This window comes from Polypterus senegalus, chromosome 13 (genome assembly GCF_016835505.1).
Source record: "Polypterus senegalus isolate Bchr_013 chromosome 13, ASM1683550v1, whole genome shotgun sequence".
In the NCBI taxonomy this organism is placed as follows: Eukaryota; Metazoa; Chordata; class Cladistia; order Polypteriformes; family Polypteridae; genus Polypterus; species Polypterus senegalus.
In genome coordinates this window covers 53,430,689-53,538,429 of record NC_053166.1, presented here as the reverse complement: position 1 = coordinate 53,538,429, position 107,741 = coordinate 53,430,689, and the positions used below count along the sequence as shown (strand labels likewise).

Below are 107,741 nucleotides of genomic sequence, written 5' to 3'. Positions count from 1 at the left end.
GGTGTCATCTGTTCTAAAGGTTAGGATTATCAGTACTACAGGTTAGGATAGTCGATCAATATAAAATAAGTTTGTAGTGAAAAATTTGATGTCCACAGCACCTAAAAGTTGATGTCTGAATCACGTGAGCTGTTATGCACAACATATGAAGACGTTGCAAGGGTTAGGCATGTCTTGAAAATCTGCAGAATGGACAAATGTATGGATGACTATCTTGCAGATATGTTTTCAAGATACCCTAAAACCTGGGCATTGATTCTATACTTTTAAAAACATGGTGTCAATAGCATGAAGCAACAATGAAGTGTAAAAACCTGCAACAGCACTGATTGTCACAGGCAATCTAAACCAACTAAGTCGCTGAGCAGCAGAAAAAGTGAAAGTATGCTAGGTGAAACAATTTAGAGATTGGGCATATGTTTAATAAAACTGGTAATCTTATTTTAATCACATTTAAATCAACTTATTATTTATAATACTTTAGCTGTTGTTATAGCAAAATGTTGGTTATAGAAAAATGAAAAACAAGTAAATAATTAATATGCATTATAGCATTATGAAAATGAATTGGTCTGCAATCTATGACTGTATATAAACAATTATTAAGAACTTCAAATTTTACAGGAAGCTATAATTATTTTATTTTACCAAACAACACAAGATTCTTGATGTAATGTATGTATAATTAAATGTCGAAGGGAATAAAAGCAGTATAGGCTTGTTTTGTGATTAACATAATTCATATGAACTAGAGAAGAAAATGATCATTGTTAATCATACTATTTACCTATTTAGGCACAGATATTTAACAATATGGACCCAGTCACTGCTATTCAAACAAACACTGGACATTTACAGAGCCCACAAAAGTTAAATGTACATTCAGCCAATGTCATTAAAGCACAGTTCATGTGTCATTAAACGAAAGACAGAAAAGTGTTTTAGTGAATTGATACAAGTAAGAGTTTTTTACAGTTGGTAAACTATATTGTATGTTCAAAATATTGCTCAATTTCTTTATCTTTTTAAAATATTTATTAATACAGGAAAGTATAGGTTTCTAAGAATTAATACTAATAAAATAGGCTTACACTAGCTTGAAGCAGCAAAGTGCAAAAGTCTTAGAATTTTTCAGAAAATTTCAGAAGATGACAAAGAAGAACACCCGGAGTAGAAGAGGTTCTATACACACCCATAATTACAATTTAAATGACTGTTCAGTGATAGAAGCATGAGAATTGGCCCACCAAGTAATTTTATTCTCTGAATATACAGTACCTAAGTTGAACTCAGCCCTGTGTTTAAAGGGTTTTTGTTCTAACCAATTCTACAATTAGAGATCAGGCCCTGCTTTAAGATGGAATGCAGTCTCAATTAAGCAGCAGTCTTTGTCTGTTTCTACCTTTATTGTGTTAATCCAGAAAAATAAAATGTGATTTGTTTATATTTACAGTGAATTTAGCAAATGATTGTGTTTGATAGAGAACAATAAAATATTATTACATTTTTAATATAGTTTTTAGGCTTTTATATCATGTATGTACAGTATATGTAGTAACACAATGTTTCATACATGTATTTTCTCCTCTCATTTGTCAATCCTCTTACTTTCCTATGTTTACTGGATAGTTATGTTGCCTCAAAGCTACTTCAGTTCCCATGTCAGCACCTGCTTGCATGTAATTTGAACATTATACCTCAAAGACCTATAGATTTGGCAGACTTTAAACTTTAAGTGGGTGACTTAAAATGGGTGTTTGAGTCAAAGCCAGAGATTGCATAGTGGAGAGGCCTAGTAACATTTGGGTGGGCAAGAGATAAACCATTTTAAAAACAGAAACTTTTTGTGCTCATTCTCTCTTGTAGATTAGAGCGGCTTGATTAATTAATGATCAATGGAATGTCTAGGGGGGAGTCCCCTTTGAAGCTTATAGTGGATCATTTCATTGCCAACCTACATTGCCCCCCTCATCTATAGCTTTGCAGCTTATGTGAGTGAACTTGCTCTGCATTGAACTGGCTCCTGCTCAGGGATAATTTTTGCCTTGCTGTCATAATATCAAAATGCTACACACCCTTATTGATATGTCAGCATCTACTGATGCAAAGGTTAAAATCAAAACAAATCATTTGAATTATACTTTTAAATAGACCTTAATAGACAAAAAAAATAATAAAAATGAAACGTTTTCACTGACATGGTTGCATAAGTCTTATTCTTCTTCCGGCTGCTCCTGTTAGGGGTTGCAACAGCAGATCACCTTTTTCCATATCTCCCCGTCTTCTGCATGTTGCTCTGTTACACCATCACCTGCATGTCCTCTCTCACCACATCCATAAACCTTCTCTTAGGCCCTGCCCTTTTCCGCTTGCCCAGGAGCTCTATCCTTAGCATCCTTTTCCCAATATATCTTTCCTCTGCACATGTCCAAACCAACGCAATCTCGCCTCTCTGACTTTGTCTCCCAACCATCCAACTTGAGCTGACCCTCTAATGTACTCATTTCTAATCCTATCCATCCTCGTCACACCCAATGCAAATCTTAGCATCTTTAACTCTGCTACCTCCATCATTTAAATTCGGGATTTAAAATAAGTTCACTGTATCACATTCCAGATTTTCTACAAAAGTCAATTTTCTTCACTTAATATCAGCTGAAGTAATTCTGATTTGCCATAAATAAAACCAGTTGTTTCTGTAGATGCCAAAGGCACGTTTGTTAAGTTAGCTTTTGACTCTGTATAAGTATATGAACAAGTTACAGACTAGCACCTTGTCAATGACTCATTTCTGCCTTTCACCCATATGCTTTTGGAAGAAATTTCTGCTACTCAAACTTGAAAATGGATTAAGCAAGTATGAGAGTGTTATGTTTCAGGGGAACTTTCTGGAGGTTTGTTTGTTTGCATATGCACATGACATTGCATCCACTCTACACAGGTTTGAGCTACAGTATGATGAAAGCTGGGAAAATTGAAGCCATTGAGGGAAAAACACCATGTCCACAGAGCTAGTTCATCATCCAAAGTGCAAAGTCAAGTCAACCTACTGTCAAATGTGAAGGTAGCAGTATCATACTATGGTGCTGCTTCTCTTCAGTGGCAACAGTGACTTGTGTCAAGAGAAAAGAAATAGCCCCAAACATCAAGGAATTCTGGTGCAAAACACTAAGCCAGAAAACTTAAGTCAACAAGGAATTTAACTTATCAACATAACAATGGTCCATATCACACTGCCGAGGAATAGCAAAGAAAAGAAACAGTTATCAATTTCCCAGAAAATTGCTGCAATTATTATATTGCATAATGTGGCATACAGTCAGCCCTCGTTTATCGCGGTTAATCAGTTCCAGACTCAACCGCGACAAATGAATTTCAGCGAAGTAGGATTCTTTATGTATAAATCGAATATTTTCGCAGTTTGAGCATAGAAAATCTTTTCCTGTTCCAGAACCCCCCGCGAAAGGTGAAAATCTGCAAAGTAAAAACTATATGTTTATATTCTTATTTTTATATTGACACGTTTGGGTCACAGATTTGCACAGAAACACAGGAGGATGTAGAGACAGGGACTTTAAAACACTGCAAACAAATATTTGTCTCTTTTTCAAAAGTTTAAACTGTGCTCCATGACAAGGCAGAGGTGACAGTTCCGACTCACAATTAAAAAAACGCAAACATATCCTCCTATTCAAAGGAGTGCGCGTCAGGAGCAGAGAATGTCAGAGAGAGAGAGAAAAGCAAACAATTAAAAATCAATAGGGTTGTTCGGGCTTTTAAGTATGCAAAGCACTGCGCGGGAAGCAAATTGTATATCACTGAGTTTTATTTAATACGTAATACATGCTCTGATTGGGTAGCTTCACAGCCATCCGCCAATAGCGTCCCTTGTATGAAATCAACTGGGCAAACCAACTGATAGTCGAAGTGCGATATAGCAAGGGATCACTGTACTTCAGATTTTCAATCTGTTAAACTCATATACTGTATCTATTGTAAAGGTGATCAAGGTCACAGCCTGAAACACAACCTGAAAAGAAGGCCAAATGCATATGCAGGCAAAAGTATTTCCTGAATTAGTCAAGAGATGTAAATAGAGTGGAAAGAAAATAGGTAGTGCACAATAAAAGAGGGCATACAGTACATCCGGAAAATATTCACAGCGCATCACTTTTTCCACATTTTGTTATGTTACAGCCTTATTCCAAAATGGATTATATTCATTTTCCTCAGAATTCTACACACAACACCCCATAATGACAACGTGAAAAAAGTTTACTTGAGATTTTTGCAAATTTATTAAAAATAAACAAAATGAGAAAGCACATGTACATAAGTATTCACAGCCTTTGCCATGAAGCTCAAAATTGAGCTCAGGTGCATCCTGTTTCCCCTGATCATCCTTGAAATGTTTCTGCAGCTTAATTGGAGTCCACCTGTGGTATATTCAGTTGATTGGACATGATTTGGAAAGGCAAACACCTGTCTATATAAGGTCCCACAGTTGACAGTTCATGTCAGAGCACAATCCAAGCATGACATTAAAGGAATTGTCTGTTGACCTCAGAGACAGGATTGTCTTGAGGCACAAATTGAGGAAGGTTACAGAAAAATGTCTGCTGCTTTGAAGGAACCAATGAACACAGTGGCCTCCATCATCCGTAAGTGGAAGAAGTTCGAAACCACCAGGGCTCTTCCTAGAGCTGGCCGGCCATCTAAACTGAGTGATCGGGGGAGAAGGGCCTTCCTTAGTCAGGGAGGTGACCAAGAACCCGATGGTCACTTTGTCAGAGCTCCAGAGGTCCTCTGTGGAGAGAGGAGAACCTTCCAGAAGGACAACCATCTCTGCAGCAATCCACCAATCAGGCCTGTATGGTAAAGTGGCCAGACGGAAGCCACTCCTTAGTAAAAGGCACATGGCAGCCCGCCTGGAGTTTGCCAAAAGGCACCTGAAGGACTCTCAGACCATGAGAAACAAAATTCTCTGGTCTGATGAGACAAAGATTAAACTCTTTGGTGTGAATGCCAGGCGTCACGTTTGGAGGAAACCAGGCACCGCTCATCACCAGGCCAATACCATCATTACAGTGAAGCATGGTGGTGGCAGCATCATGCTGTGGGGATGTTTTTCAGCGGCAGGAACTGGGAGACTAGTCAGGATAAAGGGAAAGATGACTGCAGCAATGTACAGAGACATCCTGGATGAAAACCTGCTCCAGAGCGCTCTTGACCTCAGACTGGGGCGACGGTTCATCTTCCAGCAGGATAACGACCCTAAGCACACAGCCAAGATATCAAAGGAGTGACTTCAGGACAACTCTGTGAATGTCCTTGAGTGGCCCAGCCAGAGCCCAGACTTGAATCCGATTGAACATTTCTGGAGAGATCTTAAAATGGCTGTGCACTGACGCTTCCCATCCAACCTGATGGAGCTTGAGAGGTGCTGCAAAGAGGAATGGTCGAAACTGGCCAAGGATAGGTGTGCCAAGCTTGTGGCATCATATTCAAAAAGACTTGAGGCTGTAATTGCTGCCAAAGATGCATCGACAGAGTATTGAGCAAAGGCGGTGAATACTTATGTACATGTGATTTCTCAGTTTTTTTATTTTTAATAAATTTGCAAAAACCTCAAGTAAACTTTTTTCACATTGTCATTATGGGGTGTTGTGTGTAGAATTCTGAGGAAAAAAATGAATTTAATCCATTTTGGAATAAGGCTGTAACATAACAAAATGTGGAAAAAGTGATGCGTTGTGAATACTTTCCGGATGCACTGTATCCCCCAACCCTGTAACTGCTGACAGCAGGAGGCTGCTACTGCGGCCCCTGCAGACCTCTCTGACCTTTTAGTTAGAAATAGGACAGCAATCTGGTAGGGATACCCAGGCCAGCCAGACAGAGCTCTAGGTAGACAATTCCAGGGGTTTTGTGGGGTTATGCTTGACCCAAAGATACTTCAGAGGAGATTGGAAGTGACCTCAGAAGTGAACCAGGCATTGAGTATAAAAGGGTCCAGTGGCCACTATTTTAGTGAACTTAGAATCGACTCGAGTGTGGGTGAGAGTTCACTTGGCATGATAAGCAAAGAGATGCAAGAAGTGATAAAGACAGAAAGTGTAGACTTTAAAAAAAATCCTATTTAAAACCTGTAGACTGTAATGGGTAGGATTTTGTTTTGGAAAACAGGTTTGTAATGAGAACCCCTGCATTATATATAAGGTGTTGTTTATTGATAAGAATGAATAAAAATATGACTCAAAATTGACTGATAATTTTTCTTAGGCCTATTTGCCTTTTATTTCTGCTTTCCTTCATTTCTGCCTCTTTTCTAGAACTAAAAGGATTTAAGCCAATTTTGACATTTTTTTGATAAAGAAGGTTAGGATTTGAGTAATGTAGTGTATGAGTGGGGTGGGGCTTAAGAAGGATACCTTGATTTTGATCATATCTCTCCAATCATTTTGTTTAATACCCTTAATAAAATAAATTGAAAAAATCTCAGATGAAATAGTAAGTTAAATGGGACTAATTACTATGTCATACGTATCACATAATAAATATAAAGGCTGATGGTTGAGTAGTGAATCGAGTAGATGGACTTTTGGTTCTCCGGCGAAGGCCTTCTTGATTTTTTTACAACCTTGAAACATCATTGTTAACGCAAAACCATAGCTCATTTAGTGAATGAAATTAACCAGGAACACATGACATTAAATACAAAACAGGAAGAGGCAGTTAAAGACATTTTAGCCACATAATTTTGAAATTCCGAATTACTTGTGTGGGTTTTCAGAAATGTTTGCATATAATTTGAGAAGCTCCTACTGTGGTTGCCATGTCTGTCCACATGAAACAACTCGGCATCCACTGGACAAATTTTGTTGAAATTCAGCACAATTATTTTTCAAGGGAATTTGTCAGCAAATTTCAATGTTCATTGTGATATCTCGAATACAGCTAACTATATGAAGTTCTTAAATGTTTAAATCTCACACTGCAAAAAACAGGCGAATTTGTCAACTGATCTGTATTAATCTTCTTGGCATTAACCCTGAGCATGATTTACCCTGGACTTCTACGAAAATATAGTTATGCTGCCATCTAGCGGATGAAATAACATTGTCCTGCAAAAAATCATGAATATTTCTGTGTTCTGACACTTCATAGTAACTCATCAATATTCATGAGTGGAGTGGTGCCTTCATATAAAAAGTCAATGGCAAACAAAAAGCCGTAAAGCCAGTTTTAGAACAAACTGAAACTAAACCATTGCTTGAATTGATCGATAGTGATGACGATGTAAATTGGGTATCAGACGTTGACCTGCCAAGTTTCAGTAATGCTCATTTTTGGTGTCAGCTTCATACTACTGCTGATAATCCTGCACCTCCTCATTGATCATTTCCTGGTAACCCCAGTCTGTTGATCATGATTATTTGGATTATTTACGATTTTTCAGTGACAGTCTGGTGGAGAAAATAGTTGTTAAAACATAGCGCTATGCTGAGCAGTGTTGGAAAAGTCACAGTATACTCTTTACTTGTCACAGTGCTGATAGCCTGTTGTTGCAAACTATGTGTATTTTTCACTCTTCTGGTACTACAGGGCTGAATGATTAGACCAGTCCAGAAATGGTACTGGTCCCCAAACCTGTAGTTGCAGATGCCCATTTTTGATAAAGTTACAAGTGACTTTAATTTTTTACTCATTATAAAGTACCTGCATATCATATAACGATGACTATGATGAAGACAACCACCAGCACTGAAACTGTACAAATTGTGGAATCTGTATCAGGAGATCATCTAAAATATGCAGAAGGGGTATGTTACCGATAGTGACATAAGCATTGAATCTCATGGGTTACAAAGGAAGAATGTTGTAGATATAGTGTATCATATCCAAACAGACACAATTTGGTATCAAGTTCTACATGCTGTGCAAAGAAAAGTCTGAGCACCTCTGGAATTTTATACTTTACAGTGGTAGAAGGACCAAGTGGGATGGCAAGCACAGTCAATATGGCATCACTACATCATCTGTGTTGTCACTGACAGACCCTTTGCTTAGCCAAGGTTACTGTATAATGATGGACAATTTTTATACCTTACCTAAACTGCTTGAGATTTTACTTCAAAACAAAACTGATGCATATGGTACTATAAATAAATAATATAAATTGCTATGATATGCCTGGTGATTCAGGTCAGGTCAGGTGAGCAAGTTAAGCTGCAGACTGGTGCAGTAACTGTGTGGCAAAAAGGCAAAATGATTGAGATCAACTGGAAGGACCAGAAAGATGTGTGCCTTCTAAACACTGTACACAATGTAACAATTGTCAATGTTTTTGTCTGGGAAATGTGGAAGTCACTATACCTTCCACGTTGGTAGAATGCACTGCCAGTCTACCCTGTGATGCACAAGCAACAGATAGAATATTATATGAAAAGTGTGCAAATAAAACACACTTCTACTGTCCTGATTGCGACTGTGCATGGGTGACTGTTTCAAAATATATCACACAAAGGATATACAGTATTAGTGTACTAAATGCGCATCAGTACAGCAGTGGACACAAGACATACTTTTCCTACTTTATTTATGTTGATCTATTGGTATATAAATATTTCTGTTACACATATTAACATTTTTTGCAGTTGAAAAAAAATTCAGCACTTTTGGTTCATTTTCCTGGGTGTAAACATAATGATAAGGAGGCTACAACAAAAAACAATAAAAATTCTGTGCAGCTTCAATTACAGATTAGTTTACAGTTTCAAATTTGCCTTAAGAGTGGTCACTTCATCCTATGTATTTTCCTCTTTTACTCGCCTGATATCTTCTCTTTGATCCACCTTAGCTCACCTGTCCTACTGTTAGAGGTAAGCTTATCATAAAAGGAAAAAAAAGTAAGTTTAGAAAATATACGGTTGGTGTAATACTGAAGTGCTTAGTCAGCTGATTTGAAAGTTGGAGTATTCTTTTAATTCTTAGTCACTTTATCAAAGAGTCAGTAATCACATTTTTGTTTAATAAATATTTTTGTAACAGTGAGTTTTATACCAAAATAACAGTGATAACAGAATGCAATTACACTATCATGCAGTGACTATTATTCACAAACCCTTCACAACCAACAACTGTGAACCAGACATCATCAGTCCCTCCCTTTCAAAGATCCAAGGAGACAATGGGAAAAGGATCTATCTTTCAAAATCTCAGAAAAGGAGTGGAAGGCAGCAATGCAGGGAATCCACTTGAGCTCCATATGCACAAAGCATACAATTATTCAACTCAAAATTATATATCGAGCACATCTGTCTCGCTTAAAATTGTCCAAAATGTTTCCAGGGCAAGATCCAACCTGCTAATGTTGCAATCAAGTTCCAGCCTCACTGGGTCACATGTTCTGGGCCTGCACCAAATTAACATCATTCTGGACCAAAATTTTTAAATGCCTATCAGACAGCCTTGGTGTCACAATCCCATCTAACCAGGCCCGATTCAAAGGGTACATGCACGAAGGCGGCCAAACTGGCTGCCCTCAACAAAATGCAGGTTCGGCACAGGGCTCGTATTTTCCTGACGAGTGTTGATAAATAATTTAATTTCGTCATTTTCCAACTATTCTGTAGCCTTAAGAATATATTTAACCCTGCCAGTCACAGTTGCAACAGGCGAAAGAAGTTTCTCTGAACTAAAAATAATTAAATCTTACTTAAGATCATCGATGTGCCAAGAGAGATTGAGTAATTTAGGTTTGATTGCACTAGAGAAAGATTTGTTAGAAGAAATTAACTTAGATGGCATTATTGAAGAACTTGCAATTAAGAAAGCAAGGAGAGTGCAATTTTAATTTTATATTTTATTTAGTGAAGTAATTATAATACATGTAATTTAATAATAAACACTTACTTTTCAAATTGTTTTACTATATATGCATATTCATACTTTTTTTCCTATAAATATCTTTCACAGGTGTGATGTGACGAAATAGACTTTTGCTAAATTTTTGTATTTGCGAGAATATGAAGCGACGTCTTTTTCAAGAAAGTTAAGTCTATAATTGGCACTCACTTTATATATTCGGAATTTTACTGATGAATTAATTAAACTTGTCGCCGATTCATTAAATGCGTAAGTCAAGTTTTGTTCTACCTACAAAGAAATTTTCTTTAGTTTTTTTTTTTTGACATTAAGGAAATTGCAAAAATTTTAATTTTAAATACACTGGTTTAGAAAACGAATAAAGGTATTATAGGGTGAGGGGGCGGCTTCACCACTAGAACCGGGCCTGCTCCAAGCCCATTAACAGCTGTGTTTGGGGTACTCCCAGATGGGCTTAAAGTGGAGAAGGACAAACACACTGTAATTGCCTTTACTACACTATTGGCACGTAGACTTATCTTGCTCAACTGGAAGAATCCTAAATCTCCTCTTTTAAGTCAGTGGGTAACTGATGGTTTATACTATTTGAAATTGGAAAAATCAAAAATTTACTTAGAGGATCTGTGCAGAACTTTTTCAAAACCTGGCAGGATTTAATCAATAACATTTTAGAATAAGCTTTTAAAGCACTGAGGAAGCAGATTCTCTCCCCTTTTTTCTTCTCCATTTATCTTTACACACTTATTAATTCATCTATTTTCTTATTTTTACTAGCTTTAAGTTTTACTCTGCTGGCCTAGCTCTCTATCTCAAGGGTGGGGATTGATTTGTTTTTGATCCTATTTTTGTAAAAATTAATTTATTTGTATCGAATGTTGTGTGATTATAATAAAATCAATAAAAACAAAACAAAAAAAAAAAACAACCAGACATCAGTCAATTGCTTCAACTGGAATCTGCTCTCTGTCAAAGCTCTTGAGCCACCATGTGCCTATTTGGGCTACGTTTTTGACTACTTGACATTGAAACGTACTCTTAAAAAGCATGTATTTAATGTAGTCTACTAATGCTAAAAAAATTTAAATGCTTCAACTTTAAAATCGGTTAAGTTAGTCCTGAAAAGCACCTACGTGTTATGCCACGCGTACATTTACTAACTTAAGTATTTTTTTAAAACATTAAAAGCAATTTTCATCTTATCTGCAACTTTATGGCAGAGCCAGCATTGGGACTATAATTCCTATCAGGCAGCAGGAAAAATATACCAATGATATTGCTCTCAAACCTACGAGGGGGACTAAACTCCCAACTCTTCTGTGGTATAATCCTAAAATATTGCACTCAAACCTACAAGGGGAAACCCCCAGTCCCCAGGAGCAGCTCTTTGGTTTTTAGTTTTGTGTTGGTCAAATATTGGGTTGCTTTCTTATATGACTATGCCTGTTTTGAGCTGTCTTTGGGACGGTTATTTTAGCAGGACCTGGCAGCCCTGGATGGCATCTAAGATCACAGCTACTAAATTTTCTTTTCATCTGATTTGGATAAAATCTTTTGTCTAGGTCTAAGTTTTTTGTCCACTCATAGTTTATATTTAGCCATGTTGAATTGTCAAAAGAGAAATCATCCCCTATTTATTTCCATTTGGACACTTTTCTCACAATTGTAAAAGTTCTGAACAGTGCCCTTACTGGGCACAGGCTGTCTAGGCAAGAGCATAGGGTGCCCTCTTCTGGACAAGGCTCATTAGTGCAGCCATCTGTAGCAATATCTCTCTTTATTTAAATAAAAAAAAAATGTGTCCAGACTGGACTGGAGCACAAAGAGAAGTTTATGTTGTGCGCCTCAGCACCTGCACTGTCTGTATGCACAGCACAATTTGTGTTCTGTTGCATAGACTACAGGTAGTGTGGGCAGTGTGCCAGGCATTTTGTGTGACATGGAGCCTCCTTTCTACCTGTGCACCACATACATTACTGCGAGGCAGAGCTACTTCAACTTCGGCCACCAGGATCAGGAAACAGGATTCAGTTCTCGGTCTTCCCTCATGACACACAGCCTGCTAGACAGACACACAGCTGGGTCCCAGTTCCCTCCTCCTCCTCCTCCTCCTCTTCAACCGAGGTGCTGCAGGATGAGTGATGGCCTACCCAGTTTCAGTTAGCAATAGAATCCAGGCAGCTTCCTACTGTCATTGCCGCTGCCCGCTTAGCTTGTTCCTCAGGTTGGGAGGCACATACTAAGGTGTGAGACTGAGCCTGAGGAGAGGAAGTCTTGGAGGCAGCAGCACTGGCAATGCAGCAAGGACACTGTGACCACTACACCACCAGGGATTTTTAAACAATACACACACTCCAGGGAGCGCGCTTGTCCCTTCTCACAAAAAAGCCCTGGTGGTGACACTACAATGACCAGTAAAACCTTGATGGGAAAGCACTGGCAAAAGAAATGGAAGTTTTCCCAGATTTACCTAAAGCTAAAATAACCACACTGGAATTGTCATCTTTCTTGGTAGAAACTAATTTAAACAAAATACATCCAAATATGTGGCTAGCCCTCAGAACTGCAGTAATGACTCTCATAACTGAAGCTCATAAAGAATGACTTGAGATCTACAATGTCACAAGACTGTTTCACTGGCCTTGCAAAGATGTATCTAGGAAAATTACATATGATGATGTTATAAATGTTTTTGCTGCAAGAACGTCAAGGCATGTCCGATTTAAAAAAAAAACTTTTATTTGCAATGCTAAGTCTCTACATTTACCAGCACCATGTTGCTAATATTATTTATTTGTTGGATTTCCCTATTCTATATAAAGTTTGAAGAGTATGTTAAATAAGTTATTTACATGCCAAGTAGTTCTATTTTGTTACTTAATTGTTCTGTATAAGTTTTGTATGTTTTGGTACATACACAAATGCAAAAGAGTCAGTCAGTCATTGTCCAACCCACTATACCCCAACACAGGGTCACAGGGGTCTGCTGGAGCCAATTCCAGCCAGCACAGGGCGTAAAGCAGGAACAAACCCCAGGCAGGGCACCAGCCCACTGCAGGGCAAACACACACACACACACCAGGAACAATTTAGTATCACCAATGCACCTAACCTGCATGTCTTTGGACTGTGGGAGGAAACTGGAGCACCTAGAGGAAACCCACGCAGACACGGGTAGAACATGCAAACTCTATGTAGGGAGGACCTGGGAAGCAAACCCAGGCCTCCTTACTGCGAGGCGGCAGCGTTTACCACTATGCCATCTTGCTGCCCACAAAACAGTTCTATTGTTTTATTAGTCTTATTTTATTCTATTTACATTTATTTATTTTTAATTAAATAAGTAATTAACCTGTATTAGTAGCATACTGTGTGTGTGAGTGTGTCTGTGTATGGTGGTGTGAAAGGAGGGATTATGGATTTTCTTGCCTGGGGCACCAAATAGGTCAGAGACAGCCCCAGGTCTGAAAGTGGTGTACAGTGCTGACAAACCCTTCAGAAGCAGCAAGTTCTTTTCTTTCCATGTCTCAAAAAAACTTGTTAGTGAGTCTGGCTGTTGCAAACTCACATGCAAACCGAATTTTAGCCTAAATATCAAAATTGTATGTGAAAGAAAACTTGACTGTTTTGCTCATCACTACCTATTAAATTTTTGTGATGTTACATTTCACTGTACATAACACGTTGTGAGATTCGGATCGCAGGACAAGGACAATGCCAAGCCTGCTGCGTGTTGGTCAATGTTGCTGATGTTAATTTTATTTTACTGTGTACATGATGAAAATCTGAAATGAACGGACTAAACTACATTTATAAAAACAAAGCCCAACGTTTATATCTTTGTATTAAAAAAAACACGCTGTGCTACACCAGCTTGTCGCTACAAAGTGCATGGAGCCATGGCGAAACGGAAAGATGAGCGATTTTTTTCAATTTCATGCTCTTGTTCAGAATATGGTACAAAGAGAACGACTGAAGACGGCGTTACCAACTTACTGCTTCTGATTTGTTCACGTCTGTTTTACGATTATGCAGTTAGAACATTGGGCTTTGGCATTCAACGATGTAATTTGTAGCAATTTTAAATCAATGCTGAATCATCTTTAGAATATTCCCGCGGTCAATGCATCGAATCGCGTTTGAACATATGTAATCTGCCTACTCCAATTTACCGCTATTATTAGTCTTCTATTAAACCCTTTGCAACATATCGAAAAATGATCAATAAACTTGTAAAGTCTTTCTGCGATTAAATGAACGATTTATAGCATAGGTTTCACAGAAGCTTCGGTTTCTGGTAGGAAATGTAAACGTACACGAACACTGTACTGGTACACAATACCTCTTCTGCGTTTCACTGATGTAGTTCTCGTGTGTAAATCTCCTCGGCGCCTCCGACTCTCGGTTGCCGCTGCCTCCACTGGTGGACTTGAGTATACATGAGTTCTGGACTGGACAGGCGGAAGGACATTTTCTGACCACCCATCTTGACGTTGGGGAAGATTGCGTGTTTTATTAGAATCAGGAGAGCTTTTCGCCATGGATGTACTTTACGTGTAATGTGAGATTTGACTTTAACAAACCAAACTGCACGCCTGCTGTGAGAGAAGCGCCAAAAATGTGCGCGCAAAGTTTGAAGGCGACTACGCGACTGGAATGCGCGCTTTTCACTGAGAGACCAAGCAGTAATTCCTCGACGTGGACGAGAGCGGCACGGCGCGTCTCATTATGTGAGTACAACGTTAGTGGGTCATATTGTTGGAGTTCGGTATGCATAATTGCGTTATAAAGGAAATGTTTCGTCCTGTGGACATTTTGATACTTTTGTAATGTGATTAGGTGTGTTTGCGTGGTGTCATGTTTTGGACATTGGTGTGTGTTGCATGTTCACCAGTATGATAACGATGAAGCAGTAGATTCAGTTAACGTGGTTTTATTAACCAGCAGAGAACTTAAATGCTCAGATTCAATAATCGAGAGCCCATACACCACTCAAACGTATACAGACCTACACGGAGGTACGGCAAGCGGATTAGGACAAAATACCAAACTGTCAGCAGGTTATCTACATCCCCCTTCTTTAGTACATCCCTAACTGGATATAAAGTTTAATGCATGCTAAATAATAATAATTACAGCATTAAAGGTGACATATGCTGGTCCTTAGGAACATTTAAATTTGCAACCAGTTGGAAGAAACAAACATGACAAAATATCCTTTTGCTGTATAAAGTGAAATATGATTACTACTGAAAATTACCTCAAACAGAATTTAACTTGAAACGTGGACATCAGTTACTGTTGGATCAAATATCAAACCTGAACAAGTTCTGTGTTTTAACTAGTACCCAATTAATCCCTATATCTTGGATTTGGTTTGCATACACGACCAAAGCGTGTCCTGTAAACACCATCACTCTTGGAAGGTTTTGGAGAATGCAAAACATCAGAAGAGCTCTCAACATGAGTGTTGTCTTTAAACTGTTTTACATCATTGTTTTGACCCACAACCTGCAGTCCATCATAATGATGATGATCAGTATCTTTCTGAACAGTAACAGGCTCAGATACAGGTAATATATGTCTGCGATTTCTCCTGTAAGTGTTCCCATCTGACTGTACCAGGTAGGATCTAGGTTCCTTACAGAGTTCCTTCACCACACCTGTGCGGTCATAACCCTGTGGGGTCTGTAACCTCACTACTTGTCCTTCTTCAAGTGGTGGAAGTGGTCGGCTGGATCTGTCATAACAGACGTTCTGAGTCAGTCTCTTGTTGAGAAGTTGGGCTTTCACTCTCTCAGATTCACGGTGTTGTGGTTCGAGCAGTTTGGTTGTGATTGGGAGCGTAGTTCGAGTCTGTCTGGATAGAAGTCGTTCTGCAGGGGAACCCAGGTTCACATCACGTGGAACATTCCTGAGATTCAGCAGGTTGAGAAATACATCAGTGCCATCTCTGTGTGACTTCTCCGTCAGCTGTTTAGCACTGCGCACTGCTCTCTCAGCAAGCCCATTGGATTGAGGATACTCTGGACTGCTGGTGACATGGTGAAAGTCCCACTGTGAAGCGAAGTCTTTGAAACGCTGGCTTGTAAACTGCCTTCCATTGTCTGAGATCACAGTGTGTGGAGCACCATGAACAGAGAAGTGTCTTTTCAGCTTCTTGAGGACTGTTGCTGATGTCAAATCCTTTAGCAGGTCAATCTAAAACCAGCCTGAGCATGAGTCGACTACTACTAAATAGTGCTGACAGTGCCACTCAAAGATATCTGTAGCCACAGTTGACCAAGGAAGATCTGGAACTTCATGCAGATGGAGGGGCTCTTTTTGTTGGTGAGGTTTAGTGCTGTTACACACCAAGCAGGAAGTAACTGTTTGTTCAATATCTCTTGACATGAACGGCCAGAAGACGATCCTCCGTGCTCTCCGCTTGGTAGCTTCTACGCCAGAATGTCCTCTGTGCATGATGGTGATGTAATCTCCTTGCAATGATTTTGGGATCACAGTTTTGGAACCTTTAAGAATTATGCCATCATAGATAGATAGATAGATAGATACTTTATTAATCCCAAGGGGAAATTCACATAATCCAGCAGCAGCATACTGATACAAAGAAACAATATTAAATTAAATAGTAATAAAAATGAAAAAAAGTAAAATAAAATTAATGTTAGCATTTACTCCCCCGGGTGGAATTGAAGAGTCGCATAGTGTGGGGGAGGAACGATCTCCTCAGTCTGTCAGTGGAGCAGGACAGTGACAAAAGTCTGTCACTGAAGCTACTCCTCTGTCTGGAGATGACACTGTTAAGTGGATGCAGTGGATTATTCATGATTGACAGGAGTTTGCTTAAAGCCCGTCGCTCTGCCACAGATGTTAAACTGTCCAACTTTAATCCTACAATAGAGCCTGCCTTCTTAAGAAGTTTGTCCAGGCGTGAGGCGTCTTTCATCTTTATGCTGCCACCCCAGCACACCACCGCGTAGAAGAGGGCACACAACCGTCTGGTAGAACATCTGCAGCATCTTACTGCAGATGTTGAAGGATGCCAACCTTCTCAGAAAGTATAGTCTGCTCTGACCTTTCTTACATAGAGCATCAGTATTGGCAGTCCAGTCCAATTTGTTATCCAGCTGCACTCCCAGATATTTAAAGGTCTGCACCCTCTGCACACAGTCACCTCTGATGATCACAGGGTCCATGAGGGGCCTAGGCCTCCTAAAATCCACCACCAGCTCCTTGGTCTTGCTGGTGTTAAGGTGTCATCATCCACAGTCAGCTCATCCCTGAAAGGAAAATACGGATGAACTGCCGTGGGAAGGCTATGGAGTCGTTGTAGCCAACCATGTTTGATGAATGAGCTGAGCGCTTGCAGTGTCTCATCCTCAGCTGTGTGTCCTTTAAGTTCCTCCAGGCGTGAAGAAGAGATGCAGCTCACCGTCATGACATCAAAGTTGTCCTCTTCTTCAGACTGCTGGAAAGTGGATCTGCTGCGAGCATGAGACAGCGTGTCAGCCAGATACATTTGTTTTCCACATTTATATGTGAGTGTGATGTTGTATTTTTGGAGCCTTAACAACATCCTCTGTAATCTGGCTGGTGCGGCGTGAATAGGTTTCTTTAGTATGGTGACCAGTGGCTGATGGTCTGTTTCTACGACCACAGGCTTGCCATAAATGTGGTCATGAAACTTTGTACATGCAAAAACAACAGCCAGTAGCTCTTTTTCTATCTGAGCATATCTGGTTTCAGTGTCTGTCAGAGTACGTGAAGCATATGCTATAGGTTGCTCTTCCTGTAAGCAGGCTGCTCCAAGACCATACTGTTATGCATCACATGCTAGTGTCACAGGTTTGCTGACATCATTTGCTGACAGAACAAGTGGATTAGACATGTGCTCTTTAAGTGCTTCGAACGCAGTCTGATGCAGTGTGTCCCACATCCACTCGGTGTCCTTGTGTGTGAGCTGTCGCAGAGGAGCTGTCAGATGGCTGAAGTTTGGAATGAATTTTCCAAGATAATTGACCATCCCCAGGAACCTCTGCAGGGCTTGGACATCTGTTGGAACTGGCATCTCTTTGATTGAGGCTGTTTTGGAAGGGTCTGCTTTAAGTCCCTCGCTTGTGAAAATGTGTCCGACTTAACTGACCTGATTCAGCCGGAATTTGCACTTTAGTGGGTTTAGTCGCAGGTTTACTTCTCTGGCACGGTCAAGGACTTTTCTCAAGTTGGCGTCGTGTTCTTTCATGGTTCTTCCGCCAATGAGTATATCATCAACAACGATGGCACATGGATGGATACCCAGTGTATACATGCTCCATAGCTCGCTGAAACACCTCACTGGTAGCGTTAAGACCAAAAGGCATTCTGTGGAACCTGTAACCAATCAATCAATCAACATTTATTTATATAGCACATATTCATACACAAAAATGTAGCTCAAAGTGCTTTTGGTAACGACCAAAACAAGTGCTGAAGGTGGTTAGCATGGATGATTTCTGATCCAATTATACCTGCCAAAAGGAGTTCTTAGCATCCAAAACTGAGAACACAGTAGCATGTGACATTAATGCAGCCACTTCTTCTACTGTGCGCATGGGATGGTGTGTTCTTTTCAGAGCTGTGTTTAAATCTCGAGGATTTATGCATATCCTGATTTCATCTTTGTCTTTCTTGTTGGTGGCTACCATAGAAGACACCCAGTCTGTCGGCTGTGAGACGGGAATAATGACGCCTAATTTCTCCATCCTGTCCAGCTCCGCCTTGACTCTGTCTTTCATGGCCAAAGGGATGCAATGTGCTGGGCGAACAACTGGGTTTCACATCTGGGTTCAGTGTCATGCGATAGGTGACTGGCAACTTTCCAAGCTCATCAGAAAATAAGTCACTGCATTCTGTGATAAGCTGTTGTGACAGGTCATCTGCAGACGTGCTCAATTGGTGGACGTCATTGCTGAATGATACAAGTCCCATTTCTCTGCACGCACTTAGTCCAAGTATTGGCTGAACATCTTCATTAATAACAAAGAATGATAGCACATGTGACTGTCCATGCAGAAAACACCGCAGCTTAATTACACCTGTGATTTGAATCTTGCTGCCTCCAAATGCTACTAAGTTAATGGACTTGGGGTGCGCTTTTATTTGTTTATCTGCTCTTATAATGTTAACTGTTTTCTTGGGAAGCACATTACATTTAGCACCAGTGTCCACTTTCATCTCAACAGGAATCCCATTAATCTGCACGGTGACAAAAACTTCCTCTTTGTGTTCCACATGCACATCAGTCGCATGGATTGCATATTGCAGATTTATTCCATCAACGTAGAATGTGTCATCTCCGCTGTCATCAGCTTGGTCTGGTTCCACATGATGAACTGACTTTCTGTGTCTTGCGTTTTGAGTAGGCTGAATGGCTCTGCACCATTTTTTAAAATGATTCCACTTTTTGCATGCATGACACTGCTGCCCAAAAGCTGGACATTTACTCTTTTTTGCAGCATGAGCGCCCCCACAGTTAGTACAGTTAGTGATGTGCTGTGTTTCAGACCTGTCTCCTTGTATTTTCATCTTATCTCCTCTGTGCTTTCTTGTAAATGTGGGCTGGAGCACATCAACATTTGTCGCAGATTGTTGAGGAAAAGCAAGCGTTTTATTATGCTCTTCGGTCATCTCATGAATCTGGCAGACAGATATGGCTTTTGCTAACGTTAAATCACTGTCACGCAGTAGCACTTTCCTTAAATTGTCATTGTTGATGCCACAAACTAGTCTGTCTCTTATTAGTTCTTCACTCAGATCATCAAATCTGCAGCTTTTTGCTTTAATTCGTAAATCACTTACATAGGATTCAACAGTCTCACCAGTCCTCTGATTCCGTGTGTTGAACTTGTGTCTTTCCATTGTAACGTTGGTTTGTGGGCTGCACATTTCTCTGAATTTCCTTTTGAGGCACTCAGGATCCTCCTTCGATTCTGCAGGAATAAGGACTCGTCCTCCATTGCCGGGCTCTCTCACTTCTGGCACGTAAACAAAAGACCGCTCCCGTTCTATAGCTTCGGGGCCTGCTAAGTTGAGCAATATGTAGGCTTGTGTGCGCGCTGGCTTGTCAGAGTGTGCCACCGCTATAAAAATGTCATATTCTTGCTCGAAAATGCGCCAATTTTCAGCAACATTACCATCGAAAACAAGCGGGTCGGGCCTCCTGAATCCTTCCGCCATGTCGGCTGTAGTCCGGAGACAAAAATTCACCCACAAAATAGACTTGAGACGAGAAAAAAAAATGTACCGTTAACTACGAAGTACGTGTTCCGTCGCTTCTGACACCATGTTGCATGTTCACCAGTATGATAATGATGAAGCAGTAGATTCAGTTAACATGGTTTTATTAACCAGCAGAGAACTTACATGCTCAAGATTCAATAATCGAGAGCCCATACACCACTCAAACGTATACAGACCTACATGGAGGTACGGCAAGCGGATTAGGACAAAATACCAAACTGTCAGCAGGTTATCTACAGTGTGGTACAAGATCCCCAAGCTTCTCTGGTGTTAATTCATTTTACTGGGCCAAAATTGTTATCGTCACCTTTTATTATTATAGGTGTATAAGGAAGTTTTGATTTGTGTGTTTTAGAGTATGTTCGGGTATGCAGCTATACTTGACTTTGATTGTAAATCGAAACATTGGCATTCATTTGCACTTCCTCCACACTTTTTCCTGCCTTATTTAAGTTACAATGTGTACAAAGTTTCATTTCTTATCATAATAAGTTTTTGCAGTCACAAAAAGCGCAAACGTCCATCTAGGAAACATAGGACACAAGGCAGGAAACCATTCTGGGCAGAGTGCCCAGCCGGTCCACCACAGTGCCTGTTTACACAGCCACAATCCAGTGGCGTTGCTAGGGGGCGGTCATTAAAAACAGTTGTTCGCAGTGTTTCCCGGATTATTGGCTACTTTAATGCCTGACCTGGAGAGGATGCGCACTGTGGTTTCCCAATACACCACGCCACTATACCAGGTACAATGGCAGATCGGATTGGTGGCAATTGTTTCGTGAAGTCTGGGATATCTCCTGTTTCAGCATTGTTTGAGATATATATATTATATATATGGACAGAGACAACTTTTTTCTAATTTTGGTTCTGTACATTACCACAATGAATTTTAAATGAAACAACTCAGATGCAGTTGAAGTAAAGACTTTCAGCTTTAATTCAGTGGGTTGAATAAAAATATTGCATGAAAATGTGAGGCAACTAAAGTATTTTTTTAACACAATTTCTTCATTTCAGGGGCTCAAAAGTAATTGGACAATTGACTCAAAGGCTATTTTATGGGCAGGTGTGGGCAAGTCCGTCGTTATGTCATTATCAATTAAGCAGATAAAAGGCCTGGAGTTGATTTGAGGTGTGGTGCTTGCATGTGGAAGATTTTGCAGTGAACAGACAACATGCGGTCAAAGGATCTCTCCATGCAGGTGAAAGAAGCCATCCTTAAGCTGCGAAAACAGGAAAAAACCATATGAAAAATTGCTACAATATTACGAGTGGCAAAATCTACAGTTTGGTACATCCTGAGAAAGAAAGCAAGCACTGGTGAACTCAGCAACGCAAAAAGACCTGGACGTCCACGGAAGACAACAGTGGTGGATGATTGCAGAATCATTTCCATGGTGAAGAGAAACCCCTTCACAACAGCCAACCAAGTGAACAACACTCTCCAGGGGGTAGGCGTATCGATATCCAAGTCTACCATAAAGAGAAGACTGCATGAAAGTAAATACAGAGGGTGCACTGCAAGGTGCAAGCCACTCATAAGCCCAAGAATTGAAAGGCTAGATTGGACTTTCCTAAAGAACATCTAAAAAAGCCAGCACAGTTCTGGAAAAACATTCTTTGGACAGATGAAACCAAGATCAACCTCTACCAGAATGATGGCAAGAAAAAAGTATGGAGAAGGCTTGGAACAACTCATTATCCAAAGCATACCACATCATCTGTAAAACACGGTGGAGGCAGTGTGATGGCTTGGGCGTGCATGGCTGCCAGTGGCACTGGGACACTAGTGTTTATTGATGATGTGACACAGGACAGAAGCAGCCGAATGAATTCTGAGGTGTTCAGAGACATACTGTCTGCTCAAATCCAGCTAAATGCAGTCAAATTGATTGGGCAGCATTTCATGATACAGATGGACAATGACCCAAAACATACAGCCAAAGCAACCCAGGAGTTTATTAAAGCAAAGAAGTGGAAAATTCTTGAATGGCCAAGTCAGTCACCTGATCTTAACCCAACTGAGCATGCATTTCACTTGTTGAAGACTAACCTTTGGACAGAAAGGCCCACAAACAAACAGCAACTGAAAGCCACTGCAGTAAAGGCCTGGCAGAGCATTAAAAAGGAGGAAACCCAGCATCTGGTGATGTCCATGAGTTCCAGACTTCAGGCTGTCATTGCCAGCAAATGGTTTTGAACCAAGTATTAGAAATAAACATTTTATTTCCAGATATTTAATTTGTCCAATTACTTTTGTGGCCCTGAAATGAAAGAATTATGTTAAAAATGCTTTAGTTGACTCACATTTTTATGCAATCGTTTTGTTCAGCCCACTGAATTAAAGCTGAAAGTCTGCACTTCAACTGCATCTGAGTTGTTTCATTTCAAATTCATTGTGGTAATGTACAGAACCAAAATTAGAAAAAAGTTGTCTTTGTCCAAATATTTATGGACCTCTGTGTGTGTGTGTGTGTGTGTGTGTATATATATATATATAATATTGTATAAGCAAAATTACAAACATGAGATGGATGAATTATAAAAGGCCTTATGATTCAACCTTAGTATTTTTTAGTAAATGCAAGTTTTAAATTGCAGACCGAATTCAGTAAAATTCTCAAACCGTTGCAGTTTAATCCAGAACTCAAAGAAATTTTCCCAGGTAAACACCAAACTGGATCTAAAGTGTTCTGCTTCAGTCAATGCACATTCAATAATTTTTTTTATTTGGTAGCTCATGTCAAGTTAATAACAAAAGATACATTTAGTGTGAATACTCACTAAATGCAGTATCTTAAGCACATTGCACACAAACCCGAATTATACCATTTAACACCTGCAACAACACTGCTACCCCTCCAAACAACTGTTTGCATAATCCACCAAAATTTAACAAGCAGTATTCTTTGACCTTGAATTCTCTCTAAAGTAATTATTCATGTGAGCCTAAAATTTTGTTGTTAATTCCTTCTACTAGAAACATTTGACTGAGTTTTCATGGCTTTTTTCTAGAATAAAATACATTTCATAAATTTTCAAATGCACCTAATCTAGTACAGCAGTAAAAGTATCTGCAGCCTAAAGGCCTCCACATCGGGCAGCACCAAATGCAGGGCAGGGACCATTCATGAGCACACCTAAATGTACTCCTGGAGGGCAATAATTGCTATGCTGCAATAATGTGTTGATAGTACTACTTGGGGCTTTTTTTAAAGATCTGCATGATTAGTGTTGTTATACAAGACTCCTAACCAAATACTGATACGGCCTTAATAAATTCTCACACATACAATTTCTAAACTTTTTATTTTATTAACAACCTAAGCCTGCAAACCAGCTCCATTTCTTTTCACTCTTAAGTCTGTATAAATTATGACCATACAAACTATAGTGCAACAGCTAATAACTTTCATGTTTATTTGCACATTACTCATTCTATACTAATCCATATTCTTTAGTATTTGCTATTAAGTGCATTCTTCCTGTTGTAATTTACAGCATTTATTTAGCACACTTGGGTTCACAATGAAACATACTATATATTGTTTCACTATTCATTTACATATTTTGCTACTCACCCCAGAATACTCACAATGGCAGATGAGGACTCTCTGGCTTACATAAGCCCGTTATTCACCTTTGACCCTTTTCTTTCCCCTTGCAACTCAAAACCACATCATCATCATCATCATCATCATTTTTGCATAACTGTCAAGATTTGTGGTGAAGCACTTAATTTAAATTGGCTGAAATGTACCTAATTAACCTAAATGCTTAAAATATTTAATATGCTAAAATACTATAATGGAGTACTAAAAAACAAAACTACACTACAAAGGTATTGACAAAAAAATTGCACCGCCCATTGGTACAAGTTCAGAGGGTTCACTTAAGCATCTGATTTTCTTTTAGGACACCCCTGAGAATAGCCAGCTCAGACTGGAACCATAGAATTTTAGAAAACAAGGATGAACATTAAAGTTTATGCAAGCCACATTCATAAATGTGTCATTAGCTTAAAAACCAGACAGAATGCCCCACAATTAAAACAGTCATTTCCCTTGCTTTCACAGTTAAAAGTTTTATTCATTCAACATTTCACATTACAAATATTTAAAAATTATGCATACTGTTATAAATAGTTGGCTGCAAACAATTAAATATTTTTTCCACTAGCACTTCTACAGACCAACTCTAGAAAAATTGATATTTATATTACATAACTTAATTAGAAAGAAAAATACAAAAATAGGAACTTATAAATGTGAAATGACATAATAAAAATTAATGTGATATCTTAAGTAAAAAATGCTATTAATAAATACAACAACCTTCCCATACACAGTTAAAAACTTGAAATTTTGCCATCAAGTAACATCATTAACAGACATATATTTAAATATCTTTTCCTTCTGAAAATGTGAACCATATATTGTTGAGCACAATATAGCAATTAGTAAAAACTAGACACTTTAACATTTTAAAAGCTTCACCTGAAAAATATAACAAAAATCTGATCAAAATTATAAAAATGAATTATACATTCCAATTAAAAATATACCAAGAAAACTGCTAAATACTTTATTGACCTAATTACAATGCTATCAATCACAGTAGCTTGAAATAAAGTAACAAAATAAGCAAATGAGCACAAAACCTTTAATGTTTTAAAAATAACTTCAATTATTTATATTAGTACAAATATTTTGATTTTTTTCCTTTTTCTTTTTTACAAACACCAGCATGAAAAGGATTACAATAACAGTAGAAAATGACTGTGAAAAACATATTAACATTTCTTAAAATGTCTGCAATTAAAAATGGCATTAAAGAATTACATTGCAAAGATTCTTTTCTGAAAAAATTTAAAAAAAAGTATTGCACATAACAACTTGAAGTTAACTTGCAACATATACCACATTCAAGTCTTAAATCCCCTTTCATGAAACACCTAGTTCTTCAATACAAAGGGGGTATAATATCAAGTCTTTCCAACAGTGTCCTTTACATTGCTCAGCTCCTGCACTGCAAAGAATTTTAGAGTTTTATTTGTGCATTCCGCAGAGGTCTGTGTATGGAGAAGGCATAGAGATTAACACATGGGGGTTTTTAAGAAATTAAAGTTTAGAAACACGTCTGTATCACGATCACAACAATCATCTGAAGAGCTAATTATTTCTGTATTTTCTTCATGCACGCTAAGGATTACAATATAATAATCTAGTTGGCAGTTCAATAATATATATTTGAAATTTAAAGTATTTAAAACACCTAACATCCATTCTTGTGATACAAGATACAGCCTAACATTTACCACTTGTGTTGTTTTTGCATTTCTGTGTCAGCTACCATTGGTGAGGGAGCCGAGAGCGTGTTACTTGAATGGAGTCAGGTGCTGAATGCATTAGGAAATAGCAAACATTCACTTCTAACAACCGCTTATCATTTTCATGCTTTAAAAGATTTGATAGCTTAAAATCTTCCTCTTAGTTTAATGCAGCGTCTTCTTTTGTTAACAGATAAAGGATGTTCTACAGCATTATTGTTATGCTTCCTCTCCTCTACAGAGTGAAACTGCAACACGTGGCACGCTTGCTAATTTAAAAAGTTCCCTCAGCACTGAAATGTATAAAAAGCGGAGGTGAAAATAATATATATTAAAATCATTGCATTTTTAAAATGAAGTTTACCATATATGTAGATATCTCTCAGTAACAAAAGTACAAAAGCTACCCTTCACAATGTGAAAAATTGAGGTATTGCAAAAAGGAGTCTTCTCATTCGTGAAAAAAATATGCCTAAAATGACTGTTGGAAAAAAAGATATAGAAAAGTAGTGCATAATAAATGTATATATGTGCATGACAAAATAATTTAGCTAGAAAACACTGTACCAAAATCAGCAGGCCATGTATAAAATATTTTTTGTCATTAACTGCAAATTCTTCACAAAAGTTACACTACTAAAATTTTAAACCCAACACACCTTCCACCATTAGCCATGGGAAGATGGTAGCAAAGCACCATCAGACCATCAGAAGGATACAGATCACATTTTTAATTGAGAAGTTTTATGGGTACTTGGGTCCCTGACAAGCTCTATGTCTGCACAGTCCAGTCCTGCACATGTTTTATGTGTGTGTTGCATCTTGTATATCAATGTCACTACAGTCGACACTCCCTTGCCTGAAATATATACATTTTTATCTCTTAACACTCAAATTAAAAATCTAATGTTCCAGTGCGCTCTTCATTTTGAGGCCAGTCTTTGGTTTGCTGGAGTCCTTCAGAACATCACCAGAAGGAAAATAAATATCATCCTGCCTCACTGCTGCACAACCATCTTTGGCTGGAGATGCCTTGCTTGGGCAGCAGGGCACACACTTTTTATTGCAGCCCACACTGGACTGAGTAACTGGCAAGTGAACAGAAATACTTGAAGCCAACCTGCAGAGCATGCACTGTGCATTACATGCCACACATTAACTACACGACAGCATGCATAACTGCCATTAAGCTGGCACTGGAGAGGTGACAGTGCTTGGGTTTTACTTATCTATTTTCTTCATGTAACATCGTGTTCTGCCATTTTTTGTCAGTATGTTTTCTTTCATTAAATAAATATATTAAAAATAAATAAAGGTACTGACAGGGGTGAAAAACATGCACAGGCAATGGCCTGAAATTCTCAGCCCTACACACATTATCCATTTGCCACAATGGAGAACATGAGTGCAACACAAACCCTTGGCTGCCCCACTCACACTTTTATGGTATCTCTTTCTGTTTCTCTAGGTCTGGCATGTCTTCATTTTGCTGTTTTTTTTTTACCATATGTAAATTTGTTCATTAAATAAAATAAATAAAAAAACATTGATTTCTGACCCCGCCAGTGTTTCAATCCATACAAATAAAGCGATTGGAAATGCATGAATAAAGTTCAAATTTGTGCTGATGCCTTTCCCTTTGACTGTTTCTTGTTTTAGTTACAAGGGGAAACGACAAGCTCTGTACACCACACTCACAAACTTAGCAGCAAAGCTTGAGGTATTAGGTTTGCGTGTTGACATGGAGAACGAAAAACCAACAGCTGGAACAAAACAAAAAAAAGAAGTCCATCTGGGAAGCTGAATGTGAGCATCGTGTCAGGAGAAGATGGCGATGGTAAAGGAAATACCACAGGCTGCAGTCGTTTGCTTGCCAATTCTGCTCTAGCTTTGGTTAACTAGTGGGGCGTCTAAACTAAAAATTTTCTGATACAAAAATAAGCGCACCCTTTTCTCAAAAGAAAGCTCTAAGATTTCCATGTATTTTCTCTTATATAAAGGCATTTTGTGTCAGAAGTTGGTAAAAGCAGCATAATGTTGCACTGCCAGATAAAACACCGGCAAAACAACAGTGTGCATACTCATCCCTCACAAACTGACTGATGTGCACCTGGCCTGCTTTCATCACATTTAGGACTCTTCCATCTCCTCAAAGGGAAATTCATAACTGAGGGGGTCAGTGAAATGCAACTTTCAAAAAGCACTCTCTATATTATTTGAACTGGAGACAGAGGTAAACTGGATTACTGCTTAGTTTCTTTTCCCATTTCAATAAACTTTTCAAATATCTCTTTAAAGAAAATAGAAAAATCAAAAAGTAAATAGCAACAGAAAAGTGCATTTATCTGTATGACATTTGCAGCTCAAGACGACACAGTGTTCTTTCAGTTCCAGCGGAATGAGATGTGCCGTGGGCGATCACCCCCCTCCTTTACCAGCGGCTTATGGAACTCCCTGCCGGCACGTGAGTGAATAGCAGCCCAGCAATATTCACAGTAATATTGGAGACAGGTAACATTGGCACAGAAGAATGGGGCGAACTTCCCACCACAGCGGGTCCCCTGACATTCATCACACAGCTGATCATCAAGGACATATGGCTTGACTTCCACCTACACAAAGAAAGAAAACACATTAAGTTATAGCTTATCAGACATAGAGATTAAAACCATGTGAATTAGAGTGTGGCAGAAAACTACAAATTTAGCCTGCTCTTAAAAGGAGTTCTCAGTTTCCATACAAGGGTGACTGTTTTTCACTTGAATTTGTAATGATGGTAAAAGTTTGAAGGTAGTCACAGCATTAAAACCAACTTGGCAACAATGTTTATATGTAAAATAAAAATAACTTTAACTAGTTATGCATGCAGTTTTAATACATTTAAGGCCAACCTGAATTGTTACTCCATATAGCTTGGGAGCAAACACACATTACAGCTAACTAACACAGGGGAGGGACAGTACAGTTGTTATCTCTGTACACAAAGTGCAGTCTGTGTCCATTTTTTTTCTTTACACAAAACTTATACACCGTATGTATGTATGTGTGTGTGTGTATACGTGCGTATGGATGCATATGTGTATACTATGAGATCCACTAAGACCCCTCAGTGCCAAAATGCAGGTGACGCGTCCAGCGAGGGTTGTCTGCCACGAGGCAATGGCAGGTTCGCTGTGTCAGAGAGGCAACTATGAGTTTGCATTACCGCTGTGCAACACGTCCATCGGCCAAGGGTTGATGCATGGAGGAGTACTGTAAGCTGGCCACTGACCTGGCCCACTTTTCTTTCCTGTTTCCCCCCATCCAGTATGACCCGATCCCAGTCGATGATCTGCAGCCGCGGGGACTGACTTGACAAGGATGACCATCTATTCCTGAACTGAAGAACTGAGTCAAGGCAGGACGACTAATAATGTCACTGCTTGTTTGCTGTGTTGGTATGTACTGAAGTAGTAGCTCCCGTAAATACCCTTGCTGTTCCTGTTTTGAACTAAATAAAGCTGGTTTTCCTGAAACCTGTGAATTCAGCCTAATTTTTTGAATACAAGACAAGTGATTCATGCGTCATAATACAACATAGATACATATTCACACACACACATTCATAAACATACACATATAAATGCACTCCATGTTCCTAGAGTCAATTTTGGTTGACTGCTGCTTTAGCCATATGTCTCTTATATGTCTCTGAAGTCTCTTGTCTGTGCTTATGCACCAATATTTGGGTCACAGTATTTGGCTTTTTTGCAGAACTTCGGGTTAAATGCTAGAAGGTACTTCCACTGGGGACTTACTCATGTGGTCAGCAACAGTGAAAACTGGAAGAGTGTGACTAGGAGGAACAGCCTATCTGATCTGACCCAAGCAGTGCTTGGTTATTGGATCTCTGTGCTAGTCACAGTTTGTCCATAAGGAACATCATATTTGAGCACAAGAGAATGCATAAGCCTCCTATGCAGATGATCAAATTCGTAGTTGTGTCATCAGATCTATGACTACATGTTTTGGACACTCTGCTGAGCTGTGAATTGATCACTATCTGGTTGTGAGTTCGATCAAATGGTGGAGAAGAGGACAGACAGAACAGGCAGAGTCAAACATATTGTGTGGGTGTGCTTGGACCACTTGGCCAACACCCTCGTCCAGGAGATCTTCAACTTGCATCTTGCATCAACTTGGGCCATGTTCTGTGTCTCTGCTGCTGAGATGGCTGCACAGAGCAGCAGCCGTAATATCACTGGTGCCTGCTGCTGCAGTAAACCCTGAAATCATTGGTAGATCACTGGTAGATGCTAGCAGTAAAGGGAGCTGTTAGACTGATTAGCTTGGCAAGCTTTTGCGATTCCAGAGGCAGTTGACAGGTACTTACGGGCTAAGTGGAATGCAGTGATGGCAGTTGTGGAAGCAAATGTTTGGGTGTGGAGAGGAGTTTGGAGATTCCAAGGAAAATGACTTTGATCACCCTCCAAGTGATTCTGTTTAACTGTCAGGAGGGTAAAGCAGTGCTTCGCTCATGAGTTTTATAGCAGGGATGTAGTCCTGCTGACCTCATCTGGGGATATAGTTGGGAGGTGGAAAAAGCACAATAATCATCTCCTAAATCCCAGCCATATGCCTTTCTTTGAGTAAATTGTACCAGAGGACTTGGAGGAGATCTCATCCATCGCTAGAACTGCGGTCTGTTGGTGTAGTTAAAAAAAACTGTTGTGGATGATAGTTCTTAAAAGTTTTCTGGATGTTTGCCGACACATCTCTTCAACATTGTGTGGAGGTCAAGGACAGTGTCTCTAGATTGGCAAACTGGTGTGGTTGTTCCCATCTTTAAGAAAGAACATGGAAGGTGTGTTCCAACTTTTGGGTGATCACACTCCTCGGCCTCCCTGGAAAGGCCTATGCCAGGGTTTGGGAAAGAATTATTATTATTATTATTATAGGATCTGCCTGATGGTAGATTCAGGAGGAGTAATGTGTATTTTGTCCTGATTGTAGAAAACTAGGCCAGCTTTTTAACTGGATGGCTCATGAGATGTAGGCCTAACCAGGCTACATATGTTTTGTGGAGTTGGAAAGGGCATATCACTGTGTCCCACAGGGTGTCCTGTGGGGAGGGGGTGACCTGTTTATGGGGTACAGGGCCTGTTGTTTCAGGCCATTTGATCCCTGTACAAATGGACAGAAATCTTGGCTTGCATTGCCAACAGTAAGTCAGACACCCAGTAGTTCTGGGACTCCACCAGGGCTGCTCTTTGTCACTGATCCTGTTTTTAATTTTTATGGATAGAATTTCTAGATGCCAGCAAGAGGTGGAGAGCGTCCAGTTCTTTTTACAGATGATGTGGCCCTGATGGCTTCATGAAACTGTGACTTAGATATGCACTGGGATGGTTTGCAGCCAAGCGTGAAGTGGCTAGGATGAAGAACAGCACTGCTAAGTCTGAGATCATGGTTCTCAGCTGAAATAGGGTGGTGTCTTCTCTGAGTTGGAAAAAAGGTGCCATATAAAGCAGAGGAGTTAAAGTATATTGGGGTCTTGTTCAAGAGTGAAGGAAAATAGGAGCAGGAGATCGACAGGCAGATTGGAGTTGTACCAGTCAGTCAAGGTGAAGAAAGAGTCAAGTTGAAATACAAAGCTCTAGATTAACTGGTCGTTTTATGATCTTGAGCTATGGATACAAGTGGGTGAAATGAGCTTTCTTCAAAGGGTTTCTGTGCTCAGCCTTAGAGATAGGGTGAGGAGTGTAGATATCAGGGAGGAGCTCAAAGTAGAGCCACTGGACCACCACATTAAAAGGAGCCATTTCACGTGGATCGAGCATTTAGTTGTGATGGGTACTGGATACCTTTCTGGGGAAGCGATTCAGGCATGTCCAGCTGGAAGGAGACCCAGAGGCTATAGGAGAGATTATACCTCTTGGCTGGCCTGGGAATACCCCCAAAGAAAATGGGAAAAGATGTTGGGGATAAGGGACATCTGGACTTCTTTGCTTAGACTGTTGCTCCCATGACCCAGACCCAGATAAATGGCAGAAAATTCATGGATGGATGGATGGATGAATGAATATATATACATGACACAAACCATGAAACTACAAAACATTCTCAAACCCGCTTAACCAAGTTTAGGGTGGCAACAGAGTATAGTCAGACAGCACTGTTTGAAAGACAGAAAACAACCCTGCACAGAGTGCCAGCCTATTGCAGGGACTACACTCAAATAGGAGCCAATTTGAAATTGCTAATTAATGTTACCATTATGTAGTTGAGATTGTGAGAGGCAAATGTGACCAATATTCACTCTATGAACTTATGAAAAACAAAATACCTGAAAAACAAAATATGGACAACAACCAGGTGTGAAATTTAAACCCAAGACTCTAAATCTGTGAGGCAAAAGAAACCAATATTTATACTGTTATTCTGAAAACTACCTTTTGAAAGTGTGCTTTACGAAGATTAACCGATAATAATATACACCGATCTTCTACAACATTAAAACAACTGACAGGTCAAGTGAATACCATTAATTATCTAATTACAATGGCTCCTATCAAGGGGTAGGACATATTAGGTAGCAAGTGAACAGTCAGTTCTTCAGCAGGAAAAATGGGCAAGCATAAGGATCCAAGCAACTTTGACAAAGACCAAATTGTGATGGCTAAATGACTGGGAATGAGCTTCTCCAACAAAACGACAGGTATGCAGTGGTGACTACCTACCGAAAGAGGTCCAAGTAAGGACAACCAGTTGAACTAGTGATGAGGTCATCGGTGACCAAGGTTTACTGATGTGAATATGGAATGAAGGCCAGCCCATCTGGTCCAATCCCACAGAAGATCTGCTGTACCACAAATTGCTGAAAAACTCAATACTGGTCATGACAGAAAGGTGTCAGAACACATACTGCATCGCAGGTTGACGTACATAGGGCTGTGCAGCCATAAACCAGTCAGAGTCCCCATGCGAACACCTGCCTTGCCGCTGAAAGAACCTAAAATAGGCATGTGGGCATCAGAACTGGACCTTGGAGCAATGGACAAAGTGGCCCAATTTGATGAATCACGTCTTCTTTTAGATTGTGTGTGGGCATTGTTTACCTGGGAGAGAGATGGCTACAAAATGCACATTGCTAGTGTAGGCAGTGTGATGCTCGGGAGCAATGCTCTGCTGGGAAAGCTTGGCTCCCAGCATTCATATGGATGTTACTTTGACACACATCTCCTACATAAAGATTGTTCCAGACCATATACACCCTTTCATGGCAATGGTATTCCCTGATGGGGAATACCATTTTAGCAGGATAATGTGACCTACAACATTGCAAAAATTATGCAAGAACATTTTGAGGTACATGAAAGAGTTCAAGAAGTTGACTTGGCCTCAAAATACCCCAGACCTCAATCCAATCAAGCATCTGTGGGATATGCTGGGAAAAACAAGTGCAATCCATGAAGACTCCACCTTGCAATTTACATGACTTAAAGGATCTGCTGCTTGGTGCCAAAGGACCACAGGGCACTTTCAGAAGTTCTTGTGGAGTCAATGCCTTGACGGGTCAGAGCTGTTTTGGCAGCAAGAGCAGGACTTAATATTAGACAGGTGGTTTTAATGTTGTGGCTGATTTGTGTGTTTAAAGACAATAAATGTAATACTAAATTACAGGAAAAAATTTTGTATGGAATATTGAAAATATATTAAAGCACTACCAAAAATAAAGCAAATTTCCAATGCTCCTAGTTTAGATTTTGCAATTTTGCAAGACGTATAGAATTTACATGCATACTATTCAGGATTTTTTTGCATAAAATACTTAATGTTTTTTTTGCTGCCAGCATTAATTTGAATACATCTTTAGATGCAGCTTAATTTTATAATGATTCTGGATACAATATTGAATATCAGTATTCTCAAACCAATCTCAATTAGCTTCATGAAATGGCATCTAACCCATTGTACTGTATATTTATCCCTATTTTAAAGGTTATAACCATCCCTGTACAGGATGTTGGTTCATCGTGAGACCCACCCACAAATACTCCTACATTCACGAGGCACATATCTTTGATACATGAGAGGAACAAATAAGGAAAAATTAATACAGACAATGAGAAAACATGCAGACTCCACAATGACGTCAACTATGTGTGGGGTTCAAATGCAGGCTGTTTTATCTGACAGGTAGCAATGTTAGTCACTGTGTCACTCACAACACTGGAAGTTGTAACGTATAAAGTACTAAGGAGTCACATATGTATTTTTCATAGTAAGTGTATTTTACAAAGTATGTCCCATTTCATCCAGATTATCAGCATCATACTTATATTTGGTATTGTGTACATGAGCTACTGACTATGTAATAAAAAAATAACACATGCACTTTGTGTGTTAAAAAGAATTTTAACAATCAACAATTATGACTCAATAAAGCACTGCTCTGCCTCCCTACATCAGACATTAGGAGGAAGTCCACTCAATTGTTTTCAGTGAGCTGTTGAAGTTTCAGTTTGCTAAGCCTGCACAGTGTGTTCTTGTCACTTAGGCAGAGTTAATCCAGTTTAATGGACGTCTACAACAGGGGTCCCCAACCCGTCTGACAGATTCACTCAGTGAAGGGCTACAGAAAAAAGACTGCCCCCTTCACGGAGGACACTTTTCAGAATGGTAGGTGGGCGGGGCTTTGCAGCAGCACAGAGAGGGGAGAAAGACCGAGGTGAGAGAGTATTACAACAAAGTATTTTTATGTTTCTAACAGTTTCCCCATATGACACGAGTCTATAGAAATCTCATTACTACGAAGTACATTCAGCAGCAGATACTTTCATTACAACAAAGTGACCTTGAAATGCTTGAATGAATCATCCACAGAGCAGTTAGTTCTGTGGTTGCAGCTCAGCTGTGCACATTTGCACAATGATCCCCGAACAGAAACATTGTAAAAAAAATGTTCTTTCTTCTAACCTTCCTCGTACTGTTTTTTTTTTTTGCGGATTTCAGTGATACCTTTTGCTTATTGCTCGTCAACATTTGAAAAACATCCATCAGAATTTAGCTCATTGTCACCCTTCTATAGAAACAGCAGACACAAAAAAACGATAACAGTGTTAATGTTTGTGATGTGCAATCTGTTGGAATGACAAATGCAATGCATATGTCTTTGTTATTTGCAAAAAAGAAGACAAATCTTGGGTTGCAAACGTATGCGAACTGCTGCATTTGAAGACAGCGAAAAAGCCGTTTTTATGTGGTTCAGTGATGCTCCTTCAAGAAATATTCCTATTAATACGGCACTCATTCAAGAAAATGTGTGGTTTTTAAACTCACTTGGGACCTCTGTCAACGGGACAACACACTGTTAGCCTGCTGTTTCCCTGCCCCGGCAATGGACAAACAATCTTACACAGATGATGCAATCGCGCTTCAGGATGGACTTCAGTGTGACGTTCCCGTTTTTATCCCAAAATAGTTCAGAAACCTCACAATATGAAGAAGATGATTATTCGGCTTCTGATTGAGAACTGTGCTGCCCACAACGTACTTCCACATTCAAGGAAATGCTGAGAAAAATTCTCATCAGCATAATTTGTAGGCAGGAGGAAATTAAAATTAACACGAAAGAAACTATTTAAAGCTGCTTCCATTTCCAACATCCTATCTTTGTGAGGCAGCGTTTTCTGCAGTGACAGCAACCAAAACGAGATTATTGAGTAAACTGAATATACGCAACACACTTCGCATGTCAATGTCTTCCATCATCCCGAGATGGCATCTTCTGGTTGCAGGAAAACAAGTGCAGGACTCCCCTGATTCTGTATTATGGTAAGCTGTTTAATTTCTATTACGCTATTATAACTTAATAATAGAAATGTAATGTAAATTGTGTATAAAACTGTCCAACGACCCCGCCCCTAAAAATCCCCCCTGCCCCGGAAAAATGAGCTTTTAGTAAAGCAGTCCTTGGTGTCAAAAAGTTTGGGGACCACTGGTCTATAAAACCTCAAACTGCAAAACAGAAACTTGCACAAATCTCAGTCATTAATAGGTCAGCAGAAAGTGCGTTGAGACATGCTACACAAAGCATGGCAAGCAAGTTTGCATGCTGTAACTGTATGATAAAGGAGTAAGCACTCTGTAGAGACTTGCAGTCAGATAAACCACTTTGCCTTACTAGACACCAGAGAAGTAAAACAGCAGTGTCTTTGCTGGCTTCCACTCAGAAACATTTAAACATGAACTGCTTGCAGCATGGAACACAGCCTTTATTGCACTGAAGCATTCAAGACATTTGTGTAACTATTAAGTTGCAGGAATGAGAGGGTGATCTACAAGGCATTATGAATGTTAACAATTTAATGTTGTTTGAATAACATTGAATCATTTAAATCAAATATTTATTAGCAATTATTCAATGACTTCTTATGTGGACTTTTAAATTTAATTGCCTTGCTAGGTTGCTAGGCCTGATTAAATCTTTTAAATTTACAATTAATTAATTACAATTAACTAAATCTTTTTAATTTACAAAGATAGAGAAGATCAGTATTTAAACTATATAGCACTTCATTATACATCCAGAACAAGACTAGACACTGATGTCAGCAAAAAGGAAGATTAGTAAAGGTAGCTCACTTTGGGAGGATTTCAAGTAAAAAAAAGTGACCCAGTCCACTGAAAACTGACATTACTGTGATGAAATATAAAAAAGCAGCACAACAAATGCTTTTATAATGCATTGCCATATCCAAAAGAATAACATGAAATCAGAATGCGGCAACCATCCACACTGGCAGCATAAGAAAGAATAAACTATGATGAGCGGTAGACAGAAGAAACAACACAAGAGGGTATTGTGGTGTTATGGGTCCACAGCTCGTGGAGAAAAGGCCATTGATTTTTAAATAAATAATCATTGTGCTCGCGGCTTAGCGAGGGACGTTGGGCCATAGTGGGCCGTGGGACGATCCGTAGGGTGTGGGCGTTTCTCACCTAGTGCACAGGTGAGGAACTGCCCACATTCATGTTGTCCCGCGGCTAATGCTGCACTGCTGTGGCCCTCGTCATTTTAAAAAAAAAGCGCGAGTCGGTTTTAGAAGAAAAAGAAAAGAAACGTTCGGGAAGAGGTGAAAAAAAACGATCGGAGAGAAAAAGGAAAGGAAAGAGAGGACGGAGGTTACAGGGAGCGTGGAAGCAAGCGGTGCAGGAGAGAGACGGACACGCGGCGTGTGGTGAGCTCGCGATCGGCGCTCGTGGGCAGCTGCGAGGAAGCTGGGTGTTAGGCCGACACCCAGGTGTTTGTGTAGATGTCGCTCCGCTGGCGAGCAGGTAGCGGGAGTGACCAAGGTGAAAGCGACGAGCCGCAGAAGGCCGCAGAAAGGCAGCGGAAGTCGGGAGGCTTGGAGTGGCAGTCCTTGGTGTGAGCGTCCTGGAGACCAAGGAGTCCAAGTCTCGAGGCTGGGATGAGAGCCAAACCGAAGCCAGGGATCGGGAGGTCTCCAGTCTTGCGTGTGTTTGAGGAGGGCAGCTGCAGAGAGCGTCTTGCCTGCTGCTAAGCCCGTACAGGATAAGCAGGTGAGACGCATACAGAAAATAGGCACGGATTGTGTTAGTGTTTTAAGATTGCTTCCACAGAGAAGATTTTAACCTTCGTTTTTAAAGGATTGTTGTGTTTATTTATTGGTTTTACCCCACGTTCTTTTTATGGATTATTTATTTAATGAATTTGGAAGAACTGCACTATTTATGAACACTGTTTTAATAAAAGCACTTTTGTACTTTCAACCATCCCCTTGCTCAGATGCTCAATTTGCCTCCATTGACTAGCTCACTTTCGGTTACATTATCGACGGTGTTGGGTTCAAGGGTTCCCAAACATCAAAGGGAGTGTGGAGCCAGAACCCACATCGTCACAGGTATGTACAGTGACAGAATACAAGCTACCTATCAACACAGCTGATAGTAAACTCCTTTCTGTGCTAATTAAGAGCCAGAACAACACATTCCAGATAGAGGCATTGTCACAAGCTGCATAGAAAAACATTGTATTGGAAAGACGAAAAAGCTGAAAACCCTGCCAAGCAAAGAATAATCTAGCAATCACAACTATGGCAACAAACACAATGAATTAACCATACAAAAACTGGAAAGTTAAATCAGTGATGCTATACAGACAAATATTCCAGCATGATTTACATCTGACAGCCATTTAACTCTTTCAGGGCTGATGTCGACTTTTGTCAAAAAGAAGAATGGTAATCAACTGTAAACTGTGACAAAACCAACTGTTATGTTTTAATTGGACTCTCCTTGTCTGAAGAAACGTTAGATTCATTGGTCCGACGAGAGGTCCTGTGCTTTTGTGAGTAGCAAGGCGCAAACAGCGGCAAAAATGGTACTAAGATCTGGCGAGAGATCAAAGCGAATGCGTAAAGCGAAATGCTCCGCAGACGACATTTTGCCTATTATCTCTGAACTGGACTACGACTTGTTGGATTCTAATTTTGATACAAGTGATTGAAAACGAATGTGAGGTTCCAGCTTCAGCTGATTGGTCCCCAGCTAATCGTGGCACTGACCATATTCACCAGGTAGAACTGCCACTTAACAATGATACGAGGTAGAAACCACATTGCAATGCACTGCCACTGTGGCCACTGCTGCCCCAGCCACGCAAAAACAACCTGGCAGCAAACCTGCTGCACATTCTTCGCAAACTGGCAGCCACAGCACGCAGCAACAGACGTCTTATCTCGATTTCTGTGTGAAACCGTTGCTTTTCAGAAACTGATTTTCGGCAAAAATATTCAGCCCTCAAAGAGTTAAATAAGAACTGGGGTTGACATCAAGTATTAAGTGTATATTTACTTGTCTTGACCAGAGTTTCTAAGGTGACAACAGCATAAAACATGGGGCGTGTAGGTGGTAACCTGCATTTTTATGAATTTCAGGACAGAACAACTCAAGCACAGCAACGTCAAAATATCTTGTAAGCAATTCATCAGAAAAACAGAAAAGACCAATTATGATAAAATTATGAGTCAACTTTCCACGGAAGCACCCATCTCACTTACCCGTTTATCGATTTCTCCGTGCTGCAGCTGCACAAAGCGGGCACTGATAGCAGCAATGTAGCTCTGTTGATTAGAAAAGGCAACACGCCCGGCTCCTTTGGGGTACTTGAGCTCTGGGTCTGTGTCAATTCCTGCATAGCACACTCCTCCATACAGCCTGTCCATTATCATGGCCAGCTCCACTGTGATGGACACAAAATAAGGAATGAAGTACAGTGCTCAAGCCAAATCTACCAGCATATACATATATGTACATGAGACATAACAAAATGTAAAGAACACAGGTTCCTAAACTCATATATTTACCATTCAGACATGGTGTGCACAACTTATGCTACACACTATATGATTTGTATCCACAAACACCACTGACCTATACTCATCCACACACACACAAAGTCACCTTGGACTGATGCATGTTCACAAATACACCACAACAGCACATATGCTCTCCCACTAAACAGTTATTGACAGTAGCAAGACATGATAGAAGCCATGAATCTAAACCTGGTCAGACAGTACTTATATAACCCTACACAGTTGAGGGCTGCATTGCTCATTCATGACAGAAAGTCAAATATTAGTAACTTTCCAAAGCTGACATGCCGAGTTAAATCACTTCCCTCTTTTAACATCAACACCCATCTCTTATTTACTGTACATAATCAAAGTGTTCAGCTTCAGAAAAGACAAATTCATAGTATTAATAAACTATAGCACAAACAAGGCTTTGCCTTGAGTACAGTACACAGATCCCCCCTCTCAAATGTGTGGTTGGGCTGTAGAAGAGGCATCCATCTGCTAAACAGGAAATGGGCCTCTCTCCACAAACTAACACAACCAATCAAAGGCTCAAACAAGCTGCTACATAAGCAACCGTGAGGGGCATTTCAAAAGGTCAACATAAAAGACATACAATTCAAATGAGTTATGATGCATTTCACTACATATATGCTCATAATTACAAAAATAAGAGTAACAGACAAGTAATCCAAACACACAAAGAATTCTCTTACATTATACACATAATCAAACATTTAAATATATATATATATATATATATATATATATATATATATATATATATATATATATATATATATATATATATACACACATACATATACACACACACACACACACACACAATGTTTTATTTTAGGCCTTTTAAATGTAAACTATTTCAACAATTATGTATATTTATAGTAAAAACAAATAAAAACTGAGAATAATTTCTTTTTAAGTGATAGTTTAGAGATGTTTCACCTTTAATATTAAAATTCAGTAGAATTGTTTATTATGCTCCCACTTCTGGGGAAAAAAGTTTCTAGTACAATTTGGAGTGCTTTGCTTTTAATACACAACATTTTAATGTGCAGTCCTCTTGTATTCAGCAAAACAAAAACAAATTACCAGCACGTAGTGGACGTGGAACACCACCAACGAAAATGGTCTTTCTTGGATCCAGAGGCTGTGAGCCATCCATCACAAAATCACTATCATTTAGATTCCATGGGCGGATCTGAACCTGAAGGGAAATGGAAAATACAGGTGTACCATTAGAGTCTGCAAATTATCACTTAGCCCTTCACAATAGCCAACAATGCAGTATAAAAAAAGTCTTCACTCTGACATCAACCTCCAGCAGTGAATATTAATCTACTTTTTATGGTAAACAAATACAGTTGACCTCCTAGCTGTACAACTCTTTGTGTCCAGAAACACCCTATATCTACCAGGGAAGTGGAAGCAACAATACATAAGGAAAAAAATGTAAATGTAAGTAATTTTCCAAAACAGCCAAAATATTAAAAGCCATAAATAAAAAGTCATACAATTTTTGCGTCTCTGTACAAGTGTATATATATAACTTAGAACGTTGGTAACATATTCCTTTGTGCCATTATTGTGTAAATCTATCTATAATCCCTGCCAATGCCTGTATATATACCTACTAGCTCGAATGTCATTAATTTTTAGTGTATAATGGTGGAAGGTTAAAATTAAAAATAAGACATCAGCAATTACAGTACAAGTTTTAGGCCTCCCTGGAAGGGTGGATAGGCTCTTGGCCAGAGTGGGGGTGGATCCAGTTGTCATTGTCTATGTTAGAACAAATGACATACATAAGGGTAGTTTGTCAGTTCTGCAATCCAAATTTGAAGAGTTCAGTGCCAGGCTGAAGAGCAAGTAGTCTTCTCTAAAGTTCTGCCTGTGCCACATGCCAATCCAAGTAAGACTGAGGAGATTAGAAGGCTTAACACATGGCTCAAATTAGAACTCCTTGGAACAGACAGGACCTGTTCTGCTGTGATGGGTTACATCTGAACTGCAGGGGCACCGATGTATTGGGGAGGGTTAGGGTTAGTATGAGTATGTTACTCGCTTATTGCTTAAACTAGGGAATGGGAGGCAGGGAGTTTAGGACAGGCTAGATTTAGAACTATACATGGAGGAACAAACAGTGCAGAAGTAAAAATGTGTAGTAATGTAAATTCTAACCCAACATTTAAATGTAGAAGGAGTAAGACATTAAAAATAGCTTGCAGTAACAAAAACCTGGCTAAATAACAAAGATGGGGATGGATATAACCTAGAGGGATACACGTTTTTTTAGAAGGGATAGACAGAACAGAAATGGAGGTGGGGTTGCTGTTTATGTCGAAGAGAATTTAAATGCAAGTCCTCTGCAGTTGGGTGATGAGCCCCATCTTAGTGAAGACATGTGGCCTCGCATGGAAAGCATTTTGGAAAGAGGCCTTTTTTCAGGAGTATGGTATAGACAAACCAGTGCAGAGAGTAATTCTAACAGTCATCTTTTAAGTAATATTAAAAAAGGGCAAGTTTACAAGGGGATATTATAGTCATTTGGGACTTTAATTATCCAAATATTAACTGGGATAACCTTGGAAATAGCAGAATACAAGAGCTTTTAGAAGTAATCAGAGGTTGCCTGGATTTAGTATTTTGAAATAATCAGGATAGAATTGAAGGTGTAGAGGTGATTGAATCACTAGGGTCAAGTGACCATAATATAAGGCAATGACTAAACTTGTTAAGTTTAATTTTGGTAGGGCAAATTTTGAACAGATACAGGAAGTCCAAGAGTGTGGAGACAGTCGAGAAACAGTGGAGCAAGTTTAAGAATGGTGTACATGTAACGCAGGAAAGGTACATACCTAAATTTGGAATTAATAGAAAATTAAAAAAAAAACAAAAAAAACTCCACACAGTTAAAAAAAGAAGCTGCAAAGGAAAAAACAGCTATATAAAGCGTATGAGACTACTAACTCCAAATTGAACTGTAGGGTGTATGAGAACATGATAGCAACCATTAAGAAGAATATTTTAGGGTGGCTAAAAGGCAGCTGGAGAGGAATATAGCAGTTAGGAGAAAGATGAGCCTAAGGAATTCTTTTAGTATTTTAGTAGTAAAAGAACAGTCAAGGAGGAAGTGAAGTGCATCAGGAATAGGAGTGGATGCTCTAAACTTGCATTTTTCTGAGGTCTTCACAAGTGAGGAAGTAGATAACCTCTCATCAGTAAATGGGACTACTAAGGAGACCCTGAAGGATGTGGAAATTGTAGGGGGAAAAAACAGTACTGCACAGATTAAATAGGCTGAAATCAAACAAATCACCAGGTCCAGGTAATATTTACCCTCTAGTTCTTAAGGAGGCTAGCGAGTGCATATATATATTCCTTGACACACATTTTTAGGAAGTCACTGCCCACTGGGGGGATTCCAAAGGACTGGAAAATGGCAAATATCCCGTTATATATAAAGGGTGACCAGGGAGATCTAAGCAACTATAGGCCAGTAAGCTTAGCATGCATCAAAGGAAAATTAATGGAAGGAATTACTAAGGATAAGAATGAGCAACACATGGCAAGTACTGGAGTTTTTCTGAAGACTCAGGATGGGTTCAGAAGAGGGAGGTCATTTTTTACTAACATGCTGGAATTCTATGTGGAAGCAACAAAAGGATATGATCAAAGTGGAGCTTATGATATTATTTATCTTGACTTTCAGAAAGCATTTGATAAGGTGCCACATGAGAGGTTGGGCATTAAACTAAAAGAAATGGGAGTCCAGCGTGACGTTTGTAGATGGGTGCTGAATTGGCTCAGAAATAGGAAACAGACGGTGATGATGCGAGGAACCTTATCAGAATTGGCTGATGTTAAGAGTGCTGTTCCTCAGGGCTCGGTGGTAGGGCCGCTGCTATTTTTAATATATATTATATATATATATATATATATATATATATATATATATATATATATATATATATATATATATATATATATTATATATATATGATTTAGATAGTAATACAAGTAACAAGCTGGTTAGGTTTGCAGAAGAAACCAAGATAGGTAACTTGGCAGATAATTTGGAATCCATTAAATCATTACAGGTGGACTTGGACAGCAGGTTTGGGTAGATTTGTGGCAGACAAAATTTAATGACAGTAAATGTAAAGTATTACACATAGGAAGTAAAAATGTTAGGTTTGAATACATAATGGGAGGTTTGAAAATCGAGAATACACCTTATGACAAGTAATTAGGAGTCGTAGTGGACTCTATCAATGCAATCAACTTCTGGACAGTGTTCAGAAGACATTAAAGAAGGCAAATAAGACTTTAGAGAGTTTCAAAACTGGGCTTGATTTTTTTGAAGAATTAAATGGATAGGGATAGAGAGCTTTGTTGGGTTGAATGGCCTGATCTCATCTAGATTATTCTAATGTTTTAATGTACTCCTCTGAGCTGCAATGTATCTTGCTATGGAGCTTGCATGCTTTCCCACTGCCTATATTTGTCTGGGTCCTCCAGTTGCAATATGCATCTATCTATCTATCTCTATATCTATATATATATATATATATCTATCTATATCTATATCTATATCTATATCTATATCTATATCTATATCTATATCTATATATATATATATATATATATATATATAAAAGTCAATGTGTGTATGCATGTATATTCCAGCATCACTTCCGAACGACTGGAGCGATTTTCATGAAACCTGCTACACATGTTTCTCATTGGTCGACTAAAAATACTGTAGGGTGAAATCAACCCAACCCACTCCCTTCTGGGTAGGGTGGGGGTGATCTTGCAATCTTCTATGCATGTTATCATCCAGCTGACACTCTGAACAACCAGTTCCGAGTATCAAGTGGATGATAATATATATAACAAGACCGTGAGACAAGCACATTAGTGAATCTTCATTGTTTGTTAATTTATTTTAATTATATTTTTCTCAAACAATTTAAAAAAAAAAAAATTTGCCTCCCAGGCAATGCAGGGTATTTCAGCTAGTATTAGACTAAAAAAGATTTTTAATTTGTATTGTATTTTAGTCCAGAGATCTAAAGAATGGGTACCATGAAAGCAACATGTGGCAGTGAATTTATACTCCAGGTCCATATTCTTTAAAATCCTGGGTGGAAACTGAATAAAACATTTCACTAATTAGTGTCTCCAAACTGAGCTGGTTTGAGTCAGTGTGGTCATGTGCTTCAGTGTAATCAATAATGGACTGGCATCTCTCAATGAATTACTCCTTGCTTTGCATCCACAGTGAAGCTGGAAATGGCACTGGATCTGCCTTTGTTTCAACGTTCATTAAAACTGATAAAGCGATCAAACAGAAATATTAATTCAGTGCTTCTCCTAGAAATTGTTTTTTATTAGTAGGTAGCATTATTTCCTAATGGGGGTCTGAAATGAGTTCAAATAATGTATTGTCATTGGATTTCTGTGATAGTCATTAATTATTAATTGCAAATGTCACCCTCAAGGTTGTGCATTCTTTCAGTTAGGTTAATTCCGCCTGAGTTGGACAAATGTACTATGCCTAAATTTGTTTCACTATCACAACTGGAAAGGCCCAATTGCACAAACAACGCTCCTGATTTAACACTCAATCCTATGTTCATAGACACTGTCAAGGTCAAGCTGCCCATGTAGAAAATGCTTTTGTAGAACACACCATTGAAATTAGCCTGCTTTCTAGCTAACCTGAAATCAAAGAATTGGATTTAACAATCCAGAAAGGTCACAATGGAGATTTGCTTATGCTTCATACTGGGGAGAACCCAGGTCGTGTGATTTGGGCATTTACTGTGAATGCCATCAGGTTCGTCCTATCTGAAATGTACCTTTGTGGCACAGATTTCATAGCTAACAGAGTGACAATCATTACCACCATCTGTTGGAGCAGGGGCGCTGGCACCTATAGGAACTGAAAAGGACCACCATGTGATAAATGAAAAGTAAAAATGAATAACTTTACATATTGATACGTGTGTACTTACGGGTTTATCTTTAATAGTAGGACTTGACACGCACAAATAGAGCTTGCCATCTTCCTCTATACAAGCATCAATGAGCGCCTGTACTGAGCTCTCATCTTGAAAAAGAAGAAATGCATACCCTGCAACACAGGCAATCTCAGTTAACAGATGTACTTCTTCCACAACTGTTGACATTAATTCAAATAGCAAAGTGCATTTCAACTGCCCCAGACACATCTATGTAATGCTATGGATACAATAAAACATTGTTTTATTTGGAACTCACCTTTTGGTGGAAAATATGACTTGCTTTCTGCCTTATGAGGCCAGTCAACAAACAGGTGACCAAATCGTCGAAAACTTGCTGTGATCTCATCTGAAAGCAAAGAGATAGAGAACACATTGGCTAAGCTAAAAATGTAACGGTGGAAGGGAATATCTGTTTTATAATCTTTGACTTGTGGTTTAACACCACAGCATACTACTCTCTATAATTAAAGTTCTTTAAGTTCTGTAAGCAGTAAATAAATGTATCATAATAACGAAAGTTCAATAACTCAGCGTTTCATGAATTCACAACAAGTTTCAACCCTATGAATGGTCCGTTTAATCCTCTTCAAGTGCAATTATCCCTTTCACCTGTTTATAGAGTTGTCTGCAAACTCCACCATTCATCAAAGTCACATATAAACATGTGTTTAACTGGAATACCTTCATCGATATCTGGAGGCAGGCCTCCCACAAAGACTTTGCGGGAATAACGTTCCACTCGCTCTCCATTCTGATGGGGGAAGCAGTGGGGAGAACCCAAGCTGGCGAGACCCTGTTCTGCTCGGTCATCATCTGGAAAGCCATCTTCCATGGGAAACAAGGAGGAATGACCTTATACAAAATAAAAAGCAATATGTATTCAGGACTGTCACCGACATTTTGAAGATACTACTAAAATACGTTTTCAAGATATTTTTTACTCACAGAAATAACAAATTTAGCCACTTCTAACAAGGACACAAATGAGTGAAAACCACCACAGTTAATCTCCACCTGTTACAAAACAGTCACATTAAATTGCCACAGGATCTCACAGGAGTTATGGGCCACGCTAAAAAAGGAAAGCCTGATCCAATAACTACTCTCACTCTGAAAAGAAGTTTTGGCACCCACAGCCTGCCAAATAAGCATAACCTCACTCAACTGCCTTGACAGTTCAAGCAAATGACTGAGAGAACTGAGCTACCAAGTGTCCAGCATGACGCAAACGTGAAGTGAACTAGGATCAACTAAAAAGCAACAAAACTCTTTCTTATACTGTGCTTTACAACAGTTAACACTACCTCAGTATGCTTTACTTTTCTTATATAGGTTTAGTCCAATTATTTATATACAGTGTATGTTCTTTACAAATGCAGCATAGGTAGATTAAGTTATTTATTTAAGATCTTGCATTATGTCAGCACATGGTGACCTGAAGCAGAAATCCTATGCTTATTAGTCAAATATTTTAACCAGAACGCCAAACAAGAAAAATGAAGTATCTCCTTTATAATACAGTATCAAAGGTATGGCACTACATGCATGAAGTCAATGCTAATACCTGGCAGTGTGAATATAGCAAACAGACAGTCCTGTGCTCCTAAGCATGTGGATGGTGAATGCAAACAGGATAATCATCCAGTATTTAACCAAGCATTAGGTCTGCATTTTTCCATGGCAGAAACACCATTTCAAACTAAAAAGGTAACATTCTTGGCATAACTTTACAGAACTTGGTAGGGTATACCAAAGAATTACTGAAACCAATTCAAATCAGAAAGTCTTAAAACTGTATTCAAAATCAGTACCTTCATGATGGCTGGCTATTTTGTAAGGCTATTTAAGAAAAGGCAAATAAAATAGGATGGTACAGAAGGGGAGAGAAGGGGAACTTTTTTTAGTGATAAGAGGGAGACACATGGGAAAAATAAAGCAAGGAGATGACATGTTGGGTCAGGGGAGGTTTAAACAAAACAAGCAGTAAGAAAGTCTCAGAATCTGACCCATTATGCAGAAAAAAATTTCAGAATTGGAAAGAGGCACAACCACAATCCCAGATGTTATAAGCAGTTATCTACTGCCGAGGTATTCCCTGTCATTTGATATGAACACTACTGTGGCAGAAGTGCTGCTATTCCGGTTTGACTGGATGACACAATTTGCTGAAGTTTCTATAGCAAACAACATTTCTACCTAGAGGGTGTTATAGCCAATTGAGTTTATATCATTCCTAGTAATGTGTACAGGATGTACTGTACTACTGATAGAAAGACTATCAGGAAGTGGCAGCTCATTTACATGGTTGTTCCGTCTATTCCATTATAAGCTGGCCCTATTCTACTATACACTTTTCTAAATGGTGAATTTAGGTCCAGACATCATTTCTTTAATGCATTCACATCTAGCCAGTTCTTTAATAAAACCAAATTTCTGTAAAAATTTTAGCCAATTTTTTAATATAATCCAATTTCTTTACAAATTACAAAATGCACAGTACACTGGTTCCTCGATTTTCAATGACTATAGTAGCACTGCCAAAAAAGTGATTTATTGAAGATCGCACAGTGATTTTAGTGTTGGAGCCTGATCCAGCAGCCTTGTAATTTGCAGTTTGGACCCTGTGCACCAGTAGCCCACTTTGCTAATTAAATGATGAACAACATTCCAAAGAAGAGACAAAGCACTTTTACCTTTCTTGCTTTGAAAACATGTACAGGTGCATCTCAAAAAATTAGAATGTCATCGAAAAGTGTATTATACAGTATATACAATATATCAATATATTTCAAGCTTTTATTTCTTTTCATTTTGCTGATTATGGCTTATAGCTAATTAAACCCAAAATTTGGTAAAATAAATCTCAAACGTCCTGCCTTTACTCTAAAAGTCTACGGCACAACAATTACAAATTAATTAATATGGAAAGCCTGAACATTCCTGAAAGGCAAAAACATGATAAACTGTCCAAAGTGTTTCCTTCAGGAAACTGCCAGCCACACAAAGTCTGATAAGAAGAAGCAGACGAAGGGCAGATTCAGGACAGAGAAATGAACGTCTTTAATTAGAGATATGATAACCTCTGGAATTCAGTGCCCAGACAATTCAGTTAAAGCACAAACATTTAAACATGTATTGAACTTATTTTTCAACCAGAGAACAAAAGAAAGGAGTCAACAGATCTCTGTCCTTGCTTCACTTTTGTGAAATGACTGGTAGAATGGCCCACCACTTAAAAGGGCTGCACAGGAAACAAGAATTGGTAGGTTCAATTCACACCACCTAGTCACTGTGTGCTATTCTATGTAAATCACTCATCCTGTCTGTGCAAAGGGGACAACTATATAAATAAATGTACTGTATTGTGTCGAGTATTGGGATTAGGTGTAGAGCAATATAGAAAAGGTTGTGTGCTACTTAGCAACACAAACAGACTGCTGGATTCTTCTTTATCACTTTCATAGTATCTCTATGTCCGAATATGGTTGGGCTGGTCAGACTAGGCCCTATTTTAGACTATTCTTTAGTCCAACCCATGCCCCACCATGAGCTCATGCAATACCACCTTCAAACCTGTAATATTTGGCATTATATTTGAGCAACAGGACAAAGGTAGACTGTCTTAGGCAAATCTGCATCAATTCAGATAAGAATGCATTCCAACACACATCAGAGAAATAACATGACTTAAAAGACATGCAAATTGGATGGATAAAACATGGCATTCAAAGTAATCAACACAATAATTAACTAACTGAACACAAGTAAATGGAAGCAGGAACTGATCTGTAATGCAAAACGCATGCAGAAAAACAAATTAGCATCAAATGCTTGTGAAAAATGCTGAAATATGAAAAGCATACAGCACTTAAGGAAATGCCTCATGGTGCATAAAACAACCCATCTCTAATGCAAATAACAGCTAATTCATTTAAAGTAACAAACTTAAAGGGAGCCTTATGCCAGGCATACACTGTGAGATTTTGGCACAATTTTAAGCCTGATTTTTCGAGTTTAAGCCTGAATTTGAACTTAATTGGCCATTGTTTCATGTGCTGCATCAGAGGTGTCGTGATGCCTCATTGCATCCAACGATTGGGCCATCATCAATTGGAAGCATTTCTGTCATATCATAAATTCAGATGGCTGTCTTGTGGTCGGAGCAGTCTCACAACCAGATTTTCTGATGTTGTCAAATTAAATTGAGTATCAACCATAGTATATCCTATCCATCCATTATCCAACCCACTATATAAAACTACAGGGTCACAGGGGTCTGCTGGAGCCAATCCCAGCCAACACAGGGAGCAAGGCAGGAAACAAACCCAGGGCGGGGCGCCAGCCCAGCACAGACCATAGTATATCATACATTGCATATTGCTGTTGTCATGCTCATTTTTACATATTTGATTTCAAAAATCTAAATATAACATGGCAACACACATAAAAGTAAATGGCCAAAGACAAAAGCATCTTGGGAAAAGTACTGGAAGTACCCAAAATAAACACAAAATACAGTAAATTACATAGACAATGTTCCTCAAATTCTCTTTGTAAAACAGATAGACTGTATTGTACACACCTCAACAATCGGCACGTCCAGTTATGATTTTTTCTCATCCTTGTACTTTCCGAGCACAGTAAGACGCGAGTCAGGAACACAACTCTTTTCTTTGTTCACATTTTGAGAAGCCTGGGGCCAACATTGTTTTTTCAATGGGTAAAATTATCCATCAGGGCCATGTACACATACAGTTTAAGCACCCACGTCATGGCATACCAATCGAACCATATATGAACACTTATTATATCATGCAGTGTGCGTAGCTGCTTGCTCAAGATTTCTAAAAATTGTAGTGTATGCCTGGCATTACACTTTTACAACAAGGAAGCCCTTATAATGGTTATTATGTACTAAGCTGTTGCCTAGCACAACCTGTTGTGACATATTTCGTGGTAGCTAAAATAATTTAGTTAGTGAGGAAAGCAAAAGAAATAACAAAAAGCCAATTGAATTAAGCCTATTTGCGCTCTCTTGCTTAGCACTAGCTCTACCTAACTACTCTTGGAATTCTATGATTCTTATCACAACGCTTCACATTTAGAAGGTACACATGGCAGATTTTCTGTGAACTGTACGTAATAATATTGCAAATGCAATTTTTTATGCACTGGAGGTCAGCTAACCTTTGTTACACTACAAACATCTACTTAAAATAAAGTAACCCAAAGAAGACTGGGTTCTTTAAAACTGTAGTGACTTCCACTTAACCTAAACTTATAATCTAATAGATAAATGGGCCTTAGTGTGAAGGTCAACAATATAATCATCAATAAAAATGACTCCTATAACAAAGTTAATGGACTACTGTTCTCCCAATACAGCCATTTCAATAGTGGAAATGTCACGTTTCTTTCAAAGGAAGATGCATAAAGCTGACTGCAAGTGCAAATGGATGCAATCACATGTTTTGATACACCAGTTATGAAGCATTCACAGTACTGATTTGATTTATTTAAATGCCAATTGTGGAACTTAAAAAAAAATAAACAGTCTAATCAATTGAAGTTTCTGCAGCCTCAGGAGGACCCACGTTATTAGGTTTTTCTTAAAAATCAAACAAGCTGTCGCTTCCTGCTGAGACTATTTTTTTTTTTTAATTTACATTTACCTCGCCGTCTGCCAAATGTCCTTGCTGCATGTAAAATAGGGGAAAAAACAAAGAATTGAAACAGTCACCAAATGCATTATTTTTCAGTACAGCTTCACATCTGACCTGCTGTTTAAAAAACTGACAAAGATTCTGGATTCATACAGATGGTGGGTACCCTGCTTCATAGAAGTAAATAAGACAAGAAATGGGGTGCATGACAACCTACCCAAGTGTTCATTTCTTTCCTCCTGGTATTTTGACACTTGAAAGGCCACAGTAAAATCTTATATCAAGGGTAGAGTGGAAAGGGTTGAGATCCAAGAAGACTATCCAAGCTCCAAACATGGAAGCAGTAAAGCAAGAATTTCTACACCTCACTATTATTATTATAATTAGTATTTCAAAGTGGCAAATGTTGCAACCCTGAGGACTTACACTGTTGACACATCGCTAAGCACTACTTTCAGTAATTTAACATATGAATAGAAATGGACAAGCTGTCTTACCATTCATGGGTAGAGGGTTGTCCCCAGGAGGGTGAGAGAATCCTAGGCGACCTAAAACAACAACAAAAATAATAATAATAATAATGCAGATGCATAATTATGGTGAAACAATAGTTAACATCCATCTTGTTAACTGTCCAAAGCGGTGGTGCTGAGAGTGCCCGATGATGAGCTGGTATCATGCATACATTTCTGCATTTCAGGTGGAATGGGCTGCTGTTCCACAAGACCTTGACTTGGGTAACCTAGATAACAAAAATGGTTGGATGAAATTGTTTTTTAATAGCTATGAATGGAGCTCAGGAATGAGTTTGCAATGAAGAGACGTGTGATGCACCTAGTTATTTGTTCTGCAATCTCCTTTTACAAATAATAGCAATGCCACTTACTAACTCTTTTGACATTGGTTTTAACTTGTGAAATCAGAATTACATTTGCTAGCATACCTCTAAACAGAAAGGTGAACACAGGTTTGTGCTAGGAAACAAAAAAAAAAGTGACATGTTCTTATATTCCTTTTAAAAGCAGAATCCTCGTCTACCAGTTGTCAGCACGCATGTCCCACCCTTGTAGCTTCATCTGAATGGGTGTGCCACAGCATGTGTGTCTACATCTCTTATCTGCCTTCTTACTACAACATACAGCATAACAGATCAAATGCTTATCTAGCGGGGAATTCTGAAGCATTTAAGAAGTGTTTGAAGACTCTCTTGTGCAGTCAATTTCTGTCTTACTGATATTAGCTATTAGGTTTTATTATCTAGGAAAAGATGCTCCAAGGTAGTGAAGATGATGGGCTCAGTAACACCTGCAACTCCCCGTCATTTTCCTTATGTGTTCAGGCAACTCTACTGAAGTGCCCTAATTTTTCAGTTCCCATTTTAGCCCTCTCTATGCACATACTGTATTTCTAGGTTACGAAATTATTGAAATAACCAGTGTGATATTTGCTGCATCAAAGGTGTGAAGAGGTATGGAGAAAGAGAAGAGTGGAAAGAAGCCATCAGTCTTAAGTTGATTATTCTGAGCTTGAAATGAGTTTTGGTGATTTTAACAATTGAGATGGGAGCTTGCAGGTAGTGTCTTTGGCAACAAATGCTTAGACACCTTTTCTATTTATAGACCACACAGTAGGGAATTGCTTTTACAATTTCTAAATCCATGCAGAAAGGCAGGACACATTAGCAGATGATCACTAGCTAGTTATGATGTATCCATGTTTGATGCAACGAACTGAACACATCAGTATAACAAAGTGAAGATCAAGAAAAACAATTGCTCTGATCTTGTGGGTTAACTGAAGGGGGTGGGGATTTGTCTAGGGGTTGCAGGTTGGTAAGAAGGAGAATGCAACATCCTACATTTCTCATAAGCAACCCACAGTAATGATATGCAGTTACTGCTCTCACAAAAAGGTAGTGATAATCCAGCAAATTTCCTTAATGAGCTGATGCAATAAGTCTGCTTTGTGATGCCAACCACACTCCTCTGCTGGTCCTGTCTGTTAACATTGGATTGCAGTGTGGATTTGGGTCACATGTGGTGCCTCTAGCAGAGTGCTGCTGCTGCTGCTGCTGTATTAAAACTGGCTTAGTGCTCAAAGCTTTGCATTCCAGGCCCAAACAACACACAGCAGCTGGGTATTTTGTTGATGAACGGATTGTTCCATTATTCTCGTATCATTGAAATCATTGAAGGTGTAAGCAGTTGGATTAAAAAAAATCCAGGGGCTTCTATGCTCACATCTCCATATGAAATTCTTCAAGCTCTTCTGTTTTTTAACTCTATTCAAGTACTGCGAGATTGACCAAGTGCCATTATTCCAGTGACACTGCCACCACCAAGTCACAACACACTACCATATATTGTCAAAACATGCATATTCTAAACTGCAGTCCCTATGTTCAAAAGAAAGCTTTCTTTTACAAATCTGCTGTCACAAGAAATTAATTGTGTTTCAAAATTAATGAAAAGCAGCATTTAATTCACCTTGGTGCCACAGGAAACAATCCTCTTTCTTCCAACCAACATGCATCTCATAATTTATAGAAAATAATATCCCAAAAACAGCATGCCAAACAAATTGCTCAGTCATACTGCATGTGAGCCAAGGTAGGGATTTGACTCCAGAGTTTTGTGGTTGTAAGCTTGTCTCCTTAGCAGAGCTATGTAGCAGAGCTCAGTGCCAGCCAGCACATTTGCTCTCTTTTAGCTTTTCAGGAGTGTACTTTAAACACACTTGTTTGATTAAACTAAATGGCTGCTTTATTTGAGATATCTAGTTACGTCATTAGTCTGAGGGAACATGCAAGTAAGAATTTCATTGTACTATGTAAACAATGGCAATAGATGTGAACATAATGGGGAGTTGTTCCCCCATTTTCCCTTAATAATTTATTTGTGCACAGTATAAAAGGCATCAACAATGAGGCAAAGGGGCACCGGCCAATGTCAGTTCCTCTTACAGCTGCTGAAAATTAGCCTACTCAATCTTATCTGACTGAAACTAAAGTTGTTTAAAATGCCATGGCTGAGGAGCCTTTGGATTATACGGAATTCACTAACATGTTTGTAGAAAAAGTACATTCCGAGCCTTGTCGGATGGAACAATACCAAGCGGACAACAACAGTACTTGAATATTGTTTCAAGGGACTTCATGTGAATGATGAGACCACCCACCACACCATAGCATTGCTATGTATTGGCTAGTAATATCCACCAGAAAGAACACAAGGATAGGTTTTCACCCTTTTTTAAATTCTTCTATCGGAATTAAACAGACCAGATTTTATTTGTCCATTCCTCCTGTGTCCAGTGTTTATGTTCCTTAACATGCTACAACCAAGTCCTTACTTTTTTGATGGCAAGAATGGAACTGACTTGCTTCTTCACCTACCATACCTGGTCTACGGTGGGATATGCCAACAGTTGTGCATTCCGATATGCCTTTTTTTATACCACTGGTATACTCTGCAACAAGCTGAGTTACTGCATTCCATAGTTTACTCTGTAGAAATCTTGTCAGCTTCCTCCAGCACTTTTTAAATTTCAGGCCACACAGAATCACCTTTTTTTTTCTTTAAGCAATGACCCCTACTCAATGCACCTGTACAAAGACTGAGTGACAATTCTAGCTAGGCTGCTATGACCTTTTTACTCAGCCATATGCTGTTGAGTCCAGTTAATACAATTCATGCCATGTTCTAAGCAATAGTTTTTTGCTCATTATCACTTTGTAAAAACACACACATCCTCTCTTTCACAAAATGTGTTAGTGCCAACCTGCTTAATTATAATGACATAATTAAAAATATCACTAATGAGTGGAATGGACTGGTATACTATACTTAATAAAGTGGGCATACAAATATAAGAAGAAAAGTAGCAAATTCGAAAACATAATAAGGGTATGTAAAATTATTTAAATCATCGTATCTAATGCTGAAGATTAATATTTTTCCACTTGTTTTAGCACAAACCTGGAGAACAGGTAGGCGAGATGGGTATTGTAAGCACCAAACAAATTTATTAAGCTCATAGAGAGTGCGGCAATGCACTGTTATCAGTACATGCTCCCAACCAACAGATTGTAAAATTGTCACAAATGATTCTATGGACCCAAAACTAGGTGTCAGAAAAGGAGTGAGCAGCTATGTTTCACCTCAGCCTTGCTTTGATGGCAGCTAATGTGCGTTATCTACACACGTATTAATATAACTCATTATTGTGACTGCAAAAGGTCTTTGAATTCTTCATTCAGTAAAGTTCACTAGATGAAAAACAGATTTCTGGGAGAAAGGCTATGTAGAATTTATTTCAAGGGCTTAAAATAATTTTCTCAAGCCAAGGCCAACTGAAACAGATATAAATACTAGTTTTAGAAGGAACAGTAAGGCAACTCTGTAAAACTGATGCTCCAAAAGTAAAGGGCCACATGTTAAAAGAATTGTCTGCTTAGTATGATTGTTTCTTCCAACATCTCAAACGCATGCACGTTAGATGGATGATGACCTAGTGTGAGTCAGTATGAGATTGTGTGCAAGTGTGCCCTCTGACAGACTGGCACTCCACTCTAGAGTTTGTTCCTGCTTTGTATTAATGCTCTCAGATTATGCTCCAGCTCCCCAACAACCATGCAATAGACAAAGATGGTTTAAATCATTACATTTATACATGCTAAAAAAAAGCAAAACAATTCCTTGAAAAGAAATATGATTTTTTTTAAATAAAAGGTAGTGCGTTCATATGCAAAAGTAGGCTAATGAATGCAAATGTAGTGTCTAAAAGACAGAATGTTGCTAAAGTAAGGGTCTGTGTTATTTAAAGAAGACTGCTCTTTTTAAATAGTTTGTATCTAAACACAGATCACTGAATTATTTGGAGAAGCTCAGTCTGTTCAGGGAGCTAATGTGTAAATGGCATGAGATGCACGGTTTAGAAAACACATTCAAGACTGTGGTGTATTTAGTAGCAAGTAAATGCAAAGTGCCCAGCTATTTAACTGGGAACTGCCTGCTTACAAAATATGGATCAAAATTCAATGTACTAACTATTTAGACAGGAGCTGTCTATGTTGTTGATTTGTAAAAAAAAGATGCTTTATTTGAGACAGGTTATAAAAGGTTACAACAATGCTGGGAAGGTGATGTAATTTGAATCAGTTTAAGATACAAAATAACTTAATACATGCTTGTACACAAATGTAACAGAAAATAAACTGAGCGCATGTATTGAGGGCGTCAAACAACTAAAGTATTTTTAAAAAATCACCCTATTTTCAAAAATGTTTTTGTGAGGAAAATAAAAATTTAGATTAAAAGCATTTTTTGGTAATCTCCTGAAGATTTTATTTCACATGTGTACAAAGACATGCCTGTGTACGGAGTACTCCAACACCCCACCCACAATCTTAAAACCATTCCACCCTTGTGTGAGCTGCACTCTTGAATTTGTCACTGAATGCAGGTTCACCCTAACTGGTAACTGGAACCTGCATTTTTATGTTCTTCAGCTCTCTTCATTTAAACACACCCAATATCTACTTTCCTTTTTTAAAGCACTGCGCACCCCTCCCCTCCCTTTTTAGATCATTCAATCTTTCAGAGATACAGTTACCAAAATGATCAGTTAGATGCATCATTGTGGGGCACTTTCCTTGAAATTATATTATTTTTATCAAAACCAAATACACTCCACATCCATTTTGGTGGAACCGACTCAGCCCTTTTTATTACATTGCTGCATAATGCCTCACCTTCTTCAAAAGAACAGCACTGATAGAATCTCCTTCTACTCTTTTTAATATACTGTTAAAAAGCAAAAATCAAATTAAAAAGAGATTTGATAACTACATAACCCAGCTTTACTGAGCTGAATGATTTACAGTCTGTTTGTGTAAAAACGTTTAAAGGTCTCTGGAATATATAAAGCTAAGTAAATCTGGGAACACTCCATTAGAGGCTGGTGTTTTTGTTTTTAAGCATCTCAAGGCCACCAAAGTACAGTTTGACATTTGTAACAGTAAAATGTGGAAACACAGCAAAAAAAAAAAAAGTCAGTATTTTGGCACTGCTGTGGTAATAGTCTCCAAGCCGTTATTTATGTATTAATTAGCAAAATACCCACGCTTCGCAGCGGCGAAGTACTGCCTTAAAATTTTTATTAAGAAGAAAATTAAACCTTTTTAAACTTAGGAAAAATATACCAATAAACCTTTTTAAACTTAGGAAAAATATACCAATAATTACTTGTTAAGGATCTCTTTGTATACCACATTGCGAGTTCGGCCATCCGGTTGTAATATGACCAAGCTGTGCGTTGAGCTTACTCTTGAGCATGCAACGTACAGTTGGCCATGTGAACTGTAATCTTGTTTCAAATCGCACAGCTTGGATTGCTGCTGTCATAATCGGTTTGAGTTTCATGGTTTGTTTCAATTACGACAGTATTTGTAGGACTTGTGTTGAAGAGACATTCGGCATCTGTCAAGCATTGTAAGTAACTACAGGTTTCATCGATAACTTTACATCCAGCTTTTGAGAGTTTAAACATTCATAAACATCAAAGTGTCCACTACTGAAATCGTCACCTGTCAATCTAAGATGTTTAAGAGGCATTGGCGGTTGTCAAAAGGCGTAAAATATTTGGCCATTTCGGTACACTTGAAAGCGACAACCGAACAATTCACCGGCAGCCATCAACTCACATGCAGATGCATAGGTGAAGGGCTTAAGCATTTCACTCTTCTAGTGTTCCAGTGTAGAATAATTATCTCCTGTGCCATCTTCAGTCCACACCTTGAACCTGTCCCAGTCATACAATACATAAGACACAATGTTCCTCCGGATATCAAGAGTGAGCCTGATATGGCCGTGCAATATGTAACAAAGAGAATGGAAAAGGTAGGTGCCATCTCCGGGCATGGAAACCCCTGGGTATGTGACAGTTCTTTGATTGATGGTGATCACCTCGATAGACATGTTAATGGGGGTACGGTTGGAATGATAAAGGAAATGGGTACCTGAACAATGTAAAGGAAGTCTAAAATACCTAAACAATAACTATAATCGTAATAAATGAACAATAAAACAGTGGAGAAGCCGTGGATTAAATAAAAAGGCTGTAGTTATCAGCAGGGAGACGTGAATCCCGTGGCGAAGCAAGGAAGGGAATGTAGAGACTGGAGCGACGGACGGCCTTATATAGGCAGGCAGCCAACAACGTGGGAGGCGTTGGGATGGGGGACCCAACACCGCCTCACACGGTGACCGAGCTGCAGTCTATGGACGTACAGTGGTGTGAAAAACTATTTGCCCCCTTCCTGATTTCTTATTCTTTTGCATGTTTGTCACACAATGTTTCTGATCATCAAACACATTTAACCATTAGTCAAATATAACACAAGTAAACACAAAATGCAGTTTTTAAATGATGGTTTTTATCATTTAGGGAGAAAACAAAATCCAAACCTACATGGCCCTGTGTGAAAAAGTAATTGCCCCTTGTTAAAAAATAACCTAACTGTGGTGTATCACACCTGAGTTCAATTTCCGTAGCCACCCCCAGGCCTGATTACTGCCACACCCGTTTCAATCAAGAAATCACTTAAATAGGAGCTGCCTGACACAGAGAAGTAGACCAAAAGCACCTCAAAAGCTAGACATCATGCCAAGATCCAAAGAAATTCAGGAACAAATGAGAACAGAAGTAATTGAGATCTATCAGTCTGGTAAAGGTTATAAAGCCATTTCTAAAGTTTTGGGACTCCAGCGAACCACAGTGAGAGCCATTATCCACAAATGGCAAAAACATGGAACAGTGGTGAACCTTCCCAGCAGTGGCCGGCCGACCAAAATTACCCCAAGAGCGCAGAGACGACTCATCCGAGAAGTCACAAAAGACCCCAGGACAACGTCTAAAGAACTGCAGGCCTCACTTGCCTCAATTAAGGTCAGTGTTCACGACTCCACCATAAGAAAGAGACTGGGCAAAAACGGCCTGCATGGCAGATTTCCAAGACGCAAACCACTGTTAAGCAAAAAGAACATTAGGGCTTGTCTCAATTTTGCTAAGAAACATCTCAATGATTGCCAAGACTTTTGGGAAAATACCTTGTGGACTGATGAGACAAAAGTTGAACTTTTGGAAGGCAAATGTCCGTTACATCTGGCGTAAAAGGAACACAGCATTTCAGAAAAAGAACATCACACCAACAGTAAAATATGGTGGTGGTAGTGTGATGGTCTGGGGTTGTTTTGCTGCTTCAGGACCTGGAAGGCTTGCTGTGATAGATGGAACCATGAATTCTACTGTCTACCAAAAATCCTGAAGGAGAATGTCCGGCCATCTGTTCGTCAACTCAAGCTGAAGCGATCTTGGGTGCTGCAACAGGACAATGACCCAAAACACACCAGCAAATCCACCTCTGAATGGCTGAAGAAAAACAAAATGAAGACTTTGGAGTGGCCTAGTCAAAGTCCTGACATTAATCCAATGGAGATGCTATGGCATGACCTTAAAAAGGCGGTTCATGCTAGAAACCCCTCAAATAAAGCTGAATTACAACAATTCTGCAAAGATGAGTGGGCCAAAATTCCTCCAGAGCGCAGTAAAAGACTCATTGCAAGTTATCATAAGCGCTTGATTGCAGTTATTGCTGCTAAGGGTGGCCCAACCAGTTATTAGGTTCAGAGGGCAATTACTTTTTCACACAGGGCCATGTAGGTTTGGATTTTTTCTCCCTAAATAATAAAACCATCATTTAAAAACTGCATTTTGTGTTTACTTGTGTTATATTTGACTAATGGTTAAATGTGTTTGATGATCAGAAATATTTTGTGTGACAAACATGCAAAAGAATAAGAAATCAGGAAGGGGGCAAATAGTTTTTCACACCACTGTATATCTACAGTATATATCTATATATCTCTCTATCTATATATATATCTATATATATATATCTATTATCTATATATATATCTATATATATATATCTATATATCTATCTCTATATATATCTATATCTAGCAAAATACCCGTGCTTGGCAGTGGAGAAGTAAAAACAAAAGGAAACATTTTAATAATAACGTAACATGATTGACAATGTAATTGTTTTGTCATTGTCATGAGTGTTGCTGGCATATATATATATATATATATATATATATATATATATACACACACACACACACACACATACACATACACATACACATACACATACACATACACATACACATACATACATACATACATACATACATACATACATACATACATACATACATACATACATACATACATACACACACACATATATACTATGAGGTGCCAAACAGGCAAATAAATTGATTTTATGAATATATAAAGTCGGCGTCAGAATATATAAAGTCAAAACTTGAATATGTAAAGTCATTCCTGAATATATAAAGTCAAAACCTGAACATACAAAGTTAGCGTCAGAATTTATAAAGTCATTCCTGAAATATATAAAGTCAACATCGGAGTATATAAACTCTCTCCTGAATATATAAAGTGAAAGTCAAAATCTATTGATTGAAACGACTCTGAACTGAACTAAGTTAACAAAAACGTATTCAGAAAAATAAATTAAAAAAACACTGTTCGGTTAATGTTTTGAAAATGAGGCATGTGCCCTGCCCAGGATTGGTTCCTGCCTTGTGCCCAGTGTTGGCTGGGATTGTCTCCAGCAGACCCCCATGACCCTGTGGTCGGATTCAACGTTTTGGGAAATGGATGGATATTCCAGGGCTGACTTTGTATATTCCGACGCCGACATTATATATAAAATTTTTGACTTTATTTATTCCGACAGTGACTTTATATAATCAAGTTTTGACTTTATATATTCGCGAATGACTTTATATACACAAGTTTTGACTTTATATAGTTAAATGTAGTCATCATTGCATAACGTTTTCTTTACCATAGAAATTTAAAGACTAAATTCAACTTCCATTCCTAACAAAGATATTTCTGGCGACTAAATAGAACCTACTTTTATCCAAATTCGAGTTATTGAGCTGTCGCCTGCCTGCCTGAATAAATCACCCTCGCTTCGCTCTTACTTTTTTACCGTTCATTTAATCATGGCTAGTGGCGGAAAAATTATAAAATGGAAGGAGGATTACACTGAGTATGGATTTACCAAAACAATTATTGATGGCGAATCGATTATTCATAAAGCTTCAATTGGTGATCTGTTTTTCTGTGTTAACCTCATATTTTTTCATACTTCTTCTCAAACCAAGGGGGTGCAAGGCTAAAATGAATCGGGAAGCGCTGATCAATGTAATCGGTGAACCAGGAAATCATGCATTGACAGTAGTTCCCCTATGCTTGTGATTAAATGCATGATTTTTTAACGTGTTATGGAGCACATGCATCAAAGCTTCTCAGCTGTGCTTGTGCTAAGAAAAGGAACTATTCTAAAAATAACACGATTGTCAATGTAACCTTTTGTAAGTAGTGCCTGGAGGATTCAGTGTGGAGAAACTCTAGACACAGTGTGCGTATTAACTTGTGAATTTTTCTGTGAGTAGTTGGTGGCAGCGTCACAAAGTCGTAACACTGCGTAAGTAAGCTGTTAGGAATGAGCCTGCCAAATTTCAGCCTTCTACCTACACGGGAAATTGGAGAATTAGTGATGAGTCAGTGAGTGAGTGAGTGAGTCAGTCTGTCAGGGTTTTGCTTTTATTAGTATAGATTATAAGTAATGTTAGTTATTAAAACCATGTTTACTAGTTTAAGTTATAATACCCATTAGATTATTAGAGAATTTACATCAGGGGTCCTCAGTCACAGTCCTGGAGGGCCATAGTGGCTGCAGGTTTTTGTTCTAACCCGGTTGCTTAAATAGAAAGCAATTCTTGACAATAATTTAATTTCATGGCTTGTTAGTACTTCAACTCTGCTGTCAGGTAATTCTCATATCCTAGATTTTTTTTCCTTTCTAAGAATATCACCCAAAAGTCTAAAATGGAGTAATTCTCAGTCCTTCACTTTCCTTCTAAGTATTTAATTAAACCGAATAGTGTGAGATAAATACACACAGGTGTAAAGGGTAGCAAGCTAAATGGAGAAATGCTGGTCTCTTTTGTCATTTGGACGCAATTAAAACCCAAGAATGCAGCTGTTTAAGACTAAAATAAGCAATAAGGGTTCAAAATCTTAACGAGCGAGACAACTAAAGTGAAGCAGAAGTGTTACTTGAGCGCTTCTTATTAAGCAATTGGGTTGGGGCAAAAACCTGTAGCCACGGCCCTCCAGGACCGTGATTGAGGACCCCTGATTAACATCATCATTAATACACAAAGTTATGAAAGGGCAGACTGCATCAAACAGTCTGAACATCACAGGCCTCAACATGAATTCTAATCAGAAGGAATGTCTCTTCAATGATTATAGTTGTTATGACTATCTACAACTCAATGGGATTTTCTTAAGATTTTTGTTAATGAAAGCTATGACTAAAAATCATTTGAAAAGTCAAGTAGTGTGCCTGTGGTTGGTTGAGTTAGGCAAAATTCTCCTTTAAGTTAACTGATGAACAGGCATACTATTTTGAACAATTCAAAAGATGACAGGCTACTTCCTCACAGTTGAAAAAGTCAATTGATATATCTGTACTGGAAAATCATTCCTGGACAATCAATTTGCCAAATTCTGTTCATACACTATAGTTCTTAAAACACACTCAGCTGAAAATCACTTTTCTTATGCTGCCAACAACACAAAACAAATACTTAACCCTGAAGTGATACTGCACCGTGAATAAGATGAGCAATGCCAATCTTGGAACAACTTTATGAAACACAGAATTCCACATAAATCTAATTTCAATATACCATGCTACTATAGTGGAAGCTGTTGAAAACAATTGAAAGAAAATGAAATAATGACCATAATGAGTATATGTCAGTAGCACAACACAGACAGCAAAGCTTTTTTTGTACCTGAATGTGAGTATTTAACATTTATTTATAGTGTATAGTTCCCTGCTCCCTCCAGCAAATCAAAAAAAAAAAACAAAAAAAACCTGAAGATCTTGACACCTTTGTTGACTGATGAGAGATGTCATTCTTTGTAAACATCACACAGAACCTCTGAAGAACCAAAAGGAGCAAACTGACTACTGAAAACAAAAAATAAAAATAATAAAAAATAAACAACTGCAGTCTTTATAATAATCATTTCATAAGGCCCTTATAATATAATGGCAGGGAGTTAAAGCATCACAAGATGGTAACTTCCTAAATGGGTTCAGTCAAAATACTGCAATTAATGATTCCTGAAACAAATTTGATTTACATGTATCTGTGGTACGTTGGGATCTCCCCTTTAACCTTAGTTTATGTGCTCATTTATTATGCAGCCTCTCCTCTCTTTATAAAAAAAATTGTTCAATGGTAAGTTTTTCCTATAAACCAAAAAAACACAAAGGTTTAAAAAAATTTTAAAAGTTTAAAATTTTTTTAAAAAATGCCAAAATTGACAGAATCAGATAGGAAAAAATTAAACACCAGTTGTTTTTAGTATTTTTTAATAGAAAACAGTGTGATGGCAACAGTATGCAAACTGCCTCCAAATCAGTCCTTACACTTCAAGGATGTCTTTAATACATACTGTGTGTACAGTGGAGATACTTAAGCAAAATTAATAATGAAAGTAAACGTTAATTTGTTAGGAGGTAAAAGCTCCAAGAGTGAATGTGTGATAAAGACCCATTAAACATAGAGAACATAATGAGAATGTTATTGTTAGCTAAATAATATCTACCATCTTTCTAATAAGTAGAGTGATGTACTGATGACTCTGGAGTAGTGTTTACTTTAAAAAAAATGTAAAATGGCTTGTATCTGTACACAAATAAGGTACTGATAAAAATTGTCCATAAAGGCAATTTATTTTCTTAATGTTATATATCCATCCACTTTCTGCATCTTGCCTGAAGAAGGGCCCTGAGTTGCCCTGAAAGCAACATATTGCAATCTTTTTACTTAGCCAATAAAAGGTGTCATTTTGCTAGACTTTTCATTGTTAAGAATGTAAAGACATTTTCGAAAGGGGCCTACCAGTAAAAATGTTTTGAAACAAATAAAAAAAAATAAAATAAAATCATGTCACATGTCAGCTAACAGAGTTCTCAAAATGGCGAAAAAAAGAAAAACACAAATATCGAGAATTTAGAGATGAATGGACACAGTGGCATATGCATTCTCAGCTACACAAGGTTTCCTCATGTGCTTAACATGCAAGGAAAAACTTTCAAACAATAATACATTTAATACTGAAAGACAGTTCACTACAAAATATCATCTTTCATTGAAAAATACCCCACTGGAGATGCAAGGAGAGCAGCAATAACTGAACTGAAGCTAAAAGCTGAGCAGAGTAAAGTAACACCAACAAACTACATAAAATCTTCAGATAACATAGTTGCTGCCAGTTTTGTAGTGTCTTGGGAGTTTATGAAACATTAAAAGCCCTTCACAGATGTTGAATATGTTAACGAGTGTTCTATTAAAGTAATGGAACATCTGTTTACCAATTTCCAAAATAAAAACGATATAATTAAAAAACATTAAAGACATGCCATTATCTGAAAAGACAGTCAGAGAGAGGACTGTGAAAACGGGCAACAGCATCAGCAGTCGGCAAATAAGATTCATAGTCGTCTCAGTATTTCTCTATCGTGTATGCAGAGTCATGCGAAGTAGATAACACTGCACAGCTCTCTCTTCTCTGTCATCTCTAAAGGCCCTCAAGAAGAAATTCTCTAACTGCTCCCTCTAAAAGGCCAAGCAGCAGAATAAGAGTTACTTCAGGCTATGGGTGACTGACAGGCAAAAATGTCAGTATTGAAAATATGATTTCTGTTGCAACTGATGGTGCATCAAGTATGACAGGGACACAAACAGGATTTGTAACAATCTTGAAAAAATTAAGTTGATCACAATATCATGTCTTTTCAATGTATAGTTCATTAAGAAGTGTTGTGTGCCCAAACACTGGCAGTTAAGTATCATGACGTGATTAACCATATTGTACAGATTATAAACAAAATTATGGCAAAGGGATTAAACCATAGACAATTCTGTGAAGTACTTGATGATGTAAATGGCCCATATTTCGACCTTCTCATCCACAACAGAATTTGATGGCTTTCTAAAGGACAGGTGGTGAAACCATTTGCAGCCTGCTTAGAACATGTTAAAGCTTCTCTACACGGGAAGGGTTACCCCACAATTGATCTTGATGATCCTTTTTGGCTACAGAAGTTTTACATGACTGTTTCACTTTTAGAAGACATTTTGACATTTGAGCTCAGGCTTTCATTGTTTAAAAAAAAAAGAGGCATTGATAGTGCTGCACTGAATCAGTTTCCTTCTTTCAAGCAGTTTAAAATGCATTCAAACACCACAATCAATACAAAAAACAAATGAACCAATTCTGATGATGAAAGAATCTTTTTCCTTACAATTTCTGGAATTCAGGAAAGAAAAATCTACAGTTTTCTTCAACTTGAAGCCATTTGACTCTGACACATCCTATCTGAACTTCAATTCTTTCATTACCCGCTTTCAGGAATTAACCATGCGGATATTAAATTTGAACTGGCAAATCTACTGGTTCTACAGGAGAAGGATATCTGGGTATACAAATTTAAAGATCTGGAGCAGAATCTTGAGAAACTGCAAAGACACTGAACAACATTAACACAGGACTACAACTGGAAGGAAATGTAGGAACTTACAAACTTTGATGTGTGGACCTCTTTACCTGATAGTTATCATAGCTGGAAGAGGTACGTTTTTGGAATTCTGTCCGTTTTGGGTCAATATCTTTTGTTGATCAGATTTTTGTCGAGCAAGGCCAATAAGAAAAGTAAAATGCAAAGCTGTCTGAACAATGAAAGTTAGAAATCTTGCTTATCAGACTTTACAATAAAGGGATGAATTTAATTATTTAAAATACCCTAAATACCAACATGGATAAAAATGTTCGAGTCAAGCTTAATGATTACAAATTGGCTTGTGCAAGAGTTTGGGTGTGTGCATGAAGTGGCACTGCAGTGGACTGCTGGCATTTTTGTGACTGTGAATCGGACTAAGCAAGTTTGAAAATTTTATGTTATATATGTTTTTTTTTGTTTGTTTTTTCAGTTACAAAGTATAGCAATAGAAAACACATTATTAATATATAAACAAATGTGCACCAGGACACTAACATAACAGCATTCTTGGAGCATCTTCACAACTGAGTAATTAACACAGATATTATATAAAACATTCCATGCAGCAGACAGGACTTGCCCTTTTGTAATACTAACATGAGAAGGTCTGTTTTATTTTTTCTTCATGGCAGCACGTACATTATATACAAATATTTCAGACAACATAATTAAATTAAAAAAAAAAAAACGCAGAAATAAGCAACTTTTGAAATGTGACAACAAATAACAAAATGCAATAAACATTTAAATGTTATGCAAAATGTTTTTGCTGGTTGTTTCTTTATGTATTTAATTATATCTGTATTTATTTATTTCAGCGACTTCACACGCAGCATTGAATGCACTTAGAAATGAGGACTGTCGTTTTCTCCTGTCTTAGTTGAGAGGGTGGGCTCTAGAGATTACTTTGCTGAATTGTCAGCAGATCGAACATATGTTTTAGCCATCAAGTGATACGTTTGCAAAAATCAGCAACAAAAACATTATTTCATGGCACATTTCATTATTTATGCTTACATGTCATTTTGATATTATTTATTGTTACATTTCAAATTTATTAATTTCATATATGCACACGCACTGCACTGAAGAAAAAGAAAACCTGCACAGTGACAAATGAACATGCACATCTATATAGATATAACAGTAAAATTGAGACTCATCAACAATGTCACTATTCCCTGATTAGTTAAAAGCTGAAACTTGTTTAATGGTACACTTGGACTGTGGGTATCCAGTAAGAAAGGAGATTTCGATATTATCAATTTTAAGGCGTAGTTGGAAGGTAAAGTTTGGCAAAACTCAAAAAAGACCTGCTTAGCAAGTGGTGTCATTGGGTACACACAGTAGTTCTGTCAGCTTCTTCTTATTCCTAACACTGTGGTATAAAACACATACAGATTCAAAGGAAGGAGTAGTTCTGGATTATCGAGTGTGCTTATATACATATACTTCGAACAATGGTGCAAGGGAATGCAGGGTCCTGGGTGGTGAAATACCTGTAATATTGTGGAGAACTAGAATGTCCACTAGAAGGTCAGATGGTGATGTGCTGCTACAAGCAGGGAAGTGCGATTACAGACTATCAGCCCACTTCAAGCCCTGGGTACAACACAAACCAGAAGCAATGGCATACCTTGGTCAGTTTAAACAGTAGTGCAGCTCAGTAAAGGGGTCCCTTACGGACTGAACACAAAGGAGGTTGACACTGTACATGTTCATGATAGTATTTCTTTTCACCCGTTCTTTTCTGTACAATGCTTAAAACGTTTAATTCATCGCATGGTCAACATTAATGTGAAGCGTGTAAAAAACAATAATATGTTAATTAAATTGATGATTCAGTGTATACTGGTTTTAGATCTAAAACCAACCCGATCCCCCCAAAACAAAACTTTGTAATGGTACAAGAAAACAAATCTGACTAAGGATCCCAACTTTGTATAATTTGCAGCAGGGTAAAATAATATTTATACTCAAAATTCCCATTATTCCTACTAATTCCAGACAAAGGGCAGGATCCTCAGTCCAAAATCTAGCTAGATGTCACTGTTAGTCACTGCAGTCATAAAGTCAAGTCAAGGTTTATTTATAGAGCACATTTAAGGTCACAGAAGATGGTGAATTACAATAGTCAAGCTTTTTCCAAAACAAAAAAACAAAGAAAAGGCTTGATTTATAAAATAATTCTTAACTAGAAAAAACAGCTTCCTACGGCAATTTGTCTGCTTATACAGTTTAAGAGTATTGTTGAAGATAACACCCAGGCTTGCTGTAGATGTCTTGCAGTGTTAAGCTGAGAGGGCCTAAGTTAGAGACAGGCAAACAGGATGGACTAAACAGCACACTCTCAGTTTTACTTTGATTCAAGTTGAGGACATCCAGCACTTTACATCATCTAGACAAGCCAAAGGAGATCCAAACAAGTTGTTTCTAAGAGGTAGATAAATTAGGGTGTCATTTACGAAACATGTTATGCTAACGGAAAACAGAACCAAGAAGAGGCATGTATAATGAAAACAGAACTGGACTAAGTATAGTATAGTTGAGTGTCAGAAGATGTTTCACCCAAATTAACTGAAAACCTTTCAGAAAAATATGAATGAAACCAATTTAGAGGAGTCCTTGAACACCAATAACATTCTCTAGACCACAGGTGTCAAACTACAGTCCTGGAAGGCCGCAGTGGCTGCAGGTTTTCATTCTGATCACCTTCAAAATTAATGACCAGTTTTTGCTGCTAATTAACTTCTTTTGCCTTAATTTTAATTAACTTGACTCAGGCACCTTAGTTGTTCCTTTTTCCTTAATGAGCAGCCAAACAATAATGAGACACAAAACGAAACACCACGTGACCAGCTCACTGGTGCCCATCACACAAAATCTAAAATTATCTTATAAAATCCATGTTTATAAAATAAAGAAAGGTGAAGTTCTCAGTAAGGTTGATCTCTCAGGTTACCAAAACATATTGACGGTGTTCTTATCAGAAACAGAAAATCAACAGTTTTGGAAATTTCTGCTGTGGCAGAATGAGAGCAGCAACAAGCCATAGAATTAAATAACGAGTTTAATTAACAGCAAGAACTGGCTTCTCATTAAGAAACTGGTTGGAGCGAAATTGGCTGGAGTTTGACATTCCAATTTAGCTGGTCATCGGTTGGCTCGTTTCACATCTCAATTCTGTTTGGCTGCCATTTAATGAAGAAACAAAATCGATTCAGAACACTGAATCCTTAAAAACAGGGCTATTAAAATGAAGGCAAAAGAAGCTAATTAGCAGTGAAAACTGCTTGTTGATTAGGAAAAGGGTGAGAAAGAAAACTTGCAGCCACTACAGCCCTCCAGGCCTGGAGTTTGACACCCCTGCTCCAGACAATATAGTAAAATGTTGTGATCAATAGTGTCAAAAGCTGCAGTCAAATCTAAAAGCACAAGTACCCAGTTATCAACAGTTAATAAAATATTATTAAGTACATTTAAAACAGCCGTTCCAGTAGTGTGATGTTGTTTAAAACCAGATTGTAAAGTTTCATGTAAGTGATTATCCTCTAAAAATGCTTGCAATTGAACAAGTACAATTTTTTCCATGATGTTTGACATAAAAGGTAGCTGAGATATTGATCTAAAATTTCACAGTAGAGTCAGATTTTTTTTAAGAGGGGGTGCACTACAGCATGTTTAAAATAGTCTGGGACTGACGTGTCCTGAGGGAGATATTAATAATACTCATAACAAAAGACCCAAGGGTTTCAAATACCTCCTTTAACAACCGTGTAGGAATAATATTTCAAGAGGCACAGGTTATGGACTTGAGATGGCTGACCAACTGGGACAAAGCTGGAAGAGAGACAGGTGCAAATTCATGTAAAAACTGAGAACAGCTAAGGTAATTAGGCTCATTACAGGAGAGTGGTGGTAAACTACATCTGACTGTACTGACTTTGTCCACAAAGAAATGAAAAAACTTCTCACACATGGAAGTTAACAACTTGGAGAAAATGGGGCTTGGAGTATTTAATGCAGAAGTAATGACTTTAAATAGCACTTAGGGTCTATGACGATTAAATATGCTAATACCTCAGAAATATTTTGATTTTGATCCTTTAAATGCCCTCGAGTAATGAGGCAGACTATTTGTAAAATGTCAAAAGACACCTGGAGGTTGTCCTTCTTTCACCTATGCTCAGGCTTCCTACAGACCTGTCTCTGAGCACAAGTGGTATCTTTTAAACAGTGCTCTGAATTAGGCTTGGGATGAAAAATTTTTAAGTAACTTTATCTAATATTTTAGTGCAAAAAGCATTAAAATAAGTAACTAAGTTATCGGCAATATTTAGAGTGAGTGAATTTTCTAATGTGGGAGCAGCAACCCTAAATACAAAAAAAAAAAATCAAAAAAAATCAACATGATCTAGAAAGTCCTTTACTATTGACTTATCGGGAAAACAGACATGAATGTTAAAAGTCCCCAATAATAAAAAGATCGTCATATTTTGATGTAAAGAATGCCAAGAAGTCAGAGAAATCCATGCTGTGTTTAGGCAGCCTGTAAACTATAGCACACAGTTCAGGTGTAGGTCCAGAGAATTCAAACAGCTAAAAAATACATCAAAAGATACAGTCGGAGATTAAATGTATTTTTAAAAATAGCAGGAATGCCTCCACCACAACTAGAGACCCTGGGAGAATTTAAAATGTTACAACCAGGAGGAAAAGTTTAGTAAATGGGCTTAACTCACTGGTTTGTAGCAATGTCTCCATTAAAAATAAAAAAAATCCAAATTTCTATCTGTAAAAAATCCTTTATAAAAAGTCTTGTTTGCCAATGAACTGGCATTAATTCATGCCATCTTAATTGGTGCTGAAGTGCACAGGCATTGATCTTTTGCTGGGATGGTAGCATATCCCAGTGGACAGAAATGTAGCAAATTTAACCTCTGAGGGTGAAGGCTGGAGCGCAGATAATAAGTAGGGCTGGCAGGCCGATTGTGTGTGCCTGACAGAGCTGTGAGAGGATCCATCCTAACTCTAAGCTGGAGCTTCATCCAGCTGGATCTTGAGGAGGTAGTGATGACAGGAACGAATATCTTTTACTGGGATAGATGACAAAAATCCCTAAATTGCACAGCTGCACCATCCTGTTTATCCATTCTCCATCTCGGAAAAGATTTCTACCCGATAAAAACATCAGGGTGAACACGGAGACTATTAGAAGAAGTGAATAACAGAGGAGAAATGTGAAAATGTTGACCCCCAGTGATAATATTCGGGTTGAGAGAAGAGAAGCACAGTTTCAGTACATTAAGTCGATCATAGACCAAAACAGAAGTTGTAATATGGACTAACAAAAGCAGGGAAGACAGACAGAAGCTGATGGCTTGCAACCAACATTTGTGCCATTACAGAGAGAATTTCAGATCTCTTTAATATAGAGAGCTGCACTGAGTGACACAACCTGCAAAAAGAACACAGCTAGAAACGCTGGTAAGTAAAATCAGATCATATTTGAATTTAGTCCGCCACAGACAAATGTTATTTAACTGATAAAATAAAGAATTTTCAGCATAAATCTAGTCTTGTAGTGCAAGTAAAAGGTTTTTGTCGAGTTTTTGCAGACACAAAACATGTGGCAAACCCTGCTCCTTTTTTCATTCTGTGGCCGAAAAGGACAGGGAAGTTAGCAAACACAGCTTTGTTAGTTCTCTTGGCAGCAGTTTACCCACTACTAGTAAATCATTTTTCTGTTACTTGCCCCATGTGGGTGTAGGGATGGCCAAGAAAATAATTTCATTTAAACAGAATTGAGCTTTTGAACTCAAAATGTCCCCAGGAGACATTACTTTTAACACTGCCTAAATCTGAAACAAATTCCCTTGTTGGGTCATCATAATTACACAATACTCACTGTCGAGCTCACAACTGACTAACAATCTGTAAAAATAAACAATGAATAGTCCCTGATAAATCAACAGGTTTGTCTCTTAAAAAAGTGGGCTGTAAATCCAAATCTCACATCAAATTTTGCTTGTATTCAATATATAAAAAACATGTTAAGAGCGTATTTCTAATCAGCTGCTGTCACTTCAGTGCTAATGTTAGGCTGTAACAGCAGTGAGAAACAGTTGAGAAGGAGATGCAGTACTACTGTAAATATGTGCTGATATCTACATTGCATACCTTTAAGAGAATCTTGCTCAGCTCGCATGATGTCAATCAGTGAATTTTCCAGTGAGTGCATATTGAAACCATCAAATGATCTGGTACGTTCCTAAAAGGAAACAAACAAGGTGAGCAAAATTAGTAGAGTCATGGGGAAAGATGAACAGAAAATCCCAAAAAAGGTGATTCAAATGAATAGAGCCTAATATATATTTGTGGTGGACATCATTCAATATGATAATACTTAAAAACAACAGTCACTCATTAAGACAAGTCAGTTTACACATTTAACAATAAACTAAAGGACACTGAGTGATCTGAATAAAGTGTGCAGTATGTGTCCTAAATGAAAAAATCTCAGAAGACTCACACTCAACCCTAGAGTGTTTACAGCCATGTCTTAATCATAGTTCAGAGTTTCATGTCTTCTTTCTGCTTCAGCACACACTGCAAAACTTGCAGAACGTTTCTGAAATAAAAGGAGACAGCTTGTGTTTTTATGTTTCCAACGAATACTGTACACCTAAGATGTGTGAGTTTTATATACGGCAGATTAACAATTTTCTAAAATAAGCCTGCCAATATTCTGTTCTACCATAAAAGTAATAAATTATGTTTTAAGAATCACCTGAACTAGAAAAGTGAGAAAGAAAATTAGGTGGGTAAGGTTGCCTGATGAGGATTATGTGCAGAAGAAAATGAGCAAAATAAACCTTTTTAAGATGCATTGTAATTTGATTTCCTTTCAGCTTTTAAAGCAATTGAGGAATAATTAGGAGAAAAAAATCCTTAATTCTCAATAATTTATATAAATTATAGAGATATAAATCTTATGGGCTTACATCTACATCTTTTCTGAATTCTTGTTAATATGTCACACGTTACTGGGTACTCCTAAACCTCCGATTATAAAATTATGAGGAGGAAAAGAATAAGCTTTTGAGATTCATCTAATAACGCACTACCAAAATCCCACTCATTAAAGCCATTCTTTTTTTTCCTTTACAAATTCATTTGGAGGTGGAAATGTCCCATAAGCAACAAGTACTTTAAGGACTTTTATTTAAGGAATGTGAAGAAAAAATAAATAGAAGTGGATGAACACGCAATTACTTGAGATTACAAACATATTTTGCATATCCGAGTCACCATGTAGCACTCACTCATTAAGCTGCACTGTTAAGATTTATTTCTGATTGATTCTTAACTACTGTCAGAACTGCAATGTCTTGCTTTTTCTGGTGCCAAGGACTATATATCAGTGGGCCATGGTAAGAAGGAGTACTCCAAGTGCTATAGGTCTGTGTGGATTATACAATTATGCTGGTAGCACAGAGCACAGGGGAGCACAGAGAAGGAAAAAAAGCCTAGCTGGGATTAAAGATTTTTAGAAAAACACAAACATACACTCAATCACACAGGGACAAGTTACCTAAATATGTGTTTTTGGGATGCAGACAAAGATCTCAAAGGAAGCTTATTCATACTAAACACCAGACCTGTTTATCAAATCATTTTTTTTCTTTAAAGTGTTTTCTGTCTATTTGAAGGAGAGGTCCCACAGTAAATGTTTTTACCTCCATGACTCTTTGTGGAAAAGGGAATCTCAAAAAGCTAGTCAATGGAGGAAAGTCTTTTCAGCACCTGGCATACCAACTAGCCAGTCTCTTCAGACTCCACTCTCAGGTCATGGCAACTCCTCAAGGTTCAGTAGCATAGTTCAAAATTTGTCGTTTTAAGTTAACAGGCTGCATACTAATAGCTTCCAAAATACCAAATTTAAAACAGACCCAGCGAACTATTCTGGAGCAATACTAATTTTGTGGTGTCTAGACATCAAAAACTAGCATTGCTTTCTCAGTTTTCAACTGAAAGGTTTAACTAAAAAAAAGTATTAACAGATTTAGGCAGGCATGAAATATTACAGGAGAAAAGGCAAGACAGAAAATACTGCAAATACAATTGAGAAGGGATAGGAATTAGCCTCTGGGAGTCTAATACTCAAGATCGGACATGAACCACACTGTAACCTGCATTTTAAAATACATACAAATGGGTACGAACTAACAATATTCAAAAAGAAGAAAATAATGCATAATGTTCATAAGAAGAAATACAAGATATTTACATAGATTAATAAAGTTAATCAAAATGTGATGTTATTCAAAATATTGCGAATAACTTTAGGACTTTATTGCATATTATCTACAACCATTGTTGTTACAAAAATGTTATTAAATGTGTTAAATATTAATATTCAAGTTTTTAATAGTTAAAGTAGCACCATCTTTAAAATAATTGCTGTTAATTTATAATAAAAAATGTTAACAGTTCAAATTTGGATTACATCTATATATCAGGAAAATATATGAATCACTTAAGAATATATTATATTTATACATTCTGTACAGTCATCGTCTCTACTAGTAGTATGCTAAACAAAAAAAACTGAACATCAGTTTCTCATAACATTTGTGTATGGCTGATGTTGGGAGAGTTCCTCTCCAGTATTTAGGTATACACAGAGGCACAGCAAATTAGAAGTACCTCACCCAAAGAAAGCAACTGCCCTATAGCAAGTAAAAAAAGCAATGCATTTCAGGATGCACTACATGAAGCCAAATTTTCAAATGAGCAATGTAAATTCCAAGCAAGTGCTATTGGTCAGTTTTTCAATAAATAAAACAGATCCCTAGAGATAATTCACAATTTATCCTGATTAACAATGGATCTATCTAACAATGTATTATCTCTCCATCCTATAATGAAATTTTCCTACTGCATTTCCAGATCACAGCGAGTAAGAAACTCTTTGGTCAGCAGAATTCATTCTAACAATCAAACTAGCCTGACATGCCTGTTTCTGAGACATGGTGGAATAACAGTAATTTTAAGGTGGCCTGGATAAAGAGTATGTAGGCAAGAGTGGCCTACAATGAACTGACATACGGTCCAGTGTCAGATCATCGTATGTGTTCTATGCTGCTGAAACAAGACTCCAACCTTGCCAAAATACTATAAAAATATCAAACAAGGAGAAAACAAATGAATGGATTTAACATACAAGCATACTTTTAGAGCCCTCTGTGTCAAATTTTACCAGAGTTGACTGTAAGCATCCAGCACATCACTTAATGTGATGCTTTAGGCAAATCTTCACTAGATTCCCCCACACCCTAAAATCTTCAAAAAATGAAACAAGTTTACAAAATGTGCCCTCATAGCAAACTGCAGATGTTCTCTTCTTTTATTGTCCCACAACAGACTACTAATATATTACGCTATATACAGCAAACACACTATGTATCAGAAACCTGAATAAAATCCAATTATGATTGAAGCCTAGTTTACTTTTATTTGTGCAAATATATATTGAATTTTCAGGTGAAACACATTCAAGCACAATATATATGCAGTCATATTTTAACTGACATATATCCTTCAGAAGAAATGTTCTTTTATATTTCCTTATTCCTTCCATATGTGTCTCACATTCAAGCAATAAATATGCAGTTTGTCTTTAATGATTAAACGATCGATCAAGAATAGGCTTTCCTGTCAGTTCTGTAGCTCCTTACATCAGAAAGTCCTATCATAGTTGTGCACACATATATAGTAAAATGGCCATTTTAACTTCACTGTTCTAATACATACTAGTGTAATATGCAGTGAGTCATTGTACCTGTAACTAATCTCATTGCTTTATAAGCTCAACATTTTCTTCTCTTACTCTGTATTTAGAAAAGTGCAGTAGTGCGAGATTTATTTTTTTAAACAATTAAAGGTTTAACGTCACAAATTTCAAAACTGTGTTTTGATAATTTTATTTGAATGTAGCAAGCTATGTTAAATGGTAGTTTTTTTTTCATGTCTTGCTGTAATTCGTCATCATTATCAAATTCCATGTGTTCTGATTCTTTAAGCTATTATTTACTAGCAGACACGCTAGAATTAGTTCCAGCCTTTCAGTATTCAGGGTCATTTACCAATGGTGTCTACTCTGCTCATTGTTAATTATCATTATTAAGATATAATTAGTGGGGCAAACTCAGCAGTACAAAGTGAATTAATAGATATTTAACTAAAAAGATCTAAGAACTTGGCAAAAATACAGATGTTTCACAATTTCTTATAGATGTAATACTTACTTGTCTTCTCTAAATGCCGTATATGAGAAGAAAAAAAAGACCACCTAATTAAACAGTGAAATCTATTAGAGGAAAAACAACTCATTGATAGTAAAACTGGTTGGAACAAAACCCTGCAGCCACAGAGGTGAACCACAACTGAACTTGGAAACCACTGTGATAGTGATGAGCGTAAAAAAACAAACAGAGGACACAGCTGCGTGACAAGCCCTGTTCATTTTTAGGATGCTTGATGCGTTTCACAGGTTTAAAGAGTGAAGCTTTTAACAACTCCTTGAGTTTTTACTCAGATTTGCAAATTCATACTCTTTGAAGTCTGATTATGTATACAGTGTAGCCAAATGGAAAATTGATCTTTACTTTTTAATTTTTATTTGAAGAAAATAATACAAGGTCTGTTGAGTACTTACAGAAATAAACAAAAACCTGAATAAACCAAGTATTAAAAATACAGTTAAGAACTGTGCGTTTCTTGCAACACAGTTGACGCACACAGACTTCAGTGGGGCTCACTCCCGGATTCACTTCCCGCCTTCCCAGCATCCTGGCCCACATTCATTCACAACATAGTCGGCTCTCTCAAGCCTCAGCTTTGAAAAGAACTGTTGGGAGCATGCCAAATAAGCACTGAAAGGAAGAGCAGCAGCGAGTACAAGGAGCCAGTCTCTATCCATAGTCACAGAGGACAATTCTGGCAACAGTTAAAACACACTGTTGCATATATAAATAGTTCTCAAACACACATACACAGAGCAATTTTCCCAATTATACAAAACTAAAAACTGAGGCTTTTTGAGGTTGTAATTTTAAATATAAAAACAAAAAGGCTGCATATTACTAGACAAAATTAAATATGATATAGAAACATTAAAAGCTGTCATTGAACACAAATAGCTTCTCTTTTTTATGTAAATACTGAAGAGCTGCTACATTTAAATTAATTCTTCAAAAAGAATGCACTTTACAGTGCGTCTTGGTGTGGAGATGGTGGTGATGAAAAAAAATAAATAAAAGTAATCTATAAAAGGTACAGACTGTGACCTTCCTTGTTTTGTTTTATTTTTTAGCTTGTGTTGCAAGTTAATAATATCATCCTGCCTATGTACATTAAAAAATAAAATTCATGCATGAAGTGATTCATTGCATATACACTAGAATAAACACAAACAGGATATAAGGAGAAGGCAATGACTACAAAATAAGTGTAGAACAAATTAAGGAATTCCAGGAACATCATGCAACAGAGAGAAGCAGCATTTTCAGTCTTGATGTAACTGCTAGAAATGCAAACAACTGCAAAGAAAGCACAAGCTTATGACATGTGAACTTCATGTGGGACAGTAAAGGAGAAAAGAAAGTCATAATTATGGAGCAGCTATGGGCTTGACTCACATCACAACCTCATACTGTGCTTTCTTCTCATACTTTGTTCACTTAACAGTGTAATTATGACATTTAAAAGCCAAGCCTGCTCAAAGAGGTGGATCAGGAAAAAAACAGCAAAATCAGATTGCTATGATTGTTTCAATCCAAGTCATATGAGGAGAGTTTAAAGTTGAAGGTCAATATGAAAGCAAACAAGTTAGTAGTCTGACTCTAATCATGTGAAAATTAAGCCAGTACTAACAAAGAAGTGTGCTAGAGGCCAAGATACAGCCTGAATCAGCACCTAACAGAGACTACTGCCAGAGGGGGAGGGGCAATAAAACAACACATGCACGTACACACACACACCATTTCACAGTGGAATTTGAGCACAAGCATTTCAAGATCCTGTTAACTAGGTCACCATAATGTAAATTCAGCACTTCTCTGCAAAAGGCAGGACAGAACCTCCATATCTACAGTCTCCATATGGATAGCAGAAGGGGGTGGCGTGCACCACAGGCAGGCCTTGTCTGTTGTAGTTAACACTGTAGATAAAGTGGGCGGCTACAAAAAAAAATGTTGAAAACACTAACCTGCAGGCTTCATAAACTCTGCTTATTACATTAATGGGTTAAGCTGATAAGAAAAATTAAAAAAGAAAGAACATCTAGGAAAAAAAAAATAATATATATATATATACACACACACATATACATACACACACACACACATACATACATATATATATATACACACATAGTTAGGTCCATGAATATTTGGACAGACAACTTTTATTGTAATTTTGGTTCTGTACATTACCATAATGAATTTTAAATGAAACAACCCAGATGCAGTTGAAGTTCAGACTTTCAGCTTTAATTCAGTGGGGTGAACAGAAAGATTGCATAAAAATGTGAGGCAACTAAAGCATTTTTTTTTAAACACAATCCCTTCATTTCAGGGGCTCAAAAGTTGGACAATTGACTGAAAGGCTATTTTATGGGCAGGTGTGGCCAAGTCCGTCGTTATGTCTTATCAATTAAGCAGATAAAAGGCTTGGAGTTGATTTGAGGTGTGGTGCTTGCATGTGGAAGATTTTGCTGTGAACAGACAACATGCAGTCAAAGGAGCTCTCCATACAGGTGAAAGAAGCCATCCTTAAGCTGCGAAAACAGAAAAAACATATCCGACAAATTGCTACAATATTACGAGTGGCAAAATCTACAGTTTTGTACATCCTGAGAAAAAAAGCAAGCACTGGTGAACTCAGCAACGCAAAAAGACCTGGACGTCCAAGGAAGACAACAGTGGTGGATGATCGCAGAATCATTTCGATGGTAAAGAGAAACCCCTTCACAACAGCCAACCAAGTGAACAACACTCTCCAGGGGGGTAGGCGTATCGATATCCAAGTCTACCATAAAGAGAAGACTGCATGAAAGTAAATACAGAGGGTGCACTGCAAGGTGCAAGCCACTCATTAGCCTCAAGAATAGAAAGGCTAGATTGTACTTTGCTAAAGAACATCTAAAAAAGCCAGCACGGTTCTGGAAAAACATTCTTTGGACAGATGAAATCAAGATCAACCTCTACTAGAATGATGGCAAGAAAAAAGTATGGAGAAGGCTTGGAACAGCTAATTATCCAAAGCATACCACATCATCTGTAAAACACAGTGGAGGCAGTGTGATGGCTTAGGCGTGCATGGCTGCCAGTGGCACTGGGACACCAGTGTTTATTGATGATGTGACACAGGACAGAAGCAGCCGAATGAATTGAGGTGTTCAGAGACATACTGTCTGCTCAAATCCAACTAAATGTAGTCAAATTGATTGGGCAGCGTTTCATTGATACAGATGGACAATGACCCAAAACATACAGCCAAAGCAACCCAGGAGTTTATTAAAGCAAAGATGTGGAAAATTCTTGAATGACCAAGTCACCTGATCTTAACCCAATTGACCATGCATTTCACTTGTTGAAGACTAAACTTTGGACAGAAAGGCCCACAAACAAACAACAACTGAAAGCCACTGCAGTAAAGGCCTGGCAGAGCATTAAAAAGGAGGAAACCCAGCATCTGGTGATGTCAATGAGTTCCAGACTTCAGGCTGTCATTGCCAGCAAAGGGTTTTCAACCAGGTATTAGAAATAAACATTTTATTTCCAGTTATTTAATTTGTCCAATTACTTTTGAGCCCCTGAAATAAAGGGATTGTGTTAAAAAAATGCTGAAAGTCTGCACTTTAACTGCATCGGAGTTGTTTCATTTAAAATTCATTATGATAATGTACAGAACCAAAATTAGAAAAAAGTTGTCTCTGTCCAAATATTTATGGACCCAACTCTGTGTGTGTGTATGTGTATGTGTATATATATATATATATATATATATATATATATATATATGGCGCAGTGGTAGTGCTGCTGATTTGTAGTAAGGAGACTGTGGAAGATTGTGGGTTCGCTTCCCGGCTCCTCCCTGTGTGGATAGTGCTTTGAGTACTGATACTGTAAATAAAGGACTGTTCTTATGCAAACGAAGATGAGATGGTCAGGGATAGAATAGTGTTTGGCACAAACTCAGCGAAAGTGTGAGAGAAACTTTTAAGTGCCAGGTCTGAGCTAACATTAAATAAAGACGTGGGCATCGCAATAATGGAACGAGATAGCAAAGCACAGCTGAGAATCTTCGATGCATGTACTCAGAGCGGCTCACGTGAACTGACTGTGAACGCAGTACGCACACAAAAAGCAAGAGCTCCAAAGAGCGCTGAGCAAAAAACACATTACACAATTGAGAAGGAAGCAAAAGAATATGAAGCGTGTAATGCATACAAGCATATTCATAAGTGCAGGTACTGCGGAAACAAAGCACACGGTGGAAAAAGTCAATGTCCAGCTAAAGGAAGACAGTGTAAAAAATGTGGTAAATTGAACCACTTCGCTAAAGTTTGCAGGACTGGGAAAGGTAAACCCGTGCATGCAGTGTGTGATGTCTCACATAAAGAGGAAGACGAGCTGTTTATTGATGCAGTAAGAAAGGAACAACCCTTTGAATCTGAACAAACCTTTGTAGACATATCAATAGGAAAGCAAGGTGTAAAGCTTAAGTTTAAATTCAGTTCATAGACACGCTGATGCTAAATATTCGCAGGCAAAATGACAACTTGATACCAGGAATGCCTGTTAAACATCTTAGATTCACGAGTACCGCTTTGGGTAGTGAACGCTCACGTATGTGGATTTCACTTTCACCAAACAACAAATCTTTTATTTCTCATGGATAGGCCTCTTCATTAGGAAGAAACACTACTTTTACCTGAAGGCAACACGAATTAGATGATCTACAAGTCTCTGAGTTTAAACCCAAACAATATCTACATACTTCAGTCATTTTGATTCCATTTTTGGAAATACATTGTGACAACACAACGTATAAATGCTCGTGAGCGAATATTGTTTCTTTCTCTCTACACGAACTGTGTCTGACAATACCATTCACACCATGTACATGGTTGTAAATGTTTTGGATGTGGGCAGGACTTTTCCAAATCTCTTTGCATAAGCTCTTGTCTTGCGGGGCTTGAAATTTTCTCTCGCGGGATTTCACTGTCACCAAGCAACAAATCTTTTCATTCTTATGGATAGGCCTCTTCATTTGGAAGAAACACTACTTTTCCCTGATGGCAAAACAAATTAGACGATCTACAAGTCTCCAACTTAAAGTTTAAATCTGAACAATATATTCGATCTCTTTTTGCTGCTCCGCTGTTTCATCGAGTAATAATTTCTGTTTGCTTGCGCTAATGCGATCTTTACTATAATTTTTTTGAGACTTTCAAATTTTTGTACTTCCATTATCTCTAACCTGCTCTGCATGTGTATCGCGCCAGCGTTTTGGAATTCTTTTTGAAGTTCTACTTTGTCATCTACTCTGTGTTTTACTTCCTGCCCTCGGCATGGTTAAATCTCTTGGCACAAAGTCTCGTCTCGCGGGACGTGAAAGTGCCTCTCTGAGAAAGTCACATCTCGTCTCTCACTATACATATGTTAATATATGTATAGATATGTATATATCTTACACTGAGTACAAAAAAAAAGACGGAGTTCCTAGAAACTATTGAAATTGTCAGAAAAAAAAATTGAAATGCAGAGTTGGTTTCATTTTGCGGTTGTGCTTGCCCCCCCTTATCTATCAGCGGCTAAGTGAGTTTCTCCGTCCTCGGAGGTTTTGTTTTGCCAATGTACTCGCCTCGCTTGTGTATTAGCAGCTAAGTGAGTTTGTCTTTCATTGGCAGTTTCACTTTCACAATGGAGTCGCTTTCTTTCACCTTCATGCCGTAGCCTCGTACTTCTTTCTTCTTCTGATTTGTTAACTTGGGGCCGCCTTGCCAGCTCTTTGAGCTTCATGCTATAGCCTCGCACTTCCGAGATGGACAGACGGACAGACACTTCCATATTTAGACATTTATATACAAGATACACATATACATCTATGTATTCATACCAAGTCAACTTTTGGGTAAATGGAATAAAATATGCAATAAAAATATGCATAAAACAAAGTAATCAATTCAAAATAATAAATAAAAATGAAAGGAATTAAATGTAAATAAACTATATATTATGTGAAAAAGTCAGCACTTTTTTTTTTTTTAACATTAGGGACAAAAAACATTTGATCATCATTTCAGCAACATTAACAGATAAAGGTGATCTAAATTTTAAACAGCAACATTTTTAAAAACTCACTCATTTTCTGGGTAGGCAAAAGTTAGTACAATGCTACATTTACCATTTTATTCAATGCCTAAAATGAGAAACGGCAGCACCCAAACAGGTACACATGATTAGACCATTAGATAGTAACTTGGAAGGACCCACCTTACATGAGCACCAGAAACTTGTGGCAGGTTTTTTTTTCCTCTCATAATAAACAATTTATTGAATAAATTATTAAAAAGAAAATCATCAATGTAATTTGTTAAATTGATTACCTTTATCTTTCAATAATGTTGAAATAAGTATCAAATAACCATAGATGTAAACCAAAGAACTCACAGTTTTTCATTGGCCACACTTACTTTTTCACAACACTATAAACAAATGTATCAATTTTTAATCATTCTAGTCTGTTCATATTGTATTTTTTAGGTAATCAGTCAGAAAAGTCAGGTTCAGCTCACTATTTTTTGCAGTATACATGAGTATGGGTCATTAGAAATCAGCTGCATTACTTGTGTGCATACATCCAGACAAAGACTAAAAGAAATAAAATTTACTATAAATCTATGACCCATGCCTCAATAGTCAACTCTTTTCAAAAGAAAAAGAAGATTCAAAACAAGGGACCTACCCTTTTTCTCCCCCCCAAGTTAACCAACAAGGCACTAGACAACAGCATTTTACTTTCCTTCATCTAAAGTGCTGGTCATTCAGTATAATCAGATCAGTACTCTTGGCCATTATGCCTTGTGCAAGAAGTTCAGAAACAAAACACAAGCCAAAGTCCATTCTTTTACAGAAAGACTAACTACCACTGGGCTAGAGTAATGAAGTATTACCACTTGTTAATGTGTATTTATTGCAACACCTTTCATTATTAATATTGTTATAAAGGATTTTGAAAAAGAATTCATGAAATGTGTCCTGCCTAACCACAATATGAGGCCAAGTCATTACAGTCTGAAGCAGTGTTCATGAACGAAGCAAGGAGGAATTTGGAAAATTACAAACAATTTTGACTCTGGCCTTGTGCTTTACTAGCATGTGAAGTAATAACACAAATTACAAAGTTTTCAATTGAAAACATACAATAAAATGTTTAATTTTATTCTATACATTTGTATTTATTCCTTTATGTATTGTTTTCTGATAACTGTTTTATGGTGCAATTGTATTCATTTTATCATTAACATTTTATACACATTCTTTAATTGTTGCCTTTCTGTGTTTTACAATTTAGTTACTCATTATCCATATTTGTTTTTTTTCTTATCCAAGATTGCCAGTGTTGAAACCTTCATGTTTATATTGTTTATACTTTATTATTTTTTCAATCATTTTAATGTCATATGTATAACATAATGAAATGTTTGCTTTCATTCTCCCCCACCAATTAAAACGAATCTTCAAAAGAAATACTAAAAGCAGGTAAACATTTCAGACATTCATTAGATTAAAGATAACAAATTAGAAATGTACACATAATTACGGCATGTTACAATGATGGAGTGGTTAGCTCTGCTACCTAAATACCGATACTGAGGCAAAATCCCATACAAGTTCACTGTGTGCGTTGTGTTTGTACATTCTCCTTGCGTACGAGTTTTCTGCCAACTTCCTCAAAGTTATGTACAGTAATCACCATAAATAAGTACACCCTAAAAGATTTTCCACAAAATCATATCTCTCTCTTTAGAGTTAATACTTACACATCAGTGTTTTGCGGTAAGAGTTGAGGAAAATTAATATGCAGATTCAATACAGTTTGCTAAAGCAGTAGAAACCCAACTGGTGTGACTGTTTCTAATGGTACAATATGACATACGCAGGAGTGTCATGCAAACGTGTCATCCACGAAGGAATCTACTGCTAAAGCCCATGCACAAAAAAAAAACATTTAGCATTTGCCAGGGACCATGTTGAAAAACGTGAAGGCTATTGGGACTCTGGAGTAATAAGATAAAGATAAATCTTTTTAGAACAGTTGGCATCCAAAATGCATTAACGTTACTAGGACGTGGAGTACAATGAAATATGTATAGTACCCACAGTAAAGCTTGGTTGTGGAAGTGTTCGAGTACTGAATTGCACTTCATTGATGGCTTCATCAATTCACAGATGTACTGTGAAATACTGAAGGAGAACATTCTACCATCTCTCCGTGCCCTGGGTCGCCGGGCACTCTTTCAACATGATAATGACCCAAAAATGCACCCAAAGCCACTGCTGCTTTTAAAAGAAAGAACGGGGTGAAAGAGATTCAGTGGCCAAGCATCTCACCTGACCTCAACGCAAAAAAAAAAACACCTGTAGTGGCAGGTTGAGTATCATTCTCCATCCTGCATCCAGGCTCTGCAAGAACTTGTTCTCCAAGAATTGAGAAAGAAAGAAATGGTGGTATGATGTCAGCTTATTCATTCCATTTCTACAAGCACAGGTGCTGTTAAAAATCATGGAGGTCACACAAAATAATAAATATGGTGGAACTTGCTGTAGGGTGTATTCATTTGCAGAACACCTCATTTGAATAGAATTAAATTATTTTGTTATCCTAATGATGTTGGTGACCAAGCTTTTAAGTTGTTAATAAAACAAATGTTCAATAAAAATCACTTTTGTCAAAATTCTGCTAATTGTTCAGGTGCTCACTAAAAAAAATTAAATCTTAATTTTTAAAGGGTGCTTACATATTCATACAAGTACTGTAGATAAGGTTAATTGGCTACTGTAAATTGTCATGAGAGAGTGCTGGTGTGTAGATGAATGTTTCTGTGGGCCCTGTAATAGACTGCTGCCCTCCTTCCAGTTATATTTCCTACCTTGTACTTTTAACTCCGAGCACTGATTAGACAGGTAAAAATCAAAAGGAGCATTAATGTGTTCAGACAGACCAGAACACAACTTCCAACACACATCACATCATGACTTAAAAATAAACATAAAATATCTGCTAACGTTTTGACTAGATTACTTAACAAACAACTTCAAAATTAAAATCATAACCTCACATGGATATTAGCTACACAAAAAGCATTTCTAAGCGTGTTGAGGTTATGACTTCATATTCCAAGATACTGTATGTTGCAAAAAAAAGTAACATTCCTGCATCTGATCCTTCACCATTTTCATGTAAAGCAGTGAAATTAAAAAAAAAAAAAAAAAGTGTTGCCATGTCAAAGCAATGGAGATGCATTCTAAGATCCTGCAAAGAGGTCTTTATTTAATGTACATTAGAAGTAAAGGTAAACCATTTTTGCAATTCTGAGGCCGAGAATCCCAAATTCAACAGACACTCTGATTTTGAATCCATACATTTGCATAGTCAGAAGCAAATCTGCCTTTAAATAAAGCATGTATGCCTCATTTAACTTTAGTTAAAAATGTGTACATGCTTGATCCTACTTTCAACTTCAGCATACACAACTTAACAGAGCCACTTTATTCCTCTATTTTTTTTTAAAAATTCGTTTTCATCTAAAGAGTTCAGTCTTGTTTCTTTAAATGTTGATAAGTAAATAGCAGCCATAGGAGCAACAAGCCAAAAGAGGGGCAGATTACTCAGTAACACTTAAAATATACCTAACCATATCTTAAATATATACCTTAAATATATTAATTAGCGATTTAAAAATAATGCAAACCAGTAAATCAACAAATTAATCCATTTAAGCATAGTATATACATATTTTAGATCAATTACTTACACAATTAAGCTTATACTGTACATTTGGGCATCTTTTGAGTGATCCAATAAATTAAAATGTTCGGAAATAATGCAGCTGTTTAAGACAAAAATTAATCTCTAAATACAAAATTAGGTTGAAACAAAATTCTGCAGGTATTTTATAAAAACACCTATAAGGATTTAACAGCCTTTATGGAATCAACATAGTACAACTACAGTGTCTTTTAAAACACTGTCTAAAGCTACAGTTTGTGCATGACGTGAAAAAGATGAAAGCTTTCTGCTTTATGTCACAGCAATGTGTACTCCTTTTAAGGTCTTCCTCTCTTGTACGCTGTTTTATTAAGCAAACATAAGGCAGTTGTTTTGTGCTTTCTTCACACGTAAGTCTAATCCACATAGAACATATAGCAAACTTCTCAGAGGACTGATATACAGCACTACTACTTTGGAATGGATATTAAATGGAGGGAGTCTAGTTGTCAATAATTTCTTAACAAGGTCTGCTGTGTATGTTTCATTAGTAGTTTCAATTGTCACAAAAGCCTAAGACTAATGTACTAATCAGGAATTCAGCTGAATTATCATTATAATATACATCATTAAAGCTTATTTCTAAAGACTGAATTCAGCTAGTTGGCAATATTTTGCAAAGTTTTAAAGCATGCTGATGGTGACTTTTTGTCACTGATTCACTTAAACTGCTCTACGGGGAAATAATAGGTGTTCACAAACACACTTTTAAGTTGAATTGAAATGAAAATTTTATAGCTGTGCTACAGAGTGTCTTACTGTTATAGCCACAACAAAGCAGTAACAGCAGCAGAGCACATACGTACACACACAGTACATATTCTTCAACATCACTAAAGCATTCAGTACAACAACTACATAACCCAAAACGTATATACAGTAAAACACATAGAAACACATGCAGTACACCGATAAGTATATGTATACATTTTCAAACTCGCTTAAATCCAGTTTAGAATCACTAAGCACAAGGTAGGAAACAATCCTGGACAGGATGCTATTCCAGCACTGGGCCTACTTATTGACAGAACCACACGAACATTCTTCACATGGAGCTAATTTGGAATCAACCATCAATTTAACCGTCATGTCATTTGGGATGTACAGGAAAAATCTGAGTACCCTAAGAAAAACCTAACAGAGACAATGAAAGAATGTACAAACTTCACACAGACAATAACTTGGCATGGGATTCAAATCCATGATGCTGGATCTGTGAGACAGTTGTACAACCCACCGCACCACCAAAACAAAACACATTATGGACAGGTTTGACAACAATTATCACTTTCCTGAACAACCAATCCCATTTTTAGCTTCAAGCAAGAGGTTAGCAATCAGTAACCAGAACATTTGAACAAATTAACACGCAATCAATGACAGCCTGTACATGCAAATTATTGCACCACTTGTAACTGTTGCGTTGTTTATCATAAAAGTTATTCATGACTGAACAACAATGTTGCCTCATGCAAACAGCATTTAATCTAATATTTTGTAGCTGCTGATTAATTTTCTTCAGCCATGAAACAGCAAACTTCACATTATTAACCAGTCACCTTATCCACATGCTGAAATGGCTCAGAACTTGGAAAGTAATTCTTCTCTCCTTCCTCTTCTGCATGCTTCTTGACTGCTGCAATATTATTACATGCACCTATAAGTCAGTTTTGATACAGTTATGCACAGGGGCGTCAAAGTGGAGTATAACACACATTTGTTGACCTCTGGATAAGTCTTCATTCAGTAAGTTAAAAATCACCACCTGCTCTCAAAAGCAGGCCCTTATGTTTTCTAACTACACTGAGATCTCTCCTCTCTGTCCTGTAAGGCAGACTGGATTGGGTGGCATTTCTAAACAGGATTTCTCTCTCCGTTCCTGCCTAAATGAGTAGAATAAAAGCGTGAAGTGAGAGGCAAACCTTTACCTAGTGGGAAAAAAAGGAACCATCAACTGGGGGGCTGGCAAAACTCCTAATCAGCTGCTTGCAGTGGGGCTAACCTGGTAAACCAAAGACAACGAGCTAGACACATAGTATTAACTGTTGAGGAAAATGGAGGACATATTTATTACATTCTTAGTTACAAAGCAGATAATCTACACTTTTATTAACAACTGGAAAAAAAACCCACTTAGGTATGACTACTGTGGGCTGTCAAGTCAAATGTCGATCTTTGAATAATTTAAATGTATTACAGGAAAAAAAAAATCTTATTTGAATGCTAAAACTGGTAACAGTACATTTTTCCTTGCACTACTTTCCACATTGTGGGACTCTATACATGCTAATTCTTTTTTGCACATCCCCTACAAAGTGAATATGAACCTATTTGCATTTCTCAATTGTTAGCTTGTGGAGTCAAAGTAAAAGAGACAGCCTTCTACCTCTTAAACACGACTATTCACACAGCACTTGCAGGCAGATTTTTCTACTCGTGCTGCTTTGCTCTAGGCTAACGGCATTGTGAAAGTCACTCTTGCACTTGGGAACTCCGATTTACTGCCATCTTATGCCATAACTGTTAAACATTTGAGTATTCAAACAATGTCTTGTTTTCCCCATCAAACATAACGTGAAATAATTGCTCTGTTTCTGATATTTCGTATGTTTTCATAACACCATGTTTTAAAGGGTATTTTTGGCAGTTCATATTTTAACTACCTTTCCAAATATTCAGTTTTGCACACAGTCTGCATTGCCTAAAGTAACAAGGTGCAATATTGGTTTCATTCAGCTGTAAAGGGAAAAGGTCAGTCACTTTGTTAGTTTCATAAGTCAAGTCCTCAGCCACCTGCTTCCACACACTGCACTCAACTGGCATTACAGAAGAGTTCAGCATGTTCTTTTGTATTTTTATTTATTTATCTTTTCATTTAGCCACAGAACTAACTATGAACTATATTTCATCTAATTTACTCTACGTCACATGAATGAAATATGTCTTGAAAACAAAGCTGCTAAGATGGTGGGTTAGCAAGTACCAGGGTTTGATTGCTCATACTCACTAAACCAGCAGAAAGGATAGCAGCAGTATGATAAATGATGGTATTAAATATGCTTTAGCATTAATGAGCGATATTATATGCCTTTCTTATGGAGAACTACTGGATTACATCATTTCATATTCGCAGTGGACCTTTTGTTTGTGAAGGAAGCGCTGTATTTTCCCCATGTTTGTTTTTTAAAAGAACACCAAACAAGTCACAAGCTCTTTGTGCTTTACAGACAAGCTGCAACCAAAAAAAAAAACAAAAACACTGATAAGAAACCTGTCAAAAAATTATATAAACATACCATACTAGCCAAACCCGCGGCGTACCATACACTGCATAATCAGGCCGGTTTTTTAATGATTTTTAAGCACAGGGAGAAAATTAACATTTGAAAAATCGGTAATGTAATAAATCAGCAAGAAAAGCAACATTGTAATAATGCACGGAACGAACCAACACACAATCATCTGTGACTGAAAACTGGCAGACCGCCATCGCGCTCTGCCTGCTCATGTGCCCACCTCCAACTCGTCACTTGAGTTGTTGTCGTCTTTGCACAGTCAACATGCACCTGTGACTCACGTAGACGTTTCATTGCTCTGTTCGGTTTTGGCTGCTTTTCTATATATAATCCACCAAGACACCCGACCACGGTAGTAGCGTGAATTGCTGTATGTACCGTGTAAAACAGTTTGCTATGGTGCACGCGGTCGTGCGTCGTAACCGAAAACTCTGTATTTAAAGACTGCTTACTTCATTGTGTTTTAACCTCAGTTGTAAAGGATTGTTTTAAGGATCCCATGGGATACACCTCACAAACAGTTTTACACGCTGCATATGGCGATTCACCGACAGACTGCCTTCCAAAATGTAATTTTTAAGGTTTGGTGAATGACATTTTACAGAAGTGTACTGGGGTGGGTCGGGGGTACTTCTGGGGAGAAACAAAAAAAAAACTTTATATTTTCCTGTCAACATCATGTCTGTTTGCATAAATCAACTCTGCTCCCACTGGATCAATTTTATGAATTACTAGGGGGCTTTGCCAACCCCCGGGCCTGTGCTATGCGCTAGCCACTTTGCGTTTCTGCCGCTTGACTGTGTTAACGGTTGTAGATATTCTTCGGGATATTGTAAGTTGACGTTTCTTTTCTTTATTTGGGATCTTAAAGTGAGGAAAACAAAAAATAAGAGCTGAGAGAGCTGGAAATGTGTCTGTGAAAAGCATTCACACGAATGAGAGGTGACAGTACCGTGTGCGTGGTTGAATAAGGTTGAGAGGAGGGCATGACTTAAAAAAAATCTCATGGCCAAAGTTTCGTCTCACGGGACCTGAAAAAATCTCTTGAAAAAAATCTTGTCTTGTCCCAAGATTTTCTTTTATAATAGAGAGACGAGTTGTACTTTTCTTTTTACTTTCTCGTATACTAAGTACACGGAAAGTATTGGAATCCTCCAAAAATTGTAAATATGTAAAATATGTAATATGTAAAACCTTGGAAGGATTTCAGCACAGGATTTATAAGGATTTATAAACTATGCACATTCTACACTTGAGTTGACATTTCAAGACCAGTAGCTGAAAAACTGCTTAAAATCAATACTAAATATAAAAATTAAAGCATTAATATGTATTTACTGTGCAATGAGTGAATCCTAAGATTATTCAGGATATTTCCATTTAAACAAACTCATGTTTTCAATGCTTTTCATGTGAGTGATCACATTTTGTTATTGCTTATGTCCATGTACAAATCCAGAATTAAATTTACAATTGCGAGGCAATATTACATTCTTCAACATAGTATTCAAATATATGACATGTGCTTTCACATATGTGTTATACTAATGAATGGTACTTTGCCTTCAAAAGCCAAACAAATGACCTAAATTCAGTGTTTCCAGATTTCTGCTCAACAATAAAGTATGCTGTTTTGCATGTTCTGTTCTGCGTGTTTTGGCGATAATGTGTAGTCATTAACACAGTACACGTTGCATTAATAGGGAGATTTCTTTGGTCCTTCAAAGCATTGAAAGACTAAATGAATTTTATTTTGATATTAACGAATTGAGCAACTTGTGCCATTGAACTGTTGTAATTTTTATCTTCAGTATGTACACTGATTACAATTACTAATTTAAGCCCCTTATTTATTTATGAATGGCATCATATTTTTATGGTGTGTGTGTTTTTATATTACTTGTTTGTCACAGTTTGTTCTACCATTTACAGGAGTAGCTTTTATAAATTCATTGGACTGGTACAATGTGAATAAAAGCTTTCTAATTCATTGCTGGTGTAGACATGTCAAATAGAAACTTCATTTGAGTCTTGTGTCGAGGTTTACTTGTAGCAACTTTTGTTAGCTCTGCCAGTCCTTCCAAATCCCTATGAGCATAACTGCGAAATTCGCCTTCTTAATCTGCAACATTGCACTTCATGTAAACTGGATAGATGCTTGGATTGATAAGACATTTTTGGAAATGCACATTATTTATTAGAGAATGAATACAATGTTTCAAATCTAATTATATAATTGGATAAAAGTGGCAGTATTGCGCCCGTAAGCGTTTTTTTTAATAACAAGTATGATTCCTGCACTTGTGCGATAAAATTCCCCTGCGTGAACACAAAGCATTTCAGAATGTGACTTCTGCCTTTTTTCTTTTTCACATGTGATGATGCTGTGCTGTAGCATCATCAATGTGATCCATTTTTATATGCAGTATCACTCATGTTTTTTTTTTCATGCATTATTGTGCCTTCCGAAGTACTTTGTCTACTTGCAGTCACACGAGCGGAGTGCCGACTTTCTCAGTACTATCGACACTGCAAAAAAACTAGTAGCTGTTACATTTTCAAAATTTAGGTAAGAAGTAGTAAAGAAATGTTTTTTTTTGTGACACCTCTAAATGAGATTATTGAATGGTGGAAGAAACATTGAAAAAATGCAGGTTAAATCCTTCAGGCTACATACATGTTTGTTGCATATAAGGTACAGCTGAGCCATTCTCTTATTTTTTTTAAATAAAATTCAACTTTCATACACTAGTAAAAGCAGCTCAAGACTATTCCATTCTCAAAAAACATCTATGATATTTAACTATAGGGAGAGGCATCCTGCTAAGCTTTGCGTCCCTTCAATTTTTAATTTTACAGACACTAGTTGTCTTTTCTTTGAGTTCCAGAGGCTAACCTTGCCCAATTGGGACAGGAGAAAAGAGAGTCTCTAGATGCTTGCAATCACTCAGATGATGTACCACATGCAACAACCAAAAATAAAAAAAAACAGGATACATATCTTCTATGATGATATGCTACAACATAAATATTGCAAAACTCGACTGTTGAAATATTTTCCCCACATCTACATTTGCCATTTTTAATTTTTTTTATTTCCAAGCTCTCCTTCAGGTTTCTATATTCTAGTTACCTCCTCAACAAGTACATATTACGTTTACTGGAATTCCATAATCATAAACAAGCTTGAGTCATTGCACAAGTGCATTTTGCAATGTGCTGTCCTCTCTTGCAAGATTGATTCCCATCTTGCTCTCAATTACCACCAGGATAAAGCCTAATGTCCAGCTACACTGAAATGGACTAAATGTAGATAAGATAAGTGGTTGTAATATCTTGTATACTGCAAGTCAACTAACAAAACTTTCCAATGCCTTATTTACTACCCTTTTACTTGTGTGATATTCAAACCTAATTGGGGTTACAGAATGCCTTTCAAGTATGAGCTCTGGATTTCAGCTTGATCCTCGTGTGTGAGTAAGTCTCTATAATGCACTGGCACCATGTCCAGGACTGTTTCCTGCTTCAAACACAGTGCTAGCATGATAGGATCCAGTCCTCCACAACCCTGAACTGGATTAAACAGGTTCAGGGATGTTATGTTTTAGTGACATGGCCTTCAATAATTATCAACCTTCCAATTATCATTTGTCCTGAAGAGGATTAGCCATGCAAAACGGAAAGATAAAAAAACACTACAGTGGGGAAAGAATGAGACTCTGAGATAACCAAATCAAGTCTAGGTAAAACTGAAGAAAAACAAACTACAAAAGATGGAAAGCGGCAATTTGAAAGTGGAGTAGTGGCACAGAAAATCATGCAAGATGCACAATTAACACCATTCACAACAACTAAGGGCTCGTTTATACTTCACACTCAGAACGCGTACGTGCCCGCATCATGGCTGCCATTTGATGCATCCTCTGAGCAGGTCTTTAGAAATTAACACGACACGTACGCAAGTTTCAGTACCAGCAAAATTCTGGGGGCGCAGTGTGATAAAAGTCGGAATGTGACAGAAGAGTCTCTGTTTACTATCTACATGTGACAGAAAGCCACTTTGAGGATCCTATGGAATCGATGTGCACACTTCGATGTTTGATGAATGGTTCGATGTGGTGAAGCAAAATGCCAACATATAGATGCATTCGTGGTGCTTTTATATTCAAGCGTTTCCGATTCCGATCATAGTGACACAATACATTTTAAAAGTCTCACATACCATCTTTTGTGCCGTCTTTTTTTTTTTTTTTGCAACTTCACAACAGCAACATAATGTACAGTGCCATATTTGAGCCACAGAGAAAAAAAATTACGGACATGGTGAAAACGTGTATTTTGTGATTAAAGTGGAAATTTTGGCTTTAATCTTGTAGTTTACTTTATCATTAAAGCAGACCGTCGTAAACGTCATCCCAGTTTTTAATAGCTACGAGCTTCTTGGACCTGACAGCAGCGGCAAGCAGCAATAGATCACAACACAGAACAAATTAAATGTATGATATTCCAACTCTCTGCAAATTTAGAATCTTTAGAGTTATACTTGATATCCCTTTCATGATGAAATGCATTAAAGTGTGTATGTTACAGTTTATAGATAAATTGTTAATTTAGTTTAAATAATGAATACTGTTAATAATTACAAACATGGGGGTGACAGAGTGGCGGAGCAGTAGCACTGCTGTCTCGCAGGAAGTCATGTCGCTGGTATTCCCTGCTTGGAGTTTACATGTTTTCCTGCAGGGTTTCCACACTGTTCTCCAGTTTCCTTCAAAAGATATGCAGATTTAGGGTCTTGGTGCTTCTGCCTCGTGCCCAATGCTTGCTCGAATGGACACATCCCTGGATTGATGTATTTAATTGTTAGACATCCTTTTCAGAGATATTGCGGTAAGGCATCATCGGAATTTAATGGATGTTCCAGGAAATTCACAACACAGCGAAGCCGAACCTGTTCTCACCGTGATGATACCTTGCATTGTCACCTGCTGGATTCCTCCAGATTTACGTAAAGTATGTGCACAAGTATAAAACAGTAAAAAGCTTTCGTAGCAGGAACATCCGCTGCAGCATGCGTCGCGTGAAGTATAAACCCGCCTTAAGGGACCATGGGTGTCAACTTGGAAAGGCAAAAGAAAAAAAAATCTCAAACTGCAACATAAAAACACTCAATTGGGTCATTTTCAATGGCCTGTCAGTGATAACACTTCTTGCTTGAGTTCAGAGATTCATCACTGCTAATGAAAAATTTAGCAGTAGGCAGAGGACGGCAGTAATGCCTTTATTTAAACAAAGCATTGAAAGGCCTGACTTGTTTGAGACGCATGGTCTTTGATATTCAACGGTGTAGAGGTTATGACTAACTGCTGAAAGGCGATGTAGGATACTTTGTGTTTTTAAGAGCAAATATTACTGTAATTTCTAATAACAATAGATTTCTATGCATGAACCATGTATTTGTAATGATTCATTTTACAAAAACATGCACAACAATATCATCAAATTTCATCATGACAACATGACTAACTGTAGACTTTTAGTGCACTGCTGAAGCCTGGTATAATTCGAAACATAAGCTTCATCTAAATGTGCTTATATTAAAATTTGCACTATAATCCTTCATTGCTCTTTTTCATCTTTGAATTGACTGATAATACGGTTCACATTCATTTCTGGCCCAATAAAAAGGCTGGTTCCTGGCATGAGTAGTGATGCATTCTTTGCATACACTGAAAACGACACTGTAAACTGAAATGGGTCATTGCTTAAATGTGATTATTGTATTTAGGTTTTACTGAATTTTGTAATTACATTCGACTAGTCAGATTATTTTGGGGACCTAAAAATGTAGATGTTTGTGGTGTACAGGACTGTATTGGTAAGATTAGCATTTTGCTATCACCGTAACTGCAGGCCACATGGAAAAAAAATAAGCAATCTATAGCACCATAGATTCACATGTATCCAACTTTTCTACTCATTTTTATAATAGCTTTAGGATTGGGAGGACAAAGGTCTCAAAGATGCCTATAGAAGGTACATACATAAGGGGTTATGGAAGAGGGGAACTGAAAAATGGGGAAGCAACCATGAGTAAACCTACTTAATTCAATGTTAACTGTGAAGTTCTAAAACAGCAGCAGTACTTAGGATTAGGAGGACTGATGCATATAGCCAATTTTTTACAAATTTCCAAAATGACAGAAATACAAACAAACCAAGTTACCTTGTTAAAAAAACAGTGCACAATAAAACTGAAATGCATATCAGGAGTTCTGTAAATTATCATACTGAAAGATAGAGAATCAAGCCTATCAGATCAGATTTCAACAAGGGAAGGCAGCTCTTTTTAGGTTACATTTTACACACTACTGCTACCTACCCCCAACTTCAGCTTATCTGAGCACTGTCACCTGTTCTTCAAGTCCATTTTAAAACTGTTTCCAGCTGCCTAGACAATCCTAATATTTAATGAAGACAGCCCAAAACCACTGCAACAACAAGTAGCCAGCACTTTCACTGAATGTCCCCTACTGAATGCTCTACTAGAATAAAACACTAACTCATGGACTCATGACCACCATGTGCTGCAAGTACACAAAGTAGAGATGTCAGAACCTTAAATATGAATGCAATCCTTGAGCTGGATTATATTTGTAGGACTGTAACGACAACCGTCTTAAACCTTTCCTAAATATTTCTGGGTGTCACTACTAATCACACCAATGTGCAAGCAAGCAATTCTTTGGTGTGACTACATTACACAGAGAAAGACCTAACAATTTTGTACTGTTCCCTAAATTCACAAAATAAGATATTAATGTAGAAAACAGAAAATAAAACATGCAGATAAAAATATACTATGAAAACATACAACCTCTGAAATAAAAAGGGGCTGCTATTTTCAAGTCATTCTTGCACAAAAACAAAGCACTTATGGAAAGATCCTGCTTTTGCTGCTCTTAAATCTGGCCCTTCAGATAGACCAGATTCACATGGTCGATTATGTACTTTCTTTGCTTCTTAAGGTCCTAACAGGATCAGGAGTCCCAAATTATGAACTTCACTGAAGCAGAACTACCTGCACGACGTGTCAAAAAAATCTAACTATTATCCTACGCACCCTCACCGAAAAGTGCACAATAAAGACAAGGTCTGTGATGTAGCAATTTTGCATTTAACAAAAATATGCATGAATATGATCTGGCAGAGAAATTAAAGCAGCTCTAAATAAATGTTTGTATATATCAAAACATTTTACAACTGTGACATTTAGAAAGCAAAGAGGTAAATTTACACACAAATGTGGGCTTAAGCAGTCACAGTTGGTTTTATGATAAAATCAAAATGGCAGACCAAGACATGATGGGTGTCTGCTTTTAATTAAAATAAAGAGATGCCTTTATTCTCTGTCCCTCTGCCCCAAAGAGATCAGAAATACTTATCCTAAAATTAAAAGACCATTGTTACAATGTGTATAAGTAGCAAATTCCAAACAAGCTTATGTGTCAAACCTTTAATCCTTCATATTATTGACAAAAAAGTATTCTGACACAATCATTTATTATTTAATTAATCATGTATTTTTTTTTCAGAAAGAAAAACATAAAATAAGAAGCCCATTGTATTGCTTCTTGAGTTAATTAAATCACCTTGGGAGTAACAGTTTCCAAAAATGTATTTGCATTTCTAATAAAGCAAATGCAAAATTATTACTATTATTACCAAAAATACCCAAGACAGGACTGAACTACTTGTAACTGGCAGGTTTATGTTAACATTTTTATATTTCAACAAATAGTATGAGCTTATTTAAAGTTTAATATTTCAAATAATATTTCGTAAAATTTTGTAATGCTGCTCCAAAACACCCAGCGCTAAGGGGCAGACCTTGGGCTTGAGAGGACTGTTCTGTGCCAATCAACATCATGGCAATTTATTAGGAGCAGCTCCCAATTTCAGTCTCTACATTCAGACTCATGATATGCGGTGTGGTATAAATCTGGTAGACCAGCATTATTAGTACCAGATAGTGTTCTGGTGAGCATTGTAATGAGCATGATGGTTTACCTTATCCATGTCAGTTTTAGCACCTCCCAAGCAATTGTGATCGCCTGCTTTCAAAAATAGCCATTTCAAGGATTTACCAAGAATGGTGTGATAAGCAATCTGCAGCTTGTGACAGAGAAGGGTCAAAGGAGAATGGCGACAATCATGTAAATGACGAGATAGGTTACAGTCTGGCAAATCATCGGATTGCTCATGTGAGGTGCCTTGAAAAACAACACAACAAAGACAGGTTTTACAAATAATTAACTGGTACTCAACTGAAAAGTTTCACTACACCAAAGCAACCTTAATATACAGAGTGTTTACATGTGCCTTAATAACCCAGATATTCACCCAATCCTGGTCTCTAAAATGCCACATAAACCCTTATTCTGTTTAGAAAACCTGGTTAACCCAGTTACAATTAAGGATTCTGTAGCCTGCACATGTCCATTGCACTCTTGTTTGCCTGCCTAGCTTCACACATGCTTTTAGCAACCACAGGTAGAAGCATCCACTAAGATTACTTTCCTGAGGCCAATACTTGGGCAATTAAATTATTCCTTCTCTTGGTTGAAATAATCTGTCTCCATATTTCAAAAATCACTAAATTTACATTGATGAACTGAACATACAGTGCTAAATTCAGCAGCAAAATCTCAAGAGCTGTAATGCATTCAAAGCAATGTGCATTATTATATAGCCCGATTACTTTTTTATAGTAAAGAGAAACCCAGTGCAATACTTATTTTATTGAAGTAAAAAAAAAAAATACCTGCATTAATACTATCACAGCAGCACTGGGTTTAAGGCAAGAAGCACAAGTACTGTACAGGGTCAACTGCAGGAGTCAATTGCATAGCCAGGGAGAAAAGAGAATGCTGGGTGCAATATGGCAACAGAAAAACATTAGTAACGTGTCAGTTTAGCTTTCATCCAACTATTTGCTATAGGTATGTTAGAACAGAGCGATCAGGTTACGCAGTAGCCGATGTCCATTCTGTAAATCACCAGGGGCTCAGATCTGAGATGTAAAAAAAGAGGATGGATGTTACTTACTTCGCAGCACATGGAGAACTACATTTACTTATAGGATACAAGACAATTATCACAGGCTTCGTGCTTGTTTTCAGATTCACAGTGGCCAATGATGACATTCAACTGCTTGTTTTAATGACATCAGGGCGTTCTGACAAAGGAGAACTCCAGAAGACTCCTTGTGCATGTAAACGTGGATTTTTAAGAAACCAGGCTTCTGCCTTAACAAGGTTACAACCTTTACCTTGTTTAGGTGTGTCCGAGTAATGCACTCAGTGAAAAAATATGAAGAAAAAATAAAAAGCAGAAAGAGACAGAGATGGAAAATAAAGCCATCAGCAGTATGTAACAGCTTAAACTTGAATTAACTGGACCTGTTCATTACGTGTTATTTTTAGTACGTACTGATGTAAACATAAACCAAAATTCTGACAAAGTGACTTGTAGATAAACCTGATTTAAAAAAGACAGCTATAAAGCATTATATGCATGAAACATGTTAAAGGAAACCATCCGGAATAATTGCAGCATTTACTATTTCATGTTGTAGTGATATACTGTAGTAATGTTGATTTTAATTGGGAGCATAGGTGTAAGCAATATTTATTAGTTTTTTTTTTTTAATGGCCAAACAAAATGTCAGTGAATGCAGTTGTTGCGTGCAAATGATAAATTAGGAATCTTATCATGATTATATTATCTGTTTACGGTATATAAACCTACATGCATCCAATTGACCAACTGAAAAGAAATTCTTGGCAATTTGCAGACAACAATGTTTTTTTTAAATAATGGATAAGTCCAATGACTCTGAGGCTTACAAAAACGTTAATTTAATTAGGGTGAGGGGACAAACATGAAATTACAATGCAATTTCATATTTAATTATTGTAAAGGATGAGCTTTGTGCTAGGCTACAGCAGCTGCAGTACAGCATATCTGGGCACTTCTAACTGAAAGTAGGGGGGGTGTCCTGGCTCAAGTCCCACCTGTATCCTTTTTTTATAAAAACACTGTGTTGTTTTTGCTCCTGTATTATTATTTATCATGCCAGTTCATAAGTATGTCTATAGTAATCTACAAATGTCCGTTTTCCTACATACTATCCTGACATCTCTTAATCCATCTAATTAAATAAAATGGCTTGCACAATGTAATTCTTACTACTAGTTTTTTATAAAACTGATGATGAAATCTTCACCTCTAGCTCAACAGGTTAAAGTTTTTACTTAAATAGTTGTATCTCCCACAGAATAGTACAATGGCGGCACTAAATTACAAACTACAGACAATGAGTACAACACTACACACTGAACACTGCATGAGACGATATATAAAAACAACAGACACCATGTACAATCATGGAGTTGTCAGTGCAAGTAAGTGCCAAGTAGCCTTAGAGCACAAACAATGAAAACTGCTCCTGAATCTTGTGGTTTATGTGCTAATGACCCAATACCATTGGCAAGAGCAAAAAATACGATTGTGAATGATGGCCGAAATCTCAACAATACTGTTCGCCTTTCAAAGGCAGGCTGCGTTACATACAGTGGATTCAGAAAATATTCAGACCTGTTTACTTTCTACACACTTTATTTTGTTGAAGATTTGTTGCCATTTTAACATCAACATTAATTTGTACTCAATCCATAATGACAAAGTGAAAACATAATTTCAGAAAAGTTTTCAAATTAACTAATAATCAAAAAGCGAAACCTATCATCTATTAATTCAGTACTTTGTAGAAGCCCCATGGAAGTAACTACAGATTAGAGTCTTTGTGGGCAAGTCTCTACAAGCTGTGTGTATCTGGATTGGGGAAGATCTTCCCAAGTTCCGTTAGACTGGATGGGAAGCATCTGTAAACCTTCAGGTCTCTCCACAGTTGTTCTATGATGCTCAAGTTTGGGCCTTTGGCTGGACCATCCAAGGTTAGTCAGAGACTTGTCCCAAAAACACTCCAAGCATTGTCATTATGTAATTAATAAAGTTTGTAACTGCACACTTTACCGCAGAACTTTTCTCAGCCCTCTGCACCTACAGTATGTGAAGAGTGATATACAAAAGTACACCGAAAAATTGAAATGAACAGTCACCCCGGACTGAGGTTGTGTGCGCGGTTTGGTAGTTTTTTTTAAAAGACGTCTCTATACTTAGCTACATTATCCTTCCATCATTTCTGACCAAACACCCTATTCCTACTTCTGTCTCTGAGAAACCCCCAGGGCATGATGGAGATCTGCCTAAAGAGTCAAATTTTTGTTTCATCATCCCAGAGAATCCTTTTTACCCCTCATGCTCTCAGAGACCTTTAAATGCCATTTAGTTATTCTACCATAAATACCTGATTAAGGGAATGCTGCGGAGATGGTCATCTTTCCAACTGGTTTTCCAATCTCAGCAGAGGACTTCTGAATCTATTTTAGAAGGACCACTGGGTTTGTGGTCACCTCCCTCACCAACACCCTTCTTGCCCTGTTACTCAATTTGGCCAGAGGTCAATTCTAGGAGAGTCTATTGGTTCTAAACTTTTTTCCATGTTCCAATTATCAAGGCCACTGTGCTCCTGGGAATACTCAAAGCTTTAGAAATGGTTTTATTCCCTTGCCCTGATGTATGCCTCACCACAATCTGATAGTGGAGGTCTACAGATAATAGTTGTTTTTTTTTTTTTAAACTTGACATGCAGTGTGAATTGTGGGTGCTTACACAGCCTTTCTAAATGATTACCAATCAGTTCATTTTGCCACAGGTGTCTGCTAATCAAACTTTAGACAAGTTTCAAGGATAAATACAGCAGCCAAGTTTTATCCATTTAAAACTAAATCTACCACATACAGCGTGCAGAAAGTAAAGGTGTCTGAATAATTTATTAATCTACTGTATATGACAAACTGAAGAGCTGTGTGTGCCATTAACATACCAAGAGACCCTCACTACCCTCTACAATTCTTTTGCAGTCCTGAGCCGAGCAGACTCTGAACCAGGATATGATGTACTGAGAATAGATACCACTGGGCACCTACAGAAGACGAAAGAGACAATCCATAGGCACTGGCAAGTCCTCCTTTAGCCAAGATATGTTGTCCTCTCTTTAGATCACTGATTGTTGTGACTCAAAGAAATGTTAAGCTGTTGACCTTCTCCATCCAATGAATACTGAAGTGGAGTCTACATCCTGCTTCCTGAAATGTCCAACTTATTGTTGTTGCTCATATTAAGGGAGAGATTAATGCTCTGCCATCACTATGTCATAAGGCACATTTGTTCAGCTTTCCTCTGCTTTTTAGCCATTAGTCACTGCCTTTAAAATGCAGACTAGACAATCGATTAAAAAAAGATGGGAGTTGCACTTTCTTCATCTGTTTCGACTGAACATTAACCTTTGTTACACTGGTATAATGTCAAAATAAATGCCATATCTACAACATAGGCTGCTTCGATAAAGTTATGTGGATACCATTGGCTGGCAGATTTAAGGAACAAGCCCCATAAAAGGTAGGAATTTAGCACCATCATTGTGCAATGGAATTTGGCGTCAGCTTGCACTCAGCCCCAAGGAGGAGCATTCTTATTTCACATTACTGCACTTGTATGATAGGAAGGTGCTGCAGTACTTCAACACAGAGTTTTGGCTGTGTAGCTCTACATAGTGTACTATTCTTTAATCACCTCTGCTATCGAGATATAAAACAAAAATAGAACCTACTCACCCTGCATTTTAATGAACCAATTTCTTAATATTTTGCAAAACAAATAAATTGAAAATGTAAAAATAACTGCCACAACTACCTTTCTTTCTTTTAGGAAAAAGGTCAAATCAGTTAAGAATAGCCATTCACACGTTCTTTATTAAAGCTGTGTCACTGGGCAGATGCCTATGGCAGTATTATGGTTATATTTCATAAACTAACTCAAGATAGGGTACCAATCTCTCACAGCACACACTCTTACAGGGCCATATTAGAGTAACCATTTACTCTAACATGCACATCTTTGGGATGCAAGAGCAAAATCGGTGGGCCCAAATAACCTATGTTAGCACAAGATGAATATACAGTACAAATTCCATACACACAGCAACCAGACTGGGACACTCAAATCTATATCAATCTAAGCTTCACTTTGTTACAATTTAGATGACCAAAGCAAAAATTAATCTAAAACAAAAAAAAAATCTCCTTTGCATTTAAATGACTGTTTCTGGCATGACACAGATAACCTTGTTACTGGCATAATCCTTCATGTTTTTGAAAACACACCAGTCATGCTATGCCTTCAAGCAGATAGGGGCTTTTAAAACAGAATGTGTGAAACAACTAACAGCAGGAAAGAAAAACAACTCCCTCACCTGAAATGGGAAGATGTTTTCATTGCGGGCCATGTTCTCCTCTAGCCACGACTTCTGGGTGAAACCTGGGTTCGTCCGGGAATACTTCTGTGATGGTATGTGACTGTTGGGGAAGGTCTTCTTCAATGGGGATATGGAGTTAAGGGGTGCCATACCTCCATTGAGACCCCTACGATAATCCCGGCCCTGTGATCCTCCCCAGCCCCCATAACCACCCCCAGGACTCCAGGAGTTGGAGGATGGAGTTGGGGAGGGGCTTTGGTAGCTGCCCCAGGGCGATGCCGGTTTACTGAGATTATTGGCCAAATGTGGCAGCTGGCTAAAAGGAGCATTCCTATGTTGAAATGGTGGTGGATGGGGACTTGCTGGAGACCTCCTGTGCTGTTGATGCTGATTGTGAGGATGCTGAAAATGTGGGTGGGGTGGATGGTGCTGAGAAATGGGTGCAATCTGAGGCGAGAAACTGCCACCAAAGCCAGGACCAACATGGTGTGAGAAATTCTGAAAAAGCAATGGGGCATTACTGCCAGAAGCTGCTGGGTTGAAAAAGCTAACATCTTCATTAATGATTGTAGAGGGGGTGGGCTGTATGGCAGCAGACCAGTTATTAAAACCTGTCAGGGATGATGTAGAAGTAGTGCTGGATTGGGCAGCGGTTCCAAGCCCTGATGGCTCCTGGTAATCAAACCCAGTTAATACTGGGGACTCAATTCGCAATTTCTCCTTGCCATTTCCACTCTCGGGAGTACCACTGTCTCCTTTGCTCTCTTCTGGTCGTGACTTGTCATGCTCCGAGATGATACCAGTTTCCTGATGATTAGGAGAGAGCTGTTGTTTTTCTTGTGTTTCTTGTATTTCCTGTTGCTGCTGTTGGGCTTTGGATTTTTCAGACCCAATGATTTCATCCTGCATGTTGCTGTGGGCAGCTGCTGCAGGAAAAAGCCAAGCTGATCCAGCGCTGCTGCCATTAGCAGCTGTGTTATTATTTATAAAAGCAGCAGGACTTGGAGATGTATTTTGATGGTGATGCTGAGGCTGCAGATGTGGATGAAATCTTACTGGAAAAGCTGATTTATTACCAGTGTTATTCTGAACTAAGACTCCAAACCCGTAATCCCCCATTTATTATATTTTCCAGTATGACTTTCCCCAACAGTATTTGTTGTCAGATGTCCTAAAAAACAAAAATCATAGATCAAAATAAAACATATCATCAATTTCATATATAAAATGAATGCACAATTTAATCATCAGCAAAGATAAGTGTATTTTATTTCATCTACATAAACCAGCAACCACTTAAATGAGATAAATATTTGCATGCAACATTTTTAATTGCATTTCAGAGCAGCCCAATACAAACCCTATCATGCTCATCATTGGTGATCTACATTTGCTCTGCGTTTCTATCCGCCTCCTCATGTATGTAATTTCGTCTATAATTTTGCACATACACACGATATCGGAGCAAAGCTGCACAGGCCATCACATGTAAATGCTGCAAGATCGTGGTGGCGTTGTGTGAAATAAAAAAGGGGAAAAGGGATCCGCAAACAACATATGAAAAGGGAGAATCGATCACCTCGCTCAAATGGAAGAAAAACAAGGACTGAGGGACGAAATCGGGTTTGGACGAGCAGAAGTGCAAGGCGTGATGTGAATACAATCTGCTGCGGTGCACATCTGTATCGTCACGCACACGCACATAATAAGGCTCACCGGCCTTGTGACGTGGGCAGAAACGCAGAGGCTCATGTCCTCGGTGCCCCAATACATTCTCCACGAAACAAAAAAGGTTGGCGATTCCATCTCGACAATTAGATTTACAAATAAATTGTACCGTACCTTTTCGTCCGTTCCTCTCGGATCCTTAACCTGCCAAAACCATTTAAAAACAGGGAAATTCTGATGACGTCTTCTGTTTGTTCGGGATTTGGGCCAGTTTTCCTTTTCGGCGATAAATAGCTGTTGAAACGAATGTTAACGTTTGTTAAAATACTCTTTACCACTGAAAACACAGTCCAGGCCGATCTACTCCTTTTTCAAAATCGTAAGAGCCCCAGCAAAATCCTTCAAATTATTAAAGAAAACTGAAGTGCTTCAACGGATAAACAACGTTCTTTATTGTATCCTAAATAAAATGTTAAAAAAATAATAGCAATAATAAAAATAAATGTTCTCTATTTACTCGATTTTTCTTGTGCTGACCTGAATGACACAGACGTACGAGATAGTATATTTTAACTATTTTTACAGATAAAATTACGTCATCGGTCGGTTCTCGGATTCCCCGAATTGTAGTGTTACGTAAAGGAAATATGACTATACAAATATCAGATGTACGTTTCGACAGTTTTCATCTTTGTTAATATACCCTTTTCGCGTCCGTATTTAGTTATTCTTTTATTTTAATTTTCTTTTGCCGGCGCTACGTCGCCGCCGTCCTTCTCCTCAGAACCGACCGAGGCTAAATGACAGTCAGGCGAGCCGCGAGACACTTCCGGCTAGAGCCTGTCCCCCTTTGAAACCCCGCCCATCACGGGCATTTAAACCTATCTAGCGCTGCCTACTCTGCAGCTATTGCTTAATATGTGTTATCATTGGCTAACTGCTTTTAAGGCGACGCCCCATAAGGTCAAAAAAGGAAGTCCTGGCTAATGCTCAATGTTGCTTTGAGGGGGTTCGGCCCAGTGAGGTCGCTGCGTACTAGATGCAGCTTGTAGAGGTGGAGTTAAAGGAACTTGAGTCCCCACTCGAACATTAGCAACATTTTGACAAGAACAGGCCATTCAGGGCAGCAAAGCTCGGCGACCCTATCCACCTCATTCTTCCAAAATAATACAAAGTTTTAAGGGTCCCTAAAGCCCTGCTCTCTATTACACTACTTGTTAATGTATTCAATGTGATTGTGGTTCTCTGCGTAAAATAAAACTTAGCAACATTTGTGCAAGGAGCGTTGTTGAATCCTGGGCGATTCAGTAAAACCTGCTGGAAAAGTTCGAGTCCATAAATTTGGACGTGGTGGAGAAATATTGTATTCACCAGTCGAGGAGTGACATTTGAAAATGTCATTATCACACTCTATTGATTTGTTTTTCTTTTAAGCAAGGATCAGTTTTCACATAATTATTTTACGTTTATATTTTTACATGCTTCACTATGTTTTCTGTTACATATAGCTAAATACCTACAAAATGTATACTGTGCAGCATCACACGTTTGACACAGCTAGTACACAAGCACAAATAGTTACTGGCTGAGGGACACGCAGTGACCTTGTGGATTTTAAATGCAATTCTTTAGCCATACTTGTTGATTTATCTTCCCCATTAACCTGCTCAGGATAAACTGGATTGAAAATGGATGGATGATTGGTTTTTTTTAAACAGTGACTCTATTGTAAACGTGACTCTATTGTAAGCCATTGTAAATGGCATATTTATTCTCCCTCTGCTTTAAGCATCATGTAAGGACCATCACCTCAGCATTTCATAGTCATATCACCGAAAATACTGCTGCCAGTTAAGGTGCATTTTCAGTCCATCTCTTTTTAGAATCTTCCTTACACTTTGTAGTATTTCTGCCATCTGAAGCCCGTTCTCATGCGATCACATGCTAGGGTTGGAACTGATAATAGTTAGATAAGACATCAACCCAACACAGGGCTTGTTGATTTGCCCACTCCTGGAAAATTTTGAATCAACAATCATTGTGTAATTTTCCTCATGCATTTTTGCGCATGGGAGTAAATTCATCTATCCATGCATGCATGAACAATACTGTGAACGAGACTGCCAGTCCATCAAAAGATCCATTTATGCCCACACAGACATAGGAACAATTTAGAGTTGCCAGTTAACCTGACCTGCACATCTTTGGGATATAGGGGTGTGTCAAGGGGTAACATAGACACAAGGTTGGGAGCATGCGCTGATATTGCGTTGCCAGACCCACCACACGACGAACCACCTGGATTGGGACCCGAGTGCAGCAGATGACACCTCAGCACCACACTGTAACATTGTGAAGTTTTTTATACTGACTGGAGTGCCAATTCCTGCCACCAACCCCCAAGTTTTTCCCTGTAAGTTACAGGACATGCTTGCAGGTTAACATCATACCCAGGACGAAGCAATTGCCGGTTATGGGCCTTGCTCAAGGGCACAATGGAGTAGAGTAACTTCTGGCATTTATGAGATTAAAACCGGCAATCTTTTGATTGCCAGCGCAGATCCCTAATGTCAGAGCCACCACTCCACCCATAGTCACAAGGAGAACATGAAATTTCACTGAGTCAGTGACTGGGTTAAGATTAAATGATAATAATACGAGACAGCTTTGTTAACCATTGCAATACCTTGCAGCCATGAAGAAATTCATGTAAGTATTGTGAATTTGCAAAAAACAGTACACCCCATACAGTTATCAAACTAGACCCGAAGCACTGTAACAACATTCTATTTACGTCATATTAAGCTGTATACCACTAAACAGTTACCATCGTGTATCTAGTTTTACTGCATTTGTAGATACATGTACAGGGAGAACAAGGTTTGTACAAAATTGAGATTAAGTACAAGAGAAAAATTTTTGCTGATGAAAGGCAGTTCTTCCCTTTTTGGTGTATGAGATTCTATAATTTCTTGGTATTCACTGTATATTAATAAATACTTTTACAAAATATGCAGTTTATATAATTTGAAATCTCTTTAATAGTTATGACTTAACAGTGCAGCTATATCGTTTTACAATGTTTTAAAATAAAAGACATCACTAGCCATCGGATACTATGTGGTGACATTGTTTGCTTTGTAAGGCACTTTGTGATTTTGTATTTTGTTCAGAATGCTATGTAAAAATTGATTCACCTGAATGATCCACCCTTCATTTCCCAAAAGCACTTGTCTCCCTGCTTGTCACAATAAGAAAGGTCACTCCTAGGCCTGTGTGTATGTTTCTTACCCAGACACATTTTATGGCTAATCTCTATAAAAATATTTTTTAGATTTAAAGGTGTAAGTTGCATATATGGTTATTGAAAATACTGTTGACACTCATCTCAGAAAATAAACAATTGTCCCTTACCCCACACTTAAAGAAGAGCGAAGAAGCACACTCATATAATTAAATTCTAATGTTATGTATTTGTCGTTTGTTTCTAGGACTCTCTTCCTCCAGTTTGTGTTTCACAGCAAAAGTTAACAGAAAGTATTGTTTCAAAGTGGCATCCTACTTGCACTACATATTGTTTTCATGCCTAAAAGTTGAAATGTTGAGACCAATCATGCCCCCATTACCCCAAAACCCACCCTCACACACTCATGTGCCACCTCCTGGAAGTCAAAGGACACCAAAGTCAGACACATTTTGGAAGAAAAGGGGTCTGATAACAACAGAAATCTGAAGAAAAAAGTGGGGTTTGGTTATAGGAAATGATGGGAGTTGAGGAAGAAATAATGTAATAATAGGAAAGATGGGGGTAGGACATGGTGGTGGACTGGAACACCTGCTCCCCTTGTTCATTCCATTTTAGGAAACGGGTTCCATCACATTTCT

General features: G+C 37.9%; 1 protein-coding gene across 2 annotated transcripts; it reads right to left on the bottom strand.

Annotated features, from left to right (window-relative positions):
* Nucleotides 1-24,234: 24,234 nt before the first annotated feature.
* cpeb4b (cytoplasmic polyadenylation element binding protein 4b) lies at nucleotides 24,235-104,674 on the bottom strand. Of its 2 annotated transcripts, XM_039775858.1 has the most exons (12): nucleotides 104,560-104,673; nucleotides 104,031-104,150; nucleotides 102,186-103,359; nucleotides 71,508-71,598; nucleotides 51,073-51,123; nucleotides 50,585-50,608; nucleotides 45,594-45,764; nucleotides 45,169-45,258; nucleotides 44,904-45,022; nucleotides 39,973-40,087; nucleotides 38,560-38,741; nucleotides 24,235-28,107 (listed from the first exon to the last, which is right to left on the bottom strand). In XM_039775858.1, exons 3-12 carry the CDS (start codon nucleotides 103,305-103,307, stop codon nucleotides 27,880-27,882), a joined length of 2,193 nt encoding a protein of 730 aa, XP_039631792.1. In that variant the 5' UTR covers nucleotides 103,308-103,359; nucleotides 104,031-104,150; nucleotides 104,560-104,673; the 3' UTR covers nucleotides 24,235-27,879. The 2 variants fall into 2 exon arrangements, with proteins under 2 accessions (XP_039631792.1, XP_039631793.1); XM_039775859.1 differs by lacking the exon at nucleotides 50,585-50,608 and having other exon boundaries at nucleotides 104,031-104,674.
* Between the last annotated feature and the right edge of the window lie 3,067 nt (nucleotides 104,675-107,741).

Excerpts from the sequence above, each read along its gene's own strand:
- cpeb4b (XM_039775858.1), bottom strand. The coding sequence starts at position 103,307 with ATGGGGGATTACGGGTTTGGAGTCTTAGTTCAGAATAACACTGGTAAT. Across the intron at positions 71,599-102,185 it reads AAAACATCTTCCCATTTCAG|GAACGTACCAGATCATTTGA; the intron begins GTGAGGGAGTTG and ends GTTTCCTTTTAG. Across the intron at positions 38,742-39,972 it reads TCCACGTCCACTACGTGCTG|TGGAGCTGGCCATGATAATG; the intron begins GTAATTTGTTTT and ends TGTCCATCACAG.